General features: G+C 45.8%; 1 protein-coding gene across 1 annotated transcript; it reads left to right on the top strand.

Moving 5' to 3' along the window:
• Window positions 1-8660: 8660 nt before the first annotated feature.
• TRMT61A (tRNA methyltransferase 61A) lies at window positions 8661-65005 on the top strand. The gene is made up of 4 exons (XM_053366930.1): window positions 8661-8835; window positions 13965-14329; window positions 33596-33862; window positions 64001-65005. The coding sequence occupies exons 2-4, from the start codon at window positions 13999-14001 to the stop codon at window positions 64327-64329; spliced, it is 927 nt and encodes a 308-aa protein (XP_053222905.1). The 5' UTR covers window positions 8661-8835; window positions 13965-13998; the 3' UTR covers window positions 64330-65005.
• Window positions 65006-128914: the final 63909 nt, after the last annotated feature.

The following is a 128914-nucleotide window of genomic DNA, read 5'->3' as shown; positions in this document are numbered from 1 at the left end:
GCACACGAAAACGCCATTTACCTTCCTGCCAGAGTGGTACCTATTTATCTACTTGCACTTTGAGGTGCTTTAGAACTGCTAGGTTGACAGGAGCAGGGACTGAGCAACGGGAGCTCACCCCATTGCAGGGATTCGAACCACCGACCTTCTGATTGGCAAGTCCTAGGCTCTGTGGTTTAGACCACAGCGCCACCCACGTCCCTTTTGCCTGGTAGTTTTCATATTAAAACAGTGATCTGTGATCAATCTGATGATAAAATGACACAGGAAAGGACGGTGATGGTGATAATAATTCCTCTTTGCTCCCTATTCCTTTTTCATTTTCCATCGTGACTTTTTAGATGGCAAGGCTAGGTTGATTTGCACACTGCTCTGGGATTCATGACTGAATCCATGAACGAATCAATGAATGGGATTAGTGAGGCCGTATGGAGCTATAATGTTGATACTGCTATCATAAGACACATAGCTCTTCTCTACCACCACCCCATTCTGAGGAGCTAGGAGAAAGCCATATATTTTGGAATTGATGTGTGGAATATTCACCAGCAAGGTTGTCAGCTTCTGCTAACCATATATCTGGAGGCATTAGCAAGAGATAAGGCTTATCTTGAGGACTGGAGGGAGCCAGGATCAAATCCCTCCTCAGTCACAGAGAGCTCTCCAGATGACTCTGGGCTGCTTCCTATCGCCACACTGAGCAGCATAGAGGAAGGAGAATACGGAAAAAAGTGATTTTAAAGACATTGTCGTCTGAAAAGAATAATTGTGCTCACTGCTAAGGTATATTGGTTCTAAACCTAAGTACTAGCAGCCTATTCAAACCATGGTAGCCATCTTAATACACACCCGCTGGAATCAGCTCTACCACACAGCTAATAAAAGGTATAAGAGGCCGGTCTTGTTTTTGTTTGTTTTTTAACCTGGCCACCCTTATTAAAGCCAAAATGAAATAATAACAGCTGAATGCTTAAATGCACACCCTTTATATACCACTCAAAGTCTTGAAGCCTCATAGCCAGTGTTGCTCAGTACCATTTTGAAAGGTTCAGTCGGCCATCTTTATTCAAAACAGCCTCCGACTGAGATAAAAACCTCGAAATATCATGCAAAATCGACTTGCGATATCTCAAGGGGTTTCCAAACAGACAAAACAACTTTCCAAATATATATAGTAGATAGATAAATCAACAGAAGTCCAACGCTATGACAAAGCGACAGAGGCAGGACCATATGCGTCTGAATACAAATCGCCCCCTCCCCCCAATGAGGGTTGTAACCCTATTCTGTGGACAGGCGGAAATGTCAGAGCTTTACAGTCTTCCTTCGCGCAGCCTTCCCCAACTGAGTGCCCTCTAGATGTCTTAGACAACAACTCCCAACAGCCCCAACCAGCTCAGCAAGTTGGGGAAGGTTGCCTTAGTGCAGAGGTCAGCACTGGGCCATGGGCCGGTCCACCGTCCTTCAGACCATGTGGTGGGCCAGACTATATTTTGGGAGAAAAAAAATGAACGAATTCCTATGCCCCACAAATAACCCAGAGATGCATTTTAAATAAAAGCACACATTCTACTCGTGTAAAAACACGCTGATTCCCGGACCATCCGTGGGCCGGATTGAGAAGGCGATTGGGCCGCATTTGGCCCACGGGCCTTAGGTTGCCTGCCCCTTCCTTAGTGCATTTTTATGCTGATGGGAAAAGTTGCCATTCAGCCCCTTACACAGCAGTCAAAGGGAGGTTGGAGAACCTTTGGTCCCTCAAGAGGTTGCTAGACTCCACTTTTCCTCATCTGGGGTGGGGGCACAGGTTCCCCACCCCCAAACTAAAGGAAGAGAAGCCTTTCCACTTAAATGTTTTTAAAGGTGTTAATCCCTCATCCAAATAACTGTGTACAAGAATTGCAATGTTTTTTAATGACTTCAGAGCAGGTTCCGATTTCTTCCCTCAATTCTTAGGCCGTAAAGGGGAAGCCAAGCATCCCTGCTGTCTTCTTAGCACAGCTCCAGCTGAGATAATTCCTCTTAATGCCAGACTTAGAGTTCCCAGTGGGTTATCTTAGGTTACATTTGGCTTATTCTAGAATAAAGCATCGCAAGCAAGACACCACCGTTGTCGTAGGGTGACCTCTCCTTTTCTTGCCTTCATTTTGCCAACCTTCATCCCCTGCCCCAGCCAATGAGCTCACTTTGGTCTCTGATTCTAGATTTTGTTAACTTTTATCCTGCAAATGCCTTTTCATGACTACTCAAAGCTATCTCTTCACTTTCCTTGCTTTGGTGTCCTTAGCACAAAATAATATTTTTGTGCTTTTATCCCGTAATCCATCCTGTGATCCTCGGATGAAGGGTGGTATATAAATGTAATAAATAATAATAATAATAAATTATTGCCAGCACTTATATCCATGCAGGAAAAAGTTCACCACCTGCTCAATTTCTGGGTTTGCTGTTAAACTTACAGTTTATTTAATATAAATAATTTACTTATTATTTAAGGAAGCTTTTAATATCTGAAGGACTGTTGTATTTTAGTATTTTGTTGGAAGGCGCCCAGAGTGGCTGGGGAAACCCAGCCAGATGGGCAGGGTATAAATAATAAGTTATTGTTATTGTTATTACGGGGTCAGTGTGCAGAAAATCACAAGGGTATACTTGTTCCAAGCAGTAGCGATGTTATGTTTTACAGTGACACGTCAAACAAGTAGCCACAGAGAGCTACAGTAATCCAAGGCCTACCCTCAAAACTCCACTTGCCAGGACTGCTGCTGAGCCTGAGCCACACCAGGGACTAGCACCTTGCAAAATAAACACAAATAGTTCATATTTGCTTATTTGTTTGCCTGTTTACATACCACCCTTCATCCAAGGATCACAGTTAAAGCTGCCTGGCATGTAGGGGCAGCTGTGGTTTTCTTACTGGATTATCTGTGGGTTGGGGGAAATCCAAATGAAGGGGCGGTGCAAGCTATCATTTTACAGAATCATAGAATTGTACATTTGGAAGGGACCACAAGGGCCATCTAGTCCAACCCCCTGCAATGCAGGAATCCTTTTGGCTTGAGCCCATGACTCAATGAGATTAAGAGTCTTATGCTCTCCTGTCAACAACATTGTGTGGATCCTGCAAAAGAGCGAGAGAAGCAGTTTCAAATCCGCATTAAACGTCAGTGTGGACAGGCCCACAGCTTAATTTCTGCCTTACAGCTGTTAGGCAGAGCGTCCTACTAGCTAATGGCCTATAGATACAGCAGCTGGCAGAGTTTTCCTGCCCTAGTATCTTAAAAGATGCTAAAGGTCCATCTGTAACAAAAACCAGCCACCATGCAGCATCTTCAAGGAACCTGTAGCTAGAGAATACCTGCCTGCTTTCTCTTTCATCAGCCTTTCCCAGCTTCCCCTGCGGGTTAATTATCATTGTTGTGCATTAGAGTTCTGTATTTCAAAAAACAAATAGATTTGGGGGGTTGGGCCTGGTAGCTTCGCTGAATTGGGACATTGTTCCCCCCAACAAAAAAACTTCCAAGTGTGTTGATAACCGCTCTGGAATAGAAGGTGGCATTAGATATTTCCTCGACTGACCGTCTAAGTATCTTATTGAATTATACAGCAGATGGGTCTGAATTATAGAGCAGGAAGCATGTTTGCAATCAAATACGGAGCCCTCAGATAATTGCTCCAAAGATTTCTAATACGTAGATGGGGGAGAAGCAGAGAAGTTTCTTGGGGGCTGTGCTATTCATTTCCCCCAGAGGCTTAATTATAAATGTTATGCAGTGTGTGCTGTAGGGAAACTGCTTACGTCTCTGAAATGGTGCAGGAGAATCTAAGCACCCTATATCTCAGTGCAGTCCTAGATATGTCTACTCAGGAGTAAATTCCACTAGGGCTTTCTACCTAGCTTATGTGTGCACAAGATTGCAATTTACCTAACACCATTTTAGTTACAAAGAAGTGAGGTTTGCTACATATGTTGCGGTTTATTTCTTTTGCATTTTGGGGGAAGGTTTGTAATTTTCAAGTTGCAGCTATCTGAAGTAGGGAAGTTGTTCTTTACACTCCCCGCCCCCCCCAAAAAAGGGGGAGAGAGGGGAATTGCACCCCATTGGGTGGAAGAGTCCTGCACTGCAGGAGGTTGGACTAAATGGCCCTTGAGGTCTCCACCAGCTGTATAATTCTATGGTCTTTATAATCACCCGATGCAATATTTAGATCCCGGAATCCGTGAACAAGCCCTCAGATGTCTAAACTAATCCTCCCCTCTCATACTGTGTCCTTTTGGTGACCTTACAGTCAAATTCTTTCAGACAAATTATTGCCTTGCACTCACATGTGACAGAACAGACGCTGTTTTCCTGAATGTGGAGATTATTATTTTTTAAAACCTCTAGGATTAGAAAATAACGTAATTAGAAGCAACTTTGTTCCCCATGTTTCCTGGGGACTGTTAAAGCCCAAGGATGGGATATGTTTCTCTCTGAACTTAAAGGGCAGTTTTCACTGGATTAACCTGTATTAGTTTATGAAATATTTGGCCCAATAAATATTATGAGGTTGCCTGCCCACAAAATGATGAAATTGTTTGCATCTGAGCATTTCCTGTGTTCTTCTAAAATTGCAAATACTTCTAAAATTACCTTTGAGTGCTGTCAGAAAGGTAAATTGCTCCTTTGTAGGCTTGACTAGTATATGGCTGCTTCCTTTAAATAAAAAAAACACCAAAACTGGCTCTGCTCCTATGCCTTTAACAGCAGTCTGGCATGCAGAAATTCAACAGGTGAAGCTTTTCCTGGCTCGGAGAGAACATAATGGGAAAAGCTTCACATGGTTGATTCCTGCATGTCTTATAACTGTTGAAGTCCCAGAGCATACCCTCCAACATTTCTCAGATGGAAACAGGGATGTCCTATTTAATTATTATTATTATTATTATTATTAATAATAATAATAATAATAACCTAGCAGTTCGAAAGCACGTCAAAGTGCAAGTAGATAAATAGGTACCGCTCTGGCGGGAAGGTAAACGGTGTTTCCGTGCGCTGCTCTGGTTCGCCAGAAGAGGCTTAGTCATGCTGGTCACATGACCTGGAAGCCGTACGCCGGCTCCCTTGGCCAATAAAGCGAGAGGAGCGCCGCAACCCCAGAGTTGGTCACAACTGGACCTAATGGTCAGGGGTCCCTTTACCTTTACCTAATAATAATATTTATACCCGGCCCATCTGACTGGGTTGCCCCAGCCTCTCTGGGTGGCTTCCAACATATATAAAAGCACAATAAAACATTTTTTTTTAAAAAAACCTTCCTTATACAGGGCTGCCTTCAAGTGTCTTCCAAAAGCTGTACAGCTACTTATCTTATAAAATTTATTATTATATTATTATCTCCTTGGCTCAGGGGTTGCGCAACTCCATACCCTCCAATATTTCTCTGATGGGGATAGAGATGTCCTAAGGAAAAGCAGAACACCCCAGAATCAAATCAGAAACTGAGATATCTTCTGTAAATCCGGGACTGTCCCTGGGAATTAAAGATACTTGGCAGCTCCCAAGGGCTCAAGTATGTCAGCCAGTATCTTCTATGGCACCCATGAAACTTCTCAATACATATCCCCCTCAAAAATCCTCAAGCCATGAGAATCTGTTTGCTCTTCCTGCTCAGTTCCTGTTTGCACTGACTCAGCCTTTTCTGCACTGAGAACCCACCTCCTTTAGTAGTAGTAGTAATGGGATTTTTATTAGGAGTGCATTTGTTCCTCCTTTCCCACCTCCTGTACCCACAAGGGCAATTTTTATTTTTAATGCAGCTGTTTTGTGCAACAGCAGATCTGCTCAAAAGAGCTTTAAAAGGAAAAAGAAAAAACAACCTTCAGAAATAACCTGTGGGAAAAGGGCCGGCTGCATCCTTTCCTTTGGGCTGATGTCGGAAACAAAATGGTAGTAGGGTGTGTATGACAATAGCTGCCACCCAGTGACGTGTCACCACAAGTATCACCACAGAAAAAGCCACCCACACAATGAATTTCAGAGCATCCAGCATTGGGTAACAGGCAATTTTATATTGGGTTGTCTTCCACTGTCAGATCAGCAAAATCTGAATTTATTTGCAGGGGGCAGGGGGGAGACAGCATAGATTGCCGTTTGGATAAGGATATGTGGGCACCCTGAAAACAAACAAATACAGTACATCAAACCCACGTTATGCTCCAGCGCGGACAAGCCCTGAGAGTCTGAGGTCTCTACCCACATGTGAGATTTAGCCTCTGGCAGCCAGTTGCCTAATTGTTTATAAGCTAAATCCCATCTAAGTAGTAAAAGCCAAGTGACACATTTAGATAGGAGTGCTGTGCCTGGGGGTGCAAGGCTTCAGTTCAAAGCTTGCTCTGAAACTTTGGCCAGGATGTTTTCTGGGAAGCAACCATGTGAGAAAAATGTATGTTGCAATATGTTCTTCGGTCCCTGGGATTTTTATTTTATTTTTTGACTTCTTCAAATGGACTCATTCTTGCCCCAGTAGCTTCAAGAATTCCATCGGTATAATGGAATGATTGTGAAATGGGAAGTGAGATTCCCCCCCGCCCCCCGCCATGGAGTGTGAGTGATTAAGCAAAGGGGAAGAAGAGTCAACTTGCTTATTTCACTGCAGGCAGTGTGGCGTAGTGGTTAGACTTTGGACCAGTTTATCTACAAGATCCGTATAGTTAAAGCTATGGTTTTCCCAGGAGTGATGTATGGAAGTGAGAGCTGGACCATCAAGAAGGCTGATTGCCGAAGAATTGATGCTTTTGAATTATGGTGCTGGAGGAGACTCTTGCAAGAAGATCAAACCTATCCATTCTGAAGGAAAACAAACCCTGAATGCTCACGGGAAGGACAGATCCTGAAGCTGAGGCTCCAATACTTCGGCTACCTCATGAGAAGAGAAGACTCCCTGGAAAAGACCCTGATGTTGGGAAAGATTGAGGGCACAAAGAGAAGGGGACGACAGAGGATGAGATGGTTGGACAGTGTTCTAGAAGCTACCAGCATTTGACCAAACTGTGGGAGGCAGTGGAAGACAGGAGTGCCTGGCGTGCTCTGGTCCATGGGGTCTCGAAGAGCCAGACACGACTAAATGACTAAACAACAACCTACAAGATCGCTTTATCCTACTTTGATCGACTGAATTGACAATTATGTGCCACATAATACCCGTTCCACATTTGTAAGAACTCGATTTGTGACAGCTTTGGAAGTCCCTACATATTGATGTTGATATACTTGGCCCATTTGGCTGGGTTGCCCCGGCCATTCTGGGCATCTTCCAATACACATAAAAACATAAGATCAAACGTTAAAAACTTCCCCAAACAGGGCTACCTTCAGATGTCTTCTAAAAGTAATATAGTTGTTTATTTCCGTGACATCTGATGGAAGGGCATTCCACAGGGCGGGCGCCACTACCGAGAAGGCCCTCTCCCTGATTCCCTGTGACGTCACTTCTCACCTTGAGGGAACTGTCAGAAAACTCTCAGTGGAGGATCTCAAGCAGGGGCCTTCACTATCCTCTTTTCAGCACCTGCTGAAAACATTCTTGCTTAGACAAACCTACTCAGGTGTTTAGAAAGTGGAGGCAATTCTAATTTGTTTTAGTATTGTAACATGTGTATGCAGGGCTGGATTTAGGTTTGATGAGGCCCTAAGGCGCTGTGGTCAAAACCACCGAGCCTCTTGGGCTTGCCAATCAGAAGGTCGGCGGTGAGATCCCGTTGCTCTGTCCCAGCTCCTGCCAACCTAGCAGTTTGAAAGCACACCAATGCGAGTAGATAAATAGGTACCACTGCAGCGGGAAGGTAAATGGCGTTTCCATGTGCTCTGGCACTCGTTACGGTCCTCCATGTGCCAGAAGCTGCTTAATCATGCTGGCCACATGACCCGGAAAAACTGCGGACAAACACTGGCTCCCTTGGCCTGTAAAGCGAGATGAGCAACCCCAGAGTCATCAGTCAGGGGTCCTTTACCTTTATCTTTAAGCTACTGAAGGTAATGGGGCCCTTTATATGTCCAGCTTTGTCTACAACAAATCACCACTGTTTTTTTGTGTTGAATATATGCTATATGGTAATTTATGGGCCTAATAGGTATCTAAAGCCATTTGCAGATAACAAAATATGTATTTTATCAAAGTAATTGTTGAACTGAAATTCAGTTAAGGAGTATATTAATAGTGAAATAATTATTAAGCCCTAACTTAAAATGGTTTTTATAGTCATAACAAACATTTTGGAAATGTACGTCCAGGTTTTTTTTCCCTTAATTTTTTTTGGGGGCCCCCAAGAGAGCGGGGCCCTAAGCTATAGCTTTGTTTAGTTTATACGGTCCGGCACTTTGTGTATGCTCATAGCTGTCAACTTTTCCCTTTTCTTGCGAGGAATCCTATTCAGAATAAGTAAATTTCCCTTAAAAAAAGGAAAAAGTTGACAGCTATGTGTATGCTATAAAGCCTTGCGCGCGCGCGCCTTCGCTTCGTCTCATTCTCCTTCAGACAAACGGCAATGAAAATTTAAAAGAACTAAACTGCTGAGGAGGAAGCGAAGCCGCTCGCTGCCTTCAAACCGGGAACTAGGCAAGCTTTTCCCTGGCAGGGAGCCATCGAGGGCGGGGAAGCCGAGGAGCGTCAGCAGCCTGCGACAGCCCGAGAGAAGGGAGAAGAAAGCGGAAAGAGCGACAATAAAAGAAAGGAGGGAGAGAGAAAGGGAAAAAAACCCACGTGCGCGCACGAGTGAGGTTGTTTATCTGCTCTGATCCTATGCACCCTCCCCGCTTCCTTCTTCCTGTGCACCCACGTGGGAAGCCGGCAAAGGTAAGGACCTATAAATACTCCTGCTGAGATCCTAAAAGGAGCTGGTCGCTGGAAGATCCCGAGCAAAAGGAAAAGCGCTTTTTCCACCCCTGTCCACTTCTTGGTTGACTTTCAAAGGGGACCGGGCACATTTTCATGGAGGATGAGGTTTGCTTCGTGGCCTGGTGGCCATTCTGCCCTGCGCCTCTGCAGTTGGAAGAAGCAATACTCCAGAATACCAGTTGCTGGAAACCAGAGAGGGTTGCTCCTGTCCTGGGTCCAGTTCGCTGGGGTTTCCCCCTCACACGCAGCGGTTCTCAACCTGTGGGTCCCCAGATGTTGTTGGACTACAACTCCCATCATCCCTGAGCTCTGGCCTTGCTAGCTAGGGGTGATGGGAGTTGTAGTTCAGCAACATCTGGGGACCCACAGGTTGAGAAAGGCACCTGGTCGGTCTTTCGAGAACAGGGTGCTGAGCCAGATGGGCTACTACAAGCCTGTTTTCTTGTGGTGTTCGTGGAGGGAAAACAAACAAAAGCTCTGAGTTAAGGGATTGCAAGCCTTAGCCTGGGAGGTGATCCCCATTTGAAGGAAATGAGGGCTGGCGGAGGCTTCCTCCTGTGCTCAGGGGTAGTGGCGTAGCGTGGGGGGTGCAGGGGGGCCCGGCCGCACCGGACGCAACATCGGGGGGGGGGTGCACTTGCAGCTCTCTGCCCCTACCTGGCTCACTCACTCTCTCTCACTCACTGCAGTGCTGGCTGTTCGAATCCGATCTGAGCCGCCGGGTCGCCGCCCACTGTGGAGGGGGGGTGCCAGGCGTGCGGTGCGGTGCGGAAAGAGAGCAAGGGACTATCTGGGGGAGGGACAGTGCAGCGGGGGGCGCAAATTACTTGCCTTGCCCCGGGTGCTGACAACCCACGCTACGCCACTGCTCAGGGGTGGCTGTTTGCACCGTGCATTTAAAGTGTAAAGATAACGCTCTAAACAGGCCGGCCTGCCCCCAAAGAATTATGGGAGCTGCATGTGCATTTCCCTTCCACCATTTGTTCGATGAAAACAGGGACGTCCTGTTCCACCATCATCATAAGTTTAATATTTATACCCCGCCCATCTGACTGGGATTCCCCGCTAAAGCATAACTCCATACCCTCCAACATTTCTCCAATGACAATAGGGACGTCCTAAGGAAAAGCGGGACATTCCAGGAAAAAATCAGAAACCGGGATGGCTTCTGTAAGTCTGGGACTGTCCCTGGAAAATAGGGACACTTGGAGGGTCTGAGTTTGTTGTAGGCCAATAATAATAATAATAATAATAATAATAATAATAATAATAATATTTATATCCCGCCCTCCCCAGCCAAGCCCGGGCTCAGGGCGGCTAACAGCCAATAATAAAAACAAGTTGATTAAAATACAATTTAAAAAGATTAAAATACGACATTAAAACATTAGGATGCAGCCTCTTCACAGGAGGAGAAAGGAAAAAGAAAGAGGTGGAGGGAATCAAACTGATTCTAAGCCAAAGGCCAGATGGAACAACTCTGTCTTACAGGCCCCGCGGAAATAAATCAGATCCTGCAGGGCCCTGGTCTCATGAGGCAGAGCGTTCCACCAGGCCGGAGCCAGTGTTGAAAAGGCCCTGGCTCTGGTTGAGGCTAATCTGACTTCCTTAGGGCCTGGGACCACTAGGGTGTTGCTATTTATGGACCTTAAGGTCCTCCGTGGGGCATATCAGGAGGAGGAGGGAACAGCCTGGTGCAATTACCCTGGGCCTCAGAGGCCTAAGCCAGTCAGGGACCCTGCCAGGGGTCTGCCAGACTTGGGCACCTTAAAGATTTTTGCTTTTCCACCCTCTTTACTGCAGTGCAGAGCTGTTACCTTTGGAAGGAAAGAAATGGAAAAAAAACCCCAGCCCTGCACCCATTTCTTTTACAGCAGTCCCCAAAATCTAGTAGGCAAAGTGTTTTCTGCCACCTGTTTCCATGCATGGAAAAGCTTCACCTATATCTCTCTGATTCTGCTTCTCTTAATCATACAGGAGCAAAAGCTGTTTTTAAAAAATGTATTTATGCAATTAACAATTCCAGCTCAAAGGTTTCTTCTTGCCACCTGCTCGTCATTTTGTCCTCTCTTTTTTGCATTTTTTCTTTTCCTCTCTTTAAAATCCCATTAGCTTGTAAATTGCAAATGGAAGTTAATCAAATCAGAAGGCAGGATCGCAGCACTTAATTAGCGTTTCAGAATTAACTGCACTTGCCTCTCAATTGCTTTCTAATAGCACAGTGTGTTGGGAGCACAGGATGGGAAAAAAGGATGGCGTCTCCCTCCTTATGATGCAAAGATCAAATTTGCATTGAATGTAATCTTATTAATTATTAAGCTGAGAACTGGATGCAGAGTGATATTTTGAGTGTTAAGTTATCAGAATGCTTTTCTGAGCCTGTTCTTCAGAGCTTAACGTGGCCTTGAGAGTATTCTGTCTACTAATAATAAGCACATTCTCTAAACACCTATCCTTTAGTTTGCTAAAACTATACCATCCATGCATGAGAGGGAGGAATTAGCAGAGCTGGGTGAACTCCCGTGTTTCAGAACAGGGCTTTGGGGAGGCAGAAAACCAAGGAGGGAGGGGGAAATGGAATGGAAAAGGGCCTGGCCAGCCAGCTGGCTAAAACCTTGGAACAGCATTCCACATCACAGAAACCTGTTGCAGATTCCACCTGTACAGGATCTAATGATGATGATACCGAGAGTGCAAAGGGATTTTCCTGAACACTTAATTGACAGCAGCTTTCATTGCATCTTGGAGTAGGTGTCATGTTTTCTGGGTCATGCAAGCAAGAACTGAGTTGGGGCTTTCCAGTCTTGGGTCTCCAGCTGTTTTTTGGACTACAACTCCCATCATCCCTAGCAAGCAGGGCCAGAGGTCAGGGATGATGGGAACTGTAGTCCAAAAACAGCTGGAGACCCAAGTTTGAAAAAGCCCTGAACTAAATGATGCATAAGGGACACGGGTGGCACTGTGGGTTAAACCACAGAGCCTAGGACTCGCTGATCAGAAGGTTGGCAGCTCGAATCCCCTTGACGGAGTGAGCTCCCGTTGCTCGGTCCCAGCTCCTGCCAACCTAGCAGTTCAAAAGCACGTCAAAGCGCAAGTAGATAAATAGGTACCGCTCCAGCGGTAAGTTAAACGGTGTTTCCGTGCGCTGCTCTGGTTTGCCAGAAGTGGCTTGGTCATGCTGGCCACATGACCTGGAAGCTGTACACCGGCTCCCTCGGCCAATAAAGCGAGATGAGCGCCGCAACCCCAGAGTTGTCCGCAACTGGACCTAATGGTCAAGGGTCCGTTTACCTTTAAGTGATGCATATTGGGGCAAAAATAAATAAATCTTAACTTTACAGTTGACTACTGTGAGAACAGGTTGCTGGGCTCAACAAGCTTATGGCCTGATCCAACAGCGCTCCTCTTACAGGGGAGGCAGGTTCAATATACGTTGTTGTTGTTACTGTTATTGGGAAATGGTAGACTCTCCCTCCTTGAAGGTTTTTAAGCAGGGCCCGGATGGCCATCTGTCATGGATGCTTTAGCTGAGATTCCTGCATTGCAGGGGGCCAGAGGATGACCCTTGGGTCCCTTCCAACTCTAAGATCCTATTATTATTATTTTTCTATACCATCCTTCACCTGGTCATCACAAGGTGCCTTATAGGATAAATCTAAATGCATACGTAATAAGTTTTTTTTGAAAAAATTAAGCATTGTCATTTGGATCAAGACATGCTGCAGGCCTGAATGCTTGCGATATGCTTTGCAATGAGGTATTTTGTTAAGCCTGTGTTATAAATCCGTTAGTACTTGTAATGATTACCTGTCCAGTTTGTGTGTGTGTGTGTGTCTGTGTGTGTGTCTGTATGTTGAGAAGGAGCTTCTCAGCCCTTCTAATCCACAAGGGATGTGCATTGTGGTTTATTTATATTCTGCCCACTTAGAACTCATATCCCTGTCAGATGAGAGTTGAGTTGCGGTGGTCCCTGTCATTTCAAGATCTCTGCTCCTCTGGGATACATTTGAAGTCACCCACTTAACTCTGAGCCTAGGAATCGGTTAACTCCTATTTCCTAGAGTGATAAATGGGGCCGGGGGGGGTGGGGAGGGAACTGTGCTTTGAGCAGAACTGGTTGCCCAAGATTGCTGCTGGTGAGAATCATGCCCATTCCTTCGTATTTGGAATCACAACTGCGATGAAGGGAGGCTGGGATTTAATTAGGGTTAGGGCTTACTGATCAGAAGGTCGGCAGTTTGAATCCCCGCGACGGGGTGAGCTCCCATTGTTCGGTTCCTGCTCCTTCCCACCTAGCAGTTCGAAAGCACGTCAAAGTGCAAGTAGATAAATAGGTACCATTCTGGCGGGAAGGTAAATGGCATTTCCGTGCATTGCTCTGGTTCGCCAGAAGCGGCTTAGTCATGCTGGCCACATGACCCGGAAGCTGTACGCTGGCTCCCTCAGCCAATAAAGCGAGATGAGCGCCGCAACCCCAGAGTCGGTCACGACTGGACCTAATGGTCAGGGGTCCCTTTACCTTTTAGGACGGTATTTATAGGGTGATACTGTTGGAAACCCTCACCCCCGGGGAAGGCTGCCAACTTCCCAGTTCAAACCTCTGGTTACTTTTCTTCCATGCTCTACCTTGGTCTGAGGAACAGTGTTGACTCTTGCAACCTTCAGGTGTGGTTTTGTCTCTCCTGTGGACAAAACATGTACTTCACTCAAGACCTCAGTGTCTGAAACCTGGTTTGAGTTGCTAGCCACAGCTAAATATACAACAGCTGTGTTAGCAAACTCCCAAGAGTACCTCGTGGGTGGCAGTCCCTTTGTGACTCTCTCAGATCCATATATCCAGGGAAGCTAGAGGCATTATCTGATTTCAGGGACACATTCCAGCCAGGCAAAAACCGATCAGGGTGCAAAACAGGAACAGAGAGCGGATGTGGCCCAGGGAGAGCTTTGAGGGCCGGGTACCCAGTCCTGGAAGGACGCATTTGGCCCCTGAGCCTGAGCCTTGCCACCCCCCAAAGTATAAATCTTGGAGGCAGGAATGAGCACAGAGGGGGAGAAATAAGCCATCTGTGTGTTCCCTTCTTCCTTAGCTCCAGCTAACCTGCCAGCCACAAGACTATTGCGATGAGTTTTATCGACTACAGAGAGACGATAAAGGAAGGGGACACGGCGATCGTCTTCTTGGGCCACGAGTCCATGTTTCCGGTGAAGGTGCAGCATGGCGGTAAAACCCAGACGAAGTATGGCGTCATCAGGCATTCCACCGACCTGATAGGCAAGCAGTATGGCTCTAAGGTGACCTGCAGCAAAGGAGGCTGGGTGTATATTCTTCACCCGACTCCCGAGCTGTGGACTCTGAACCTCCCCCACCGGACGCAGATCCTGTATTCGACGGACATCTCTCTCATCACTATGATGCTCGAGCTGAAGCCGGGGTCCGTTGTCTGTGAATCAGGTAAAGGTTCTTGTTGCATGGCATTTGATAATGGCAATTGGGAATACTTCCTGGGGGGGGGTATTGTTATTAATATTTCCATTGCATGGCCTTAAAATTACTCATTTTATTACTACTGTTTTCACTGGGGAAATTCCTCTTGCACGTACACTCATACCTCATGTTACATTTGCTTCATGTTACTTTTTTCAGGTTGTGTCCCGCGGCAACCCGGAAGTACTAGAAAGGGTTACTTCCAGGTTTCGCTGCTCGCACATGCGCAGAAGCGCTAAGTCGCGCTTTGCAAATGTGCAAAAGACCAAATCATGCCGCGCACCTGCGCAGATACAGCGCTTCAGGTTGCGCTCTTTTCATGTTGCGAGTGGGCCTCCGGAACGGATGCCGTTTGCAACCAGAGGTACCACTGTATTGTTATTCCTGGTACTACTACTGTGTCTGTAGCACGGTCGTTAAAAAAAGCTTCTCATTCAGAAGGAATCGTAGAGTTGGAGGAGACCCCGAGGGTCATGCCAGTCTGGCTTTTGAAAGGGGCTTTTCATTTTTGGGTGGGGGACGGGACCTCACACACTTCGACGGGTGCATTTCTTCCTGTCCGGCTTGGAATATAGCATGTTGCTATCTTGATCTTCGTGGTTCACTCAAAGGAGCAGGACACCCAAATCCTTCTCCTCCGCCCAAGCATCCTCTCTTTGCTGCTGTGGTGTGCAGCGCAGCTGTGGGAAGATTGGGAAGACTGAACTAGCTGAGACAAATAGGTGCCCTCCATCTCAATGTGCAAAAGGGTCCATTGAGCTGAGGTTTCTCTGCATGTGTGCATTGCGGCGATCAGATGCCCTGTGCTGAAATACAGTGGTGCCTCGCAAGACGAAATTAATTCGTTCTGCGAGTTTCTTCGTCTTGCGGATTTTTCGTCTTGCGAAGCACGGCTATTAACGGCTTAGCGGCTTAGCGGCTATTAACGGCTTAGCGGCTATTAACGGCTTAGCGGCTTTAAGAAAAAGGAAACAAACTTGCAAGAACTCGCAAGACGTTTTCGTCTTGCGAAGCAAGCCCATAGGGAAATTCATCTTGCGGAACGACTCAAAAAACGGAAAACTCTTTCGTCTTGCGAGTTTTTCGTCTTGCAAGGCATTCGTCTTGCGAGGTACCACTGTAATGTCATAATAGGTGCCATGGTATGGAATGAATAAATAAATAAATAACTATGCTTAAGTTGACGTGGGTATGCATTTAATAGCATGTCTGGTCTTCAGGACTCAGGGCAATGGATTCTAAGAATAAGCACTGGAATAGCATTCAAATCAAATTTGTTGAAATTTTGTTGTTATTGTGCAACTTGGCTTTTCAGCCCCCAAAGGCTTACAAGTGGGTCTTGCAGGTGCTCAGGGTTGGTCTTTGGCAGGCCCTCTGTGGGAGAGAATTCCACCCCTGGGAGGGTGGCCCCTGAGAACACCCCTCCCCACTTTCTCGCTGCCCAATGTGCTCACATCCCATGCACCATGATGTCAGAAAACAAGCCCATGACTCTCGAGCGAAAGCAGTATTGTTGTGATTGCACAAGCTTTTGGCAGGCGTCTGGGCATGACAGTATCTTTCTTGGACGGCCGAAATGCCATCTGTCATCCTGTTTCCTTATTCAGCAGGATGTTTCTCCCCGCTTCCATGTGGGAAACTTGCACTGCCGGTAAACAGCTCCAAGGACTGAGTTGACGCTTTGAACTTTGCACTAGAAATTGCTAGGAGTCTTTCAGTCATGCTTCAGTCTTATTAGCCTCTCCAGGTAAGGTCCCACCTGCAACCTGTGTTTAAAGCAGCATGGTGCCACTTTAAATAGTCATGGCATCCCTCCAAGAATCTTGGCAACTTTAGTTTAAGGGTGGTGGAAGTGGTTGGGAGGTCTACTGTTCCCCTCACAGAGCTGCAGTTCCCAGCATTCCCTGGGAAGAGGGAATAACTGCTCAACCATTTTGAGAATTTTAGAGGGGAATAGGGGTGCCCTAGCAACTCTCAGCACCCTTAACAAACTGCAGGCCCCAGAATTCATTGGGGAAAACCATGGAAGAAACCTAAGATGGCAGGATGCTGCTTTTAGTGTATACTGCAGATGGAGCTTAAGTTTAGGGTTGGGAAATCCAAGATGGCAGCTTCAGTAGCACAGAGAGTCAGGCTAGACTGTAAATTTGTTATTGTAAATAGGCGCTCTATTGGTAGGCCTGTGGCGATGAAGAATCCTCTTGCACAGTACATTTAAAGCAGAATTATACCACCTTAAACTATCATTAGCTATATTAGAACAACAAAAATGATGTTGGTCAGGCTTGGTGATACCTGGTTTTCAACACTGCTATATATCACCAGCTAAACATTATGATGTACCGTTATATCGTGATGTCTGAAATAAGGATGGAACTCTGTAGAGGCGAACACATGTTGGCTTTCCTTAGGTCTCCAAAATGTGGCACTGGCAGTAGGTATCTCCAATTTATTACTCCAGCAGTTAGTGCCTTCAGCTCTTTCAACAGCTGCTGGATTTCTGCCCGATCCCCTACACTAGCTTTAAAGAGCGGATAGCCAGATCCCATGGGTACTCGCTAGTTCCTGCAGGAAGCAAGATGGAGTCACAGGCGGTCCGAGGAGGCGGTGAACTTTGGCAACCAATTCTTCTTGTATTATCCTTGCTTTGAAGATAGGGGAAGCTGCCTTATACCAAGTCGAACCATTTGTTCCATCTGTTTTAGTGTTGTCTACACTGATTGGCGGGATGCTAGTGGCGCGGTGGGTTAAACCATAGAGCCTAGGGCTTGCCGATCAGAAGGTCAGTGGTTCGAATCCCCACGACGGGATGAGCTACCGTTGTTCAGTCCCAGCTCCTGCCAACCTAGCAGTTCAAAAGCACGTCAAAGTACAAGTAGATAAATAGGTACCGCTCTGGCAGGAAGGTAAACGGCATTTCCGTGTGCTGCTCTGGTTCGCCAGAAGCGGCTTAGTCCTGCTGGCCACAGGACCCGGAAGCTGTACGCCGGCTCCCTCGGCCAATAAAGCGAGATGAGCGCCGCAACCCCAGAGTCAGTCATGACTGGACCTAATGGTCAGGGGTCCCTTTACCTTTACCTTACACTGGTTGGCAGCAGTTCTCCAGGGTTTCTGGCAGGGGACATTACCAGCCCTGCCCGGGAGTTGAATCTGAGGCCTCCCGCATTCAAAGCAGATGATCCCTTTGCCTGGGATTGTGGTTACAGCAGAGGGCACATGGGAGAAGCTTTGCTGTGTTTGCACCTGACTACTGCGGGGCTAGAGGGCAAGTGGCCTTCGTTTCGACCTCTGCTAATGAATTATGCCATAACGAAATAATGAAAAAGCCAGTGGCTTTCATTACGCAGTGGCATCCCTGGTTTCATGGAATGTTAGCTGGCATGCATGTGCCCGCTAGGGGAGGAGGCTGCAGCTTCTGCTTTGCATGCATAAAGTCTTGAGTTCGATTCCGAGCATCTCCAGCTAAGGCTGGGAGAAGACACTTGTCCGAACCCTAGAGAGCTGCTGCTAGTCAGTGTACACCGTACTGAGCTGGATGACCAATGGTCTGACCTGTAACTTTCAGTGTTGCATGGAACGTATAAGGCAGGGGACTCTCCTCCATTAGAGGTTTCTAAGCAGAGGTTGAATGGCTGCTTAGTTGGGGCAGTGAGAGCAGAGGATTTCCTACATCAAAGCAGCGTTGACTTTTCCAACTCCTTTGAGATTCTGTGATACAGCCCCGTTTGCAAGAAAGCAGTGCACTTGCCATTGGAGAGCGACATGCCTGTGGAGAGATTTTCATGCTCACACCTGTTCCCATATCATTCAGTAGAACTTTGCATGTGAGTCAGGGCTCTACCCTTGCTGGGGGGCACCAGTTACATGTGGGAAAACCTCACGTCTTCGGTTCATATGGTAATTCTTACTGAATGAGGAAACTCATCATGTGTGTGGCAATTTTCACCGTCTTAATTAACTGTGACCTTGTTTTCCTGATTCTTTAGGTTGCTTTAGGTAGGCTGGTGTTTGGTAGATGGGTCTGTCCTTTTGGGCAAGGGGTTAATCTGTGTTATCCTTCAGCAGCCTGGTGTCCTCCAGATCTTCTGGACTTCAGCTCCCAAGAAATGATGGGAGTTGTTGTCTCAACAACATCTGAGGCTGGTCCAGAGTGACTCTTGGTTGCTTCAACTCAGTGTTTCTATAATACATCACAAAACATTAGGCTGGGGATTGGCGCCTGGAAGCCAGCATGGAGTCATCCTGCCCCTCTGCTTTGGCAAACTGGAGGCAAAATAGTGATGGCCTAGAAGGTAGCTCAGTGCGCAGAGCATGAGACTCTTAATCTCAGAGTCGTGGGTTTGTGTCCCACTTTGGGTGAGATTCTTGCATTGCAGGAATCTCAGCTAAAGCATCCATGACAGATGGCCACCCAACCTCTGCTTAATAACCTCCAAGGAAGGAGAGTCCACAGCCTCCCGATGGAGATCGTTCTACTGTTAAGCAGCTCTTACTGTCAGAAAATTCTTTCTGATGTTTAGTTGGAATCTCCTTTCTTGTAACTTGAAGCCATTGGTTCAAGTCCTACCCTCAAGAGCAGGAGAAAGCAAGCTTTCTCCATCTTCCATGTGACAGCCCTTCAGATATTTGAAGATGGCCATCATATCTCCTCTCAGTCGCCTCTTCTCCATGCTAAACATACCCAGCTCCTTCAACTGTTCCTCATAAGGTTTGGTTTCCAGACCCTTGACCATCTTGGTTGCCCTCCTCTGCACACCTTCCAGCTTGTCAATAACCTTCTTAAATAGTGGTGCCCAGAACTGGACACAGTACTCCAGGTGTGGTCTGGCCAAGGCAGAATAGAGCAGTACTATTATGTCCCTTGATCTGGTTGCTATACTTCTCTTGATGCAGCCTAAAATCGCACTAGCTTTTTTCAACTCTACAATTCTATGATTCTGTGTATAAGTCTGCAGTAGCACTGAGAATTGCTGGTGGTTTGCCATTTTGGGAATGAGGATGAGACTTTGGTCAGCTACCTCCATAGCCTTCTTGCAAACTTATTTATTGGCCAGGTGCTTGCTTGTTGTGAAATCTGTGGCTGTTCAGATGTTGCTGGACTTCCAGCTCCCATCAGCGCTAGCCAGCACAGCCAATGCTCAGGGATGTGTGTGCTGGGCCATATTTCCCCCATCTTTCTGCTAGGCCAAAGGTGAAGGAGAGATGTTTCGCGTTCCTGCTGTCGTTGAATGAAGCGATACTGCAAACGAGTTCCTGTGTGGTTGTGCAAGGAACTCAGGGCGTTGGAGTTGGCTTAATGCTGAAATTAATTGCCAACTTGATGGGCAGGATTTTTAATCTTATGCCGTCGAGTCTTGCATACATCGTGTTGGGTTTTTCTTTTTTTAAGTGGGTTACTGGCAGATGAGGTGAACGTATTGCTCCGACTTGTTTTGCATGCCTGCTTTTATGTTTCAAATCATTTGACAGCACATATTGTCAAGCAGAGGTAGGCAGTTTGCTCTGTGAAAAGGACCACATTGAAATATAGACACAAACACACACACACACACACACACACACACACACAAGCCCTGTGGGAAATAACTCATTTACACATTTTTAGTAGGATGTAATATAATCCTCATAACATTTTGCATATGTGGAGGATGCCAAGTTACAACCGAAGGACGTGTTGCTGTCATCTTGTGCTGGCAAATTATCGGGCTGGTATTTTGTGCCGGCCAGGCTTTTAAGTTAAGCCCTTTGCAAATCTTGAGAGGGTGATAAATGTCATGGGAAGGATCCAGAAATGTAGGGAGAGGAGCTTCTGGCGGTGGCACTGTTCCTGATGAGCTGTTGTACAAGGGCTAGCGGAAGATGTGTGTGACATTGTACAAGAGTTTGTGCGAAACCTCGTGCTGGCTTCCATCTTGAGATTTTGCACAAGAGGTTGTGTGTCACCTTGGACGGGGGGGGGGGTCAGATCCTGATGGGAGCAGCTCAGAAAGTTGGAGCTGTGCAACCCTGGGGAGGTTCATAGTGGGATGGGAGAAAGAGCTGCAGGAACCCAACAGATGTCTGAGCCTAGAGAGAGGAGCAGAGGTTTGTGGGATGGAGAACTCTGTCCAGGGGAGGGATGAAGCGGGTGGACAAAGAGCGTTCTGCCCCCATGACACCAGACACTCCATATCAGATACCTCCTGATGAGGAACTGCCTGCAGCACCACCTACTATCAATGTATAGCCTCCTACAAAGGAACGTAACTTGTGATGAGCCTTGACTTGAGTCTTGGCTTGAGTCTACTGCAAGCAGCCTGGATGATGAGTCTTGACACCAGAATTGGCACGAAGAAACTTCACAGGCTCAGCCCACTCGAAGGAATGCTTGTTTACTCACCCCGTCCTAGGACTCCAGCTGCTATTAAGCGTTGTGCATGCCTCACTCTTCAAAGGGAAGGAGCATAGCCAATGATCAGAGATGATGGGAGCTGGAACATCAGGAGGGCCAGAGGTTCCCCACACCTGAAATCATGGTGTTTGAGCTACTTGTGGCTCCCAAGCAATTGACGTGTAGGTCTTAAGCAGCTGGAAAATTGTCTCAGTAGTACGTCTGTTGAAATTTTATTCAAATGGCGGACGGTAGATCAGAGCGCTTTGTCTATTAATTGCAGCATGAATAATCATTGCAAATTGCTGGAAGTGGCAGACAGAACCATTGAAAGCCGGTAGTTGTTTAAGATATGAGATACGATTTAGTTAAATTCCCTGAGATTAAATTTTTTTATAATAAGGCACTGTTTAATAAGAGAAACATGGCTTTAGTTGTTAGGTATTCTGCAGTGGAACATCCAGTTGAATGCAAAATGAAGGTTTTTTTTAAAAAAAAAAATGTATTGTGCTTCCTTGAATACATGGCAAATATTTATGCTCTTTTCTTCTTTTTCTTTTGCTCTCCCATTTTTTTTATAAAAAAAGCATCAGTATGAATTTATAAGTATATGTAAACCCAGAATACTGAAATCTCCTTACCTGCAGCATATACAAGCAATATCTGCAACAAAACAGGAATACTGTATGAGAAGAGCCATGCAGGATCAGGCCTGCATCAACGGCCAACCAGACGCCTATGGGAAGCCCGTGAGCAGCTCATGAGTGCGACAGCCGCCTCCCTGCTTGAGTTTCATGGACTGGTTGGAGGAACGGTGGGAGGAACCAGCTGGGGAACCCCCAAGGGAAGAAAACTCAGAGCCCGGGGATTGGTGGTGGGACGACAATGAGCGGTCAGAGGGAGAAGATGGGGAGGAAGAGCCATTGGCAGCCCTCTCCTCTGTGAAAACAGTTGCAGCATGGCATGCTTTTGCTCAGAGTGTAAGCCATGCCTCCTCCAGCAGCGGCTACGCTTCTCAGAGTGGCTTAACAACCAACTCTTCTTCAAAGAGAACCCTGGAAATTGTAGTTCTGGGAGGGGAAGAGGGGTCTTTCATCAGCCAGGTGTCCTGGCCAAAGCTTTCTTTCCTTTTAGGCACGGGTAGGCAAACTAAGGCTCGGGGGCCGGATCTGGCCCAATCACCTTCTAAATCTGGCCAGCGGACAGTCCAGGAATCAGCATGTTTTTACATGAGTAGAATGTGTGCTTTTATTTAAAATGCATCTCTGGGTTATTTGTGGGGCATAGGAATTCGTTCTCTCCCCCCCTCAAAATATAGTCCAGTCCCCCACAAGGTCTGAGGGACAGTGGACCAGCCCCCTGCTGAAAAAGTTTGCTGACCCCTGCTTTTAGGCATAGGGTTGGAGGCAAGTAGCCAAACCCTGCAACTTACATGCAGTGTTTTACCGCAGAGGTTATTTGCAGCCTTCTCCTGTTGCAGGTTCTGCTTTCCGATTGGATTCTCTTAGCCACTTTTGTCTGTGGGTGGACCCTGGCTGACCTCCTTCCTTGCTTTTTCCTGCAGCTGGCCTTCTCTCTGAATGCACTCTCAAGGCCCTAATCCATGTTTCCCGAGGCCTGCTAATGGGCTCGTACTGTTTGGATCCACAAGGTCACAAAGGGTGATGCTTGATTTCCCCCCGCTGGAATCTGCAAAAATAATCACACCCCTTCCAACCTTCTCTATCCTCTCTGCTCTCCTGAAAACCAATACCGCTTCAAGTTAGTAGATATCTGGAATGCTTGGGGTGTGTGTGTGTGTGTGTGTGTGCTTGTGTGTGTGTGTGTGTGTTTCTTGCTGAGCAGGTGGACATGGTAGGCGATGAGTCACCCTTTGCCGTTCCTGGAAACCAAGCCACAGCTCTGGATCCGGGCCTTGAGAGTGCATAAGGCATTAATTTGCAAGCAGGTGGAATCCCTCCAGCTCCCGGTGCAAGTCGAACCACGAAGCTGAGATACGGTAATGCAGTTTTGCTTGTGTTTAAGGCTGTGGAATTATGATCAAATATTTGATCTGCTTTGCTGCAGCAAGAGCCCTGGCGGTGGGTCTAGGCAGCCTGTGGACGGCATTTGTATGCATGGCTGATTCCCAAAGCAGCAACTGAGGCAGCTGAGGGCAGCTCTGAAGAGCGGCGGTGTGAAGTAACCTAGATTCTGCTCTCATTTGTACACCGAGCACATGCATGATTAATGCGCTCCAGTTGAGTGCAAGAGCAAACGACCTTTTTTAAAATAGAGACTTTAAGCAGGGCAGCCTCGCAAGGGGCTGGGTCTTCTTCCTGTCTCTTAGGAGGCTGGCATGCCAGCGGCAGAGTGCAGGGAGATGGCTCTGGGATTTGGGGACATGCTTTTCACCGCATCCCATCGCTTTTATTCGGGAGTTGGCAGGATATGGGGCAGAGAGTCGATGAATAACTGGCGTGCGCATAGAATAACGCCCTGGGTACAATTGGGAGCACCAGGCAGTGGCAGAGCTCAAGGAAGGGAATTCTTTGCACGGAAGCAAATTTATAAACTGCTCACCATATTATGAAATTTCAGAGCAGCATGCAGAAAGCCCAACAGTAAATTATGCACTGAAAACAGCACTGTTAAAATTCACGGTGCCGTCGCAAAAGATGGTCGGTGGACTAGAGCTGAAAATCTCATTCAGGAAACTCTTGGATAAATAAAACGGTCTTAAGAGCATCTCTGAAATAGGAGGGGGAACAGACAGTGCCTGACCTCAGGGAGCTTTGTGGATGAGGTTCACTTTTGGCAGCTTTCTACTCACCCAGGCCTTTTAAACAACTTGCCTTTCGTAGCCTGGGCCTCTCAGAATTCTAATTGCGTTTTCATTTTTTAAAAATAATAATTTGTTGTTTTTGTGGCTGGATAGCTCAGTTGGTTAGAGCCTGGTGTTGATACAGCCAAGACTGAGAGTTCGATTCCTGTAAGGGCCAGCTGCATATTCCTGCTTTGCCGGGTTAGGGTTTCCCAAGCGTGGGTCTGCAATTGCTTTGGGACTATGATTCCCATCATCCCTGACCACTGGTTCTACTAGCTAGGGATGATGGGAGTTGTAGTCCAAAAACAGCTAAAGCCCCAAGTTTGGGAAACCCTGGGCTAGATGATCCTTCCAACTCTGTTCTTTTTCAAGCGGGTTGCTGTTTTGCCTTCTGAGCCTGCTACAGAACTTTTCCTGCAGAGCTGCAACGTAAATGCAGGACATTAAATAATGAATAAGGCGTTTGAGTATCATTACCTCTTCATTGCAGAGAGGGCAGACCTGAGAGTGACTTGACTCTTCTCGGGCCCTCAAATGAGTTCATGGGAGAGGTGAGCTTTGAACCCAGGAGTTTCTGTTTCATGTTATATTCTTCCTCTGTCTCTACCAGGCAGGATGTTGCGCAAGGAGGACTGGCTCATGGCAACCTCTAGCCAGTCTAACTGGCTCAGAGTCGACCCATTAAACCCATTAATCGTGCCTGATTTCGGTTCCCTGATTTCAGTACAGTGGTACCTCAGGTTACATACGCTTCAGGTTACACACTCCGCTAACCCAGAAATAGTGCTTCAGGTTGAGAACTTTGCTTCAGGATAAGAACAGAAATCGGGTTCTGGCGGTGCGGCGGCAGCAGGAGTCCCCATTAGCTAAAGTGGTGCTTCAGGTTAAGAACGGTTTCAGGTTAAGAACGGACCTCTGGAACGAATTAAGTACTTAACCCAAGGTACCACTGTATGTCTGCTCTGAGTGGGACTAAGTTGGGTTAAGACCTGTGGCTCCCAAGACTGTTGAGGTTAGTTTGACACCTCGGACCAAATGAAAGTCCCACAAGCACCTCCCTGGTGGTGGCAGCAGCAACAACAACAACGAAATAAATGTTAAAAGTTAGTCATTTGCTGTCTTTTCCGCCACACTCAAAATCACCTGTCTGAGGTAGCCACCCCACTGCCTAATGTTAGGCCTAGCCCTGGTCTCTCCCAAGAATCTCATAACTGCTGCTCATGAGCTTGTAAGAATGTGATTCTTAAAATCACAGAATTGTAGAGTTGGGAGGGACCACGAGGGGCATCTAATCCAACCCTGTGCAATGTTGAAATATTTTGCCGAATGTGGGGATTGAACACAAAACCCTGAGATTAAGAATCTCATACTCTGCCCACTGAACTGTTCCATCTCTTAAGGAGGCAAAAGCCTAGGGCACCTGGTATTTCCAGGCAGTCTCCCATCCAAGTACTAGCCAGACCTGACCCTGCTTAGCTTCCGAGATCAGGCAGGTTCAGGGTAGTATGGTCTCTCTCTTTAGAGCTGGAAGCAGGTTGCAATTGTGAGGCCTCCTAGCCCGATGGCACATTCAGGACAGTATTACAGTGGTGCCTCGCAAGACGAACGCCTCGCAAAACGAAAAACTCGCAAGACGAAAGAGTTTTCCGTTTTTGAGTCGTTCCGCAAGACGAATTTCCCTATGGGCTTGCTTCGCAAGACAAAAGCCCATAGGGAAATCTCCGGGGACAGCGGGGAAGCACAGCGCGCCTTCTCCTCTGTTCCCGGACCTGTCCTGTGCAGGCGGGCGGCGGGGAGAAGATCGCTTCTCCCCGCTGCCTGCCCCGTAAGCTCCGGGACTGTCCCCGGACCTCATCTGAAGGCGGGCGGCGGGGAGAAGAGCGCTTCTCCCCGCTGCCTAACCCGCAAGCTCCGGGGACAGCGGGGAGGCGTGCTGCGCCTTACCGCTGTCCCCGGACCTCATCTGAAGGCGGGCGGCGGGGAGAAGAGCGCTTCTCCCCGCTGCCTGCCCCGCAAGCTCCGGGGACAGCGGGGAGGCGCGCTGCGCTTCCCCGCTGTCCCCGGACCAGGTCTGAAGGCGGTCTCCATAGGAACGCATTAATTGATTTTCAATGCATTCCTATGGGAAACCGTGCTTCGCAAGACGAAAAACTCGCAAGAAGAAAAAACTTGCGGAACGAATTAATTTCGTCTTGCGAGGCACCACTGTATTCTGCTAGCTGGTGTGAGACTGGCTGGCTTTGTGTAGCCCTCACACCAAGCCTCGTTATCTCTGGTGCCTTTCAGGAATACTAATTTATACACGGTTGTGCACTTCAGATATTTTGTTCTCATAACAACGGGAACATTGGCAGGAACAAGGGCAGATCTTGGGAGGCAGAGCTGTCTGAAAACGCCTGCCAGAAAAGAGCATTAGTGGCCTAAGTAGAGGAACTATGGGGTTGCATTCTTCATTCTCCGCATAGCAATTAGCAGCTAAGAACAATGTGGGCGTGAAGCCCACACGCGGCCTCAAGTGCTTTCATGTGGCTTCCAGACTTTTCCCATGCTCTCCATGAGCCTTGAGAATTTCGCTCTGTTGCTGCTGCTCTTTTTCTCTTCGGGGCAAGTTCCTAGTCCTCATGAGGACAAAGAACCGAAAGGAGCAGCGAAATTCAAATGTGTTGTGCTTGAAGATCCCACAGTAACAAAGGCCATCTCATGCGTTCTCTCTCTCTGTCTCTTTCTCTCTCTCGCGACTAACTGTGCAAGGGGACATTTTCGCTCCACCGTATTTTTCGCTCTATAACACGCACCAGACCACAAGACGCACCTAGTTTTGGGAGGAAGAAAACAAGAAAAAAATATTCTGAATCCCAGAAGCCAGAACAGCAAGAGGGATCGCTGTGCAGTGAAAGAGGCGATCCCTCTTGCTGTTCTGGCTTCTGTGATAGCTGCGCAGCCTGCATTCGCTCCATAAGACGCACACACATTTCCCCTTACTTTTTAGGAGGGAAAAAGTGAGTTTTATAGAGCAAAAAATACGGTATATCTGGACCAAGGAGATGAGAGACCATTTCTGCAGCATGCCCTTTCTAGGCTGGTTTTAACATGTCATGGATTGTGTTATTTTTATTATTTATTTTGTCTTGTTATATTGTGATTTTATGTTGTAACCGCCCTCAGACCTTCAGGTATAGGGTGGTACAAATCGAATGAATGAATGAATGTTGGTAATTTGTTAATGGGCAGTTTTGTTGTTGTTTGTGCCTGGTTGCTGTATTTTTGTTGTTGTTGTCCGTGGCCCCAAACCTGCAGTTTTACCTCAGAACTTCTTATTTTTCTCTTAGGGAGTTTCTCTGAGGCTATTGTTTTCACCACAAATAAGGTGGGCTACCTGATTTGTCTCTCTGCCTTCCCTGACAGATAATTTTTAAAAATGGAAGTTCACTTTACAAATACATGCAAGGCTTGGTTAACCCATCTGCCCTGAGGCAGCTGGGCTGTTCAGACTGACATGTGCCCCCCATCATCACCACCTGCCACCCCCACCCCGCCCCCCATGTTGAAGGGATGAGGAGACATTCACCTGCCAGCTTTGTGCACACAAAAACACACACACAGCCTTGCATTTGTCAGAAGTGTGAGAGGGGTCTCCTAGGCACCTCGCCCCCTCAATATGGGAGAGTGTCAGTTTGAGCATCCTTAATATTCGGTACCATAAACTTCCCTAGCAGATATCCACTCATCTTGTCTAAATAACCTCCAATGATTGAGGAGGCCAGAAGGGTTCATATCCATCTTAAGTGGCTTATAGCACCCATCCAATGGTTTATTAAGATGAACTGCGTTGGATTGCTTGCTTAGCCATTGCTTGCTTGAAACGCCACTAGGTTGTTCTTTTTCTCATTTCGGATCAAAACTGGTTGGGGGGGGGGACATCAAATTATGCCTCAATGAATGGCAAGACAGAAACAGGTCAGATGCTGTATGGACTGTGGCCAATGTCACGTGTACACAGCTTCCGAAACCAGTGGTGGGAGTGCACAGAATGTGGAGTAAATGCAGTGTGTGTACATAGAAAATTTACCTCACAGATTGCCTTACCTTGTATGTCCCAACCAGTTACCAATATCTTCTGGGGGAAGCACTATTAGTGATCCCCCTTGGACCAGAAGCACAACTCAGGCCAGCAAGGAGTTGTGCCTCCAGTTTCAGTGGGCCTGTGGAACTCCCTCCCACAAGAAATCAGTCAGGCACTGTCCCTGCTAAGTATCAGGTGCCAGGTTAAAACGGTTTTATTCCAGGAGGCTTTTTCGCCATTACTGAAACCCTGGTGCTTTAACCTTTGATGTTGAAATTACGTTCTGAATTTTACACATTTTGTGTGTGTGTGTGTGTGTGTGTGTGTGTGTGTGTGTTTAATTGTAAGTTGCTTCGGGGCCCTGAAGGTGACTTGTGGGGTATACATTTTAAAATATGAATAAACGACACTTTGCAGAGGCGCTATGTCTATCAGTGGTTATTAACTTTCGTAGATAAATGTAGCATCCATAGTCTGAAGCAGTTTATCTCTGAGTGCAAGATACTGTGGACAGGCAGTAAAGGTAAAGGTAAAAGGACCTCTGACCATTAGGTCCAGTCGTGGCCGACTCTGGGGTTGCAGCACTCATCTTGCTCTATAAGCCGAGGGAGCCCGCGTTTGTCCGCAGACAGCTTCCGGGTCATGTAGCCAGCATGACAGCCGCTTCTGGCGAACCAGAGCAGTGCACGAAAACGCCGTTTACCTTCCCGCCGGAGCGGTACCTATTTATCTACTTGCACTTTGATGTGCTTTCGAACTGCTAGGTTGGCAGGAGCTGGGACTGAGCAATGGGAGCTCACCCCGTCGTGGGGATTCGAACAGCCGACCTTCTGATCGGCAAGTCCTAGGCTCTGTGGTTTAACCCACAATGCCACCCGCCTCCCTTTTGGGGACAGGCAGTAGGGCAGAGCTATTGTGAGCTCCCCAGATGCTTCCAGCTGGTTGCAGAACTAGCCAGACCCTTGAGTCGAATCAGTGGGGCTCCTACAACAGTCCCCAAGTGAAATATATTTTCAAGTACATTTGGGTGTCGATTGAGCGAATTTCCTCCCTCTGTACCGCAGGGGGTGTTGCCTTGTTGGTAAGATCCACCATTCTTGCTGCCATTAAACAGCAACCACCACCAAATAGCATCAGATTCCAGGCTTGGCATAAATGGGACTTGCAATGAATCCCAAGAGCCCAGGCACTGAGCCAACTTTAATTGGGGGGGGGGGGAGTTTCCTAGAAAGGGAAGGAGAACAGTCTTCTTCCCTGGTGGTTCAGGAGCAGGTTTTTAAAAGCCAGATAATTAAAAATGTAGAAGCAGAATATCGAGTGGGAAACCAAGAGAGACATTTGCCAAGCTGCCTCCTTCGCTTCTCCCCACCCCTGCTGTGTTGACATCCCTTCTGTTTGCTTCCGGAGATGAATGGGGAGGGACCTGGGGCGAAGGCAGTGGTTAACCCTCTGGGGGGGCAGAAATCATTACACTCCCTGGGTTGCCCCAAATTCCCCACCCGGTCGTACAAGCGTGCCTTCTGGCAAGAGGCTTCACGTGGCTGTTGTCACGCAAAGCAATCGATGGGCAGGCCTGTTTGTCTGCGAAATTTAGCATGGGGCTTGCGGTTCCCCCAGAAGTAAATAGAGATGTTTGGAGGGTGGGGCATTGTGCTGTGGAGCACAGCAAGGCTCTCTTAAGAGTTCTTGGCAAGGGAGGAAGTGGGCTTGGGAGATAGGGTCGCGGAAAAGGGAGAGTTGGACGGGACCCTCGAGGGTCATCCAGTCAAACCCTACAATTCAAGAACCTCAGCAAGGTGGCCATCCGACCTCTGTTTAAAAACCTCCAAGGAAAGAGGGAGACTGTTCTTACTGTCAGAACGCTGTTCCTTGTGTTCAGTTGGAATCTCCCTTCTTGTAACTTGAAGCCACGGTTCAGGTAGGTAGCCGTGTTGGTCTGACACAGTTGAAATAAATAAATAAGAATGTCCAGTAGCACCTTAGAAACCAGCTATGTTAGTTCTGGGCATAAGCTTTCGTGTGCATGCACACTTCTTCAGTTACACTGAAACAGAAGTCACCAGACCCTTATATATAGTGGGGGTGGGGTTTTCTCAGGAGGGTAGTAGGAGATGGGTGATTGACTCAATGGGTGTGGTAAACCTGTTGACGACTGTTAACGAAAGCTTATACCCAGAACTAACTTAGTTGGTCTCTAAGTTGCTACTGGACATTTTTTTTAATTTATTTGAAGCCATGGGTTTGGGTTGTAATAAACAAAATCTGCCCTTATTACCTTATGGAGGACACAAGAGCCCTTATAGAGTCCAGAGAATATTGAGAAGCAAAGCAGCTAGTAAGCCTGATCTTTATTGAACTGTTGCAACAGGGTGCTCCCCTGACACGCAGGAGGACGGAGGAGGACCCAGAACCCAGGTGTGCCCGCCCTTATATAGACATTTTGAATTGCCTGCCCGGGAGCTCAAGACCAACCCTCCATACATCATACATACATCACAGAAGGTCTGTAACCCAAGACCACCCCAACAAACATCATACCTACACCACAGAAAAGGTGGTCTACAACAGAAATTTGAATGTTGTTGTTTTTCCTGTCTGCCAGGTTATCTGATAATGCCTTTATCTGATTGCCTTTCCTAGTAGTCTGCCCATTCCTTTGAGATGGTGATTACCCAATTCCTGAGACAATGGGAAGGTTCCCTCATCCCCTCCCTCCTTACAGAGAAAACATTTGGTCAGTTTGTCAAAATGGTTTCAGGGCGGTCTTCCTGTTCTGCTCCAGGCATGTGGTCCACATACCTATGTACGTGCTTGGTTGGTACATTTATGAACATTTATTATATATATATATATAAGCCCTTAATTTTTTTATTTCAGGGGCCTAGCCTCCGGAGCATGGGGGGGGGGGGACAAGCATGCTATAATTCCAAGAGACTCACAGCCAACTGGAAACCCATGTTTAGAATGCAAAACTTAAGTGCGGAAGAAGCTGCATAATGAGTCCGCATTTGCACCTTGCATTTCAAGCACTATGATACCACTTCGAACAGTCATGGCTTCCCTCAAAGAATCATGGGGAGATAGTTTGTAGAGGGTGCTGAGAATTGTTAGGTGACCCCCTTCTTCCCCTCCCAGAGCTACAGTTTCCAGGTTTCCCGCTCTGGCAGGAAGGTAAACGGCGTTTCCGTGCGCTGCTCTGGTTCGCCAGAAGTGGCTTAGTCATGCTGGCCACATGACCCGGAAGCTGTACGCCGGCTCCCTTGGCCTATAGAGCGAGATGAGCGCCGCAACCCCAGAGTCGGTCACGACTGGACCTAACAGTCAGGGGTCCCTTTACCTTTACCTATGACAGATAAGGCAATAATATGTACAACTTTACAACATGCAGAGAATAATATGTATAAACAAATCAGGGAGGGGAGCTGAGGGAAGTGGGTAAGAGAGGGAGGGAAGGGGGGAATGTAAGTGGTTATATTGATTTATAATTTGATTTGTTAAATTTGTTCAATAAAAATAAAATAAAAAAGAGCATGCCCTGCTGCAACATTTTCACAGAGGGGAGGGCTATCAATGTTTACTAGCCATGATGACTTTTGTGGCTATGTTCCTGCCTACTCTGTCGCAAGCAGTATGCCTCTGAATGCAAGTATCTATTGCACTCATGTTTGTGGGCTTCCCATAGGCATCAGGTTGGCCTCTGTGAGAACAGGATGCTGGGCTGATCCTTCAAATCACTTCTTACATTCCTATTTTGTTGCAGGTTTTCCTTGTATATGCTGCAAGTAGGAAGATTTCAGTATTCACGGCATATAGCGAGTTATGCATATACATAGACGTATAAATTCATACTGACGCATAAAAAAAAAAACAAATAGTGGGAAAGTGAAAAAGAGAAGATAAATATTTTGCCCTGTATTCAAACAGCATGGTTGGTTTTTTTTAGAAAACATCATTTTGCATTCAACTGGCTGTTCCACTGCAGGACACCTAACAACTAATGCCGTCTTTCTTTTTATTAACGGTGCCTAATTATAAGAAATTTTAATCTCGGGGAATTTAACTAAATCGTATCCCATATCTTAAACAACTACCCGCTTTCAATGGTTCTGTCTGCCACTTCGAGCGATTTGCAAAGATTATTCATGCTGCAATTAACAGACAAAGCGCACATTCTTTAATCTACCGTCCGTACAATTTTTCATTTACTTAAGATCTAAAACATCTGTTGCTTGGGAGCCACAAGTAGCTCAAACCTCATGATTTAGCCCACAATCCAGGTGTGAGGAACGTCTTGCCCTCCTGATTTTACCTCTCCCATCTTACCTGATCGTTGGCTATGTACCTTCCTTTGACGAGTGGGGCTGGCATAGCTAATTATAGCATTGTGCAGGGAACAAGAGTCTCTGAACAACTCTCAGCTCCTTGAACAAACTGCAGCACCCAGGATTCCTAGGGGAAAACCCCATGGCTAGGATAGCTCAGTTGGTAGAGCACGGGACTCTTAATCTCAGGGTTGTGGGTTTGAGCCCCATGTTGGGCAAAACATTCCTGCATTGCTGGCGGTTGGACGAGATGAGCTTCGTGGTCCCTTCCAATTCTACAGTTCTATGATTCAAGTGGGCCACTAACTCTTCTGCCAAAATCTTTTCAGATCGCTTCCTTTTGCTACGTCTGACCTTGCAGCGAACATGGTTTGTGGAACTGTTGATTACCATGGCTATTGCAGCTATTAGAAGTGAACCTGGATATTGCCCAGTAGATACTGGGATATGGATATTGGTCATAATATAGACGGGGAAGCATGCGAGCAATTGTTGAATCTGGATATAAAATTTACAGCATGTTATGGTTTAAGAGAAAATTATATGAAAATGATATATCAATGGTATCTTACACTGAGTAAATTGGCAAAAATGTATAAATCTAAATCAAATAAGTGTTGGAAATGTAGAGAGAAAGAAGGTTCTTTTAATCATATGTGGTGGTATTGTAAGGTTAAAGCTTACTGGGAAATGATATATACTGAAATGAAAAGGATGTTTAAAATAACCTTTGTAAAAAAACAAACAAACCCAGAAGCTTTTCTTCTGGGAATTATCGGGACAGAACTACCCAAAATGTATAGAAGCTTAATCATGCATGCTACTACAGCAGCAAGAATGTTACTTGCCTCAAAATGGAAAGAAGCAGAAGTCCCAGCAAAGGAAGAATGGATACAAAAGCTTATGGAATATGCAGAAATGGCAAAACTTACCGGAAGAATAAGAAATCAAGATAACAAACTTTTTATAAAAGAATGGAAATGGTTTATCGAATATTTACAGATAAACTGTAAACAGATAAGAACACTGGCAGGATTATTATAATAACCTGCAGATTCATAAGGGTTTATACTTAAAGATGATGAATAAATGAGCATATTAAGTTAATTTGGATGTGCAGAAGATACTAAAAATAAATTTAAGGAACCGCAGAAAGGGGGGGAGTCAAGTTTTGAAATGTCAAAATAATTGTGAAATTAGTGAAGAAGCGAACCTGGATATGGTGCACAGTACACGACTAGTGGCCGTGATCTGACTTCTTCAAGATCTTGTTGCAAATTCTTCTTCCATCTCTGTTCACTTACTGTCTTCCAAACGTGCAAATTCCCTACAAGCAAAAGTCTTGTTAGCTGCTGTGTAGCAGAAGGCGACCTCCCACTAGGCAGATGGGAGCAGAGACAGCCTCTTAGCTCAGTGTTTTTCTCCCCATTAGCAAAGTAGGTGATCAGAATCCTCTACCGTGAATGATATTAAATTGGTCAGATCCCTAGTCGTGGGGCAGTGTGGAATAGTGGTTAGAGGGTGGGATTTAGGAGCAGGGAGACCCAGTTTCGAATGCCTGTTTGACCATGAACCCTTGCTAGATCCTCTTAACACAAGGGCATAAAGAAGGAATCCTTCTCTCGTAAGAAATGCTTTCTCAAAGGCTGCAATTCCTTCCCCTTCCTTCTAGGTACTGGAAGTGGCTCCCTGTCTCATGCAATTATCAGGACAATTGCTCCAACAGGGCATCTGTATACAGTGGAGTTCCACCAGCAGAGAGCTGAGAAAGCCATCGAGGAGTTTGAAGAGCACAAGGTGGGCCATTTGGTGACAGTGAAGAACCAAGATGTCTGCAAAAACGGCTTTGGCATCACTCACCTTGCAGACGCGGTCTTCCTGGACATTCCGTCGCCGTGGGAAGCCATAGGGCACGCCAAATCCGCGCTAAAGCGTGAAGGTATGTTACCTGTTTTGTGGTTTATCCATCTGGGGTCTGAGATGGGCATGGGAGTAGAGAATGTGTACCAACAGAGGCCTCCAAATTCCTCACTTGAAGACATAATCCTCAAATGATGTTATTGGAATACAGTGGTACCTCGGGTTAAGCACTTAATTCGTTCCAGAGGTCCGTTCTTAACCTGAAACTGTTCTTAATCTGAGGTACCACTTTAGCTAATGGGGCCTCCCGCTGCTGCCACCACGCGATTTCTGTTCTCATCCTGAAGCAAAGTTCTTAACCTGAGGTACTATTTCTGGGTTAGCGGAGTCTGTAACCTGAAGCGTCTGTAACCTGAAGCATCTGTCACCTGAGGTACCACTGTATAAGATGTTAGCATGTGAAATACAGATTTTATTTTGCGGTCACGGACCAGCTATGCACTGTGAACGGCTTCACTTAAAAAAAACAAACCCAAAAACCCCTACCTTGAAAGGTGATGCAAATTCAAAATCTCTTTGGGAAGTTTTGGAACTCTGGGGGAAATGCGAGTGACTCAGAGTAGGCAGCGGCTAGGGAAGGGCCTGGGATTGTGGCCAACGCCTTTCTTTAGACAAGGAAAGTAAAGGTTGTGACTAGGGCTGGGTGGTACCTGGTTTTCAATATTGTGATATACCAGCCAAACATCTCAATATAACACGATGTCTGAAATAAGAATGGAACTATGTAGAGGCGAACAGTAGGGCTGGCCAATACAGTGGTACCTTGGTTTAAGAACAGCTTAGTTTATGAACAACTTGGATTAAGAACGCTGCAAACCCGGAAGTAGGTCTTTTGGTTTGTGATCTTTGCCTTGGAAGCAGAACATGATTCACTTCCTGTTGAGTGTGTTCCATTTGTAAATTGAGTCCCCCGCTGCTATGAGAAAGCACACCTTGGTTTAAGAACGCTTTGGTTTAAGAGCGGACTTCTGGAACGGATTAAGTTTGTAAACCAAGGTATCACTGTATCACTTTCCAATATACTGATATATCACAATGCCTGAAATATGGATGGAGCTATGTAGAGGCATTGGTTTCACGGTTTTTCCTGCATTGTGATTTCTGCATCACGCATGCACACACCATGATTCTCAATATATTGCCAGGTCAAAAATTATGAATCCGATATCATAATATGGACTTCAAACTGGTTTTGGATGATATATTGATATATCACCCAGCCCTGGTAGTGACCTGTGAGTTGTAGCATTTTTATCCTTTTGTTCCTGCCAAGGAATTGCAGATGTCTTCCTTTTCCTGCCACAATAACTGAGTTAGGTGGAAGTGAGAGAGAGAGAGCGACGGGCAGTGTTTGAAACTCCCATTGTTCTAGGTGCATTTTGCGAGAGGGAATTTCATTAGCGCAAGCCGTTTTTGAACTCTGGGCACAAATTTCAGATGGGGGGGGGGTAGACAGGGGAAAGATAATTCACACAAAGCTCTGTGAACACTTGAGAGTGATATCTACCTGCTCAGTCTTTTATTTTATGCTATTGCCAGGCTGTGCATGGAGCAAAAATGGCAAAATAATAATAATAACAACAACTATTATTTCCTGCTTCTGTCTGTGTTTCTGCAAGGAATAATGTTGCTGTGTGGACTGGGATCCTGGCCTTTAAGCTTTGCAGCCCTTGTGTTGAAATGCTTGGCTTGTTGCTAAGATCCATTTAGATCTTTTTACTTAAAAGCAATTAAAAATAAGAGCTTCAGGTTTTGCAGCAAGAGGCAGAGATCTGAAAGGAGAAAAACAACTTTTCTCCCACTGTTCTCCCCCCCACTTTGATTGCACAGTAATTGGCATGTGAATAATATAAAAAGCTCTTGAACTTCTAGCTGAGCTGCGAGTGAGTGGGAAGGCATAGTAACATAGCTTGATGAAAGCAAATTCTCTGCAACATTTTGATGGGTGTGCATGTGTGTGATGCAGATTTTTATTTTTATTTTAAATCCTGCTAATGACCGGGGTGGTTGAATGAAAGATTGGGAAAGCCATCTCTTACGGCTTTGAGTCAAGAACAGTACACATTTCATACACTTGGGGGCTGGGTCACTCGTGTGCAGTTATCCCTTGATGACAGCAGCATCGAGTGATGGAGGGGGGCTTTCTTGGACTTGAGAAAGCTTAGGGCCCCAGTGTCATGGTCCAGTCTACGGGCAATTAAAGTCCCGGCTGAGGACATTGGGACCGGGGGCAAGATGGCAGGGTGGGAGCAGGAACGAGAGTCCAGGAGCCAGGGGTCTGGGGGTCAGGAAGCAGGGAGTCACGAAGTCAAGGGTCCGAGGTTCAAGAAGCAAGGAGTCAAGAAGCCGAGGTCTGAGGATCAGGAAGCAAGAAGCCAAATGCAGCAAGGCAGGAAACAAGTTGCTATGGCAAAGAGCCGAAAGGAAATGCTGACCTTATATCCCTTCCCAGCTCTTGCCGCCAGGTGCTGTGAGTTACCAATTGGCCTCACCTGTGCGGCCGCGCCTTGCCTCTCCAGAACAAACTTAGGAAGGGCCCAATCCTGCAAAGTCCTATTTGTCACAGGGCCTGGCTCCTGCACGCACTTCTGACACCCAGGATGTCTTTATCCAGCCCTGCTTCAAATGTAATAGGATGGAACCAAGAGTTGTGAGCGGAAGGGGAAATATCTGCAAATGAAGAACCTGTAGCCCTCTAAAAATTGTTGAACTCCAACTCTCTTCAACCCCAGCCAGCATGAACAATGGTTGGGGAAGTGTTAGAAACTCAGGTACCGGTATATAAGTTAGGGGCCCAATGGCCCCTTAAACAAGGGTTATAGTCGCTGTAACGAAATGTCTAGTTGCCGTTTCGGGGCCAGACGGCTCAAAAGTCATGTTTTTCAGTACGACTTTTTGGTTCCTGAAGTTCATTCTGATTGGGCAGATAAAATATAATGGATAGAATTCTACAGGATGTGTTGTTAGTGTGTGAAAACGAGCAAGAGCCAAGGATACCCAGGCATGCATCTCCTGATGGTGGAGACATCAGACGTTGTCCTGGCCCCCCAGGCATCTTCACTTAGTTGCCAGTGGTTGATAGCTACTGGCGAATTTTGAACGCTGAGTTCGAGAAGGGTGGGAGATGTAAGCGCGAAAGCATTTCAAGGGAGACCTGGAGCTCCCATCCCTGCTGTAAGAAGGAGGTCCTATAGAAATCAATCTGCTTACGTTTAGTTGTGTCCGACTCTTCGTGACCCCCTGGACCAGAGCATGCCAGGCACTCCTGTCTTCCACTGCCTCCCGCGGTTTGGTCAAACTCATGATGGTAGCTTCGAGAACACTGTCCAACCATCTCATCCTCTGTCATCCCCTTCTCTTTGTGCCCTCCATCTTTCCCAACATCAGGGTCTTTTCCAGGGAGTCTTCTCTTCTCATGAGGTGACCAAAGTATTGGAGTCTCATCTTCAGGATCTGTCCTTCCAGTGAGCACTCAGGGCTGATTTCCTTCAGAATGGATAGGTTTGATCTTCTTGCAGTCCATGGGACTCTCAAGAGTCTCCTCCAGCACCATAATTCAAAAGTATCAATTCTTCGGCGATCAGCCTTCTTTATGGTCCAGCTCTTGCTATCCACCACCAAAGGCTTCAGATTCAATCCACATTATACATGATTAAAGCATTGCTTCAAGCTTAGCAGGCTCCTAAGGGGCAGTCCTGTCCTTGCTTACCTAGGAGCAAGCCCCATTGAACTCAACAAGGCTTACTTTTGAGTTGACATGCACAGGACTGCACTTCCGGAGTCCATCTTTGGGCATTCTCAACTCGCAATCTCTACTGTTCCCACGGCACAGCATCGCCTCTGCTCGTGAACTGGAGACTTGTAAATTGCATTAACCTTATATCTGGAATAAATTTAGGCAAAAAATGCAGCGTGACAAGATGCCAGAAGAACATTCCCATAGTCCCATGGGTGTTGCTGTTAAAGCTCAGTTAGGGTTCCAGTTCAGGTCAAATGCCAACATTTTCAGTTATGCATGCACAAAATACTTGCAGAATCATGGCTGTTGTATAAACAACTGTATAAACAACTCAAACCACCAACAGTTTGGGGTGATGCTATTTCCCCCTCCAGCTTTGTCCTCGAAAAGATGATGGTGTCACGATTTGTGTCTGTCGCCATCAAGACCCAAAAATTCCATTGGAAGAGTTTCAGGCACTTACAAGCGTGCAGGAAGCTAACTTGCATTGGGCCAGGCCATTTGCCTACCTATCTCAATATTGTCTGTCTCAAGCACGTATCTCAGTGTTGCAAATTATTCATAGAATTGTAGAGTTGGAAAGGACCCCAAGGATAATCTAGTCAGGGGTCAGCAAACTTTTTCAGCAGGGGGCCAGTCCACTGTCCCTCGGACCTTGTGGGGGGCCAGACTATATTTTGAAAACAAAAACAAACAAATTCCTATGTCCCACAAATAACCCAGAGATGCATTTTAAATGCATTTTAAATACCCCAGAGATGCTGTCACCATCTGCAATGATCATGGAGCCCAAAAAAGTAAAATCTCTCACCTTCTCCATTTCTTCCCCTTCTATTTGCCAATAAAACTGCAGGTTATTACAATAATCCTCCCAATGTTCTTATCTGTTTACAATTTGTCTGTAAATATTCAATAAACCATTTCCGCTCTTTTATAAAAAGTTTGTTATTTTAATTTCTTATTCCTCCACCATTTCTGCATACAGTATTCCACAAGTTTTTGTATCCATTCTTCCTTTGCTGGGACTTCTGCTTCTTTCCATTTTGGGGCGCGTAGCATTCTTGCCTCTTTAGTACATGAATAAGTTTCTATACAGTTTAGGTAGTTCTGTCCCTATAATTCCCGAAAGAAAAGCATCTGGTTGGTTTGTGTCAGGGAACTGCCATCGGAACTAGAGGAGGAGGTGAGGCTCCACAGCGATGCTGGAAAGGGGCCAAGCAGGGAGAGAGGCAGGTGAGGGCTGGGGAAGAAAATCAGCGCAACACCAGGGATAGAGGGGGGCCGTTGGGGGAAGCAGAGGGGAGGCTCCAGGACTCTTCGCAGGAGACCAGCGAGGAGAGCACAGGTCCTCCGCTGCCCACACCCACCCTGCGCAGAAGACTTCCACGCAGGGAAAGTAGGCTGCGACTTGGCGTCAAAGAACTTCTTTGCTGGAAGAGGTTCAAGAAACGCCCACTGACGGATTCTGCCAGCGACTGAACAGCCACGGAGTGGATGGCTGTCCAGAGAGAAACGGTTTAACCAGGCAACCTAGGCCAGAGAGGCGGTAACTTACGCACAAGCAACCCCTAAAGCCATTACAGTTTGTTTTACAAACATTATTTTAAACATCCTTTTCAATTCATAATATATCATTTCCCAGAGAGCTTTTCATACTTGTCGCCAGCTACGAAAATGTCTTGAAGTGACCTACAATTATGAAAGCATGCAGAATACAAAAATTTTAACTGGCATCAAAATTACCGTATTTTTTGCCCTATAAGACTCACTTTTTCCCTCCTAAAAAGTAAAGGGAAATGTGTGTGTGTCTTATGGAGCGAATGCATGCTGCGCAGCTATCCCAGAAGCCAGAACAACAAGAACAGCTTTCACTGCGCAGCGATCCCTCTTGCTGTTCTGGCTTCTGAGATTCAGAATATTTTTTTTTCTTGTTTTCCTCCTCCAAAAACTAGGTGCGTCTTGTGGCCTGGTGGGTCTTATAGGGCAAAAAATACGGTAATTAAAAAAGCACAAAAATCCAAAAGTGCTCATCTTGCAATAACGAAAAATGGAAAGATCCTACCCCACTCTCTTGAAGACGGACACCAGTACAGGCTTTGGGTATAGTCATACCTTATGATCCAGTTATGACCTAAATGCTTGGGTGAACAGAAGCATCTTTATCTGGCACCTAAAGGTTGGCAGTAACGGGGCCTGACATATGTCTCTGGGGAGAGCATTCCGCAGTCAGGGAGCCACCACTAAAAAGGCCCGTTCTCTTGTTGCCACCTTCCACATCTCCTTCGGATGGGGGCCACACAACGAAGGGCCTCGGGATGAATGCAAGGTCTTGGTAGCTGAGAGGTGGTCTCCAGATGTACCTGGCCCCCAAGTTGTGCAGGGCTTAATATTAGCATCTTGAGTTGGCCTCAGTAATATTTGAAGCTGGGCAGGTTGTTCCTTTCCTATTGCCAAGTGGGCAAACAATCAATTCACGCACCCTTGCCTTAGCCTGACGTTCCACTCTACCGGCCGTAAAGCTTATCTGATTTCTCAGATGAGCAAACCGCGCTGTATTTAATTATTTTAGGGTGAATAATTCAGTAGCATTTCCAAGGCTAGCTGCTTTCTGCTGGTTCTCTGGGAATTCCCTGCTGTGTGTCTGGGAACTCGGGCTTCCCAGCATAGGAGCTAGCAATGTGTTCAGCAGTGATGACTGGAGTGAAAATACATCATGGGCGAAAATGAAAGCTGCCTTTCGCATCTGCATGTCATCTGCATAACTCTTATTTTGAAATTAACGTGAAAAACGCCAAAGTATGGTCGGTGGGCATTTTGTGCATATTTCACAATGCCCTTGAGGCCAAATTGGATGAGGCACTGTGATTTTTAACATCACTGCCAGGTATAATAGGGCCTCTGACAGCAGGAATTAAATACGAAATGTCTACATTTTAGTATTAACTTTACAGGGGGGCACTTCACTTTTTTATGCTTGCCCCCCTTTTTTGAAGGGGTTACCATACTAAAATTGGGAAGTAGAGGGTTGTGGATTTCATAGATGGCCCCAACACACACACACACACACACACACACACACACACACACACACCTCTTTGCCCATAATTCAAGCCTAGGCTACTTTCCCATCTATTTAAACCATCACACGCAGGCAAGGAGTGTGCAGTCTAGCTTACCAACTCTTAATATGACAGGCAGCATGTCATCCTCCTTTTAGCCTGTCTGCCTCCTCCCCCCTCCCCCCTCGATCACATAACATTTTATTTGAAAAGTGGGTGTTAATTTTTAATGTTAAACATCCCATAAATCCCATTAACAAGAGGAGAGGGAGCCTCTTCTGCCCTTGCGTGACTCACTCCCTGATCTCTGAATAGTTGCAGTTCATTATTTTAATAGCCTTGAGGGTTAATGGTCTGTTAAGCATCCCTCCATAGCTGCTGCTCCTTCCCCAGATTGCATTGACCTGCCTCTTTAATGACCTGGGAGATTTTATTTTTCTTCTCCCCCAAAGATAGATGCTTTGGCTTTCGAAGGTCCTTATTCGTTGGTGAGGTGTAGCATGCTGGGACCAGGCTTGTGGCTGTGTACCTTTTGGCCAGGGCTTCCTGCTACTGTCACTGTGGGCTTCCTGACAGCAGCGGTTCTTGCTTTCGAAAGCTGCTGCACTGCAGAGCTCCCTTCATCTTCTAAACCGGCGCTGCCTCTCGCCTCTCCCCACCCAACCATTGACTTTGCAGCATCTGCTGACAAAACGATTTTCAGTGTGATAGTTGCTGTGCCCGATGCCTCTGACCTTGAATGCGTTAGAAATTCCTGCATTATTATTATTATTATTAATAGTAGAAGTAGTATTCACACACCCTCAGAAGGAGCAGGTACGCATTTCACAGGAGCATCCCTGGATCCACTGCTGTCGCTTGAATATGGTTCAGAAACTTCAGCCGATGAAGAATTTGGAGGCCAGGTTGCTCACTGAGGCAAGACAGTTGACACCAACCCTGGCCTGACTGCACTGGCTGCCAATTAGTTTCTGGGCTGGTTTTGACCTAAAAAGCCTTAATAATAAAATAATAATAATAAAATTTTATTTACATCCCGTACTCCCCATCCGAAGCTGGGCTCAGAGGGCTAACAACAATAGAAGTAACACAGCATTCTAAAATCAATTCAAAATCAAATTAATGGCAAACATTGGGCTAGAATTCTATGAGGATTACAGAAGGAGGGGGTCAGACTGTGCCTTGGCCAAAGGCCTGGTGGAACAGCTCTGTCTTGCAGGCCCTGCAGAAAGATGTCAAGTCCCGCAGGGCCCCAGTCTCTTGTGACAGGGCGTTCCACCAGATTGGGGCCACATCCGAAAAAGCCCTGCCTCTGGTTGAGGCCAGCCTAACCTCCCTGTGGCCCGGGATCTCCAAGATGTTTTTATTTGAAGACCGTAAGTTCCTCTGTGGGACATACCAGGAGAGGCAGTCCCGTAGGTACGAGGGTCCTAGGCCGTATAGGGCTTTAAAGGTTAAAACCAGCACCTTAAACCTGACCCTGTACTCCACCGGGAGCCAGTGCAGCTGGTATAGCACTCAGGTGCTGCAGTACCTCAAGGACCACCTCTCTCCATATGAACCAACCCTGGTTCATATGACCCTGTGGTCATCATCCGAGGCCTTTCCTTGCGTGCCTCCTCCACGTCAGGTCCAGAGGGTGGTAGCGCAAGAAGAAGACTTTTCTGTGGTGGCTCCCCATTTGTGGAATGCTCTCCCCAGGGAGACTCGCCTGGCACCTTCATTGCATATCTTTAGGCACCCGGCAAAAACCTTCCTCTCCTCTCAGGCCTTTGGCGAATTAAACCATCTTTGGCCTTTAAGACTGGGGGATTATTATTTTTTGTTTGTTGCTATTTTTTCTTGTGTTTTATATTGTCAACAGCCCTGTGATCCTCGGATGTATAGAAATTTAATAAATAAAAAATTGAAGAGGAGGCTCGCTCCAGTTCAGGTGTGTCGATGAAGATGCACAAACACTTTCCCCCCATTAATTCTGATGTGCTTCGCTGTAGGACATGTTCAAATGCTCAGTCAGTGACAGCTCCGGATTTCTAATGCACTCATACTCCCACAAACTAAATGGGATGTTGAATTGGAAGATGGTTGGCGATCCCAGGGCAGGGCCTCTTTCATCCCCAGGAAGACAATAGTGGGATTGTCTAGTGAACGATGTTTACAGTTCCATACTGTGTTTACATTAAGCGCAGGATCGATCTGAAGTTCCTGGGTGGTGAGAATTTGTCCGTTCCACTTCCCGGAACTGACAATTTCATTAATAGTACTTTGGGTTTTGTTGTTGAAAAGTATTTCCCATTATCTCAATAAGCCTTGCAAGATACCCTGTAGGTCAGCACTATCTTTGCAAACTTTGTTTGTTACGGAGTTCTAAAAGTTTTTAACACATCTTCTAAATTCTTTCTAATGTAAAATATATGTTTTAGATTGTCCCGAGGAAGGAAAACTCCCCCCCCCAAAAAAAACCCACAAATCGAGCTTTTTCCAAAACAGGTTGTTGGACATTTACTACAGTAAACCTTTTGCAAGTGGAGCATCTGTTTTGCATGCAGAAGGTCGCATGTTGACTCCCCAGCATATCCAGGTAGAACTGGAAGAGACCGCAGTCTGAAACCTGGGGAGCTGCTGCCCATCAATGTAGGCCATGCTCAGAGGTGAATTTAGGGCAGGGCGACTAGTTCTGCTGCACTGGGTGCTTAGCCTGGATGTGCTGCAGGACGTTACAATGATGACATAGTGAATTGGGCAGAACGCAAGGCGAGAGCCTGGGGGCACTGAATTCTAGCCTCGCCCAGGGCGCCGCTGCAGTTGGAAAGACCAAAGTCTACCCCGGCATACTGACAGCGGTCTGACTCCAGCTTCCTGTGTTCCGCTTGGAGATCATAGAATTGTAGACTTGGGAGGGACCCCCAAGGGCCATCTAGACCAACCCCCTGCAATGCAGAAATCCTGCCCGCAGCCGTACCTGGGTGGGCTCAAACCACCAACTTTCTGGTTAACAGCCAAATGCATTGAACCGTTGTGCCACTCTATTTTGGTTTCTTTTATCTTGTGCCTCCTGTTGTTGTTGTTGTTGTTGTTGTTGTTGTTAAGGCTGATGTGAGACCATCTAGAAAGCTGCATGGTCTGATCCAGAAACTCTCTTATGTTTCTGTCTGTCTTAGAGGCAAGCTGCAGTGACCGCAATATGTTTGTGCCTCACCTGTTAGGGCTTCCTCCAGCTACTGCTGCGGACGACTATTTCTTATATTTCCCTTTCTCTGTCTCTTCCTATATAATCCTCCTCCCCACCCTAAAATGTTTGGGGAACTTTTTTAAAAAAGAGGCACAGAACATCAGGCTTCGAACAGAAACCCCTCCTTAATCCTGCGCTGAAGAAGCCCAGATGATGTGCCTAGAATAAGCTGTGCAGCACTTCATTTGCATAACGTTCTGACTGCAGCATTTAAACTCTCGAATAATTAGGAAGAGCTTGGCATGGATGAGGAAGCGGAGGGAGGGGGGGGATAAATAAATAAATAAATGGCCAAGGATGGAGAGCTCTAGAAAAAACGAGAGACCAGCATGCAGCACTTCTGTAGCTTTGCCGCAGATTTAAACATAATCTAATTTTCATATCTTTCCCTCTCCCCATTGGAAGCGGTCATTCTGTAAGGGGGAAAGGGCTATAGATCTCCAATAAAGAATTATCAGGGCCCTCATCCACAGTTTGCTGGATTCCTTTTCCTTTTGGGGGGTGAGGGGCAGACATGGCTTTTAAAATGACACAGAACATGCATGAGTTTGTAATGTAGATAATACTTCCTTTGGAATCCCTCCCTGCCTTCACCTAGATGCTGCCCCCGTAGGAATCTGCCCTTACATGGAGTCAGGAAATTGGTCATACAATCATAGGATCTTAGAGTTGGAAGGGACCCGAGGGTCATCTAGTCCAACCCCCTGCAATGCAGGAATCTCAGCTAAAGCATCCATGACAGATGGCCATCCAATCTCTGCTTAAAAACCTCCAAGGAAGGCGTCCACCACCTCTCATAGGAGTCTGTTCCACTGCCGAACAGCTCTTACTGTCAGAAAGTTTTTCTGAATGTTTAGTCGGAATCTCCTTTCTTGTAACCTGAATCCATTGGTTCAAGTCCTACCCTCCAGAGCAGGAGAAAACAAACTTTCTCCATCTTCCATGTGACAACCCTTCAGATATTTGAAGATGGCCATCATATCTCCTCTCAGTCTCCTTTTCTCCAGGCTATACATATCCTGCTCCTTCGACCATTCCTCATAAGGCTTGTTTTCCAGACCCTTGATCATCTTGGTTGCCCTCCTCTGCACATGTCATCCTCCTTAAACTGTGGTGCCCAGAATTGGACACATTATTCCAGGTGTGGTCTGACCAAAGCAGAATAGAGTGGTCCTATGATTTATACTGACTTGCAACAGCTTCCCAGTATTTCAGACAGGGTTCTCTCCAAGACTTACCTGGAGATGAAAGGGATTGAGCCTGGGGCAACCATCTGCATGAACGTAAGAACATCAGAACGTGTCTGCTGGATCTGGCCCAGCTAGTCCAGCATCCTGTTCTTGCAGTGGTCAGCTAGCTGCCTCTGCATACAAACCAGATGCTCTATTCCATAGATATTCCACATCCCACCCAAGAACCCCCCAATGAACACTAGTTGTTGTTGTTTAGTCGTTTAGTCATGTCCGACTCTTCGTGACCCCATGGACCAGAGCACGCCAGGCACTCCTGTCTTCCACAGCCACCCGCATTTTGGTTAAACTCATGTTGGTAGCATCGAGAACACTGTCCAGCCATCTCGTCCTCTGTCGTCCCCTTCTCCTTGTGCCCTCCATCTTTCCCAACATCAGGGTCTTTTCCAGGGAGTCTTCTCTTCTCATGAGGTGGCCAAAGTATTGGAGCCTCAGCTTCAGGATCTGTCCTTCCAGTGAGCACTCAGGGCTGATTTCCTTAAGAATGGATAGGTTTGTTCTTCTTGCAGTTCATGGGACTCTCAGGAGTCTCCTCCAGCACCTTAATTCAAAAGCATCAATTCTTTGGCCATCAGCCTTCTTTATGGTCCAGCTCTCACTTCCATATATCACTACTGGGAAAACCATGGCTTTAACTATACGGACCTTTGTTGGCAAGGTAATGTCTCTGCTTTTTAAGTTTCTGTCTAGGTTTGTCATTGCTTTTCTCCCAAGAAGCAGGTGTCTTTTAATTTCGTGACTGCTGTCACCATCTGCAGTGATATTATTATTATTATTTTACTTCATTAAAGTTGAGATGATTAGAAGAGCAAATGTGGTGCTAGTCAGGCTTGAGACCGGACATGCACGGAATCTTGTATGCTTTCCTTCCAGCCAAACCTTGTTTCATGGGTGATGCTGTGATTTGTCAGTCCCCGTCCCCCTTGTAATGAATTCAGTGCATACTCCCATCTTTCTTTGGAGAGCTGAACCCTCTGATTTCCCTTGTCAGCGAAACATCCGTTTGCCCACGTGCCTGCTCTCTTGAAGGACGTTCTGTCCCCCTGTTTGCAAAGGCAATGTTTTTAGTGCACTAGTAAGCATTGAGCAAATGCCAAAAAAAAAGGGATGCTGCTGTCTGATGTTGCTGTGCACCCCCTCAAACCATCACTGCCTCCCACTACCATCTACTGCCACCAAGATAATGGCAATTTTCTGCTGTTGTTGTGACGCAGCCGTGGCATCGCAGCACCACGGCAAATGCGTTTCTAAAAATACATAAGTTTAGATGGCGGGGCGTTGCTTCTACGGTTTCTTTTTGGTGCCTTAAATTGTTAGGAAGACTTTTATTTCCCAGGAAGGGTGGTGAGGACCGTTTCTGATGTTCAAGAAAGCTAGATTGTTAGCACCTGTCTTTCTCGAGAGGCAATGGAGTGCTCTTCCAAGGGCGAAGTCAGAACTGCTGATTTAGCAGCACCAAAGCGACCTCCTTGGGGCGCAGGCCTGGGCAGTGTGTATGGAGGTCCTGGGCTGCCCAGACGACAAGACCTTTATCTCAGCCTCGCTGGTGTGGTCCTAAGGAAACCAGAACTGTACCTTTGGCACCAGCTTGGCTTACAGGAGTTGCTGGAAGGAGGTGTACAAGGTGCCATCCAACTGCCTTAGAGACTCTACTCCGGGTTTGTGTAGGGTTTACTCCTTAACCTTTTCTCCTGAAGATGTCCTGTAAGGAATCATAGGTTTAAAGGTAAAGGTAAAGGGACCCCTGACCATTAGGACCAGTCGTGACTGACTCTGGGGTTGCGGCGCTCATCTCGCTTTATTGGCCGAGGGAGCTTCCAGGTCATGTGGCTAGCATGACTAAGCCGCTTCAGGTCAACCAGAGCAGCACACAGAAATGCCATTTAGCTTCCCGCCAGAGCGGTACCTATTTATCTACTTGCACTTTGACATGCTTTCAAGCTGCTAGGTTGGCAGGAGCAGGGACAGAGCAACAGGAGCTCACCCCGTTGTGGGGATTCGAACCGCCGACCTTCTGATCGGCAAGCCCTAGGCTCTGTGGTTTAACCCACAGCGCCACCCATGTCCCAATCATAGGTTTAATTAAGAAATAAAGCACCGGAATGTGGACGTTACCTTAGGGCAATTCAGAACAAATCAGTGTCCTCCAGATGTTTTTGGAACATCCATTATCCCTGACGATGGTCCATGCTGGCTGGGTCTGGTGGCTACCCCTGGTCTACACCTGACTGGCAGTGTCTCTCCAGAGCTTCAGACATGAGTCATTCCTGGTCCTAGCTGGAGGTGCCAGGGACTGAACCTGGGGCCTTCTGCCTGGAAAGCAAAAGCTCTGTCCCTGAGCTTATGACCCTTCTTGGGAGATCTACTTAGGGATGGGAGGTTACACCTGCCCACACAAGGGCAACACTCAGTTAGGCATCTGCTGGGATACTGCCACTTCTCAACATGAAGTGCTTAGCAGTAGGTCTTGTCCTTCTCTGGAGCCCCTGCACACCTCTCACGCTGTTGGAAGCTGATGATCCCTCACTTATCCCCATGTGACATTGGTAGAAGCAACAGCCCCACCCTTAGGAGAAGAAGCTGTCCTTGTCCTGTTAGCACTGGATGCTGGTTGGAAACCACAGAGCAGGGCCAAGGTGTGTTTGCCAAGATGATGGCCAGCTGCTTTTGGAGATAGAATGGTGGGTGAAAGATGGACTGTGATTTGGTGCAACATGGTATATCTTGTGGCACTTGAGTTCTTGATGCAGGGGCAAGGATGTTCAAAGGCCCTGCACAGGGTGGTTGATATGGACCCTTTTGATGAGATTGTGCAGGTGTCGAATAAAGATCTAGGGTTCAAAAATGGGTTGAAAAGACATTTGCAAGTTATAGTGCAAATAATAATAATAAAGAACTACGAACCTCAGAAATAAAGGGCATGGGGCATGTACAGAGTGCAGCTCCCTTGCGAGAGAGGAAACTGCATTAAATAAGGTGATTCCACAATATAACATAGTTTATTTATCTTCACGCTTTATGGCGATTGTCAGAAATACAAAACTGCTAGAACATTTGCAAAGCTAAGCAGGGCCCGCTATGGTTTCAAACTGGATGGGGGACCACATGTTGAGATTCCTGCATTGCACCAAATGACCCTTGGGGTGCCACCCAACCCTACAGTCCTGTGACTAATAAATGTTGATTATCTATTGATATATCTTGACATTATTTTCAGAGGATTTGGTTTGGGGGTCAATGCCCGTTTTATAAGCTCATCAAGGGGTCACGGGACTCGGAGCTTTGGGCAACCCCGCTTTACATAGTTGTGGGCTGCAGTTCTGGCACGAGACTGTTTATAGTACAGCAAGGCCTGGCGCTTCTGCACCGGCTACAAAACAGTATTCTTTGTGTTTTGTGAAGGCAGTTATTCAGATTATGGGAATGCATGAATTATCCATGGCCCTTTTGTCTCCCGAGGGATTGCTGACATAGCCTCCGTTGTAAAGCAGGTGACTCAAGGCTTCATGCTTCAACATTGAGAAAGTGGATGGGAAGATCCTGTACTGTGTGCACCCCTCATTTCCAATCTCTCCATCCCGAGCTGTGCTTTGACCTGTGCAAACTCCGAATCCTCATCTACTTATCGCATCTGCCGGCCTTCCGTCTAAGCTCTTTCCCCCAGCCTACGAGAAACAGGGGGGCTTGACCTCTCCGCAAAAGTGACTCCGCAGAGCTCTTTCGCCCCCTGTGTCGAATGGATGTGGGCTGGAAGGGTTTCGACAGGCCCCCTCATTGTTCCCCCACCTCCACGCCGGCAGTTTCAGATGCATTATACATGAATGCATTCATTTTTTAAGACAGCTCCCCGGATCAAAAGGCTCACGCAGCTTCCCAATGTGAGCAAGACTAATCTGGGATAATTACTGTATCAACTCGGGCTAACACAGAGATCTCATTAAACAAATTGAGTTGGGGGTAGCTGTTTCGAAAGTTGGGGGGCAGGGGAGTTCTTGAAGGAGGCACCTTGGGGTTGGTTGCAGTGGGGAGCGTTCACACAACACATCTCTCTCATTAGGGGTTTGTTCCTGTGCTGGAATTCCCTTGGGAAGCTGTGTTGCGGAAACTGCAGCTACAGAAGAACTGCACAGCGATATTCACCAGGGACCAAAAAATAAATAAATCCTGTGTTAGTTTTGTTGGCAGCTGCCCAGAGTGGCTGGGGCAACCCAGTCAGATGGGCAGAGTATAAGAAATACCATAATTTTTGCTCTATAAGACTCACTTTTCCCCTCCTAAAAAGTAAGGGGAAATGTGTGTGCGTCTTATGAAGTGAATGCAGGCTGCGCAGCTATCCCAGAAGCCAGAACAGCAAGGGGGATTGCTGCTTCACTGCGCAGCGATCCCTCTTGCTGTTCTGGCTTCTGAGATTCAGAAATATTTTTTTTCTTGTTTTCCTCCTCCAAAAACTAGGTGCGTCTTGTGGTCTGGTGCGTCTTATAGAGCGAAAAATACGGTATATTGTTATTATCATTATCATCATCATTGGTCTCTATTCTGACACACACACACACACACACACACACACACACACACACACACACCAGGAACCCTGGGAACTAGTTCTGACAAATGGGGCTGGAGATCTCTTTTGATTACCCAACTGCAGCTCCCAAGATCCTATGAAGGAAGCCATGACAGCAAAGTGACATAACATGTCTTGTAATGCAGATGTGCCCAAGAGTTAACACATAGAGACATGCCCACACACCCCATGGATTTAAGAATGCGTTGCTTCTGCAGCCTGGCTTAGAACGCATGTCTCAAAAACCCAACTGTGGGTCTTCTCTGGTTTGGTTTGGTTGGAAATGTTTACAGTTGGGCCATCTTTTTCATTTCTCTGAAGCTCTGCTGATGTAACTGTCAGTCATAACACTTCCATGACATTCCAGGGCGAAACTCTCGAGAAGCCTGATGGGAACAATAGTAAGCTGCTCCCATGTCCCCTCGGCGCCTTCTCTTGAGCACAAAGCATTTATTGTGAGATGACATTTCACGGAGATCCCATTCTCCCCCCTCCCCTTGCAGCCATTTCCCTAAACGCTGAGAATACCCAGCACCCTGGTTAACATCCTCTGGTTTTTTTGTTTTTGTTTTTTAATGCTTAGCTTGGTGGCAAAAAGCCAGAATATATTGTCTGTTAGAGCTGTGATTTATTAATTAGACTCCCCTCTGGGTTTCCCTTCTGTGCTGTTTTCTTAAAATGAACTTGGCACTGCAGAAATGCAAACAAGCTTGAGCTGGGAAGGAACCTCTGCTCCAGATGTTCAGCGATTTGGAGGGTGATGCTGAGTGACACTCGCGTACCCGTGCACACACAGTCGCCTCTTGCGTTCCGGATGCTCCAACATAAACAAATGGGCCGTATTGGAGCAAACGGGGGCAGGCTGTGGGGATTTTTCACCTGCCCCATCACGCTTGGCACAGGGAGCAGAGAAGCACCTTTGCCTTCCAAGGCGCATGGTAAACTTGCCCATCGTCAGCAAGGCCTTTGCAAGTTGTATGGGTGTGTTTCCCCCCCTTTTAATTCTCAGACTGAGCTAGCGGTCCATCCTGCAGAACCATTTGTAGCAGGATTAGCAGCCATGGGATTAGTTATTCAGTGACGATTTACTTTGAGTGCATCTGTGCAGGGCTGAACTCACAATCTCCCTGTGATTCTCCCCCCCCCCCCGGTGATATAAACACAACCTGTTTCTCAGGGACCACCTCCTTACTGGCTTCCTGTGGCTTCTCCTGGTCAAAATCACTGGGCTTCTTTGGTCTTTTGAGGGCGACATATTAAAAATCATGTACTCTGGTCCATGGGGTCATGAAGAGTCGGACACAACTAAACGACTAAACAACAACAAGGTTTTAGACCCCTCCTCTAGAACTTTGAAGCAGGAGTTTGGGCTCTGTTGCATGTGCATGAACATTACGGTGCAATTCATTGTCTGATTGCTGCAACTGGTGATTTTAAACTGTTAATATATTACAAGACGATTATTTTTTTTCTAATACATTTTAAAAAATGCTATTAGATACAATGCAATTAAGTGGTTAGGCTAGGACCTTGGAGACATGGGCACACTGAAAGCACCCCCACCCACAAAGGACTGCAATTTCCCCTTACAGAACTGCAGTTCACAGCAGCCCTGTGGTATAGGTTAGCCTGAGATATACTGGTTTGACCCAAGGTCAGCCAGTTAACTTCATGGCCGAGTGAGGATTTGAACCCAGGTCCCCCAGGTTGTCGACCAACACGCTGGCCACTCCATCACACTTAGGCTTGTCACCTTTGTTCTGGCAAAATACAGGAGAGAGTGGGGCGGTGCAGTTGGGGGGAGAATTTGTATGTGTGTGTGGCGCTGAAGCGACTTCAAAGCAATCCATTACAATATCTTACAGGATGGCCCCTCTGGAATTCTCTCTCTCTCTCTCTCTCTCTCTCTCTCTCTCTCTCTCTCTCTCTCTCTCTCTCTCACACACACACACACACACACACACACACACATTTGTAAACCTACCCTTTGCTACCCAGAGCTTAAATACGTGACCTTTCACACACCCTTTCTCAAACACATGCATTTGGGGAGGGTCCCTAACTTGGCAGAGAGAGAGAGAGAGAGAGAGAAGTCCTGAAATACAGGACAAAACTATCAGTACAGGACATAGCATTTTACATCGAAATATGGGGCAATCCTGTATTATTCAGGGACGGGTGGCAACCCTAAGTCCACACTGGCTCCATAAATCCAGGTCGGTTTTTTTGTTTGCTTTCATATGGAAGATCCTTTGCAAAATGCTCTCACCTGCCAAGTTGTGTGGTCCCAAATTGGACCTCCTTTTTCTGCTTGACTTGTGACTTTCCTCTTTTAAGTGAGCGTTGGATATAAACAGGGCGCTCTGGTGTCCCTATTACCCTCTATTTTTATCAGACAGGTTGCCTTGTTATCATTTGCATAGATTGCATAACAGGCTTTTTCTTCTTCTTCTTGCGGGGCGGCTGCAAAGGAGGGCGCCTTCGTTAGAGGACCCAGCAGCCGGCTGGGGAGATGGGAAAAGAATGCAGAGCAGCCGAACAACAATTAGCGCCACCCCAGCCATTCTTTTTCCCTCCCCCTTCCCCCACTCATTAAAACCTACTTCGTGCCAGGAAGCCTGCCTTATGAGGACATTACATCATGAGCGAGACCACATGATCCCTGGATTTCTGGCAGACCACGTCCTTTTTTAATTCCTTGAGCTGATTTGGCCGGGTGGCTTTTCAGAGCAAAGACCGAAGCCTTCTATTCCCAGCTGCAGAGGTGACATTGTGACTGAACGGGAGATGCAATCTCTCCCCCGTAAAGGGAGGAAAGGTGCGTCTTAAAAGCTCTGGACTGGAGGCGGCTTCGGGTACTGTCTAGGAACAGAGCTTCTCTTCAAACAGGACCGGCTGAAAGATGTTGGTTTCTGTCTACCCTTCGCAATGTTCCATTTGACAGATCTGTTCGCCTTGGGGGGTTTTTGTCGTCTCTTGTCGCCTTGTGTTGATGCATTCAGGAGATGTGAAGCCTCTTGGATGGAAAGCTAACAGTCTCCAGAGCACTCCATCTAAGGACTGGGGATTATTCTGTTTACACATACCATCCCCCTTAAATAAACACAACCCTGTTCCACTCTATCTGCATGTAATATCGCTGGCAGTGTAGGCCCCAAAGCACATCTCAAGAAAAAATTGGTGGGCAAATTGGACTAAAACGTGCGAATATTGTTTCATCGAAGAATCCTAGGAACTCTTAATTTGCTGAGAAATCTCTGCTGGGGATTCCTAGCTCACTGTTTGCAGAGATACAACATTCCTCCAGGAAAAGGGCAAATAGAGACTGGCATTTAAAAGGGGGGGGGTGAATCTAGGGAAATCTGGAAAATTAGAAATCAGTTAGCTTAACATCTGGTGGAAAGTGCTATTAAAGAATTACTAAGCACATAAAAGAACAAGTCTTGTAGAAACAGAACCAATGTGGCGAGGTTCTAGGACTTCTTGACAAATTAAAAGCAGACAAACTCTCAGCTCCAGATGGTGTATTTCCAAACTCAAATGTGAAAATGCTGATTTTCAAACAAAAATATGCAACTTGTCCCTAAGATCAGCCTCCATATGTTGGGACTGGAAAGTGACCAATGCAATACCAATTTTTAAATGGGAATCTAGGAAATTACAGGCCGCTTAGCTTAACTGGAAAACTGGTGGGAAACGTGATTAACAATAGAATAATCTTACATATAGAAGATCAAGTCTTTTTGAGAGAGAATCAGCACGGCTTCCTGGAGAGCAACTCCTGTCTCACTAATTTTTCAGAGCATCAACGAGCATATGGATATAAGTGATCAAGTTAACATTGTGTACTTGGACTTCCAAAAAGCTTTCAATAAAATCCCTCCCCAAAGACTTCAGAGGAACCTTAGCAGTGATGGGATAAGAGGAGATCTCCTTTTACGGTTCAGTAGCTGGTTTAAAAAATGGGAAGCAGTGAGTAGGAATAGTTTCCACAACTGAGCGATGTAAGAAGGGGGCCTACGCAAGAATCAGCATTAGGACTTGTGACTTTTTAACTTGTTCATAAATAACCTGGAGTTAGGGGCGAGCAGTGAGGTGGCCAGGTTTATGTTGTTGTTGTTTAGTCGTGTCCGACTCTTCGTGACCCCATGGACCAGAGCACGCCAGGCACTCCTGTCTTCCATTGCCTCCCGCAGTTTGGTCAAACTCATGTTAGTAGCTTTGAGAACACTGTCCAGCCATCTCGTCCTCTGTCGTCCCCTTCTCCTTGTGCCCTCCATCTTTCCCAACATCAGGGTCTTTTCCAGGGAGTCTTCTCTCCTCATGAGGTGGCCAAAGGATTGGAGTCTCAGCTTCAGGATCTGTCCTTCCAGTGAGCACTCAGGGCTGATTTATAGATCAGATTTATAGAACAGGTTTATAGATGACACTAAATTGTCCAGGGTGGGAAAAAACAAGACGGGATTGCAAGGAGCTCCAAAAGGATATCTCCAGACTGGATGAATGGGCATTATGCAAGTGCAAAATAATGTGCAAGACACCCTAACTGCACACATGTGCACTCATGAAGTCTAAACTGGTCATGACTGACCAGGGTCATAGCGGATAGCTCAGTGACGATATCAGCCCAGCATGTGAGAGCTTTGAAAAAGGCTAATTCTGTGCTAGGAAAGGGGTTGAAAGTAAAACTGCCAATATCATAATGCCATTATGCAATCGATGATGCAATCGTACTTGGGATACTGTCTGCAGATTTGGTCACCATGCATCAAAAAGGATGTTGTGGAGCTGGGGAAGGTTCAGGAAAGGGCAGCCAAAATTATCAGAGGGCTGAAGCAACAGCCCTGTGCAGAAAGGCAACAGCATTTGGGGCTCTTTAGCTCGGGGGGGGGGTGAGTATGAAAGAGGTATATAAAATTATATATCGATAGAGATAAGAAACATAGGGAGCTTCTATTGAATGGTTTAACTATCAAGCCTTCTTTCCAGGGAACTCTGGGAATTGTAGTTCTGTGGGGGAGATAGAGGTCTCCTAAAAAACTCTCTGCACCCGTACCAGACTACAGTTCCCAGGATTCTTTGGGGGAAGCCATAACTATAACAATGGTGTCCTAATGATTTGAATCAGGGTTTCCCAAACTTGGGTCTCCAGCTGTTTTTGGACTACAACTCCTATCCTCCCTAGCTAGCAAGACCAGTGGTCAGGGATTATGGGGATTGTAGTCCAAAAAACAGCTAGAGACCCAAGTTTGGAAAACCCTTCTTTAAATATATATGGTTGATGTGGCCTAATTCTACTTTACTAGAGAACCGTCATCATCGTTTTTCTTTAAAAGAAAATTTCCCCCTTTTTAGTCCAAAGCAGCAAACAGCTATTCCACGCAATCTGAACCTGGCAGATTTCAGAACTGCCTGAGAAGTGTCCTGGCCAAACTGGGCATCCTAAAAATAATTTGGCAGAAAAATCTGAGCTTGTAAAGGAAGAGGCTGCAGCTAGCAAACTCATCAACGCTCCTTTGCTGACAGTTTCCAGAAGGGGTAGCTGTGTGAGCCTGTCACAACAAGAGCCTTGTGGCATCTTAAAGACTAACACATTTCATTCTGGCATAAACATTTGTGGACGAGGCATGGTGCAGCAAATCTCAGTCTGCACAAGCTTGTGCCATAATAAATGTGCTTGTCTTTAAGGTGCAACAAAAATCTTTCGCAGTCCTTTTTCTGATGGCGCTTACTCGCAAGGTATAGCACTCATAGCCATAGCTGTCAACTTTTCCCTTTTCTTGCGAGGAATCCTATTTGAAATAAGGGAATTTCCCTTTAAAAAAGAGAAACATTGACAGCTGTGCTTATAGCACCAATATTTTTTAAAAAGCAAGCTAAGGGAATTCTGAGGACGAAAATAGATTATTCTTTCAACCATTTCCTATAAATTTGCTTCAATCTACCTGGTCTTTTCTATATTGTATTTTAGCCTCTTTTTTTAGCAGTTGTTTTTTTTTTTTTTAAGTAGTTTGGCTATTACAGTGGTACCTCAGGTTACAAACACCTCGGGTTACCAACACTTTGGGTTCTAGACTCCGCTAACCCAGAAGTAGTACCTCAGGTTAAGAACTTTACCTCAGGATGAGAACGGAAATTGTGCACCGGTGGCGTGGCGGCCGCGGGAGGCCCCATTAGCTAAAGTGGTACCTCAGATTAAGAATGGTTTCAGGTTAAGAACGGACCTCCGGAACGAATTAAGTTCGTAACCAGAGGTACCATTGTTATAGCTGGGGGTGTGGATATGGGTTTAGTGGAGGGCAAATTAAGGGTAAGAGGAAAAAGCCATAGAGAAAAGGAGTGTGAGATGGGGGACCCAAGTTGCTCCATCAACAACCTCCATCTACTACCTCTTGAAGATGTAGCAAGTTTCCTTGCTCCTATTGGAGGCTGGGAGGATGAAGATCCTGGGATGAAGATTCCAGAAAGATTTACTAGCTTAAATAACCTGCCAAGGCAATGCTGTGGCAGGACCAAAGTGTGGTTTGCAAAGTGGGACAAGCACTAAGAAGGATTGCATTGACTTATATGGGAAGCTAAGGAAGTGGAACCATATTTCTTTTCCCTTTCCCCCCAGAGAACTGTGTTATGTTCCTTTTGAACGGATTATAATGGAACAAGAAGGCCCAGTGCGTGTCTTTCCCTGAGTAACTGGTTGAGAAAAGATTGTGCTTCTCGTCAACAATTCCCAGTGGAATGTAAATGGAGGGCTGAAAAATGTGGGATTGGGATTGCCTTGTAGTTAACCTTTGCCTATATTAGTGGGGGCAAGTGGTTCTTCCAAAAATTAAAATTGAGGTCATTGGTAATCTGTTCAACTTATGCTGATTCTAGCGAGTTTGGGGTGCGAGGAGGACAGGGGCAGGGTGCAATTCACCCTAGATTTTATTTCCATTCTGGAAAGCCATTGCTGTCATAGTCAAAGGGACAACCCTCACTTTGAACGGGTTATTCAGATAGTAAGTCAGAGCAGTACCTCGGAGCAGGGCTTTTTTGGTGGCCGTCCCTGTCCTGCGGAATAACATTCCCATCAAGTTACGACAGGCACCCAATATCTGCACTTTCTGGAAACAGCTGAAGACATTTTTGTTTCTGCAGGCTTTTAAATAGGTCTTTACCATGACTGCCCACTTGTTAGGGTTTCAGTCTTGTTTTAAATGTGTGTGTTTTAAACTGTTTTTCATGTCTAAATTGCCTTCAGACTAGTTTAGAAGGCAATTGATGAATTAAGGATAATAATAACACCCACACATAAGGAGGAGTCCTTGTGTGTCCTTGGTGGTATTTTATGTATTGTGTTTTGCTGTTATTTTTATTGTTTATTGATCCATAATTCTTTATTGTAACTGATAAGTGCAAATTATTGTTTAATTATTATTTGCTTAGTGTTGGATTCTAACGGATTGTTGAATATTGCTTTATTTGAGATAAGTTGTTTATTCTAAAGTTATTGCGACTTTTTATAGTGGATCAGATTGTTACTATTAATGTTTTATGTTTTATTATTAGTTCTATATGTGTTGGAAGCCGCCCAGAGTGGCTGGGGCAACCCAGCCGGGTGGGTGGGGTATAAATAAAACATCATTTTATTTATTTATTTATTTATTTATTTATTTATTTATTTATTTATTTATTTATTTATTTATTTATTTGAGCTGCCTCCACCCTCTTCCCACAGCTGGAGAGGAGCTGAGCTGGCCACAAGACCATCTGCCAGAGGGAAAAATCCATCAGTGTGCCAGCCCATTTAGATGCAGGCTGTGCTGCACCTGTTCACCAGCTGGCCAGCATCCACCCACCTGGTCATTTGCTCACCTGGCCACTAACTCACTTGCCCAGCTGACTGCTCACTCACCCTGGGGAGTCTTAAGGCTCCCCCACAACACACACACACACATGCAACATGTTGCTGCTTAGAACCTCTTGTTTATTAGAAGCTGTGGTGGTTGTGCAATTGGCTTTGGGTTCTTGTAACAGCATATTGTTCAGTCGTAAGATACGGAAAGTGTGCTGACATTTTTTTGGTCGACCTCTGTTCTTCGTGAGAGGGAAACTACTTTGTGAACTCGTAGAATTTTTTTAAAAAAAAATAATTTAGGGTCCTTGCGACAATTCTTACTTGAGGATTATAATTTGGCAGTGCGTTCTTAACCTTGGCTGATCTTAATGTGAAAATGTGTTACTAATTTGTATGTTCAGAGGACGTTGTGTAAATAATTTGGGGGTTTTAGCAATAACTCTACGTAATCGTTCATGTTGATTCCAGGAAGCAGGAAAAATGCACTTGTTGTATCTCTCTGTTTTGAGAACTCTTTGTAGGATTTATTTTGGGGTTTTGCATTATTTCAAGACTGAGCACATGCTAGGAAATAGACACTTAATTAACAATATCATAATTGTGGGTACTGTGTATTTATTAAGGCTTTCCAAACAGTTCATTGCAGGTATTTAAGGGGGAAATGCAATTCCTGGGTGATGGTTATCATATCCTTACGCTGCAATCCTGCACCCACTTAACCTGGGAGTAAGTCCTATCAAACTCTATAGTGCTGACGTCTGAGTAGTTGTGTATAGGGTTGCACTGTTAAGGGTCAGTTGAATAGGAACTTGGTGCAATCCACAAAAGGATAAAATCTAAGTAAAGTTGATGTGTGATACCATTTTAAAAATTGTGTTCTTATTAAGATTTTCCATAAGCAACAAGAGTTCATTCATTGTCTCTACTTTCAAATCATAGTCTTTCATAGAGGTCATTACAGTCAAATTGAGGCATTTTTGTGGTCATCAGTGTGGTTGTGGAGGAAAGAGAAGTGGAAAAAGGGGTGAGAGAGACAGTAAATATGAGGAAAGCAGAATGTTCCCTAGAGAAGGATCTGAAATTCTGAACCCTTGAATTTCTTTTACTCTAGATCAGTGGTTCCCAACTTTTTTTTTTGGCCATGCCCCACCTAAACATCTCTAAAATCCCAATGTGCTCCCCCCATGGCATATAATTCTTATTATTCAAAAAGTGAACTCCTATTCACATAGAGGAAGCCTAATTCACTGTTAATAACTCATTCTCGAATTGCGTCCCTTAAAAATCAAATTGCCCCCCTTTGGGACGTGTGCCCCACATTGGGAACCACGGCTCTAGACTGTTTCGTTTGATGTTTTAATGTGTTGTAAACTGGTTTGAGATTTTTTCTTTAAAATATAAAGTGGTATGGAAATGAATAATAATAATCATAATAAATTTCACTGGGGAGAAAAAAAGGCACCTAGACATTTGGTTGTAGCAACTGTAACCTGTATATCTGAAGGAGCATCTCCACCCCCATCGTTCAGCCCGGACACTGAGATCCAGCACCGAGGGCCTTCTGGCGGTTCCCTCATTGCGAGAAGTGAGGTTACAGGGAACCAGACAGAGGGCCTTCTCGGTAGTGGCACCCGCCCTGTGGAACGCCCTCCCTTCAGATGTGAAGGAAATAAGCAGCTATCTTCTTTTTTAAAGACATCTGAAGGCAGCCCTGTTTAGGGAAGTTTTTAATATTTAATGCTGTATTGTTTTTAACACTTGATTGGAAGCTGCCCAGAGTGGTTGGGGAAACTCAGCCAGATGGGCGGGGTATAAATAATAAATTATTATTATTATTATTATTATTATTATTATTATTATTATTAACCTAGGCTTAAGGTGCCATTTGGCAGTTAGCTTATACAGTGGTATCTTGGGTTACAGACGCTTCAGGTTACATGATTTCGGGTTGTGCACCGCGCCGAACCCGGAAGTACCGAAACGGGTTACTTCTGGGTTTTGGCGCTTGCACATGCGCAGAAGCACTAAATTGCGCTTTGTACATGCGGCGAATCGTGACCTGCACGTGCTCAGACACGGCGCTGCAGGTTGCGAACGTGCCTCCTGCACAGATCACGTTCGCAACCCAAGGTTCCACTGTATATCTAAGTTTCAAACTTTGGCTCCCAGATAAAAATGTAACCTGCCAAGATTTGGGTGTTTCTCTCACTCAGGAGTTACGGTGAAATTTGTGGTTGGCAGCAGATGCAGATTGTGTGTGTGTGTGTGTGTGTGTGTGTGTGTTGCAGGCTTTCTGTGGTTGCCTTCTGGTGACCTCTGCTTGCCCTCTAGTTTGGAGATAGTAAGAAGCAAACATCCTGCACCTCCTGCCCATTTGACCTGGTTCCTCTCTTGTGGTCAACCTTTTGACCTCTTCCCTCAAGCGATTGTGGCGCAGACACCCCACCACAGATGGGCAAACAAGCATCTGCTTTGCTAGAGGATTTGACTTTTAGAAGAAGATGGGGCAGAAACTGCAAAAAAAGTCCTGCTTGTGGGTACCACAGTCTCGGAGGATTAGTAAAAACTGAACTTCGGGTTGAAGACTCAGCTCTAAGCAAAAACCCATGGAAGGAAGTGGACGACATCTAGCTAGAACCATGCTCAGTTGTGCAGATGTCCTTATTTCAATTTTACATCCCGCTTCGGCAAATGCACAGAAGGTCTGGGTAGTAGTATATAGACCAGGGATTGCCAATCTTTTGTGGGTCAGGGAAGAGACAATGGAGCGCACATCTGGGCATGAAGGCAAACTGCTGCATTTGCAGCAGCAAAGTGACCGAAGTTGAGGCTGATGGATTTCCACTTCATTGGATGAAGTGGGATCTCATCCACGGAAGGTTATGCCACCATAAATCTATCGTGTCTTGTGGCACCTCTAAAGACTGGTCTTTTGTCTCCACAAGGCACATCGTCTTCTGCCAACAACCCCTTTGTTTCCTTCTCCCACTTCAGTCTCTCCTCAAAAGCCACTTCTTCAACATTTATATTTTATGTACAGTGTGGTACCTTGGGTTAAGAACTTAATTCGTTCTGGAGGTCCGTTCTTAACCTGAAACTGTTCTTAACCTGAGGTACCACTTTAGCTAATGGGGCTTCCCGCTGCCGCCATGCCGCTGCCACGCGATTTCTGTTCTCATCCTGAAGCAAAGTTCTTAACCCGAGGTACTATTTCTGGGTTAGAGGGGTCTGTAACCTGAAGCGTCTGTAACCCAAGGTAAAGGGACCCTTGACCATTAGGTCCAGTCGTGACCGACTCTGGGGTTGCGGCGCTCATCTCGCTTTACTGGCCGAGGGAGCCGGTGTACAGCTTCCGGTCATGTGGCCAGCATGACTAAGCCGCTTCTGGCGAACCAGAGCAGCACACGGAAATGCCGTTTAGCTTCCCGCCAAAGTGGTACCTATTTATCTACTTGCACTTTGATGTGCTTTCGAACTACTAGGTGGGCAGGAGCAGGGACCAAGCAACGGGAGCTCACCCCATCGTGGGGATTCAAACCGCCGACCTTCTGATCAGCAAGCCCTAGGCTCTGTGGTTTAACCCACAGCGCCACCCGCGTCCCTAGGTACCAAGGTACTACTGTATTAAATTTACATCCTGCCCTTCTCACCAGAGAAGCTCAGGGCAACAAACACAAAAAAGTTGCAATGACACAATTAAGAATATATATATATATTTAACAAAAACTACTTTAAACATTTAAAAGCACCTAACAGCAACCACATTCCTCTCACCACTAAGAAGTTCGTGGTTGCCATGGCCAGTATCTTTGAGCCAACAAACGGCTGGGTGAGCAAGAATGCTTTTAAATGAGAGGGAGGCAGAGACGTCTCACCAGGGAGGCCATTCCACAAGCAGGGATTATTTTTCCACCTACTGTAAAATCCCAGGCTTTTAAAATACCTTCACCCCACCCCAGCCTAATATATAGTGACAGCTGTTTGTTTAGAATTGTTCTTTTTTTAATACTGAATTTTAAGTGACCTGACCTGAATCCTTCTGGCAAATGGGCAAGTAAGAAATCAAAATAATAACAGTGTAAGACTTTTTATCACCTGTAATGGTGTGCAGGACATCTTTTAGAACAGGAGCAATGATGTCATCCGGCAGAATGGCGGGGTAAAGGAGGTGATAAGGAGGCTTTCAAGTTTTATTATTGTTTGTGATAGGTTAGCTGCTAGGGAGGCAGAGAGAGAGAGAAAGAAAGAAAAAGAAAGAAAGTCAGGGTTTTTTCTTTGTCCTTGATTCACCCTAGCCGTTTAAAAGGTGACATTTCTTTGCAGGAGTGTTTGCATTTCTAATTAAACACCAAGTTTAAATTTCAGCTGACTGGAGGTATTTTGTAAAAGCTCAATGTGGGGATGGGGGGTTGTTTTGTTTTAAAAAAAAACAAGCTGGGATTTATTCTGTAAACAGGGAGGAGGTATTCAACTAAGTTTTACTCAGAGTAGATCCATTGAAATGAATGGACATGGCTATGTTAGGTCCATTAATTCCAGTGGGTTTACTCTGAGTAAAACATAGCTGAATAACCCGTATATCTTGTTAGCTGATCCTTAAAAAAAACAGTATTATATTGTTAGTGGGAATAGATGGATATGGGCAGCTGGCTGGATTTTCTTTAGAGGTGTGGTTTTGGAACCCATCACGAAGAACTCTTGCACTTCAAAGTTTACAATTTTGCTGCTGATTGCCTATTGATGTTTTGCATAGGGCTTAAAGCACCATTCCTTCTTAAACAGGTAGATAAGTAGTCATAATGGGAAAAGAAATGATAAGACATTCAGTTTAAGCCTAGCCATGAAAGGCCTGTGGATCCACAGTCCTTATGTGGTCTAATGCTGGCATTCATATGAATGCAAAAAAAAAAGTTAACAGAAACAATTATATCTCTCTAAACCATGTGGATTGTCTGCTCCTTGTAGCGCCAGAAATTATATTTGTGTGTTTCCTGTGCAAGTGTGCTTCCTTCTGCTGGGATTGTGGGCTGCTGTTTGAGCCTGATTAACTTCTGTTTTCAAACGCTGGGTATCTGGGACACAAGGAAGGGCTGTAGCTCAGCAACAGAACATGTGCTCTGCTTGCAGAAGGTCCCGGGTTCAGTCCCCGGCATCTCCAGGTAGGGCTGGGAGAGGCCTCAAATTTTGGAGAGCTGCTGCCAGTTAGGATGGGCACGTATTCAGCTAAATCAGGGTTTCAGCTAAACTGGGGTCCCCAACTGTTTTTGGACTACAACTCCCATCATCCCTGACCATTAGTCCTGCTAGCTAGGGATGATGGGAGTTGTAGTCCAAAAACCGTTGGGGACCCAAGTTTGAGACAACCTGAGCTAGATGCATCTAGGTTGGGTTCTGTATAAAAGACTTGCTGTCTTCTTCAGTGTACTGGCAAGCAGAAAAGGCAACTCGTGAGATATCCCTGAGATATATCCCCAAGGCGTAGTGAAGTAGCCAGCATTGTGTAAGTCTGGAAGAGGTTGTGCAATGCCTTCCTTCCTGCAAAGGGAGGCAAAAAAACAGGATTACCGGTTAGATTTGCATACGTCTACTGTTTATAATGTTGGGTGGTGTCCAACTAGACAGTTCCACTAGTCCGTCCAAGGACTTGTCATGCTGTGCAACCCCTAAATATGTTCTTCCTACAACAGAGACGAAGGCAGGGAAGTTCCATTGGACAGTTGAAAGTCCTTGTGCCGGTGGAACTGTTTAATTGGATGCCACCCTTTTGGGGGGAGTGCGAGTCGAGGAGATGCGAGCTGAGATTAGCTGCGTGCCTTTGCCGCCTGCCTGTCCCGATCACAAACCTTAAAATCTTTTCTCCGTCCCGAGACAACTTGTACAGCAGCGGAGGAAAAGAGAGACCGTCACTGTTTAGACAACTCTGACATTAACGAAGCGCATTGTGCGAAAGTCAGTATCTCTTTACTGAGGTGCTATAGCATCTGCGTGAAGGGTCTAGGAAGTGACATGCTAACAACCCAGGGACCAGGCACAAGGATAAGGCACAGACTGTTCCTGTTGCCTGTCTGCATGCACGCCGATGAAATACAGAAAAGGTGCAGAAATACTCTCTGTGCTGAAAGTCCTGCCCTTTCCAAACTCTTTACAGGATTTTGCTTGCACTGAATTGCAGGAGGCAGATCCTCACACCTGCACCCACCCACCTCTCTCTAAATCTCCAGTGTGTAGGAGTCAGCAGCCTCCCCCCACTTTGTATAAAACCAGGAAATCGAAAAACTGCGCCTGTCATAGAATTTACACCAGGTGGGCGGCCCCAGCGACTTCAGCAAAGCTGCTATGGAAATAAGTGATTCACAGAATCTGAGCTCGGGTAGCACTGCTAGGGAACGGGGTTTGGAGGAGATTAGCCAGGCTGCCGCTTCTCATTCATTCATTCATTCATTCATCCTCTTTTCTCCCTCCCTCTTTTTCTGTAGGTGGACGCATCTGTTCCTTTTCCCCTTGCATCGAACAAGTGCAAAGGACCTGCCTGGCCCTGGAGGAACACGGCTTTGCCGAATGTAACACTCTGGAGATCCTGCTGAGAGTGTACAACGTTCGGACAATCAGCTTGCCAGTCCCTGACCTTGGAAAAGGAATCGGGGGTAACGCCAGAGCGGAGTCTGACCAAGGCAGCCCATCCGATCAGGGTGCCTCCTCTGCTGGTCTCCAGCAGGGAAACGCACAGTTTAAAAGCGGTGTGCCGCCAAGGGAGATGGTGGGTCACACTGGGTATTTGACCTTCGCTACCAAAAGCCTATTTTAGTTACTCGCGAAGCTAGCGGCCTCTTTGCTGCCCTCCCTCCTTCCCTCCCTCCCAATCAAGCATCCCAGGCTTTTTTTGCTCATCGGGCAATTCCATATATAGTCAGACTGAGTAAGATTATGCTTTTGTTTAAATAGCACGCAGGAGCGCTAACCAGATCAGCCTTGCAGTACACTGTCCTTCTGGAACAGTGCTTGGCTGCCTGTCAGGTAGGAAGATGGATTAGCAGCTAATAGCTGTGGGGTGGACTTTGCAAAGCAAAAGCCACTTACTGGGGTTGTTTGGGGCAGGGAGGGGGGATGTCAACAAGGTTTCCTTTTGCTTTCTGGAACTCCTGCATTGATTCTTCCCTCTAAGAGGGTGTGCAATGGGGAGAATTTTTGCTTTCGGTTTTGTATTTGCCGTTGGGAATCTATTTAATATTTGGATTTTTTAAAAATAAAATAAAAAAGGTTTTGCCGTAGGCCCAGAATTGGCTAGCAGCCCCTGCAAAGAGAGTCAAAAAATGCAGGCGGATGTGTGGATTCATATATACGCATACATGCACACATAGGTGAACCAGCATGGAAAGAGCATCAAACCCAATTTATTGTGGTTGCATGACGTGAGTGAGTCTCCCTTGTCACAAACATTCAAAGCACAGGGCTAGCTTTTGAGGGGAGAAAGTTAGGCTGCAAGTCTAATGCTGAATGGAGCTGGAGGTTTCCTATAGGAAGTATCATTTAGTCTCATCCCTGCTTGCATCCTGAAATAATTCTGTTCAGGGACAGCTCTTCTACCTCTTCTGTGTGAGCAAAATCCTCAGCACAATCGCACATTCACTTGGCCCTGAATAAATGGCTAGATTTGCATCCTGCTTCCTCCCTGCCAAACAACAAGCAGCAAAAAAAACCCTCCCCTATTCAATCTGTCCTGTATTGTAAGACGGTACTTGTATTTACAGATGTCCATTGCTGTAAACAGAACGAACCCTTCCCTGGTGTTCTTAACCAGCGTATAAGCACGTCACAATCTTATCTTCCTAGGACCTGGGTGAAATGCGAGCCACAAGGCAAATCTTTTTATCCATTCCACGCGCCGGCTGATTAATAGATATGCCTGAAAGTGCGAATCCGGTTTTGCCCTTTTCTTGACCAAAAATAAACATGGCTGAGCTTTCGATGGGTTACAGACCCGGTGCTAATCTGTAGCAGTTTAACAAAAGTTCCGCCAACCGCGGCGAGCAAAGATAGAACAGCTGAGCAGATTAAAAACCAGGAAAGCAAATCATTTGAGCTCGAAGCTGTTACGTAAGTGTTCCAGGGCTGCAGCTTTCCGCCTCCGCCTCCTCCTCCTCCTCTTCGGAAGGATGTTAAAAGTCTTCTGTTATGCAGTGCTCGAAAGTACTTTTGAGGGAAAGCAGGATAGAAGGTTCTGCTGCTGCATCATTAATGGGGTAGCTACAACCGCCTGCCTGCAAGCAAAGAGAGAACAGCAGGCATATGTAAACATCAGATCAACTGGGGAAGAGGAGGGGGAGCTGCTTAAGCCTACAAAAGGAGAGGAAGCAGAACCAAGTGAATGTCTCTGTCCTTAAGATGCTTGCACTCAAATCGACACTGTATGTCCTTGGTACAATATGCTTCTAGTACAAAGCCGGGAAAGGGGGAGGGGACATTTTCCAGACTCCCATTTGAACAACCTTATAGGGTTAACATGCAGGTGGTGGGCGTGGCCAGAGGCAAAGTGGGCGGAGCAACGAATGTAAATTCTGCCTTTGTGCATTAGGCTAGATGGGATGTTTTCCGAGGTTGACAAGCCGAGGGCTGGGCGATACCTCGTTTTCAACATCGCAATATATCACCAGCTAAGCATCCTGATACACTGATTTATCACAATGTCTGGTATAAGGATAGAGCTATATAGGGGCACTGGCTGGATTCACGGTTTTTCCCGCATTGTGATTTTTGCATAGCACACCCACATCCTGCACCATGATTTGCAATATTTTTGCCAGGTCAAAAATTATGAAACCAATAAGACAATAGGGGCTTCAAACCGGTTTTGGACGATATTTTGATGTATTGCCCAGCCCTAGGCGAGCCTCGTCTACCCCTCTACAGCACACACTCCTCCTTGACCATTGGACCCACTATTGGTCTTGTCTGCTCAAGCTGCTGGAGCCTGTTTTCACATGCAGGAGAAGTCCCTAACTCACCAAGGGGTTGAGAACCACTGGCTGCCCTCACCTGGTTTAGCCGGCCAGTTGAAACTGTTTGCCAGGGTGTAGCTGCTGTTGCATGCTGACAGCTTCTAGGAGCCACAGGTGAGAGCTGCGAACGGGGACCAAAGATGGATGAACTACCCCAGAAGGAGCAGAACATGTCCCCACTAGAGGTACCACCCCTCCCCTAACACCCCATATTCTGGATTCTAAGCCTCTGCTGCCTTATGGGATCTCTTCAGGAGAAGAAAAGGCTCAGGAGTAAAAACCCTACACAGATCCAGAAGGGAGTCCCTTAGGTGGTTGTACGGCGCCTTCAACGCCTCCTTCTGGCAACTACTGCAGCCAAGCTGGTGCCAAACGCCTTGCTCTGCTTTCCTTTGGACCACATCAGCCGGCCAGGGGAAAGGAGGGGCGTGTCTCGTCATCTGGACAGCCCAGGACCTCCAGACACACTGCCCAGGCTTGTGCCCTGGGGAAATCCCTTGGGTGCTGCTAACACAATAGTTTGACTCCACCCCCAGAGGCACACTCCATTGTCTCTCAACACTCCATTGTCTCTCAATACTCAAAGCCAACAAGGGTAGGCTAAATTCTACCCGGAGTCGAACCCTGCTCTCAACCCTCCATCCGGGCAAGCAAGAGGGATTATGTGAGTACAAGGACTCATTCCAGTCCTGGCAAAAACGCTCAAAAGGAAGGTGCAGATCAGGGCTGGGGAGGGGATGTGGCCATTGGGGAATCCCAAGGGCTGAACAGAGAGACCCGAGGGCTGCATCAGGCTCCCAGGCAAACTGAAATGAAATGTTGCAATCAGCAGTGCGGCTGTGATTTAATTTTGGCTTATTTCATGTGGTGTTGGCCCGTTCATTCAGAAGTAAGTGGTGTTCAGTGCTGCTTGTCCTGAGAAAATGTGCACAGCGTTTTTCAGCCTTAGCCAGTCTCATGAAGCCTCCCCCCTGTTGCTCCAGCATTCACTGCATTGCAGCGAGTTGGAAAGTGCTGTAACAGAGGGCTGTATTTTCTTCCCCTTTTGCCGCAGGACAGGACATCAAACATACAATGCTATAAAAATGCCAAGCACTTTTCTTCTCTGGTATTAAAAAGGAAGAGGAAGCAATAAAGGGACAGAGCAGGGATGGGTTTCTAAAAGTTGGAAACTAAATGCACAGCACTTTTTGCAGCTGGTTGGGTTAAGTTGCCTGTGCACATCTTGCGGCCGCCTTTGGCAACCTGGTGCCCCCAGAGGTTTTGGATTACAGCTGCCCCGATGGAAATTGTATCTGTAGGCACCAGGTTAGTAAAGACAGGCTTATAGTGTCAATGCCTCTTAGGTTGTCCCTTGCTCCCGGTTAAAATGTTGCAGTCAAACTAAGGATTCACATCTCTGCCGTTATTCATTGCTGGTGCCCCATTCCTGGATTTCACAGGAGAGCGATGGAGGGTGCAGCCTGTTCTCTTTGGTAGCTGCCTTCTTCCCTGACTCACTCACCTAGGCAGGTGTGGGAGGGATGTCATTCCCTGCAGACAAGTCTCCGCGTGCCTGATTGAATTGCAAAGTGTCCTCCAGCATCCCTGGCGGAAAGGGAGAGCGCTGCTCCAAAGCCGCCGCTGGCAGTCTTGATGAAGACAATCTCTGCAGCTTGAATCAAGCAAGACATGCAGACAGAGAGATGGGAGATAGAGCTGCATGCATAAATTTTAAAAAGCGCCCTGTGGATCAGACCAAAGGCCTCGCTAGTCCAGCACCCTCTTCCCACAGATGCCTGTGGGAAGCCCACAGACAGAGCCTGAAGTACAACACTCCGTGTGTGAATCTCCATGTTGGGAGATTCTGGACCAATAAAAGTCAGTACTTGTTCAGCCAGTGCATAGCTAAAAGATATAAAACTCGCTCCCATAGGTGGCAGTAATGGAAACCGAGTTGGATGGTTTTAAAAGGGGATTGGACAATGCATGGAGGAGAGGGCTATTGATGAATAACCATAGTTTAGAGGTCCCGGGCCCTAAGGAAGTCAGACTATCCTCCACCAGGGCCAGGGCCTTCTCAGTGATGGCTCCAACCTGGTGGAATGCTCTGTCTCATGAGACTAGGGCCCTTCAAGATTTAACCTCCTTCCATCGGGCCTGTAAGACAGAGCTATTCTGCCTGGCCTTCAATTTGAATTCAGCCTGATCTTTTATTTCCCTTCTCTTCCCTCCCCTTCCCTTTTTATGAAGATTGCCTGCTCTGAGACCCCACAGCTAATTCTCCCCTGGCCTCCTTGCTGGCCCAAGTAGGACTAATTCAGCCAGCTAGCCCTAGGGATTATCTAATGCTTATTAGATGGATTTCCCCTAAATTGATTTCTGAACTTTGAATTTTATTGTTATTCATGTTTTTATACTGTATTTTATGCTGCTTTTACAATTAAGTGTTTTAAATTTGTTGTTAGCCGCCCTGAGCCCGGGAAGGGCGGGGTATAAATAAATAAAAATATTATTATTATTTATTATCGATTGCTACTAGCCACAATGACTGTGCTCTGACTCCACAGTTGGAGGCAGCGATGATTCTGGGTACCACTTGCTGGAAACCGCACGAGTGGGGCATCCTCTTGCCCTCAAGTCCTGTTTGCAGGTTTCCCCCAGGTATCAGTTTTGACCACTGTGAGAACAGGAGGCTGGACTAGATGGGCCATTGGCCTGATCCAGAGGCTCTTGCGCTCTTAAGATACATGCTTTTCATCCGTTCAAGCCCAGCAGATGTTTTCTACACCAAGGCATTCTGGAGTGTCCTTTAGATCTCCAGAGCTGGCAGATATGCCCGGCTCTTCTGACGTGATTTGGGGATGTGGAGCAGCACATCCACCTCTGCAGCTGCTCCAACAGACTGGCTTCGAAGATGTCAATGTGTAGGAAGCACTGACCTCACTCTCGTCGTTTCTGTAGTTCTTTTGCATGCACAAAGGTCTTACATTTCTTACCTTATAAGAACATGTGGTTTTAAGAACTGGCTTGCAGGATCTCTGACCAAGGGACCATCAGGTTCTACATTTGAGTTCCAGGTTCCAGCCTGGTGCTCCTTATCTCCATAGAGAGCCCTCTTCACTCTGCAAAATAAAGTTCAGGAAAAGCTATCCTATGGTCTATTAATGAGGCTGGTTAATAATGTAAGAATCTGCACACATTGACATAGCATTCCTTTTGAGGAAGGGCCCACAGAGCTCTATCTCTTGACTGCTGGAAAAGCCACACGGAGATTTCAGCACATGCTACTTACATACTTTCAAGCCTATCTTTACAGTCTTAAGGACCAGAAACTTGTGTTTCTAAAATGGGGGCGGGGGGAGAGAGAGGACACTTAACGGCACTACAGAAGCCTCATGTATTTCTAGAACACAGATATGATTTTAAAACTTTTCAAAGAGTAAGTCTATGGACTGTGGCCCATATACAATTGCAGGCGGTGACTATCACATCAGTATATTCTGAAATATCTCAACAATGGTGCACAGAAAAATGTATTCTGAAATACCTAGCTGTGCCGACTCAAATTCCCACTGCACCACACTGTGTGTCTTCATTTCCATGTTGTGAAGCACATAGGATTGCTTGGTTGATATTGTATAGACTATTGGTCAGGGACCATAGGACTTACTTTTTGTAACGTTGCTGAAACATTTTCATACCTGTTACAGAAATGCATGCAGTTTATTTGGTACCTTGACTCTGTTTATCCTTTTGCATATATTGATTGGTGATGGACTATATTATTTAGGTTTGATTTCATTGTCTAAACGGCGAGGTTCCCATCTTAGTGGAGGAACACTACTCGGTGGTAGAAAACATGCTTTGCTTGCAGAAAGTCTCAGGTTCCGTGCTTGTCATCTCCAGTTAAAAGAAATTGAGGTAGCAAGTGATGGGAAAAGGCCTTTGTCTGCCTGAGATTTTGAAGATCTGTTGCCTTTCGGAATATACAATAACAGACTTGATGGACAGATAGCCTGACTGGATAAGGCAGCTTCCTGCAATTATAGCTAAAAGACATGACTAGCATTGTCCTTTATTCATTTATCTTCCTATTTTTTAAAAAAGCCATCAGCTAGCAACCTTCACTGTAGAGAGCCATGTCTAAGCTTCTGCTGTGGCATCAGTTTCAGATGATGTGAGTCCTGATGCATCTGACCACATGCTCGGTAAGTCTGCCCTGGGCCCAGTTGCTGGCATTTATCTGTCTTGGGAGACAGTGCTCCTTTGGGGGTAAAGTCAAACTGTGGGATGGTTGCAGGGCTTGCCGTGACCGCAGAGACCGATACGGGAGGGACATGTTTTGTTGCAGCTGAGGCAGATGAAGGCATCCGGTTGAGCTGCTGCAGATGCAGCATGGCATTTTTTCTCTCTGTGCTCCTCCCAGAAGTCATTCCCACTCGGGTCACATGGCCTGACTGTCTCCAGGCACTGCGGTTGTCTGCAAGGGATTCCCACATGACAGGGTTGATGTTACCAGACTTCATGTCATGTTTGGAGACATCTCTAGGGCAGAGATGATCTGCCAGTGGGCCTGGTGCCAGCTCCCCATAGGGCATGTCCTCGGGGAGCCTGCCATCTTCCTTTCTGTGGACATAACCAAGCCAGTGTAGATGTTTCTGAGATAGGAGTGCAAACATGCTGGGAACATACTGAATCAAGCCATTGGTCCATCATCCACAATATTGTCTACACTGACTGGCAGTAGCTCTCCAGAGTTTTAGGCAGGGGAGGAGGAGCTGGGGGTTGAACATGAGACATTATGCATCCAAAGCACGCACTGAGCTACAACACTTCTGCAGCTTTTGATGCCACTGGCCATGGCAATCTGGAGCAATTCTGTGATAGGAGTATTGGAAACACTATGATAATTCTGATCATATCTACATTGGGTGAGTGTTCATCAGCCCCTTGATGTCTACACCATGGTGTACTATAGGGTACCATTTTATCTCCAGTACTTTTTATCTTCTTATCTGGGGGTGGGATGCCATCAACATGACACCAATGTTTATTGATACATAAATTGTTCAGACTCTGGTGGGAGTCCGACCCATGGGAAAATGTGGCACAATCTAAAGTGATCAAATGAAACTGTTATTACAGGGGTGGCCAACTCCCAAGAGACTGCAATCTACCCCCTTTTTTGGGGGGTTGGGTCAAAGTTGTTGAGTTTTTTCAGGGGGGAGGTAAAATGTTGAGCTTTTTTTTTAGGGGAGCCACAGTTGTTCAGCTTCTTTGGTGGGAGCCAATGGTCTACCAGTGATCTACCGCGGACATCCAGTGATCACGATCTACCTGTTGGACATGCCTGCATTGCGTACCATGACAAAAAACCTGTAATTTTATTAGGACAGGGTATTAGGACAGGATACTGGAGAGAACAATTATGTTCTCAAAACATATCATCTGTACCATCAAAAATAAATAAAAACATTATGCTGGTGACACTCGGCTCTTCCTCTCTGTTGCATATGAATCAGGATCAATTCGGGACTTCACATGCCCAAACTGGAGAGGCAGGTGAGTGGAAAGACATGCCTTCCAAGCACCGATTCCCTCCCTGTTTTCATTTTAAAGCAGTGCTTCCACTTATAAATTTATTCCATATATATATATTGATTGTTTTCCAGGCCTGCCATGGCCTACCTAGGACGAAAAGAGTAGTCTTTTAATTTTGCAAGCTGATGAACAGCAAGAGCTGACAACCTGTGATTAATCACCTCTAGGACCTGGATGTGAAGCAATTTGTTGTATGCTGTGAATGATTTATACAAGGAGACAAGCAATTCCTCCCAGCTGCAGAGGAAGACTGGCACTGCCAAATTATAAAGAGCTTCACAGGTACGAGACATGCACGCCTGTGGATGTTACAGAGTCATCTCCCTGGGGTGCTGCAGGGTGCTATTCAGTTCCAGATGCTGTTTAATAGCTATGTGAAGCCGCTGGAACAGTCATCAGGAGTTTTGGCAGCAAGGTGCCACCGGAATGCTAGTGACACTCAGCTATAGTTCTCCAGGCAATCTGAATCAAGAGAGGCTGGTGAAAATGAAATCATTTTAATATTTCTTGTAAACTGCTTAGAGGTTTTATTTATTTACGTATTTAAAATATATGGCACTGCATCGTTAAAAATATATCACAGCAGTTTGCAGCAATATAAAAAACATGAAACCTAACAAAATCATTAAAAGCTAAAAACAAGTTTCATTACAATGAAGCAGTAATATAACGCCAAGGCTGCAGGTTCGATCCCCGTAAGGGACAGCTGCAAATTCCCGCATTGCAGGAAGTTGGACTAGATCAGAGTTTCCCAAACTTAGGTTTCTTAGCAGTTGTTGGACTACAACTCCCATCATCCCTAGCTAGCAGGATCAGCAGTCAGGGATGATGGGAATTGTAGTCCCAAAACAGCTGGAGACCTAAGTTTGGGAAAGCCTGGTCTAGATGATCCTCAGGGTCCCCCTTCCAATGCCATGATTCTATGAAAAAAAATTAAGAAGAGTTCTGCTGATCAGGCCAATGGTCCATCTTATCTACTTGTGGTTTCCTGAAACTGTTGCTCAGAGGCACACAACAGTGTAGGTGGAACAGCGGAGGCAGAACTTTCTGCACCTTTATGTAATTTAAGCAATTTATCTCAGCAGCCAGGAGCATCATAGCCAGACACTGGAGAGACCTGTCAGGCGTAAGCATGGACCAATGGTACCAAATAGTATGGGAAACAGCCTTATTAGAAAAACTAACCAAAAAACTGAAACTGACATAGGGACAAATAGAAGACGCCTTCACCCCGGTATAGTTACCCTTTATCACATACACAGCCCAACAAGACGACAACAAGAATCCTCCAACAACATACAAATCAATCTGGCTAACCTGATCCAAACACACACCCCACTCACACACAAAACCAAATCTCATTACAGTGGTACCTCGGGTTACATACGCTTCAGGTTACAGACTCCGCTAACCCAGAAATAGTCCTTCAGGTTAAGAACTTTGCTTCAGAATGAGAACAGAAATTGTGTTCCGGCAGCGCGGCGGCAGCAGGAGGCCCCATTAGCTAAAGTGGTACTTCTGTAGGCTTAGGCCCTTTACTTTGCCAGAGAATTGCTTACCCGCGTCCCCAGGACCGAGAAGAGAATAAAAAATTCCAGGAAAGTTTCTTCTTTGGAGAAAAGAGTTTTATTGCAAATCTGTGCACAGAGACAGTCAGCAGAATATAGTTTCTGAAATCTGACTGTGTTGTTACCATGTTCAGCAAGCATTTTTATACCTGAAAGCATTCACCCTCCTCCCATACCTCCCCCCCAATATTTGCTGGCTAAGGCTGCTAGCTAAGCACTTCCTCTGCTGGTTAAGCATTTTCTCTGCTCAGTAAGCACCCCCTCCCACCTTCTTGTACACGTGTCTTTCTTTTGCTAGCTAAGCATTCCCTTCGTATCTCTTCTTATCTTGCATTACTTAAAGCAGAAGCAAAGCAGGAAACATCTTGCTAGTGGTTTTTAGTTGACAGCAGTTTTTGGCTAGGCAGGAAACGACCTTCTGACCTGTAGCTAGCATCAGCAGTTTCAGATAGCTGGTTAGACAGGAAACGGTCTCCTGACCTGTCTGATTTAGGCTTTGCAAATAACTGCATTTTTGAGTTTGAGCTTGTGTAGCCATCCTAGCAGAGTGCCGGAATTTACTATGTGTAGATAATATTAATGATTAACCGTTCCCCTCTCCCTTCACTCCCTCCTCTTCTTCTGAACAACCTAATACTTAGGTTCGTTCTGGGGTATGGGCCTATACTCCCTCATCACAGCGATGACTGTGGGTCCTAGCTTCCGTGACAGGAGTCTTTGCATCATTTGCTGCAAGCATTGCAATAAGCAGGGGATACAGAGGCAAAGAAGCAAAAGGATTAATAGCGGTCCTGCCAATAATACTATAACATTCCTGAGCCAACTGCCATCAGGGAGCCAGGAATACAACCAACCCCATGCATCACTCCCTGTGGCTTTCAGCGGGTTTTCAGCTATCATTGTTTCCATGTGGTTGATGGTGACAGAAATATTATCTAGGACATATCTATTTTATTGCTGAAGGGCCCACTGATACTCGTGCTCTATCAGCTGCCTTGCTTTTTGGGAGGTTGTGTCCCACCTCTCTGAGGAGGAGCCTATTATCTTAACCAATTTCCCCACCTGTCCTTGTGGATGCTTAATACTCTCATGATTTCCTCCCAACATACTGCATCCGAAAGGGGCTTCTCCCTCTACATATATTAACATATACCCACAGGAATATATATATCCACCCTTGCAGAGGCCTGACACACGGAGTGACCATATCAAAGAGTTCTGGCCCCAATATCAAAAGTCCTGGCGGTGCCTCAGAATTTGCTGGGAAAAAAAAGTCTCTACGTTGGGGACGCTGCCCGCGGGCGTCCCTCCCATCCACTTGTCCAGTCGTCTGGCGCTCTTCTGGAGATGGTTAGCTTCAGAGGATCATCAGGATTTGGTGTAACTGTCCAATCTAAAATAGCCTTCTTCACTTAAGTGTGGTGGACCCAAGGGGTGAGGTCCTGGGGGGCTGGTGGGTCATACACTCTGCATAGAGGCATCATTGCAGTCCCACCCTTTTTCTGTGCCTTATGGGACTTATGGAGGGACGCCCTGGTTGCTGCTTCTATCCATTTCTCCTGCCATTTCTTCCCTTGTGTTGGGGAACATCCTGCTGCTGCCAACAAATGGGAACTAACATCCACTTCTTTCACATAGGGTTGTACATACTGTTGCAATCTCAATTGTCTGATACTGTGTCCACATTTTTCCTTTCTTTGCTAACTCAATTAGTCCCTTCATAAACTCCTCATCATCCTCTTCCTCTTTGCTCTCTAATTCATCAACCTTGGAGGGTTCAGGCTGAGGGCCGGCTCCTCCCTAGTCCTGGGGCCCTGGGCCTGGGGGATTCGCTAGAGGGGCAGTTGGTGGAGCATAGGGTGGCGGCGGTTTAATGACTTCCCCCTCTTCTCCTTCTGGCTCTGGTATCACCGGGGGCTTTTCTGACTTCCCTGCCGGTTGGACTGCACAAATTGTATTTTGTGGGGCGTCGCCTCGGCAGGCTTTCAGCCACGGTGGATTCTTTTCTACATTGATTTTCCAGGTAGAAATATAAGGGATCTGGTCTGTGTGGACCTTCAAGATATTTTGATATAGTGGGTTGATTAGTTGCAAATTAAATCTGCCCTCCAAGGGCCAATTAGTTCCTTGGGTGGGCCAATCAACCTCACATAATGCCCTCATCCTCTCTCTTCTCAATTTGAACCCAATCATCATGCTTTGTGGCCGCTTTCCAGTTCTTTAAAAAACATTCCAGAGGACTACATTGGCTTGCCCCAGACCCCATTTTTTTTTTTTTTTCAGATACCCCGCACCTAATGGGCTGTAAATTCTTTCACACTCCACGCACTACAGATTGTGACCTGCCGAGGTCGCCCTGGCAGAAAATGCACAACCCTGCAATCGCTCGGCCAAGGGGACGCTAAGCCCCGACCCACACTTGACAACAATTCAGTCACTGGGGTATCCGACATGCAACATATAACATACAAATCACACCATTATAATTTCAACATGCAACACACAAAACACACCAATACAATTTCCCCTCTGTTTCCCTTTTCCCCAACCTTACTGGCGGCACTCTACTGCTCACAGCCAGACCCTTTCCTGGCGGCACTCTGCACAACCAGGTGAGGCTTGATCAGACCTCGCCCCCCTTTTCCTTGGGGCCCACGCCCTTTCCCTTGGGCTTACCGTTTTCCGCTGCGGATTCCCTCCTGGCCAGTCCTCTTTCCTCCCTCGACCGAGGTCCCTACTCAGGAGCGGTGTGGCCGGTTTCCCCCACGAATCAGTAGGGTGCGCGCTGAAGCCTGCAAACTCCGGTCCGAGCTGTTCACCTGGTCGAGCCTGGCTCTTCCCGGCCCCCCTGGGGTGGGGCAGATTTCCCAGCCAACGCACCAAGCTGTAGGCTTAGGCCCTTTACTTTGCCAGAGAATTGCTTACCCGCGTCCCCAGGACCGAGAAGAGAATAAAAAATTCCAGGAAAGTTTCTTCTTTGGAGAAAAGAGTTTTATTGCAAATCTGTGCACAGAGACAGTCAGCAGAATATAGTTTCTGAAATCTGACTGTGTTGTTACCATGTTCAGCAAGCATTTTTATACCTGAAAGCATTCACCCTCCTCCCATACCTCCCCCCCAATATTTGCTGGCTAAGGCTGCTAGCTAAGCACTTCCTCTGCTGGTTAAGCATTTTCTCTGCTCAGTAAGCACCCCCTCCCACCTTCTTGTACACGTGTCTTTCTTTTGCTAGCTAAGCATTCCCTTCGTATCTCTTCTTATCTTGCATTACTTAAAGCAGAAGCAAAGCAGGAAACATCTTGCTAGTGGTTTTTAGTTGACAGCAGTTTTTGGCTAGGCAGGAAACGACCTTCTGACCTGTAGCTAGCATCAGCAGTTTCAGATAGCTGGTTAGACAGGAAACGGTCTCCTGACCTGTCTGATTTAGGCTTTGCAAATAACTGCATTTTTGAGTTTGAGCTTGTGTAGCCATCCTAGCAGAGTGCCGGAATTTACTATGTGTAGATAATATTAATGATTAACCGTTCCCCTCTCCCTTCACTTCAGGTTAAGAACAGTTTCAGGTTAAGAACGGACCTGCGGAACGAATTAAGTACTTAACCTGAGGTACCACTGTACAGCCAATCAAAGACAACCAACCACACCCTAGGCCACCTGCAACCTCTCTCACCACCAGAGAAATACAACAAGCAAATAGTAAGAGAAGGAACCCACACAAGTGACACTGGCAGAAAACCCCACACATATGCTAAGCAGAAGAATATAAGCATTGCCACCCGACCCCACCCTCCTCACCATACCCCCTTCTCTTCTTTCCCCCTCTTTTCTTCTTGACCTAACACTGTATGCAGCACTTAACATTTCACAACACATGAAACTGATTGTAAAAAACACAACTTGAAAAGAGACAATGCATGTATTTTTGTAAACTAAGAAATCACACACACACCGCTTAAGTACAGTCATCTCTAAACAGTGTACAAGAAACAAAACACAGAAAAGTAAAATATAAATAAATCTTAAGACAATAAACGTAAAGGAGATGATGAAACAGCCTTAAAGAAGGTGAAATTACAGAAGGAACAGTCAATAAAAGCAGCAATTCAAAAGCCTGTGCCTTCCACCTTTCCTTTTTCAGCAGTCAAATGCCTCTGAGAAAACGAATGTTTGAAATGTTCTACCTAAAATTCATCATCTTTTATTATCTGAAAAGAAACAGTGCAGTAAAAGAACCTGCAGTCCAAAACATTTGTTCTGAATGGAGTTTTCTGGTTTTGTTTTTTTAAAAGAAAACTTCTGTATTTAGTTTCATTTTTAAAAAGATTCTAGGTTTACTCTTTTTTTAAAAAAAATTCAGTTTCAGAAAACACATCTAACAAATAATCCCCATATACCCTTAGTTAGAGTTGATTATAGGAGTTAAAGGTCTTCTGTTCTCCATCTTTTTTTAAAAAAAAGTTTATTAAAGTTTTACAAAACATACACCACATATAACACAACAAGAACAAAAACAACAGACAAAAAATACACACTTAATAAGAAAAAGAAAAAAAGAAAGAAAAATTCCACTTTTAAATTTCAAAATTCAAAATCCCTCTTTCCTGACCTCCTCACATCTCCCTTTCTTGTATTCCTCTTTATTCTGTCAAATTCAGCAAATTCTAACCCTTTTTCCAACCTCGTTTATAGTTATATATTTCCACTTATTATGTCTCTAATTTCCCTTATCTTGATCCTTTACTCCACCTTATATACTTTGACATAATATTGTTCTAATCATACCCTCTCCTTTTTAGAATTCTTCTTTTCATAGCTCTTTTAACCATATCCCAAATGCCATGTTACCTTCACATCCCACATCCTTCTGTTCTCCATCTTGTCCCAGAGTGAGCCATGGTAGCTGGTGCTGTACTGAATAGACACGTACCATAAACTTTCCAAATCATCTTTGCCTTTATGTTCCTGAGCTCCCTAAATTGCTTCATTAGTTTCTGCATATTCTATTCCACCATGCCTCTAGAGTTAAGTTAGTGGCTGTTTTCCAATATTGTACAATTATATTTCTAGCCGCAGACATTAAAAAGGATTAATGGGTCCTTAAGCAATAAATTATTTTGATCATCTCTACACAGATTTAATAAAGTTAGCTTCAAATCAGGTTATGTCACCTGTTTGTGTAATGGAACGAACTTCAAAGACTAATTTCCAAAATAATTGGTACTGGTTTGCATTCTCACCACATTTAGATATACGAACCTAACTGCTGACAAAGGACTTGAATGGGAGCTTAACCTCTGGCATTTCACCTATGAATTGTTTAAAAACTATTTTCTCTCATTTTAGCAGAAACTGACTTAAAAGGTTTTCCCCCTCCCAAAGATTTTTGCCAGAATGCATTATCAATTTCACTGTTCTGGGTGGGGAATAATAATAATAATAATAATAATAATAATAATAATAATTTAGAACATCCCTGTTTTCATAAGAGAAATGTTGGCTTGTATGTCATAAGAAACCAATCCCTCCTTGTGTGCATATATCTGAGTAAACATGATGTGAAGGAATAGGTATTTGTAGCCATTTTGTGTTTGTCTGTAAAACTTGGGTTGTAAAATGGTGTGCTTATCGTGAGACTGGTGTTCCTCATGCAGGCAAGCTTTTTGCAGTGTCAACACAACACTATTGGCAACAAAATGCCTCCCTCCCCGTTAAATACAGATTTACCTTTTCTGGAGAAAATCAGATACATAAAGAAAAGAAATATTGCCAATGTCTTCTTTGCAATATCTCAGTGACCCATTTGCAGTTAAGCCCATCTGGAAGAACCATTAATCATCACTCTACTCCTGATTAGAGTGAGCACAGCAACTCTTCCTGGTAGACCTTGCCCCAATGAGGCAGTTGAGAGGACTAAAGGTCCCTGCCTTCCCACAGTTCCCTAAGCTTCCTCCTCCCCTGGGTCCTTCCCAAGCAATCTGAGACTTTGTCACTGTGACTGTCTTTGCTCCACCCTCTTCATACTTCTTCTGGTTCTGAGACCACGGGAGAGGGGAGCTGGTTGCAGCAGGAGGGGGAGACTTCTTCAGCAGCCTGCCTCATCTCTGTCTTTTGGTCTCCTTCCTTTCCAGTCTCTGCTTCTGCCTCTGATTCTAGACTGCTCTCTGCCACAGCCTCTTCCTGCTCACTAAACCCTGTTACCTCTTCAGCTTCCGACACCACTTTTGTCCTAGTCTTCTCCCCCTTCTCCCTCTGACCACTTCTCGCCGTCTCACCATCAATCCCCTGGCTCTGTGTCGGGATCACAGAATGTTGTGTGAGATAGTAAGTCTGCAGGCTTGAGTTTGCTAGCTGATGCAATCAGCCTGCAATGCTTTCTATAGAAGTGCTGGGTCAGAACGACTCAGCAGTAATGTGCTGACAGTTGATTGGCTGTCATCGGTTTAAAAGGGAAACCTGTCCAGCAGTAAAGGTGGTGATATAGAGGAGTGTGGTCAGAGGGAGAGAGTTAGAGGTTGTCCTCTTTGCCTTAAGGTGCAGCCAGGTACTCTGACTGTATGAACTGCTCGTGTATTATAGCCTGTAGATATTTGTAGATATTTGTTGTTGTTGTTGTTTAGTCGTTTAGTCGTGTCCGACTCTTCGTGACCCCATGGACCAGAGCACGCCAGGCACTCCTGTCTTCCACTGCCTCCCACAGTTTGGTCAAACTCATACTGGTAGCTTTGAGAACACTGTCCAACCATCTCATCCTCTGTCGTCCCCTTCTCCTTGTGCCCTCCATCTTTCCCAACATCAGGGTCTTTTCCAGGGAGTCTTCTCTTCTCATGAGGTGGCCAAAGTATTGAAGCCTCAGCTTCAGGATCTGTCCTTCCAGTGAGCACTCAGGACTGATTTCCTTAAGAATGGATAGGTTTGATCTTCTTGCAGTCCATGGGACTCTCCAGAGTCTCCTCCAGCACCATAATTCAAAAGCATCAATTCTTCGGCAATCAGCCTTCTTTATGGTCCAACTCTCACTTCCATACATCACTACTGGGAAAACCATAGCTTTAACTATACGGACCTTTGTTGGCAAGGTGATGTCTCTGCTTTTTATAGCTTACAATAAATATACTGCACTGAAGAACCTGGAACTCTGAGCATTTCTGCTAAAGCGCCATGAAGAATTCATGACACTCTGAGCCTTTTCCCCCTGGGGGTTCCCCAACTGGCACCTTCCACCTCTCCTCTGCTTCCAGCCATACATTGTGATCATAGAGCGTCCTCTCAGAGGACAGTCCCATTAAAGCTAATACTTTTGGCCGAGTAAAGCCAGTGCAAAAAAAGTAGGCCATTTATATATACTCCAAAAATTCAGTAGCTGACCAAGAACGTCAATAAGACCTCAGGAATAAACATTTGAAGGTTACAAATTCAAGGGTGTTGTAGAGCTAGGCAAGGGTAATAAAGGAAGAACATTTGCTTAGCCTTTCCTTGGAAACACCCATATTCAAAAGAAGTCTGAACGTCAGTCATTTGCTTTAGAGTGTACAAAGGGACTGTATGCAGATAATATACCTGGTGTGTGTTGCTACAGAGGGAAAGGTCACTTTCAGTGCAGGCAACAGATTGGTAGAGATATTATGGGCGCCACAACCTTATGACATCGTACGATGGTTGCATATCTTGTGTGGGGTGTGTGCAAAGGGAAAGCAGAAATGTTTTACACAAACAAAGGCCCCATCTGCATTATACATTTATTTTATTTTAATTTTATTTTTTTTTAAAAAAATTAACAATTTCAACATAACAAATTATCAAAACAAATCATCTTCATTATTCCCGCCCTTTTTCCCCTCCCCCTCCCCCCAAGACTTCCCTCAGCTCCTCTCTCTGATTTCTCAACTCATGCTATTCTCTGCATACTGTAAAATTGTATATATCCTTTTATTATCTGTCTACTATAGTAACCCTCAATTAATTTGTGTATGTTTATTCAAAACCTGCCAAGGAGTCCAGTTCATTTTTTGGCCTTTTTAAATAATTTGTAAAAAGTTCCCATTCTTCTTTAAAGTCACAGTTGTCCTTATCTCGCAATTTGTATGTCAGTTTCGCCAGTTCTGCATAGTTCATCAATTTCTCTTGCCACTTGTTCTTTTGTCGGGGTTTCCTCATTCATCCATACTTGTGCTATCAAGACTCTTGCCGCTGTTGTAGCATACATAAATTGCATTATACATTTAAAGCAGTACCACCACCCTTTAAACAGTCATGGCTTCACACAAAGAATTCTAGGGACCTTAGTTTGCATAAGATGGTGACAGACGTACTGTCCAAACAACACATGTTTGGATCCATCTTGGTGTGAGTTTCTCCACACAACTCATCATGGCTTAGCTGCCTCTTAACCTGTGGCTGTAGTGGGTAAAAGGTAAAGGGCCCCTGGATGATGAAGTCCAGTCAAAGGCGACAGCACTCATCTCACTTTTCAGGCTGAGGGAGCCGCCATTTGTCCACAGACAACTTTCCGAGTCATGTGGCCAGCATGACTAAACCTCTTCTGGCGCAATGGGAAACCGTGACAGAAGCCAGAGCACATGGAACTGCCATTTATCTTCCCACCACAGCGGTACCTATTTATCTACTTGCACTGGTGTGCTTTTGAACTGCTTGGTTGGCAGGACATGGGACAGAGCAACAGGAGCTCACCCCATCGCGGGGATTCAAACCGCTGACCTTCTAACTGGCAAGCCCAAGAGGCTCAGTGGTTAATAATAATAATAATAATAATAATAATAATAATAATAATAATATAATATTTATGCCCCGCCCATCTGGCTGGGTTTCCCTAGCCATTCTGGGCGGCTTCCAACAAAATATTAAAATACAATAGTCTGTGTTGAGAAGTTGCATCTCCCCTTCCGAGGAAGAATATTGTTACATGCCACCCCAACCTCTGAGCAGTTTGAGATTCCAGGGACACCAGGCATGCTTATCAGGATCTGTGTTTCCTTTTGGACAGTGAGACACAGCAGGGACTGTGATGTCTTTAGGCCAGGGGTCTGCAACCCACGGCTCCGGAGCCACATGTGGCTCTTTTACAGCTTTGCCGTGGCTCTGGGGCGGATACTAGCGAGGGGAGGAGGCGCATTGTGCGCCCCGACACTCCCCACTGTGGCGGGCGCTGTACTGGCTGTGACGTCGCATGGGGGCGGTGCGTGCGTTAGTCACGCACCGTCCCGACGTCACCTTCCCACCCGCTACATTGTAAGGGGCATGTACGCTGGTCACTGCATTGAAAGGGGGCATGTACGCTGGTCACTGTTTTGAAGGGGAGTGAAGAACACACACACACACACAAAGGTAACTTGTTAATTTAACGTTTATTTCTATGAGGAGGAGTAATTCTGAGGGGTCAAACAAAGAAATAATAAAAAAGTGACAAAAAAGTTATTTTTATAATGATGAGTTTTGCGGCTCCCAGTTTTTTTCCCTTTGGAAACGGGTCCAAGTGGCTCTTTTTGTCTTAAAGGTTGCAGACCCCTGCTTTAGGCTCAGTGTTCATTATTTTTATTCTTTTTAAAAGGTGCCGGTACTGGGATTCCTGAATTGCAGAGGGTTAGACTGGATGACACTTGGGGGCTTCATCCAACTCCACAGTTCTTTTGATTCTATAACCCTCATCTAGTTTATTTACAGTTTCAGTTTCTCAGGGCCTTCTCTGTAGTGGCGCCAGCTCTGTGGAAAACCCTCCCTTCAGATGTCAAGGAGATAAAGAACTACACAACTTTTAGATGACATCTGAAGGCAGTTTTTAATGCTTGATATTTTACTATGTTTTTATATATGCTGTAAACTGCCCAGAGTGGCTAGGGAAACCCAGCCTGATGGGTGGGGTATAAATATTATTATTATTATTATTATTATTATTATTATTATTATTATCCCAGTATTGTTCTGTCCACATTTCCACATCAGTTTATTTGGTGTGTCTATACACACACACACACACACACACACACACACAAAGTCCTCATGAAAATTCATCAGCCTTTTAGTGCAAAATTATCCTAATGACCATGTTCTTGTATGCAATTTCTCCTATTCTAATACATTTCTTGATGTCGTTTTCAGTAATAACACACATTCTTATGCACAGTTTACCCTGGTGCGTGCATTTTTGCAAATGTTGCGCAATTGTGCAATTCAGAGAAGTGCGAGTTTCGAAGGATTCGCTGCATTTCGAAAAGTGTGGATTAAGCATTTCCACCTTTAATTTAGAGGAATCCTCGGTTTTCCCCCAGTCAGTGCAAAGCATTACGGTCTGGCCAAAATTTGTCAAGAAGCAAGCACAGCAGCTCACGGGCCAACACATTAAACGAAAATGATATGAAGCCTTTGAATGTTGCCTCCTAACTGGGAGGAAATGCTTCTTGCATGCGCACCAAGGAAAAGACTGTGCGTCACAGCCATGTGCAGGTGACATTTGTGCGCCCCTGGAGGGCTCGTTTCTCCATAATGGTGGTAGCACTGAGCAATGAGGGACTAAGAGTCAGGCAATATGCTGGTTTATCGATCAGGTGTTTGTGCATTAAGGCAGGCTAGGGAAGCTGCGATCATGTGAGAGTCCTCTGCAAGGGATGATTAACAATCACAGCCATGCTCCTGTTTCAGCTTTGTGGGTGGAAGGAGTGTACTTGCACACACTGATTTCAACTTAATCTCTCCCCCTTCATTTTTTGATAAGAAAGAAGCAGGAGATGTAATCCACAAGGCAATGTGCAAACACTAGTCAAGTGCCCCCTCGATGCCAGGTCCCATATGGACTGCACCGGCTGTCTCTACCTCCCCAATTCCCCTTAGAGCTAATCCAGTCATCCCTTGTGGCTGTTATTCTCTCTGCCTTTATGAAGTAGCTGTAAATATTCCTTATCTCCATTTTGAGCCACCTGTCTCACATTTAGGGGAACTCTAAATGCAGTTATACAATGAGCTTCTTTCAAATTCTTGCAAACAATGGGGCTATCAGCGGTCATTCTCAAAACAAAAAACCCTCCAGCAACCAAAATCAGTATTAAGGGATATATATATATATTCTTTATTACAATGAAATGATTACCATAACACTCCAATAATGCAATCATATATTCTTTATTGCAATGAAATGATTACCATAACACTCCAATAATGCAATCATAATAGGCTCTGCAGTGTATTTCAATATGTGGCAGAAACATTTCAACACAAAAGCTTCCATTGGTAACCTAATATTACGTTGAAGAAATGGAACAGGACAAATCTGAAATAAATGAAATGAAAATATTAACTGGTCAGCAGTTCTAGACGAAAAAACAACCATTACCATATATGAAAGGAGCAAGCCAATGGGCTTTGCCTCCTGACTATAAAACCTCAGAAGAGGAGGGCAAAACAATTCACTGCAAACCTCTGTAGTAAACAGCAAGTAGATTTTGAAAACTTTCATTCCCTGAATATTCAAATACTGTGGAGGGATTGTAATGGGCCAGAAAAATGCATCAACAACAATCATACTTAATGGACTATAAGTCCACAAAGATGGGTTGTTAGTTTTTGCTTTCTGTCGCATAAACAGAGAGTTGAATTCAGAAAAAAGGAAAGGTCAGTGATTGAAAAGGTTGTCCTTGCACCAGACCTGTCAAGACTAATCTATCGCATCTACAAATTCATGTGATAGACCATTGCAAAGCTAGTTAAATGTTTTATTGCCTGTGTTTTGTATATAAGCTAACGTTGTTACGACCCATAGTTAAGACTGTAAATAGTAGATCTGTTGACCATGTCAATTCCAGGTTTGGGGGGCAGGGACAGGGGCTAGCACTGGGCCCCCTCCCTTGCCTGTGCCACCCCCATTTGGATTTACTCGGTGATCGTGTTGCTCCTGCGAGCAGTACCTGGAAGCTGCCATTTTAGTGCCCTGGACATAGTGACACTTTAGGGCACCATAGGGAAATAAAATAGCATGCCCCACTGGAGGTTCATAGCCAAAGCAAGAGTATATGTTTGCTTTGTATATATGAATACAAAGGATACAAAATACAAAAGGAGCCAAGGTGACCTGTGAGTGGAATACAAATTTATTTGATGCATAAAACATACAACTTAAAAGGTTCAGCTTAAAATGATAGCTTTGTAAAATGAATGCCACAGCCGCAACAGTCAATAATGCCTGCCTGTAACAATGCACGTTGGTAAACGTAATGCATGTCAATATATTCATCAGTTAGGATGTGGTAGTGGCGTATACACTATGCCTGAACCAGCTGTAGAGGACAGTAGGGTGGCAGCACTCACCTGACTTCCCATTGCTGCGGCTTAGCAGGAGGTCGAGGGGTAGGAGCAAAGCAGGGGCAAGGTCGACACAGTGCAAGCACCAGATACGCTCTGCCAGTGCATTTGCACCACGCCAGCCTAATGGCCTCTTCCGCTTCCGCAAGCAACGGAAACAGGACCGACAGGAGAACAGGTGACCATTATCATCACATTACACCATCCACTACTGTGAACCAGATATCTTTCATAGCCAATAGTCAGTGAATTTTGGCTAAAATGTCTTCTCCTGTGACAAATTGAAGAAGAACACTAGGAGAACAATTGAATTCTGAACACTATATTGAGCATGAATCCAGACGGTCTAATCAGACAGCCCTGGTGAAATCCCCCTACAGATTCTTCCTTCAGACAAGAAATACCATCAGCTGGGAACAAAGAGGACAAGCTTCATCCTAAATATGGAATATTGTAGCTATGGTATTACCGTATTTAATGCACACCCTTTTTTTGGCCAAATGACGCTGTGAAAATCAGGGTGCATGTCAGATTCGACGGCGCATTAGATTCACGTAACACGGTACTTCGATAAAGCTCTCATTCTAAGTTGGACATGTTTTGAATCACATTCACAGGCTACCTTTCCCTCACTGGAAGAAACGCTTCTGACCATGCCTCAGAGTAATACTAGCTTGGGGACAATGTGGGGAGATTAAAATGGCAGCCGCCTGGTCATGTGGTGCTAAATGCTGAGGGTGGGTGGGGAAAGTAAAGGGAGGACTGTGGCGACAGAGGGTTACATATGTGAAGTTAATGTCTTCAGAGCCAATGGTGACTGGTGCCCAATGGAACTGGCAGGGCAGAAGCCAACAGTCGGCAGATCCAGAGGCAGGTAGACCCAGATCTAGTTTTTGCCACCATCCTGCTCCCAGTTCATTGGCAACATTGAGAGTAAGGAGGAGGAGGCTGGCAGGCAGTGCTACCCCCTGGATTGGTTGTATGTTAGACAGGAGACAGGTGGGGACTGACTGGGGGTAAACAGAGGTTGGTGGGGCAGTGCCCCGTTTTCTCTAATGAACCAGCCTCCCCTGTGTGCTGAGAGCCAGTGTGGTGTGGTGGTTAAGAGCGGTGGACTCGTAATCTGGTGAACCGGGTTCGCTTCCCTGCTCCTCCACATGCAGCTGCTGGGTGCCTTGGGCCAGTCACACTTCTCTGAAGTCTCTCAGCCTCACTCACCTCACAGAGTGTTTGTTGTGGGGGAGGAGGGGAAAGGAGAATGTTAGCTGCTTTGAGACTCCTTAGGGTAGTGATAAAGCGGGATATCAAATCCAAACTCTTCTTCTTCTGTTCACATCCCCTAAATGGTTTGCTCACCCTGAAAGCCGCGCTAGCAGGAGCAGTTGCCTCCTCGCACAATGTCAATAGTGCATAGTTATTTTCATAGGGCCAAGCATATCTCTTTCCAGATAAACATGCCTGGGGTTTTTTTTCCCCTGCTGCCAACGGCCCTGTCATATCCCACCATCATCTCTGCAGGGAATGCGAGGTAAGCAATCAAATTGCTTGAGGTGTAAATGCAGAAAACATTGGTACTGCCATCCTTCCATCAAGCGAGTCCCCAGAGACGAGTGTTCCTGTGGAACAAGCACAGCAACCTCCACTCTCTGCTGTTATCCTCTGATCTGTAGGCAACCATCACACTTGCTTTGCCTCAGGGGCCCATCCCACTTACAAATTAGGAGCTGAATCCTGGGGCACCAGGGTTACTATGGCAACCAGGTTCTTAAAGTAACTAAAGGCAGCCATTTTGCACACACACACACACACACACACACACACACACACACACACACTATAGCAGTGCTAAGATTCTCTCATACCTATGCTATTAAGAAACAATAGTTTTCTCTAGAGCAAGGACTATGCACCACAAATTCTGGATTTCCGGTCTTTCTGCCAAGTTGCAATTTCTCCTACTCATGGGTGGAGAAGCCACTGTCATGCGTGACTGTTCTTGCTAACAGCATCAGACAGCACAAATAGCATAGTTATGGGAACAGCAGAATCAGTTGAGAGGCTTGCAGTCACGTCTGCATCCATTCTCTGTATTCTTTGCAGCAGGAATGAGGAACTACAGCTCCCATCAATTGCCATGCTGCTTGATGGGAATTGGAGTCCATGTGGAAGGTCAGACGTTCCCTGCTTTGCAACAACCCTGGTCAGGGCTGTTATTCACACAGCAAAGAGGCAGAGCAATGGAACGAAAGGTGAAGGCTTTGGTTCAAGGCTGTGCTCAGCCATGAAATGCTTCAGTTGAGCTGCTAAGTCTAGTTCAATGATGGGGAGACTTTTCCAATCCAGTGGCCACCTTTTCTGAGCAACCTTCCAGGCAGGGCTGGCCCTACCTTGAAGCAGACTGAGGTAGCTGCCTCAGGCAGCAAATTCTGAAAGGCGAAAGTACTGTATTTTTCGCTCCATAAGACACACCTAGTTTTTAGAGGAGGAAAACAAGAAAAGAAATATTCTGAACGAAACAGTGGATGTATGATTTCTGTGGTGTAGGCTGTAGCCATGGACATGCTATGTGATCTGATGGTGAATTTGGGGTGACCCAATGCAAAAATCATGAGGATCCATGGGTTTTTACCTCCCCCCTCCCAGGCAGCCTCCTTTATCCCTAGCGTCCCTTATCTCCCTCCCCGATCGCTTGCCGATCAGCTGCTTCCCTTCAACACACACTTTCTTTCTTTTCTTTTTTAAAAAGCATGATCTGCTTTTCACCCCTGGGCAATTTGGCTCCAGGGACCACGCATTCGCACAGACATTTCCCCTTACTTTTTAGGAAGAAAAAAGCGTGTCTTATGGAGTGAAAAATACGGTATCTAGAAAGGTGTGTCATGTGTTCTGTTCTGCAGCGCCTAAGATGACTTGCTGCCCTAGCATGGCTGGTGCACCAATGAGATAACGTGAGGTAACCCACCTCAGGTAGCATGCTCCTCCCACCCCACCAGGGCATGAGCCCAGATTTGGGGTGGGGGAAAGTATCAACGGCACATCTTGCCCCAGGCACCAAAAGGTCTCATTTTGTATGGCAATAGGTCTTGCATTTTCCTTACAGATACTGGTAGGTGTGCAGGGTCCCCTCGCACAGTTGCCAAACATGGGGCTCCTAGGGAACAAACCAGAGTGAAAGTGTGGCTTCAGTTCCTGACTTGCTCACTAAGCAAATTACAGTTCCTTGACTTCAGGCATCACAGGGAACTGTGGTTAGTTAGTTGATAATTCAAAGGGTAACATTCCAATCTTCCTCTACCATGAGAAAGACTGGAGGAAGAACCTCCTTCCTGTGAGATCTGGACCAAATGGATCAAGCCCCTGACTATGGGCATTGGATCTTGTGTTGTAAAATGTGGACAACCCCCCTATTGCCTGACTTCCAGTGTGTGATTTCAGTGGAAGCAAGGATTTATCACCTTATGGTCCTGTTAGATGAACAGTCATACAGAGGTAGAGTAAATAAATACTCCTACTCAGCTACATTTGTCAAAAAACAGCATTTCAGATGAGTTATAAATATGCAACACGAGATGGCGCTATAGAGCACAACACTTTTCTATGTGATTTTACATAGGGCTTTTTCTTCTTCTTTTGTTATAATGATTTAATTCATGACTTATTTATAGCGTGTGTGTTTTTCCTGTGTGTAGATCCACCCCTAGATTGCTAGATATCATTGTGATGATCACTAAACAACTCAACATATATTAAGACACTGGTAGCGAGACATTGAATGATGGGATTGATTTCTCTTTGTCTCTTCCATTTATTACCTTCCATGAAAAATGGTTCTTAATGAAAGAAGCCACGAAATAAGTGTTGGCAGTGGAGGAAGAAGGGAACGTGCTGACTGCATGAGGTTTCAGGACATAAAAAAATTATTTGGCCGTTCTGCTTCATTAAATTTTAACTTTAGGAAATTAAGTTGGAGGCACACACTCAATAAACATAAATCAAAGTGCTAGCGTCTGCGGTTCATATCATCACACCGGAATGACAGAGAACAATGTCTTAATTTGGAATCAAACGGAACAGCTCCGTTGACTTGCTATGTTGTCTACCAGCTCCTGCAGAATAATATTTTTGCTGCAACAGTGGAAAGAGCTCGTATCAGGGACTCTTGAGACTTGATCCCCGGAGTCTAAAGCAACCGAACTAGCCACCAAACCCTGGGCAAAGTCCTGTCCCTCTTTATGCAGGCTGCCTGCTCATACTCCATGGCACTTCAGGAATCAGGTTGAGGGGTGTGTGGTCAGAGGAAAGCCCACAGGGTGAGATGGAGAAGCCTTGTTGTTGTTTAGTCATTTAGTCGTGTCCGACTCTTCGTGACTCCATGGACCAGAGCATGCCTGGCACTCCTGTCTTCCACTGCCTCCCGCAGTTTGGTCAAACTCATGCTGGTAGCTTCGAGAACACCGTCCAAACATCTCGTCCTCTGTCGCCCCCTTCTCCTTGGGGGAGTCTTCTCTTCTCATGAGGTGGCCAAAGTATTGGAGGCTCAGCTTCAGGATCTGTCCTTCCAGTGAGCACTCAGGGCTGATTTCCTTAAGAATGGATCGGTTTGATCTTCTTGCAGTCCCTAGGTAAAGGTAAAGGGACCCCTGACCATTAGATCCAGTCGTGGCCAAATCTGGGGTTGCGGCGCTCATCTCGCTTTATTGGCCGAGGGAGCCGGCATACAGCTTCCGGGTCATGTGGCCAGCATGACTAAGCCGCTTCTGGCGAACCAGAGCAGCGCACGGAAACACTGTTTACCTTCCTGCCAGAGCGGTACCTATTTATCTACTTGCACTTTGAGGTGCTTTCGAACTGCTAGGTGGGCAGGAACTGGGACCGAGCAACGGGAACTCATCCCGTCATGGGGATTCGGCAAGTCCTAGGCTCTGAGGGCCATAATTGATCCTTAGGCTTGAGGTTCCTCATCCCTGTCATAATGTTTAGCTATAGAAGCTGGGATGCAGGCAGAGGAAGACAACAAGTCCAGATCCATGTTTACAATCCCGATGGCAGAGCCAGGGGCATAGTTCCAGCTCCGTATGTTGCTTGGCGTCCCTGCTGAGCAATCTCTGGCTGAAAAGCAACTTGCTGTTGATCTCAGCCAGGTGGTTCCTCCATCTAAGCGTTTCTCAAGCCAGGATGAGAAGAAGCCACAGACAAGTGCCCTTTCCCACCTCACAACTGTAAGATACCTCCACCACCTGAGACCTGCGCAATCTCCTCCCCCTATTCCCTGCTGCCTTCGCCTCGCTGCAATCTATTTTGCCTCATCCCTCTTTTTGGCAGGAAGTGATTCTGACAGCTGGCATATCCTGGTGGATTGGTTCAGGCCCAGAAACTAGGTGATGCTAAGAAGGAAACATAAGAAATAAATGAACGGCGCACGTTTTTTGCTCAGCTTCAACCTGCTTGCTCCCATTAGCCGCAGCTGACCCGAGTTTATCTGAATATAAAACCAGCTACAGATGGCATCCTCAGCTGCAACCTGAGACCTGTGTAATTGTCACTTTTTTTTAGTGGATCAGTGGCCCATCTAACCGCCAGGGTATCATCTAACCAGCAGATGCTCTGGAGGAAGCCATGTGTAATTGCGTTACGCTATGTCTCTGGGAGGTGGGCTTGGCTTCCTGGCTCCAGCTGGCAAGAGACATCTATTCCCTTGAGGGTGAAGGATCAATAACCATTGTCTTTTCTGAACTGACTAATACGATGCAAATGCTGTTTTTGTCTAATCCTTTTAAACCCCATCTCGGTTCTTTCTTCATTGTCTCTGAGGAAGCATAAGACTGTCATTTCCCCCCAGTCCTATTCACGGGTGGTGCTTTTAAAGGAATATCCTCGAAGAGCGATGTAAAAGACAAGAATGACTACAAACCTGTTGCTGTTTTCTTCTTCTTACCTATTGAATTGTAGGATTTTAGAGTTGGGAGGGTCCCTGGGGGGTCATCTAGTCCAACCCCCTGCGATGTAGGTATTTCTTTTTTAAAAAAATGGTTTTATTAGCAATTTCCACATAACAAAATATCAAAACATATCATATTCATTTCCCACCCCCATCAAACCCTCCCCCCCAGAGACTTCCCTCAGCTCCTCTCTCTGATTTTTCAGCACATATTACTCTCTGCATGTTACAAAATTATACATATTCTTACATTATTTATCTACCATGTTATCAACCAATAAATTTGTGTATGTCTATTCAAAACCTGCCAAGGAGTCCAGTTGTCTTTTTAGATAATTTGTAAAAAGCTCTCATTCTTCCTTAAAGTCACAGTTGTCCTTGTCCCGCAGTTTGTATGTCAATTTAGCCAACTCTGCATAACTCATAAATTTTTCTTGCCACTGTTCTTTCGTTGGGATTTCCTTATTCTTCCATCCTTGTGCTATCAAGACTCTTGCCGCTGTTGTAGCATGCATAAATAAGTTATTTGTTTTTCTTGGCAGGTCTTGTCCTACAATCCCTAACAGAAATGCTTCTGGGTTTTTTTTACAAATGTCATTTTAAACATTTTTTCAATTCATTGTATATCATTTCCCAATTTTTTTTAACTTCTCTACATTCCCACCACATATGATAAAAAGTCCCTTCTTTTTCTTTACATTTCCAACATATGTTTGACCCAGTTTTGTACTGCACTGTAGGTATTTCAACTAAATCATACATGACAGATGGCCACCCAACCTCTGCTTATAAACATCCAAGGAAGGAGAGTCCACCATCTCTTGTGGGAGTCTGTCTGCTATGGGATTGGCTGAATGCAGAAGAGTGGTGGGAGGAGCCAGCTGGGGAACCCCCAAGGGAAGAAGGCTCAGAACCAGGGAACTAGTGGTAGGAGGACGATGAGTGGTCAGAAGGAGAAGATGGGGAGGAGGAGATGTCAGAAGCTGAAGAGGCAACAGGGTTTGGTGAGCAGGGAGAAGCTGGGGCAGAGAGCAGTCCTGATTCAGAGGCTGGAGAGGAGGGAGCCGGGAGACACAGAGCTTCTGAAGAGGCCAGGGAGTCTTCCCCTCCTGCTGCAACCTGCTCTCCTACCCACTGTGATCTCCTAGAACATGCAGAGAAATGAAGAGGGCAGAGGAGAGATTGGTTGTGCACAGACACAGTCTCTGATTGCTTGGAGAGAGAGAAACCCTGCAGAGGAGGGGACTGTGGGAAGGCAGGGACATTCGATCCTTGCAATTGCCTCACTGGGGCAAGACCTACCAGGAAGAGTTGCTGGGATCACTAGCCTGTGCTGTTTTGGTTTCTTTGAATAAAGAGTTAACTTCATTGATGCTGTGTTGTTGTTTTTTATCACTGACCTACACCTCGCTCCAGCCCCTGTCACTGCCCCACTGCCAAACAGCTTTTTAGAGTTTTCTCATTATTATAATGAAGAGTATAGCACCTTAGTTTCCGCCCTCTCTCAATCTGCGCCCCGTTCCCTTTTTCATTAGGGTGTTTTCATTTCTGATGTTCAGCCATTTGGCATCGTATCTGATGTCCTCAAGTTCGCTTGCTTAAATAAGGGTTAGGAAAAATTACCGTATTTTTCGCTCGATAACACGCACCTGACCATAACAGGCACATAGTTTTTAGAGGAGGAAAACAAGAAAAAAAAATCTGAATGAAACAGTGGATGTATCATTTTTGTGCTTCATGCTGTGGCCACAGACATGTGATTTGACAGTGAGTTTGGGGTAGCCCAATGCAAAAATTCTGAGAATCCATGTCGATCTGTGCTTTGTAACCACGTTTTTGCACCATTGCAGCCCCAGGCAACAGTGGGTACGTGATTTTTTTTGGTGCAGGCTGTAGCCATGGACATGCTATGTGATCTGATGGTGAATCTGGGGTGACCCAATGCAAAGATCCTGAGGATTCATGTGGATCCATGCTTTGTAACCATGTTTTTGCACCATTGCAGCCCCAGGCAACAGTGGGTGCGTGATTTTTTTGGTGCAGGCTGTAGCCATGGACATGCTATGTGATCTGATGGTGAATCTGGGGTGACCCAATGCAAAGATCCTGAGGATCCATGTGGATCCATGCTTTGTAACCATGTTTTTGCACCATTGCAGCCCCAGGCAACAGTGGGTGCGTGATTTTTTTGGTGCAGGCTGTAGCCATGGACATGCTATGTGATCTGATGGTGAATCTGGGGTGACCCAATGCAAAGATCCTGAGGATCCATGTGGATCTGTGCTTTGTAACCACGTTTTTGCACCATTGCAGCCCTGTTTTTGCATCAGATCATTGCTATGTGATCTGATGGTGAATTTGGGGTGAGCCAATGCAAAGATCCTGAGGATCCATGTGGATCCGTGCTTTGTAACCACGTTTTAAGTGGGGAGGGAAGGAAAAACATAGAAGGGACAAGGAGCAGGAGAGGGGTGTGCGGAGAAGCAGCTGGCTAAGAATGCAGGAGAGGGGTTTAAAGGGGGGGGGAGGAAGGCAAAACCCCCACCCCACCCAAGCCAGCCCTCTCTCTCTCTCTCTCTCTCTCTCTCTCTCTCTCTCTCCTGCATGTTTTCCGCTGCTTGCGAGTCCCTAGACGCAGCAGCAGCAGCACCGGAGCACGGAGAGGAATTAGAGGGAAGGACGCTCTGCCTTCCCCTCTGCTTGCCTGGAGGGGAGGGGATTTGCCTGCTCTTTGTTCCGTTTGAGCAAACACAGTAACGAAACAGAAGAGGGTGGGCAGTAAGACCCTGAGGCAGAATGCAGGAAAGCAGCAGCCTCCTCTCCTCCGTGACGGCGCGATATGATTTTTGCCTGATTTTTGCCCTGTACTTGGGACAGTCAGCTCCAGGGACCACACATTCGCTCAATAACATGCACAGACATTTCCCCTTACTTTTTAGGAGAAAAAATCTGCGTGTTATAGAGGGGAAAATACGGTAATTCTGATGCTGTGCTGGGCCCCAGATTAACAAACATTGTGTTGGAGATGTTTCAGTCCCTGTGTTGTGCCTCCTGCTCAGGGTATCATTCAGCAAAGACTACCCAAAATGCGCTCCAAATCTCTTGGAAGCTTGCCTGTTTAACATAGATTATGAATTTCCCCCGCTAGTTGAAGGAGATCTTGTGTCCATTTTTCCGCATTTGGCGGGGCCTAGGCTTCCCAAAGTTGGAGGATTATTCATTTTACTTTTTAAAGGACCAGATTGTCTCCTCTGGAAATGAGAGTTTCATGCCTTGGTGTCAGTCTTCAGAGTTCAGTGGAGAGAAATCCCATGGAGAGAAGCCTGGAGATAAATTATTGTTAATGTAAGTGGCATTAGGACTGCCGTCTCAAGAGAGCTCAAGGACACAGCTGGGAGCGAGAGAGAGAGGTGGGGGGAATTAAAGTGGCTCAGAATGAAGATCTGACGATTGGAAGAACAGAGGTGGGGGAAGGGGAGCCCTCAGAGCAGTTGCCAAAGGGAAATGAGAACATAAGAGGCTACTGGATCAGGCCAACGGCCCAGCTAGTCCAGCACCCTGTTCTCACAGTGGCCTGTGGGAAACCAGCAAGCAGAATACAAGCACAAGGGCATACTCCCCTTCAGAAGCATCGCTGCTCTAAACATGGAGACAGAGCACAGTCACCAAGGCCAGTAGCCACTGATAGCCCTCTCCTCCATGATTTACCAACTGCACTGCTCCCGGTGGAGTACAGGGTCAGGTTTCAGGTGCTGGTTTTGACCTTTAAAGCCCTATGCAGCCTAGGACTCACGTACCTACGGGACCACCTCTCCTGGTATGCCCTGCGGAGGACCTTAAGGTCCACAAATAACAACACTTTGGAGGTCCCAAGCCTCAAGGAGGTTAGATTGGTTTCAACTAGGGCCAGGGCCTTTTCAGCACTGGCCCCAACGTGGTGGAACGCTCTTTCACAAAAGACTAGGGCCCTGCGGGACTTGATATCTTTCCGTAGGGCGTGCAAGACAGAGCTGTTCCGCCTGGCCTTTGGTTTGGACTTGGTCTGACCCTTATGTTTCCCTCCTGTTATGGTCTTGATTTATTGGCTATTTTAAAATGAGGCTGCATTTTAAATTGCTTTTTAACCTGTATTTTAAATTGGTTTTTCCCCCCTCTCTTTTCCCCCTATTATGCTTTTATTGTGATTTTATTGGTGTTAGCTGCCCTGAGTCCAGCTCTGGCCGGGGAGGGTGGGGTATAAATAAAATTTATTAGTAGTAGTAGTAGAAGTAGTAGTAGTAGTCTAACCCTCTTTTGAAGCTATCTAGGTGGCGGCCATCACTGCCTCCTGCAGCAGCAAGTTCCATAGTTTATCTCTGCCCTATGTGAAGAAGTAACTCTACTAGATGTTTTTGGTCTGTTGATCATAATAAATCAATGAAATCACCTTACATTAGCAGGTGCCAAGCACTGCAATTCGGATGACTGAAACAAGAACAGAAGGCTGGGTCCCACTGAGGATGTCAGCAGAACAGCCCCAATGGCCAATAGCCCATCTAGGCCAGCAGCCTGGCCAATCAGATGCATGCAGAAAGCCTATGGACCATCTTTCCCTCTCGTGAAACTGTCCACCCTCTGCAATCCATATCCCTTTGCCTTCTGAGGCTCAACTGGCCAGGACGCAATTAACATAGGAACATAGGAAATTGCTTTACACCGAATCAGACAATTGGACCATTTGGCTGAGTACAGTGGTACCTCAGGTTACAGACGCTTCAGGTTACAGACTCCACTAACCCAGAAATAGTACCTCGGGTTAAGAACTTTGCTTCAGGATGAGAACAGAAATAGCACAGCAGCAGCGCAGCAGCAAGTTCCATAGTTTATCTCTGCCCTATGTGAAGAAGTAACTCTACTAGATGTTTTTCTAGCGGGAGGCCCCATTAGCTAAAGTGGTACCTCAGGTTAAGAACAGTTTCAGGTTAAGAACAGACCTCCAGAACGAATTAAGGTCTTAGCCCGAGGTACCACTGTACTGGCAACTGCTGTCTTGACAGTACCAGTAATTCCTGAATTGCCACCTCCATCGTTCAGCCCGGACACTGAAGTCCAGGTCCAAGGGCCTTCTGGCAGTTTCCTCACTGCAAGAAGTAAAATAACAGGAAGCCAGGCAGAGGGCCTTCTCGGTCGTTGTGTCTGCTCTGTGGAACACCCTCCCGTTAGATGTCAAGCAACTGAACAACGATCTGACTTTTAGAAGACCCCTGAAGGCCCACCTGTAATTCCAACCAACTAGCATCTAGAGGCACATTGTCTCTAACCCTAAGGAGGAAAACAGGATTGCATTACCACCATCACCCCCTACATTCCATGGACAAAGAGGTGTTGTCACCACAGCCAGTGTGGTGTGGTGGTTAGAGGGCTGGACTAGGACTTGGGAGTCCAGGGTTCAAATGCCCACTCGGCCATGAAGCTCACTGTCATTTTACTTAGTTTTTATATGTGCAGGAAGCTGCCCAGAGGGGCTGGGGAAACACAGCCAGATGGGCGGGCTATTATTATTATTATTATTATTATTATTATTATTATTATTATTTGACCTTGGGCCTCACCATCTCTCAGCCAAGCCTACCTCATAGAGTTGTGGTGTGGATAAAATGGGGAGAGCGAGAATTGTTTACACCAACTTGAGCTTCTTGGAGGAAAAGTGGACTCTAAATGTAACAAGAACAACTGTGTTTTTGGTGGCAGCTCAATTGGTAGCAGTGTCTGGGGTGACTAGATGCAAATAGGGCAGGATGCTGTACCATTAATACTTGCACAGAAGAGGGGATTTAGCTTGCATGGCAAGAATGTCCAGCTGAAATGTGTTCTTTTTATGTAGGGGAGTGTTGTTGTTTTTTTAAAAAAAGTCAGACCCTACCTGCCTACAGTCTGAAGTTGTTGTTTAGTTGTTTAGTCGTGTCTGACTCTTTGTGACCCCCATGGACCAGAGCACGCCAGGCACTCCTGTCTTCCACTGCCTCCCGCAGTTTGGTCAAACTCATGCTGGTAGCTTCGAAACACTGTCCAACCATCTCGTCCTCTGTCGTCCCCTTCTCCTTGTGCCCTCCATCTTTCCCAACATCAGGGTCTTTTCCAGGGAGTCTTCTCTTCTCATGAGGTGGCCAAAGTATTGGAGCCTCAGCTTCAGGATCTGTCCTTCCAGTGAGCACTCAGGGCTGATTTCCTTAAGAATGGATAGGTTTGTTCTTCTTGCAGCCCATGGGACTCTCAAGAGTCTCCTCCAGCACCATAATTCAAAAGCATAAATTCTTCGGCCATCAACCTTCTTTATGTTCCAGCTCTCAGGCTTTCGCATGATGAATTCTACATGAAGTAGTACAGTCCAAAACTCCACCAGTTTGCCACCAAATTCTGCACAATGTGTAGACCAGCACTTAGCAACAGATTCCACTGAGCAATTTCAAGGGAAAATAATGCCTCCTGTCAACCACATTATCAGATGACAATAAATATCGCCGGAATCTTAAAGGCATCAACTGGAGAACACTATTAATGTCAGACAGAATAATGAAAGATTTAAGACACATGGAAAAGCACACCACAGAATACAGTCACCCGTTAATTACTGCAGTCACTGAAACCGTGATGGATTTAAGGAGCAAGGATGAGAAAAGAGAGATAGGCAGGTGAGATGCATCCCCACTGCAGGTTCCTTAAAGATAGTTAATACTCTCTGTAGAAAAAGAGGCCCCAGGAATCCCACATTGGTTGGTATATTTTGTACAGCAAATGATGTGATGCAATAGAAAGCCAGAGAGCATACAAATAAAAAGAATTTATTATTTGCACCCCGCCCATCTGACTGGGTTGTCCCAGCCACTCTGGGCAGCTTCCAACAAATATAAAACTATAATACAACATATAGTTGTTTAGTTCCTTGACATCTAATGGGAGGGCGTTCCACAGGGTGGGTGCCACTACTGAGAAGGCCCTCTGCCTGGCTCCCTGTAATTTCACTTCTTTCAATGAGGGAACTGCCAGAAGGCCCTCGGAGCAGGACTTCAGTGTCCAGGCTGAATGATGGAGGTGGAAATGCAGGGATTACTGCTACTGTGAAGTCAGCAGCTGCCAGTACTCAATCCGATAGTCTGACTCGGTATAAAGGAAATTTCCTATGTTCCTATGGTAAATGCCTCCTGGCCAGTTGATCCTCAGAAGGCAAAGGGACATGGAACAAGATTGTAGAGGGTGGACAGCTTCATGAGAGGGCAAGATGGTCCTGGGCTCAGGCCAATTCAAGATTTTTAGGTAATAACAAGTGCTTTGAACTGTGCCTGGAAATGAAGAGGAAGCTGATGCAATTCAAAGGATCAGGAAGTTAAAGAGAGTAAGGCAGGAGGAGTAAGATTTTGGCTCTTAAAAGTAATGAGGAAAGAAGTCACATTGCAGAGCATGCAAAGAAGGAGCTACCAGCAGGAAATATAGGTGGAACTTCAATAGCACTTGGAAAGGGTGGTGCAGGAAAAATACCCTGCAAACCAATTCTTTAAAAAGACAGGAGCACAACAGAAAAGATTGATATGTAGCCGTTTGGCAGCGATGTCATCCGGACTCTCTGCAATCTTCTTGGTTCTCTGGGAAATACAAAAGATGTTGATTTCAGAGAAAGTGCCCTATGTGTGGAAGCTGCCTGGCAAAAAATCTGCTGCTTGAGACCTGGCAGGGACTGGATCCGTAATCTTATGCTTACAAAACATGTGCTCTAGCACTGAGCTTTAGCCTCTTCCACAATCTAATGAGAGATTGTAGATTAAAAGGACATTCCCCTTCCTGGACTTCAAGACCATATAACACCGGTCTTGAAAGACCTACACTGGCTCCCAGTACGTTTCGGAGCACAATTCAAAGTGTTGGTGCTGACCTTTAAATCCCTAAACGGCCTCAGTCCAGTATACCTGAAGGAGCGTCTCCACCTCCATCGTTCTGGCTGGACACTGAGGTCCAGCGCCGAGGGCTTTCTGACAGTTCCCTTGCTGCGAGAAGCCAAGTTACAGGGAACCAGGCAGAGGGCCTTCTCGGTAGTGGCACCTGCCCAGTGGAACACCCTCCCACCAGATGTCAAAGAGAAAAACAATTACCAAACTTTTAGAAGACATCTGAAGGCAGCTCTGTTTAGGGAAGCTTTTAATGTTTAATAGGTTGTTGTATTTTAGTGTTTTGTTGGAAGCCACCCAGAGTGGCTGGGGAAACCCAGCCAGATGGGTGGGGTATAAATAAATTATTATTATTATTATTATTATTATTATTATTATTATTATTATTATTCAAATGCATGAGCAATTGTGCATCCTGTAGGTGCAAAAATCTATGCAGGTGTTGACTTCATCTCTAGGTTGAACATTTGGTGCAGAGCAGTTTTTTCTTGGCCCTACTTTTTCCTGGCTGACTCGAGATGCTTTTACAGGAGCTCTCAGCTCATCTTCACTGGAGAATGAAGAGGAGTTTATTCACATCATGATTCAGATCTCCCCTCCTGAGCAAGGCTGCTTGAGATTTCAATTCAGTACCTCCTGACATGAGTGGGAAGAGTTGATTCACAACCTGATTCATGCTGTTTTGATATAGAGGCAGAAGAATGAAATGTGCTTGTGTTTGTGGATAAAAGCTGAGGTCCATGAGGGATAACAAAGGGACTTAATGCAGTGTGTTAGCTGCGGCCAAAGCAAACACATATTTGCGAGGTTATCAAGTGTACTAAATTGCCTTTGAGTTTCTGCGTGCTTTATGCTAGTGGCTGATCATATGGAGCTGTGTTAGGTCCATATCTACCTCAGTCCAGTCTAGCCTGGGTGGATCTACACACAGGAAAAACCCGCTATAAATAAGTCATAAATTAAGTCATTATAACAAGGGGGGGAACCTCTGTAAAATCACATAGAAAAACACCATCTGGTGTTGCATGTTTATAATGCATTTAAAACGCTGTTTTTTGACTAATGTAACTGAGTCCCCTGTCTTGCAGCAGCTTTCTAGCTCCACAACCCAGGAGATAGAGAGTTATTAGCTGGAGATGGCAGGAACTGGATCTTAGCCTTTCTACATGTGCTCTGGGGACCTTACCCAGCCCAGCTGATATGGACTAGAATGTAGAGAAAAGGCCTTTGGGTTGGTGTAGGTTTTTCATTCATATTGCAAAATGGCCGAAGTAAGCTCCACTTGAGTCCTTCGTCCTTGGAGAAGCAACGAGAGATCGAGCAATGTGTGGGCAGCAGCCATTGTTCACTGGCTCAGGTGCTTATATCAGTTTTGGATCTGCATGCATAAAGGCACACTATGGTTTTCCTCCCCTGAAATTCATTCACATACATGAATACACATTCATACCCTGTCCTAGTCTGCGGGCCTCAGCAATTTTTATGGAGCGAAATATGTCCAAACTTCAGTTGGGGTTCTCCCATTGTACACATGGGGCCGGATTCAGCTAGCAAACCTCATCAAGAGATGTGTGTTCTTCAGACATGCTTTCTCCTAATTTAAGCATTTTCTGTGCACGTTACATAGCTGGAAAGCTGTATTAGAGAATTCAGAGAAGTGCAAATTTCAAAGAATGGACGTGTTTCAGAAAGTGTCGATTAGGGAGGTTCACCATTAAATATTATCTGAACTGAAGTTCAAAGAAGGCCTGGTGTTTTGGGCTCATGCACTGCTTCAGAAAGCGTGGGTTAGGTAGGTTTGCCTTTAAATGCTAACCGAATTGAATTTCTCCGCCATCCCTAGTAAGCATCAGTGGGCCCTGCCAGAGCAACCCAACAGTGCCAGGCTCTGACACCCAGCCTGCTCAGCATAAGCTAAGCAGCTGGGTGCAAAACAGGTCAGAATGATTGACTCCTACATTCTATAGGTCTTTCAAAGCATCTCACAGAAGAATGGGAATTTACAAATTCAATAAATAAACAACAAAACAAAACAAAACTTACTAGGGCAGCAGTGGCTAACCTGTGGCATTCCATATGTTGCAGGACCACAACTCCCATTATCCCTGACAATTGGCCATACAGGCTGGGTTAATCGGAATTGGAGTACATTTGGAGTACCACAAGTTATCCAGTCCTTCACTGATGGATGCACTAGAAAGCCTCTTGAGGGTTTCCTACATATCTTTCATCTATTGTCCCGAAACACTTTGGTTGGTTGGCTGGCTGGCTGGCTGGCTTTCAACAGTGGCAATCCAGCCCAAATTTGGCACACAGAAGTTACATTTATTTCAGTGGAAGAGAGTTAAAGAGGTCTTCAAAGCTGCCATTGTATCTATACATTTACCTGGGAGGGTGGCGCTGTGGGTTAAACCACAGAGCCTAGGACTTGCCAATCAGAAGGTCGGCGGTTTGAATCCCTGCGACAGGGTGAGCTCCTGTTGCTCGGTCCCTGCTCCTGCGAACCTAGCAGTTCAAAAGCACATCAAAGTGCAAGTAGATAAATAGGTACCGCTCTGGTGGGAAGGTAAACGGCGTTTCCGTGTGCTGCTCTGGTTGGCCAGAAGTGGCTTAGTCATGCTGGCCACATGACCCGGAAGCTGTTCGCCGGCTCCCTCGGCCAATAAAGCAAGATGAGCGCCACAACCCCAGAGTCGGTCACGACTGGACCTAATGGTCAGGGGCCCCTTAACCTTTTAAGTCCCATTCAGCGCAAGATTGCACTGTGGGCAAGATTCCGCTGTCACTCTTTCGCTTGAAGTAACTGGCCTTAAATGTGCTTCACTTGGATCAGACGATTTTTACACCAGCAATTCAGCCGTTATTCCTTTCTGCTCCCAAGCTATGCCTATGCTCGCAGTAAATGCTGTTTCAGAAAAGGACAAAGTATGTCAGACATGCAGGAACAGACTGTCCCGAGTATAAAAATCTAATCCTCATGGGAAAAGGCAGCCATGTTATTGGTGGGTATTATAGACCTGCTTTTGTTTTCATTAGTCTCCTCCTCCAACCAGCAAAGAGACTTGCCTCTGCATCTTAATCCTAGAAAAAGGTGGCATTTTCCACTCTGCAAGCCAAATAAACAGCCCGCAGTATCATTGCCAGAGATCTACATGTGCATTTCCGCAGCGCAGGAGGAGTCAGAATTAATAATGCCATTACCAAGTCCAGCCGGCTCCTAGATGGGGCTCTCGGCTGCACCTCTGAAGGAACAATGGCTGCTCAGCAACCCCATCTGCTCAGAGACCTTTGGTCAAAGAGTGGTATTTAAGTTTTAATTAATTAAAAATAGGCTGACTAATGCGGCTCCCTCCCTGTGCAGGCTTAGCCGGGGAATTGGTGGAGGGAAATACGCGAACGTCTTCTTGTTGCCCTCAGCCGCCCCTGCCCTCCCCATTCAGATCTCAAGGGCTTTGCAGAAAGAATGTGCTGTAACCCCATAGCCATCGTTAAGTCCTTGCCTGGGCTTGAGATGTTTCAAATAAATAAATGGGATGTCCAAGTCTCTTGGGCTGCTCTTTTCATTAATATATATTTATAGGGACGGTAGAATCACATTAAGCATCACATGGGCCACTAACTCAGTCATGGGTTTTAGCCAATGAACTGATTAATCAGTTGATTAAACTTACAAATTGCTAAAAACAATAGTGCTGAAGCCTACTGCCTTCATTTTTAGATAATGCATACATTGGCTGCACTAATCTTCTTCTCAGAAGTACAGTGGTACCTCAGGTTAAGAACTTAATTCATTCTGGAGGTCTGTTCTTAACCTGAAACTGTTCTTAACCTGAGGTACCACTTTAGCTAATGGGGCCTCACGCTGCCGCCGCACTGCCGCTGCACAATTTCTGTTCTCATCCTGAAGCAAAGTTCTTAACCCGAGGTACTATTTCTGTATTAGGGGAGTCTGTAACCTGAAGCGTCTGTAACCTGAAGCATCTGTAACCCGAAGTACCACTGTATTCTGTTAGAAATATCCCAATTCATGTATGAGAAAATAAGACGGTTATTCCGAGCTGCAGATTTCATCAATGCTAGTATTAAAAGTTATTGTTTTCATTCTAGTGCTCAATGAATTATGGGCACCATTTTCCTTTATAAGCTTTTAAAACCAATCTGGTTAATCAATTATACATTGTCCCAGATATTAGGATGGTTGCTATTTTACAAAGCCCATAAAATCCACTGAGCGCTATAATTAAGTGACTATGACAAAGATAAAACAGAGTCAAGCCCTGCCTGCAGACATAGAACATAAACAGAAACGATAGCGAAGGGAATGGAATGAATTCTCAGCTTAAGTCTGTCAATTGCTTTCCATTTTCATATGCAGTTTAGCCTATTACACCCTTTGAGCTCCTACGGACTAAACAAAATAAAATTGCTGGATTCAGAAATAGGGCTTCTTCTAAGCAGAATAAAAACAAAATATCAGGCTGTTTTAGTCAAAGCGAGGTGGATTAGAGCAATAAATGAGTCCTCCTTCAATGTGGCCTATGACTTGCTTCTCCCACAGAAGTTTATTTACAGTCACACTTTTCTCGTGAATTGCCATAAGATCTACTGTTTCACTTCCCATATTTTCTTCCTCTTGGCAAAAAGTAATATGAGTCAGCTATACTGCCACATCCACTGCAGTGAAATGCGCTGGCATACCATATGTTTAAAACAGGGGTCAGCAAACTTTTTCAGCAGGGGGCCGGTCCACTGTCCCTCAGACCTTGTAGGGGGCCGGACTTTACTTTGGGGAAAAAATATGAACAAATTCCTATGCCCCACAAATAACCCAGAGATGCATTTTAAATAAAAGCACACATTCTACTCATGTAAAAACACGCTGATTCCCGGACCGTCCGCATCAGTTTAGGATTAAAGGTACAGTGCAGTTTCTGTTTAAAGGTACGCAGTTTCTGTCGTTGTAACAAACCGGCTGCAAAGCCCAACAAGAAAGCAGTGAGAAATGTTGTCTATGTGGCACAGAAGGTTTAGTGAGGTGACTGCAAGACTTCTGAAAGCTAGTTGCTTTTTCAGACACTACCTCAGCACTTCAGGCAATGCCCTTCATTTATCAGAACAGCGTGTTTGCCAGGTGTAGTAGCTCTGTGTACTGTAAGCGCAGAGTACTGTAAGCCCATGGTCCTTAGTGAGGGCTTTGCAATTCATTGTTCTACTTTTTGTGTAATATACTTCCTGTTATCCTCATTCTGACACACACACACACACACACACACACACACACACACACACATTGCCCCAAGCTTTGGTACTGCTTGATCAGGGAGGATCAAGTCAAAGAACCTGAGCAAAGTAAGACAAAGGTCCTTTTCGGCAGCCTGATCCCGTAATTCAGCTTTAAGTGCCAAAGCACAAACTTCCTTGCTATTTAAAAGCAACCGACAAAAGACGCACGATTGCACAAAGGCCTTTTCAAACACTTGTTTTATCGGGCTTCTTTGGGAGGGAGGGTGGGGTACAAATGTAGCAAATAAGTGTAAATATATTTTCTTAGACATCTACTTATCTTTCCTTTCCTTGGATAGGGAAACCAAGATGGCAGAAATGTGTGGTTGGCCAGACTCAGGCAGGTTTAGCTCCAGCAAGGTGGTGGCTTTTAGCATCTTTGAACCATACTCTGGGGACAGGTACCAAACAGGCTTACAAACAGAGATCCTATTCAGAGGGGAGGGCCATAGCTTGGTGATAGTGACTGGCAGCCATGGGTGCCATAGTGGCAAACTCTATATCCAGGATTCCCACGCCCTCCATCTGCTCATTGCTCCTGAGTTTCAAGCACAGTGGTACCTCAGGTTACACACGCTTCAGGTTACAAACGCTTCAGGTTACAGACTCTGCTAACCCAGAAATAGTGCTTCAAGTTAAGAACTTTGCTTCAGGATGAGAACAGAAATCGCGCAGTAGCAGTGTGGCGGCAGCAGGAGGCCCCATTAGCTAAAGTGGTGCTTCAGGTTAAGAACAGTTTCAGGTTAAGTACGGACCTCCGGAATGAATTAAGTACTTAACCAATGTACTCTTTCCCCCAAGGACAGGCTGAGGAGATGCATGAGATTTTTGTGTACACCAAACTGCTGCCCTCATTGAAGGAGCACCAGCAATATTATGTGATGCAGCGAAGATGCCTCATTATAGGATAAACTGTCATTTATTTTAATTTATTTTCCAGCTTTTATTCTGCATTCTTGGCTCGAGCCAGTGCACAAGGCAGCTCATCCCAATCATAAAACAATTGAAATCAATTTAAAACACAGCCAGCCAATAGAAAACAAGATAATAAAACACTAATAAGACACCAATACCATAACAACAGGGATGACAGCAGCATATTGGATTCATCAGCCGTATCTGTTCATTATCCCAAGGGCAATCTTAGTGTGTGTGTTTTTTCTTTTCTTTCCTGCAAGGCCAAAACAGAACAAGCCTCGCTTTGGTAAGATCACTTCTGGGTAGGGATGAAAGAAGGCAGCATCATTTTCTAGTACGTCTCGTATTCATCGCTTGCAGCAGTACCTCTGTTCCACTGCAAATTCTCTTCCTCCCAAAACTGCATTATTTGTTTCACTCTCTGCTACGGCAAGAGTACGTCACTTACATCACTTACATAATTAATGTAATTAATTATGAGAATTACATAAATGATCTAATTACATTGTTATTATGTTATTCCACTCCGTTCATTTCAATGCACAGAAAACACAATTTGAAGGGTGTGTGGTGTGCGTAATCAATTCCATATTGTTTGCACACTCGAAGCAACAACAACCACAAATACCAATTATAATTGCTGGGTTGGTTTCTGTTCTGGACATGTGGCAAATCTATGAACATTGGCAATTTCTGCTCCTGTTTTTGTTTTGGTCAGAACTCTCTGACATCCCTACTGTTGAGTATTAGATCACTCCTTTCCCACTCCTTCCCCTCCATGGAAAGAGGAGGGACAGGAGGAACAGGAACCGGCCTCTGAAGTCTTGCCTGGCACTGTGATTGGCCTCCTCCACCCCTTTTGAATATTGGGGGTCCCTGGCCCCCTCCCCCAAAATACTGGGGGCTCCCAAAATGTCTTGGCCGCTAGGAGATGGAGCCCCTGGTCAGTCCTGTGCAAATGCTTTTGGCTTCACCATACATGTAAGAACATAAGAGCCCTTCTGAATCAGGCCAATGGCAATATAATAATAATAATAATAATAATAATAATAATAATAATAATAATAATAATAATTTATTTATACCCCAGCCATTCTGGGCGGCTTCCAACAAAATATTAAAATATAGTAATGCATCAAACATTAAAAGCTTCCCTAAACAGGGCTGCCTTCAGGTGTCTTCTAAAAGTCTGGTAGTTGTTGTTCTCTTTGACATCTGGTGCGAGGGTGTTCCACAGGGCAGGTGCCACCACCGAGAAGGCCTTCTGCCTGGTTCCCTGTAACTTGGCTTCTCGCAGTGAGGGAACCATGTTCTTACAATGTCCCCTACCTTTGGTGCAAGTCCTGGCTGGGCATGGAGGTTAAATGTTTCCACCCTTCCAAACCTGAGGATTCTTAGAGCTGCCTGATATAAACCTAGCTTCCCAGTTGCAAAGGGTTTGTGTGCAGAATGAAGCTTTTTTTTCTGCTGCTGCTGCTGCTGTACTGGAGAGTTGTGCCAGGCTGACCCCGTTCAACTTCTCCAGCATCGTACGTGTTGGAGCAGCTCTGTGTGAAACAGAAAATCAATTTTCATTTCAAGCCTAATTCCAGTCTCTGCCTGGCTTTGAAATGTCCTAATCAAAAGGAAACTTTTATTTCAGAGGCTTCTTTGTTTCAGTTGCTCTTCTGCTGTGTTGTGGGGAAACAAAGGGATGAAGAATAAAAAGCGAATGGAAGCAGGTTTTGGAAAATAAACTCTGACTAGATCTGTGAGCTTGATCTTGTAGCTTGAGGGTACTTCTGAATCCTTTGCTGTTGCTTGAGGCTCAGGTGGCCTCAGTGGCCCTGAGTGCCTTCCATCAGCTTCGGCTGGTGGCCCAGCTGTGCCCCTATCTGGACAAGGATAGCCTAACTATTGTTGTCTGTGCTCTGGTAACCTCTAGGTTAGATTACTGCAATGTGCTATACATGGGGCTGCCTCTGAAGTCGGTTCAGAAACTTCAGCTGGTGCAGAATTGGGCGGCCAGGTTGCTCACCGGTACAATATGGTTTGAGTATATTACACCAATTCTGGCCTGACTGCACTGGCTGCCAGTTAGTTTCCAGGCCCAGTTCAAAGTGCAGGTTTTGACCTATAAAGGACCACAATACCTCAAGGACCATCTCTCTCCATATGAACTGACACACGCCCTGCAACCATCATTGGAGTCCCTTCTTCGTGCTCCTCTTCCATGAGAGGTCTGGTGGATGACAACATGAGAACAGGCCTTTTCTGCAGTGGCTCCCCATTTCTGGAAAGTTCTCCCCAGGGAGGATTGCCTGGCGCCTTCATTATACATCTTTAGAAGCCAAGTGAAAACGTTTCCCCAGCCACTCTGGGCGGCTCCCAATCAAGTGTTAAAAACAGTACATCATTAAATATTAAAAACTTCCCTAAACAGGGCTGCCTTCAGATGTCTTTTAAAGATAGGATAGCTGCTTATTTCCTTCACATCTGAAGGGAGAGTGTTCCACAGGGTGGGCGCCACCACTAAGAAGGCCCTCTGTCTGGTTCCCTGTAAACTCACTTCTCGCAATGAGGGAACCGCCAGAAGTCCCTCGGCGCTGGATTCAGTGTCCAGGCTGAACGATGGGGGTGGAGACGCTCCTTCAGGTATACAGGACCGAGGCCGTTTAGGGCTTTAAAGGTCAGCACCTTAACCAGGGCTTTGACTGATTAAGTAATCTAGGGCCTTTTAAATGTGTTTATCCTGCAAGCTCCAAAGATTTCAGAGCAGGGCTGTGTGTGTGGCTGCCCCAGTTCTGTGGAATAGCATTCCTGTCGAGATACAACAGGCTCCCATCATCTGCACTTTCTGGAAGCAGTTGAAGACATTTTTGTTCTGATAGGCTTTCTCAGTTCTATATCAAGAGTGTCTACTTGTTAGGGTTATAGTCTTATTTTAAATGTATTTGTTGCGTTTGCATCTCTAACTGATTTTAATTATCTTATGTGTAAATGCCTTTGATATTGTGTTAATAATAATAATAAGTGGATTAATAGTATGTAAGTTTTGACTATGTTGGACCAAAGTCTCTGCTTGGAATGAAAGCCTCGCACCAGTCATATTTTTTATCAGCAATTATTATCCAGTAAGGGGGAAAGCTAAACACAGTTTCCCTTCAGAATAACTAGCAATGTTCTCTCAAGTCCCTCTGGCAACTGTCCCACTTCAAGAAAGATGACCTAGCTGTGAGGAATAATTTTTCCTGCAGTATCTTTTTCTGAGTGTGATCTTCACGTTTCCATTTTTGGTGTTTCATTCTCCTTCCCTGCTATCTTTATATCTGGTCTGAAAAGTCATCCTGGTTAAATAATTTTGGGTTCAGCCCTGCAACGTTTTCCTTTGCTTCCTGTGCAAGTAAATTGTTTCAGGATGATTTGTCTGAGATTTCCCTTTGGATTTTCAAGGAGTTTATGAGAACGCTACGGTTGATATATACCAGCAGACATGTAAGAGGTGGAACTATAAAAAGCTTGACAGTCTAACAAATGATCCAGCCCAGTTTCTGGACTCTGACTCCCATAATCCCTGATCATTGACCATGCTGAGGCTGATGGGAGCTGGAGGACAATGAGATTTTGAAGACCATAAGTCCCCCATTCTGGTCGAAAGGGTTTAACCAGGCAGTGTAAACAGGAACAAGAATCCGGGCTATAAAAAGAAAAAGATACAACTCAGATTTATTTGACTACTAAAAGTACTCACAAAGGCCCAGTACAATATATTTCTCGACAAGGATAATCAAGATGCCTGAGACGCCCCAACTATGTCAGCTCAGAAAGCTCCTGCCAAAAACACGGGATAATTATCAATTTCTTACTGCATACACTTAATATCTCTGGTAAAAGGGGATGGCCAGCCTCGCTCACCCCAGTCTTCAGGTAAAAGTGAGACCTCAACTTTTTCCCTTTCAGCATCAGTGGCTGAAGCCTGGAGACTCACAAGAGCTTCACTGATGGAAGAGACAAACTGTTATGTACTGAAGTTCTCACCCTGGGCCAGCAGGGGGATACTGTAGATAGTTATGCAAATGAAGGATCGAAAGTGATGTTCAGTGATTGGATAGTTTTAGAAAGTTGCTACAGTAACGTTGTACTGGAGCTCTATATAAGCAGGCTGGCTGAGCCCTTCAGCTCAGTTCTGTTCTGGCCTCTGAATAAACAAGAGCTGTTTGAAGAATTGCTGTGTCGTCTGATATGTTCACCCACAACTTAATTCAAACCACATTGGAATTGACCAAGCAGGGAGTCCTTGTTGAAAGTTTAGGTGACATCTTGACTTGAATCAACAAAGCTGGAGTGAACTGCATTGGATCGTTATTGCTTAGATGTAGAGATGGGGGAGAAATTCAATTCCGTTCACAATTAAAGGCAAATCTATCTCATCATTCACACTTTCTAAAACAATTTTAAACCACGCTTTAAAATTCACACTTTTGCAATGCAGTTCTCCTGCCAAATAATTTGTATGCAAATGCCTATACTAGGGTAAAGCGTCCATAAAAATGCATTTATTATTGAAAGCTATATAGGAAAATGTATTATATTAGGGGAAATCGCATTGCAGAAATGTGCATATTAAGCAAAATTGCATACAAATGTCTATGGAAGGAGAAACGCACTAAAATTCTGAAGGGTTTTCATGTGGATTTTTTAAAATTGCAAATTGATGGGGAAATGTGGAGAGCTGAATTGAAAATTGAAAAATGAGAAACCAAGAGAAAGCAAAATCCACCCCTCTGCTAGCTGTTTCTTTTGTGCTATTTTCAGCAAAGCCAGTATACTGTACAGAGATGCTAGCCGCTCCCTACGCCAGGCAAGGAAACCTTTTCTCAACCCATGGGCTGGATCCAGCAATGGCTTATCATCTGTAGTGGAAGATACAAACCGTCCCCCAAATGCACACCTTCAAAGGGCTCGCTGTCAGTGCTGATGACTTGATTGGCACTGAAAGCACACCTTGAAATGGACTCGCTGTCTTCCCTGATCAGCTGATTGGTGTTGTCTGCGAGCCCCACTCACCAAGCAAGTACAGTGGTACCTCGGGTTACATACGCTTCAGGTTACATATGCTTCAGGTTACAGACTCCACTAACCCAGAAATAGTGCCTCAGGTTAAGAACTTTGCTTCAGGATGAGAACAGAAATCGTGCTCCAGTGGCACGGCAGCAGCAGGAGGCCCCATTAGCTAAAGTGGTGCTTCAGGTTAAGAACAGTTTCAGGTTAAGTACGGACCTCCAGAACGAATTAAGTACTTAACCCGAGGTACCACTGTATTGGGAGTGCCCTTTAGGCTCCCATTTGTCTTCTGCAGCCAACACCTGATGGCACATGTGATGTCAGGTGTTAGACAGGTGGGTGTGGTTTAGGGAAAAGAGCCTTGTGGGTCAATGCAGGACCCCAGCTAGGCCTACTTAGACCCACAGCCTGGAGGTTCCCCGCTGCTCCCTGTGCTATCCTGAAATCATCAAAAGAATGTAGTGATGCCAGTAAGCCAATCCAGGCCCTAGAGGAAGTTCAGCAGAACATGCTAAGAATTCCAGTCAACGAGTTCTCAAAACTTCAGCAACACGTCCTTTGGCTACAGCTATATTTAGATCTTAAGCAACATCTCAAGCCTGTAGTAGTGTCTAGTTTCACTTCCTCCTCGACTGTGTTCTTCAGGACCTCTCTTCATGCTCATGGTGTCCTGCTAATGTCACCAACAGCTAAGCAGGTGCCCCCTAGAGGCAGTTGAACTACAACTCCCATCAACCAGTATGGTCAATCATCAAGAGATTATGGGAGTTGTAGCCCAATAACCTCTAGAGGGTGCCATATTGGCTAGCTCTAGTTCAGTGTTTCTCAGTTCAGTGGGTATTGAGCTGTTGTTGGACTACAACTCCCATAATCACTGGCCATTGGTCCTACTAGCTAGGCATGATGGGAGTTGTAGTTGAACAACAGCCAGAGACCCAAGTTTGAGAAACGCTGCCCTAGGTTAAGCTAGTTATATTTCCCACACATCACATCAGTAGATGTTCATCCCCTTGGAAGCCCCGATTCACCGACAAAGGCTTTCTGCCCCGCTGTCAGCACAAAGAGAATACTCCCATCACAGCTAGACCCTTGTCAACCAATACACCAGCTTCTGTGGCAGCCTAGGCCTTTGCCCTATAACAGTTTCCTGGTCAGGCTTGCTTATTTACACGACCGCCTCTCCTAGTATGCCCTGCAGAGGACCTTAAGTCCATGAATAATCATAGTTTAGAGGTCCCGGGCCCTAAGGAAGTCAGATTATCTTCCACCAGGGCCAGGGCCTTCTCAGTGATGGCTCCGACCTGGTGGAATGCTCTGTCCCATGAGACCAGGGTCCTGCAGGATTTAACCTCCTTCTGTCAGGCCTGTAAGACAGAGCTATTCCGCCTGGCTTTCAGCTTGAACTTAGCCTGATCTTTTATTCCCCTTCCTTCCCTCCCCCTCCCCTTTTTATGAAGATTACCCACTCTGGGATCCCACAGCTAATTCTCCCCTGGTCTCCTCGCTGGCCCAAATAGGACAAATTTAGCCAGCTAGCCCTGGTGATCATCTAATGTTTATTGGATGGATTTCCCCCCTAAATTGATTTTTGAATTCTTAATTTATTGTTATTCATGGTTTATACTGTATTTTATGCTGTTTTTGTTGCATCAATTAAGTGTTTTAAATTTGTTGTTAGCCACCCTGAGCCCGGTTTTCTGAACCGGGAAGGGCGAGGTATAAATAAAAATTTATTATTATTATTATCATTATTATTATTATTATTATTAGTCTGAGCAAATAGGAGAACTGCTTCAGCTGGAGACAGTCAGTCTTTGCAGGCACTCAGTCCATATCACCAATGCTTTTTCTTTTTTACTTCGGCCCAATATTGTCATCATACTAACCACTTAGTTGTCTGCATTAATGAAGAGGAAGGTCCACATATCTCAGTGATAAGAGCATCTGCTTTGCATGCAGAAGGTCTTGGGATCAACTCCTGGCAACTCAAGTTAGGTCTGGGAGATTAATCCCGGTCTGAAATCCCAGAAAGCTTCTGCCACTCTGTGTAGACAACACTGAGCTACAATGGTCAATGGCCTATTTCGGTATAATGAAAGGAAGTTTGATCCCACGCCGCCACCCCATCCATATATATTGGCGCGGTAAAAATTGGGCGAGATAGACAACTTGGAGGATGGATGGCGGATAACAGATTGAGGTTAAATCCTGACAAGACAGAAGTACTGTTTTGGGGGGGACAGGAGGGTGGGTGTGGAGGACTCCCTGGTCCTGAATGGGGTAACTGTGCCCCTGAAGGACCACGTGCGCAGCCTGGGAGTCATTTTGGACTCACAGCTGTCCATGGAGACGCAGGTCAATTCTGTGTCCAGGGCAGCTGTTTATCAGCTCCATCTGGTATGCAGGCTGAGACCCTACCTGCCCGCAGACTGTCTCGCCAGAGTGGTGCATGCTCTGGTTATCTCTCTCTTGGACTACTGCAATACGCTCTATGTGGGGCTACCTTTGAAGGTGACCTGGAAACTACAACTAATCCAGAATGCGGCAGCTAGACTGGTGACTGGGAGCGGCCACCGAGACAACATAACACCAGTCTTGAAAGACCTACATTGGCTCCCAGTACGTTTCCGAGCACAATTCAAAGTGTTGTTGCTGACCTTTAAAGCCCTAAACGGCCTCGGTCCAGTATACCTGAAGGAGCGTCTCCACCTCCATCGTTCTGCCCAGACACTGAGGTCCAGCACCGAGGGCCTTCTGGTGGTTCCCTCGCTGCGAGAAGCCAAGTTACAGGGAACCAAGGAGAGGGCCTTCTCTGTAGTGGCACCCGCCCTGTGGAACGCCCTCCCACCAGATGTCAAAGAGAAAAACAACTACCAGACTTTTAGAAGACATCTGAAGGCAACCCTGTTTAGGGAAGCTTTTAATGTTTAATAGGTTATTGTATTTTAGTGTTCTGTTGGAAGCCGCCCAGAATGGCTGGGGAAACCAAGCCAGATGGGCAGGGTATAAATAATAATAAATTATTATTATTATTATTATTATTATTATTATTATTATGTGGTAAGACCTTTCCAATTTAAATATATGGTGTTTGGTAAGTGTGTTTGGTGTTAGAGCTGTCTGGTAAGAGCTGTTCAGCAGTGGAATGGACTCCCATGAAGGTGGTGGACGCTCCTTCCTTGGAGGTTTTTAAACAGAGGCTGGATGGCCATCTGTTAGCAATTCTTTAGCTGAGATTCCCGCACTGCAGGGGGAGGGGGTTGGAGCAGATGACACTGGGGGGCGGTCGCTTCCAATTCTACAATTCAATGTATTTGCCCTCTGTATGAGGGGACGCGGGTGGCGCTATGGGTTAAACCACAGAACCTAGGACTTGCCGATCAGAAGGTGGGCGGTTCAAATCCCCACGACGGGGTGAGCTCCCATTGCTTGGTCCCTGCTCCTGCCAACCTACAGTTCGAAAGCACGTCAAAGTACAAGTAGATAAATAGGTACCGCTCCGGCGGGAAGGTAAACGGCGTTTCCGTGCGCTGCTCTGGTTCGCCAGAAGTGGCTTAGTCATGCTGGCCACATGACCTGAAAGCTGTACGCCGGCTCCCTCGGCCAGTAAAGCGAGATGAGCGCTGCAATCCCAGAGTCGGTCATGACTGGACCTAATTGTAGGGGTCCTTTTACCTTTACCTACCCTCTGTATGTACCCTGAGAGGAAATTACCAGCCACCAAACTACAACTCCTAGGATTCTTTGAGGAATCCATGATAACGGTGTGAAAACAATCTGTTTCTAGTGTCCTGTAGCAAAACCAATTGTGTTACCTGGGTGTCTCTGCTGTATATCGGAAGTTACATGAACTTTTGGGGGAGGAAAATTGACAGGTATACTTGATAAAGTTAAGCAGAATTTCATTATCAGTCACATGCCCACATGCCTTCTTAAACCATCCTTGATCTAAAATTGCGGCATTTTTTAAAAAAGAAGAGGAATAGCACTGGTTATGATGAACAAGTACTTACTGAGCGTTGCTGTTTTTGAAGCAGTGGGGAGAAAAGGGAGTGTGAATTGAACTACCTTAGGTTTCTGTGCTTGGCTTTGTGGTTTATACACATTTCTTGCAATCAAAATGTCTGAAATGCTATTAATCCACTTAACATATAGCAGTGCCCCCTGCTGTGAGCAGAAGTGGTTCACACTCTTGGATCACAAAAGGTTTTTCATCTCACCATCAAGTCAGGGAGCATTTCTTTGAAGGAATATGTGGCTCACAAGACATTATTAGCTAAGGCGGGTTTTTTAATGCTTCCCACTTCTAAAGGCTCAATGTAGCTAAAGTACGGGGAGGAAATAAAGTACAGTCGTACCTCGGAGATCAAACACAATCCATTCTGGACGTCTGATTGACTTCCAAAACATTCGGAAACCAAAGCATGGCTCCTGCAGCCAATCGGAAGCTGCGGAAGCCCCGTCGGACGTTTGACTTCCAAAAGAATGTTCAAAAACCAGAACTCTCACTTCTGGTTTTTGATCGTCCAGGAGGTGGAACGTTCGAATCCCAAGGCACTCAGGAGCCGAGGTGCGACTGTAAATAGTAATCACATTAGTAAAGGGAAAGGGAAAGGACCCCTGGACGGTTAAGTTCAGTCAAAGGCGACGATCGTATGCGGCACTCATCTTGCTTTCAGGCCGAGGGAGCCAGTGTTTGTCCACAGACAGCATTCTAGGTCATGTGGCCAGTATGACTAAACCGCTTCTGGTGCAACGGAACACCGTGATGGAAGCCAGAGCACACGGACACAGCGTTCACCTTCCCGCTGCAGTGGTACCTATTTGTCTACTTGCACTGTCCACTGTCTCTCAAGATAGACGGATGCCAACCAACCCTAGCACTTAGCAATAAGTAATATCTACCGATTGCATTCTTAAATCTACTGATCACTTCGGGAAATAAATATGGGAGTAAACCCCAGTAGATGTAAGTCCTTGTAAATTCATTAGGAATTGTTTCCAAGTAAGCATGCATTGGATTGGGCTACACAGGTTTCTCTATTTGGCTTTTTTTTTTTAATGAGAAAGTTTTCATTAAGAATAAAATATCCCAGTGCTTAACTGACTCATTCTTCTTCTCTGTTTAGCTGCAGGATGAATTATATTCCTGCTCAGCAGATGGAAGACTGGCTGCATTTGCCATCACAGTTTAACCCTCATGGGAGCTTCTTCAGTATCTGTTTGGGTTGAAAACAGGACAATCTTTTTGTAATCATGAAATGAGCCCGTATAAACTATTTACAGAATGTGGAGCCATCAATAATGCACTTGGCTCTTCTGCAGCCAAAAGGTCTGCATTTCTGTGTAAACAGAAGACACTGCGAAAGAAAGGAAGTTTATGAGATCCTGTGCATTTGCCTCTTCAATCCGACTCAGATGAAAACATCGGGTAAACAGAGTAAGTGCTTCAGCAAACATATTTTCAGTTGTGGATTTCCATCAGAAAATTATCCAGTTTCAAGTCAAATAGATGTATTCTTCATTGGCTCGGATTCCCATCCTGGAAGTGAGAATTTCAGAGTGCCAGAGATTATGGGAAGTCTTGAACCTGGGACTTCAGACCATGGGTTGCCATCACCATCTGGCCACTGGGCACACTGGAATGCTCAACTGCACAACAAAGATTTTTATTAGGGACCCTTCCAGGTGTCTTTTTATGTGTGTTTATTGGTGCTCATGAGACATCACCTTGAGAGACATCACCTTGCCAACAAAGGTCCGTATAGGAAAAGCTATGGTTTTCCCAGTAGTGATATATGGAAGTGAGAGCTGGACCAGAAAGAAGGCTGATCACCGGAGAATTGATGCTTTTGAATTATGGTGCTGGAGGAGACTCTTGAGAGTCCCATGGACTGCAAGAAGATCAAACGTATCCATTCTTAAGGAAATCAGCCCTGAGTGCTCACTGGAAGGACAGATCGTGAAGTTGAGGCTTCAATACTTTGGCCACCTCATGAGAAGAGAAGACTCCCTGGAGAAGACCCTGATGTTGGGAAAGATTGAGGGCACAAGGAGAAGGGGACGACAGAGGATGAGATGGCTGGACAGTGTTCTCGAAGCTACCAGCATGAGTTTGACCAAACTGCGGGAGGCAGTGGAAGACAGGAGTGCCTGGCGTGCTCTGGTCCATGGGGTCACGAAGAGTCAGACACGACTAAACGACTAAACAACAACAATTTGTGCTCATGATGGCATCAGGGCAGGTTTAAGAACATAAGAAAGGTTTGTTGGATCAGGCCATGACCCCTCTAGTCCATCATCCTGTCCTCCCCATGGCTAAACAGGTTCCTGTGGGAAACCCGCAAACAAGACCCAGATCCAAGAGCACTTTCTCTCCTGCAGTTTCCAGTCACTAGTTGCTGCCTCTGACCTTGAAGGCAGAGTATAGCCATCATGCCGAGTAGACGCTGACAGCCTTTTTCCTTCACAAATTTATCTGATCCTCTTTTAAAGCCATCCAAATGGTTGGCCATCACCACCTCCTGGGGGAGCGAGTTGTGCTGTGTGAAGAAGCCCTTTCTTTTATTTGTCCTCAATTTCCCAACGCTTGGCTTCAATAGGTTTAAGTTCAGCTCAGTCCTTCAATGCAACAGCCATCCAAGCCGTCAGCTCCAGCCCATCGCTCACAAAGCAAGCACCTTGCTGCCTTCTTCACAAACAAGTATAAGGACGGCCAAATCATAAAGCAGGTTGTGTGTTGGAAGAACAGCAGCTTAGTACTGCCTGGGGATGCTCCGCAAAGCAGAGGCCCATCCTTCTCCCCAATGGGAAGGGTGGGATTGTTTACTTGTTATTGTTCAAGCTGCGGAGGGTATAATTAAGATGGGCCACAGGACTGCCTGCTTTGGCTGAGTCAGTAACAGCCTGAATAACTCCCTTGCTTTGTTCCCCCCTCTGCCCTTATTCAACTCATTCTGTGGGTTGACATACAGGGCCAGGAGCACATAATGGGTGAATAGCCCGGTTGCTAAGGATACCTTGGAGCAGTTTAACAGATTGCAGCTCATTAAACATTCTTCCAGAGGGACGAGAGCAGCTGGGGGGTGACTTAGTCAGATGCCTCCCCTCTGCTTTTGTAGCCTTCAACTGACACCTGTCTGATCCCGTCAATCCTTTTGTGAGGCAAGAATCGTTCTCAGCGCTGTAGGCGAGCTGGATGTGAACGCCGTCTGGTCTGATCCCCTCCCCCTTTCCCCATCCCCATCATTATTTCTGGAAGATCAAACGACCTTTTGGGAAGACACTTTGGAGGACTAATGCCTAAAATGTGCCTGGGTCACAAAACCAGAAAATATCCCGGTTAATAATCCATCGTAGGCTCTTTTGCAACATGGGAGTCAATTGTGAGTATTTTATTTTGTGGGATAATGGAAATAGCTTTCTCCTCCCTCTCGTTCCCTAAGGAAATTGCCTTGATTGTGGCAACAGATGGTAGCAAAGCCAACCAGAGGCGTATATTTCAGACAGTCCTCATTCCAGGGATCAGGAATATAAGTGGAACCAGCAAGAGAATGTTGCAGTGTGAAGTGGTTCTGTTCAGGATGCCAGCCAACTTTTCCCTCCCCACAACACTTAGCCTTCTATACCAAAGAGCATATTCAGTCTTCGCTGGTCTATTTTTTGTGGGTTGCCCAAATCATAGGTGAATAGGGTCCCCTGAGAACTCTCAGGACCCTTAACAAACTACAGTTCCCAATATTCTATGGGAGAAGCCACAGCTGTTTAAAGTGGTCTGATACCGCTTTAAATGCATAGTGCAGACAGGGCCTTAGCCAGCACCATGTTAAGTGTGTAACTGCTGACTAGCTAGTTGTTCCTGGGATGGACTGTGATATCAGCAGGGCTGATAAGAGAAGCCAGAAGAAACCAGATTTGTCTACTAAGATCAGCACAGGAAACCCTATTGACGCAACCTTCCTCCTGAAAAGAGCAGTGTAGGGATCTGGGGCAGAGCTTTCTCAGTGGTGGCCCCACAACTTTGGAATAGTCTCCCCTCTGAGGTGTGTCATGCCCCTACATTGTTTTTATTTTGGCAAAAGCTCATCTCCTGTATTCACAAATTGATCACTGAGCTCCAAAGGTGAGGGCCTCCTGCAGATACCATCTTATCAGTATTGGGCCTTTAGTGTGATGGCACCTGCCCTTTGGAATCCTCTCCCCGTGAATTTTATCTCTGTTGTCTTTTTGACAACCATCCTCTTCCAAGAAACCTTTTCAGCTGAGCTCCTTCCCAGTCTGCATCTGTGCGGGAATTGTGCTAAAGAGTTGTTGTTGTTTTTACTGTTTTATCACATGTTGTTTGCCACCCTGGGCTCCTTTGGGAGGATGGACAGGACATAGATTTAATAAAGAAGGATAAAGAGCATGGCGAACTGAGGGCGCTTCCAAATTGGGGTGGGATTCAATCACTGCAGCAAATGCAAGCTGTGCAGTCATAGCTGACTGGGACGTATTCCACAACAATCCTCCACAAAGATCAAACTTTATCCCATAAGGAAAGTGATGAGAAAAAGCACTGGGAAGTTTGGGTTAATACTTGCTTTGAGGCAATGTCACCTAACCCACCTGCTCGCAAATCAGAATGAATGCTCATTAACCAGCCAGCGTCATCTGATCACCATGCAAACAAATTTGGATGAATACTCAATAAACAGGTCATCTGGAAACACTCAAAGAATGCTTATACAGTATTTTGTTTTCTGCTGTCCGGGGACTTTTATTTGTGACTGTGGCCGAATATTATGGATGTTGAATTGCTTTTTAAATTTGTTTACTGTTAACGATGGCTTATCATGTTTACTGCGTGCCAGCCTGGGACCTTTGGGTGAAGGGCAAATTGCAAACATCAAAAATAAATGAATGAATGAATAGCTTCCAAATCAGGTTTGCCTCTTTGGGCCAAAGCCATGGAAGGAATCAAATTGCTGCTGCTCCCTGCCTCACACTTACTCCCACCCCAAATCTCTCTTGGCCTTAGTCGCTGCCTTTAGCGAAGGATGGGCAGTCATCAAAGCATTTTCTGTATCAATGGGCAAACTAAAGAGGCCATCAAATTACTAGGCTACTACAGTAAATTAATGAGAATCTGGTCACATTGTGTAATTATTTTACTGACTGAATACAGAGTGGGGGAAACAGGGCAGTGGTGGCTAATAGTCATCACTCTTAAGAGGAAAATCCTTTCCCTAATCCAGTTTGGATTAGGAAGGCTTCTAACTGTTACTTACATAGTTTCTTGAAACCAGGCTCTTAGGAAGGAGAAATTCAGATGGGCCATATTTGCACTATACATTTAATGTTCTATAATACCACTTTTATATGCCTGTTGGCTTTGTCCATGGAGTTTGCTTGGCAGGGATACTGGAGTGGCTTGCCGGTTCCTGCTCCAGGTGGGTCACATTTGGTCAAAACTCTCCACTATGACCTGTCCATCTTGGGTAGCCCTGCACGGCATAGCTCATAGCTTCTCTGAGTTATTCAAGCCCCTTCGCCACGGCAAGGCAGTGATCCATGAAGGTGAAATTCTTAAGGAAATCAGCCCTGAGTGCTCACTGGAAGGACAGATCGTGAAGCTGAGGCTCCAATACTTTGGCCACCTCATGAAAAGAGAAGACTCCCTGGAAAAGACCCTGATGTTGGGAAAAATTGAGGGCACAAGGAGAAGGGGACGACGGAGGACGAGATGGTTCGACAGTGTTCTCAAAGCTACCAGCAGGAGTTTGACCAAACTGCGGGAGGCAGTGGAAGACAGGAGTGCCGGGCATGCTCTGCTCCATGGAGTCACAAAGAGTCGGACACGACTAAACGACTAAACAACAATACCACTTTAAACAGACATGGCTTCCCCCAAGAATTCTAGGAATTGTAGTTTATTACAGGCACCAAGAGTTCCCACCATCCCTAGCTAGCAGAAACAGTGGTCAAGGATGATGGGACTTGTAGTCTGAAAACAGCTGGAGACCCAAGTTTGGGAAACCCTGGTGCGAAACATACTTGAATTTTGTTCTTTCTGCAGTGGAAAAGTGGCCAAGCCCACCCATAAATTTTTTAAATATATATATATTCAATGTGCTTATATCCCACTTCTACATGCATTGCCCACTCAAGTTTCTATGCAGACCTACTCCTATTTAGTTTCAGCAGTGCTGCAGCTTTTAAGCGCTCCAGACATTTCTCTAGGTTAGGGGTGGAGAACCACTTTTGCTCAATGGAATAGATCTGAAAGTGGACAGCCCCTCTGTGTGCCCATCTGCCAATCCCCTGACCTCATAGGGCATCAGGCACAGGAAAGGTAAAGTCACAGCTGCAAAGGAAATATCAGGAATGCTCTCCTGGTTGCAACTTTGCATCCTTGACTTTACCTTGTTTCTAGTGCCCCACTTTCCCCCATGATCCTGCTTTTGGATAGGATCAGATACCATCTAGGTCCACAAGTTTCCGTTTCACAGCAGAGCGAGCTCCCAAGATTTAAGTACCCCATGCGAATTATCAATAGGTCCCTGCATATCACTTGCTTATGATTTATTGCATTTTTATCTTGCCCTGCCTCCGAGGAGCTCAGAGCAGCATACAAGGTGGACTCTCCCACTTCATTCTTGTAGCAACCATGAGAGACAGCAAACGTTTGGCTCAAGATCACCTAGTAAACTATGGCTGAGCCCCTCTGACACTTGCTGCAAGACATTGGCTAAGATACAATGTCCAGCCTCAGACGAGGGCATGTGCTGCATTTCTTTATATGTTAATGGAAAAGCTACCATGCTGGCTGGGTTTTCGGAACATTGATGAATTACTGGTGGGTTAATGAGTTGGCTCTGCAGGAACTGCAAAAAAAAACTAATGACATTGACTCGCCGGCTCCCCATGTCTGATAACTGACGAGCAATTCTCAATGTCTTGTTAATATGGATGTTTTTTACACTTATGTTTTCACTGCTGTTTGGTTTGCATTTTTCATTGTTTAGATTACTTTTCTAATGTTTGCTATTATTATTTATAAGGACGCGGGTGGCGCTGTGGTCTAAACCACAGAGCCTAGGGCTTGCCGATCAGGAGGTCGGCGGTTCGAATCCCCGCAACGGAGTGAGCTCCCGTTGCTCGGTCCCTGCTCCTGCCAACCTAGCAGTTTGAAAGCACATCAAAGTGCAAGTAGATAAATAGGAACCGCTCCAGCGGGAAGGTAAATGGTGTTTCTGTGCGGTGCTCTGGTCCGCCAGAAGCGGCTTAGTCATGCTGGCCAAATGACCCGGAAGCTGTATGCCGGCTCCCTCGGCCAATAAAGCGAGATGAGCGCTGCAACCCCAGAGTCGTCCGCAACTGGACCTAATGGTCAGGGGTCCCTTTACCTTTATTATTATTTATATTCTGACTCGGAAGCTGCCAGGAGACCATTTGGCAGCCTGATATCTCCCATACCTCAACTTTACTCAGAGGAAGGAGGCAAGTATTAACCATGTGCTCAGGATCAGGGGCTGCTGTGCTTCTGGAAAAGGCAGGGCAGCCAAACCCACTCCAAGACTCCATTGTCTCTGCCTGTTTGTTGCTGGTGCAACAGCACTGTGTGGACAGCTCACATGCCAGGCCCTGAAAACTCAGGTCCTGCTGGACAGCTCCCTAGCTGGTCCAGGCCTCTTAAAAAAGGATGTGTTTTCCTGGCTTAGATTGTGCTGGACAGCTTCCCAGCTGAAGGATGTGAGGGAATAAAATGGGGATATGTATCAGATGAGATCAGGAAACCAACAACACCCTGCCCCCCCCCAATCCCTCTTACTACCATGGAAATACAACAAGTCAACAGAAAGAGAACCTATCCAGTTGACGCTGACACAAAACCCCACATGTACACTATAAAAAAGAATATAAGTTTCACCACCCCACCCTCCCTCTTCTTCCCCTACCCTTATACAGTGGTACCTCGGGTTACAGACGCTTCAGGTTACAGACTCCGCTAACCCAGAAATAGTACCTCGGGTTAAGAACTTTGCTTCAGGATGAGAACAGAAATCGTGTGGCGTTGGCGCAGCGGCAGCAGGAGGCCCCATTAGCTAAAGTGGTGCTTCATGTTAAGAACAGTTTCAAGTTAAGAACTGACCTCCAGAACGTATTAAGTTCTTAACCCAAGGTACCACTGTAAAAGCAGCTCAGAGTGTCATGTGACTGGTTTCTGAGGCACCCTTTCCTTTACTTCTCTAGCTCTATAAGTGCAATTGTTCTAGTGTGATTAGATACCGTGATCTCCTCTCCAGGGCTTGCTTGGCGAGCTGATTAACGAGGAAGAGAGCTTCATGATTCATGGCCAATTTGGAGAAATAGCAGCAGCAGAAGCTCATCTTCCCTCCACTGCATTTGTCGAGAGGGAGAAAAGCAATTAGTAGCGAAGGTGTGCAAACCTTCATAATTGCTGGCCCCCTGTCTCTTAGCTGGCTCCGACTTAAAAATCTATAGGCGAGATAAACAGCAGCAGAAATCTATTAATGAGAAAAGAATAGAAGTTCAAAAGAACTTGAAAGGAGATCTGCTGGCTCAGATCCAAAGTCTATCTAGTACAGCATCCTGTTTCATGCAGTAGCCAACCAAGTGCCCCAGGAAGCACACCTGAGATTCCCAGCAACTGGGATTCAAAAGCATGTTGCATTTTTTTTAGCAGTTTCTTCTTCTGAAGTTAAAAGGAGCCATGATGGCCAAACTGCCTTCCCCACTGACTTGACCACAGAGCAACTGCCATTACTGCAATGGTAGCACTGTGGTCTAACCCACCAAGCCTCTTGGGCTGGCTGATTGCAACATCGGCAGTTCAAATCCGTGCAACGGGGTGAGCTCCAGTTGCTCTGTCCCAGCTCCTGCCAACCTAGCAGTTCGAAAGCATACCAGCTCAAGTAGATAAATAGGTACCACTGTGGTGGGAAGGTAAATGGCGTTTCCATGCGCTCTGGCACTCGTCATGGTGTCCTGTTGTGCCAAAAGTGGTTTAGTCATGCTGGCCACATGACTCAGAAAAGCTGTCTGCGGACAAACACAGGCTCCCTCAGCCTGAAAGCGGGGATGAGTGCTGCACCCCAAAGTCGAATTCGACTGGACTTAATTGTCCAGAGGTCCTTTACCTTTTTACCTTACTTTACCTTCCCCTCTGGTCACTTCCACTCTATGCTAATGAATGTTACTAAAAGCAATGCTAAAATGGTAAAAGCAATACTAAAAGCACAGACTGAATTTAACTGTGCTTGCTTCCCACTGAACTCCATGGGACTCTGAAAACATAATCAGTGGTACAAAACATGGAGCAGTACAGAGGTTGTACTTTTCAAATAAACAGGACATAAAGTGGAAAAATTAATGTTTTGCTGCATATATGCCATTTTTTAAGTGATCTGTGATGTTACACATGTGAATTACTTTAGAATGCCGGTGTGTTCTTTATTGACAAGAAGAGTGATAAGTCAAGACTGGATCTGTCCCAGTGATTTCAAAAGCTCTTTGAGGTTGGAAGGGCATTTTTATCTAGGAGAAAGCAGTAGATAAGGAAACTGAAAGGTTAAGCAAAAGAGATGGAGGGCTTTCAAACGTAAGTGGGTCCTCGGACGAAAAACAAGGTACCTATCATCTCTAAGGCATAAACACATTTCTGTTTCACTCCAGCTCTTTTTGGCCTCTGACCTGCCCCATTAATCACATCGGGAAATGTGTCTTTACCAGTTGCCTTTGCTTGAATGTTCTGCTGCTTAGCAGTCTCAAAAGGACAGAAATGAAAGCATGAGTTTTCTAAGCAAAAGCAGCTTGCTCGCCAAGGTTAAACTGGGGGCACTTCCAAATTGTCACCATTTTGGGGCGGGGTTTAGTCATATACCAGAAAATTCAGGTTGCGCGGTTTGGAGCTCTTGCACAACGACCCTGCTCCCCCACCCCGCAAAAAAACAGACTTTATGCGACATGGAAAATGAGGAGAATAGGGGTCTCCCTATAACCCTCAATGCCTCTAACAAACTGCAGCTCCCTGAATTCTTTGGCAAAATCTGACAAAAGCATCACCTATCAAAGTGGGCATTCTTGGCCATACTTAAATATTGCAATGGAACACCAGTGAATGCGTTTAAAGGACCCGAGCTGAACAGCAAAGAAATCATCAGAATTAACAGCAGCAAAGCCCTTTGCCTCAAGAGCCCCAAACACCACCTGTCTCCTCAATGCCTGTGTCTCCTGCTCCTTTGGGCATTTAAAAATTATTCCCTGACGTCATGTCACTTGAGTGGCAAAGTTGGGAGCCTTTTATATACCTTAGAAAGGCTCTTGGTAGGAGCCGACATGATTTATGTTTCAGAATGGTTCCTCAGCTCCTGGAAAGCGGAGCCACGCCAAGTCTCAGGCTTCTTCTGTCGGGCTTGGCCATTGTGTCCAGCCTCTGAGGTTACATCTCCCATCTTTGTCAACAAAAAGGCCGCTGTACGCTTGGCCAGCTCTGGATGCAGTCCTTTGTCTGCCATTGGTACCCTGCTCACATCATTCATGGCACTTGAATAAAAATGACCCCTTGCAGGAGAAAACCAAGTGGCGGGGGGAGAGAGAGAGGAGGAGGAGGAGGAGGAGGAGGAAGGGAAAAAGGCCTCTTTATATTCCCCAGCCTTTGAATGGGGCAACTGAACAATGAAACTGGCCCTTAGCAAAGCCAGAAGTAGTCCAAAGTAAATAAACAAACTGCCCTGCTTTTTGCTACAAATAAGCAACGTCCGAAGTGTGGAAGATGTAGGGCTGTGTTGGTGGAAGGAAACCTCGGGGTTTTAGGCAAGGGAAAGCTGGAAGCTGCAAGTCAGAGATGCAAAGAAAAAGAAAACGAGTGGCTCTCTCAAGTGCCGTCCTTCTCCCTCGCAGACTCCTGCTTGCCAAGCTACGCACGTAGGACTGAAAAACTGCTTTGTCACAGGAAGTTATGGTGTGGAAGGAAACGGAATTAAAGGGATTTTATTTGCCTCCTTCTCCCTGCTGAAAGTGAATGAGGGCTTCTTGCCTCGTCTTTAAATTGGGGTGCCTCCAAGTCACACTGAATTCCCACCAAGGCAAATTGTGTGGGTGGGTGCTTGCTGGTGGTGATAAGCAAAATGTTCACACACACACAACCCAGTTCAATCTGTTTCAATAGCGGGGGGCGGGGGAGGATGTGAGAATCTCAGAAACTGCTGCAGGCACCACAATATACCAATTTCTCAGAAGAGAACCCGGTGATTCAAAAAAATACCCCCCCCCAAAAAAAGATAGAGACAAAACAGCAGGAAACACCCTCCCCCCCAAAAAACAGAAAAACAGCCTGCGAGCCTGTGGCCATCCCTAGACTGTGAAATTCTCTCCCTAGAGATGCTTGCCTCACCCCTCATTAATGGCTTTTTACTGCTGTGTGAAGTATCTGGCCTGCAATATTATTTGTTTTAAAGTGGGGGGAGCGGGGGGAGCAGATCTTGACTACCACCAAGAGGGATGTTTGGGGGCATAGATGTGCCCAGAGGCACCACATTGGGGGCCCCATATATAAATGCAAAGGCATGTATGTGTTATGAAGGCTTATCTCTTACAACATTAAACCTCTTCCCTGTTGTGAGTGAAATGAAAGGAAGGCACATGGAAGGTTGTATGTCAACAACTATTCTGACGCTTCTGGGGACTTTAGGATTCTGGTGACTCTCTTAATCCTCTTCACTGATACAAAGAACAGTCTTCTTAGAAGTCCAAGGGTCTATGCAAACGCAGGCCCAAATTAAGGGTCCGTAAGTGTTGGGGTGGTCAAATGTAAGGCATTATAGAGGATCATCTTCTCTGTTGGAATTATTATTGTTTATAAAATGTGTATACTGCCCTTCATCTGAAGATCCCAGGGCGGTTCACAACATAAAAATACAAAATGAAGGTGTCAGGGGAGCTTCCCTGGGGGAGAGCGTTCCACAAACGGGGAGCTACTGCAGAAAAGGCCCATTCTGGTGTTGCCACCCTCCAGACTTCTCGTGGAGGAGACTCACAAAGAAAGGCCTCAGATGAGGATTACAGGGACCAGATTGGTTCATACGGGGAGAGGCGGTCTCCTCTTTTTTTGGTGATGTGGCTACTACTACTAGGGATGGCCTGTCCTGTTTGGCTGCCTGAGACGAAACAGGGAGGTGCCACTACCACCCTGCTGTTGCTGCTGCCAACCCACCCCCTGCCAAAGCCTTGCTTGCTGGAGTCGTGTGGAAGTAGCTTCTGGTGAAATCTCGCTAGAACTCTCATGAGATCTCACTGGAAGAAACTGCCACCTCAGCCGTGCAACCCTGAGCCAGGCAGCAGGGGTGGGCGGGACTCCTGTGGGGGCACCGCCCTGCATGATTCCGCCGCCTGAGGCAGCCGCTTCAACCCACTTCATGGGTGGGCCGGCCTTAACTACCATATCTGGGCAAGTCCCCCTCAGATTCTATGAGCCAACCACCTCACTTTCTTCTGGTTTTAGTCTTCTGGTAGAAAGTCAACTGATCTCCTTGGCAGGTTTTGAATAAACAAACACAAATTTATTAATGGTAACATATAGACAGATAAATTGAGGATCATTACAATTTGATAATATACAGAAATTAACATGTACTTAAAAACCAGAGAGAAGAACTGAGGGAAATCCGGGAGGGGGGAGGGAAAATTAGAGGGGGGGAACGAGGACGATATGTTTTTGATAAATTGTTATGTTGAAATTTTCAATAATTATTATTTTTTTTAAAAAAAAGAAAGTCCTGTGCTGTGAATGCATTTTAAATGTGTGGCATGGATCTGGCCAGTGACTGGCTCAAGATTTGCCCAGGAGCTTCATGGCTCAGTTGGGATTTGACCACTTGTCTCCCCAGTCCTAGTCTAATGCTCTAACTACTACACCACACCATGTCAGGCATTTCCTTAGCCTCCTACATTGCGGGCTATAGATTGTGGCTCTCATTCAGGTTACTAGCAGGTTACCAAAATGAATTCTCCACAACGCATATGGAAAGGCCTTGAAGGGTCTGACACTGCAAACCAAAGGCCCCTAAGTGGAACCGCGACTTGTACTTCCTCCCAAGAGTCAAAAAATTAACACTGTTCTATTTTAGAGCACTGGGTCTCAAAGAGGCAGGGAGTGTCGCCAGATGTAAAATCAGCAGAAAAGGGGGAAATTTCCTTTTAAGGATATTAAACACCAGCCTAACAACGGCACCCGCAGAACTGCTAATTATTATCCACCGAAAGTGAGAGCGGAAGAAGTCACAGAGTTCTTTCTAGACACGTATTTCTGTGCTATCCTCTTCTTTCACTGAAATACTCGTATCAAAGTTTGGTCACGTGCAAAATACACAACACTATTTGCATGTTTCCCCCTCTCATTCGTTTTGTTTTGGATCATTGAAAGATATTATAAACAAGCTCTGCTTGAGGCTCTTTCGGGACACTCCAATCCACTTTTCATCAACATCAATATCGTTAAAAATTGTATACCGCCCTTCATCCATAAATCTAAGGTGGTTCAAACTTCCCATTTTCCATTCATCACTATGGTTGCCAGACTCCAGGTCTGGCCTGAAGTCTCCAGGTGTTCCCGGCTTCCTCCAGGTGACAGGTGGAGGGCTTGAAGCTCCAGATGGGCCTTTAACAACAACAAAGGTGTGGTGGAACACCTGTACAGTGGTACCTCGGGTTAAGTACTTAATTCGTTCCGGAGGTCCGTTCTTAACCTGAAACTGTTCTTAACCTGAAGCACCACTTTAGCTAATGGGGCCTCCTGCTGCTGCCATGCTGCCGGAGCACGATTTCTGTTCTCATC

Source organism: Podarcis raffonei, chromosome 1, assembly GCF_027172205.1.
Source record: "Podarcis raffonei isolate rPodRaf1 chromosome 1, rPodRaf1.pri, whole genome shotgun sequence".
Lineage (NCBI taxonomy): Eukaryota > Metazoa > Chordata > Lepidosauria > Squamata > Lacertidae > Podarcis > Podarcis raffonei.
Note: the sequence above shows the minus strand (reverse complement) of the source record. Positions and strands in the feature narration are given on the sequence as shown.

Excerpts from the sequence above, each read along its gene's own strand:
- TRMT61A (XM_053366930.1), top strand. The coding sequence starts at position 13,999 with ATGAGTTTTATCGACTACAGAGAGACGATAAAGGAAGGGGACACGGCG. Across the intron at positions 14,330-33,595 it reads GTCCGTTGTCTGTGAATCAG|GTACTGGAAGTGGCTCCCTG; the intron begins GTAAAGGTTCTT and ends CCTTCCTTCTAG. Across the intron at positions 33,863-64,000 it reads ATCCGCGCTAAAGCGTGAAG|GTGGACGCATCTGTTCCTTT; the intron begins GTATGTTACCTG and ends CTTTTTCTGTAG.